General features: G+C 37.1%; 10 protein-coding genes and 2 long non-coding RNA genes across 13 annotated transcripts in view; 11 read left to right on the top strand and 1 right to left on the bottom strand.

Annotated features, from left to right (window-relative positions):
* Nucleotides 1–743, top strand: part of LOC146161440 (uncharacterized) — a 5,067-nt gene extending 4,324 nt beyond the window's left edge. The window contains exon 7 of the mRNA XM_083385730.1: nucleotides 181–743. Within this exon, the coding sequence (XP_083241856.1) occupies nucleotides 181–248 (68 nt within the window). The 3' untranslated portion in view covers nucleotides 249–743. The remainder of the gene's footprint in view (nucleotides 1–180) is intronic.
* Nucleotides 744–4,077: 3,334 nt separating this feature from the next.
* LOC146161441 (uncharacterized) lies at nucleotides 4,078–9,424 on the top strand. Of its 2 annotated transcripts, none has more exons than XM_083384566.1 (10): nucleotides 4,078–4,186; nucleotides 4,574–4,786; nucleotides 4,993–5,088; nucleotides 5,935–6,141; nucleotides 6,224–6,304; nucleotides 6,670–6,882; nucleotides 7,141–7,263; nucleotides 7,756–7,851; nucleotides 8,533–8,745; nucleotides 9,191–9,424. In XM_083384566.1, exons 1-10 carry the CDS (start codon nucleotides 4,126–4,128, stop codon nucleotides 9,259–9,261), a joined length of 1,374 nt encoding a protein of 457 aa, XP_083240692.1. In that variant the 5' UTR covers nucleotides 4,078–4,125; the 3' UTR covers nucleotides 9,262–9,424. The 2 variants fall into 2 exon arrangements, with proteins under 2 accessions (XP_083240692.1, XP_083240693.1); XM_083384567.1 differs by having other exon boundaries at nucleotides 4,996–5,088.
* Nucleotides 9,425–13,171: 3,747 nt separating this feature from the next.
* Nucleotides 13,172–22,574, top strand: LOC146161442 (uncharacterized). Its single transcript, XM_083385157.1, has 9 exons — nucleotides 13,172–13,318; nucleotides 13,778–13,927; nucleotides 15,383–15,535; nucleotides 16,145–16,303; nucleotides 16,584–16,754; nucleotides 20,038–20,187; nucleotides 21,389–21,541; nucleotides 21,957–22,115; nucleotides 22,396–22,574. Exons 4-9 carry the CDS (start codon nucleotides 16,171–16,173, stop codon nucleotides 22,572–22,574), a joined length of 945 nt encoding a protein of 314 aa, XP_083241283.1. The 5' UTR covers nucleotides 13,172–13,318; nucleotides 13,778–13,927; nucleotides 15,383–15,535; nucleotides 16,145–16,170.
* Nucleotides 17,043–17,746, top strand: LOC146161443 (uncharacterized). Its single transcript, XR_014494738.1, has 3 exons — nucleotides 17,043–17,197; nucleotides 17,270–17,373; nucleotides 17,490–17,746. It is a non-coding gene; the product is annotated as an uncharacterized LOC146161443 (long non-coding RNA).
* Nucleotides 22,575–23,293: 719 nt separating the features above from the next.
* LOC146161444 (uncharacterized) lies at nucleotides 23,294–28,069 on the top strand. The gene is made up of 5 exons (XM_083385759.1): nucleotides 23,294–23,461; nucleotides 24,104–24,277; nucleotides 24,827–24,977; nucleotides 26,402–26,559; nucleotides 27,242–28,069. Exons 1-5 carry the CDS (start codon nucleotides 23,380–23,382, stop codon nucleotides 27,850–27,852), a joined length of 1,176 nt encoding a protein of 391 aa, XP_083241885.1. The 5' UTR covers nucleotides 23,294–23,379; the 3' UTR covers nucleotides 27,853–28,069.
* A 31,345-nt stretch (nucleotides 28,070–59,414) lies between these two features.
* On the top strand, nucleotides 59,415–64,077 carry LOC146161445 (uncharacterized). Its single transcript, XM_083385158.1, has 6 exons — nucleotides 59,415–59,606; nucleotides 60,450–60,605; nucleotides 61,724–61,885; nucleotides 63,217–63,387; nucleotides 63,610–63,777; nucleotides 64,073–64,077. Exons 1-6 carry the CDS (start codon nucleotides 59,546–59,548, stop codon nucleotides 64,075–64,077), a joined length of 723 nt encoding a protein of 240 aa, XP_083241284.1. The 5' UTR covers nucleotides 59,415–59,545.
* A 3,401-nt stretch (nucleotides 64,078–67,478) lies between these two features.
* LOC146161446 (uncharacterized) lies at nucleotides 67,479–68,403 on the top strand. Its single transcript, XM_083385794.1, has 2 exons — nucleotides 67,479–67,626; nucleotides 67,798–68,403. Exons 1-2 carry the CDS (start codon nucleotides 67,512–67,514, stop codon nucleotides 68,139–68,141), a joined length of 459 nt encoding a protein of 152 aa, XP_083241920.1. The 5' UTR covers nucleotides 67,479–67,511; the 3' UTR covers nucleotides 68,142–68,403.
* A 9,638-nt stretch (nucleotides 68,404–78,041) lies between these two features.
* On the top strand, nucleotides 78,042–83,139 carry LOC146161447 (uncharacterized). The gene is made up of 5 exons (XM_083385667.1): nucleotides 78,042–78,154; nucleotides 78,377–78,466; nucleotides 80,711–80,927; nucleotides 81,227–81,396; nucleotides 81,944–83,139. The coding sequence occupies exons 2-5, from the start codon at nucleotides 78,394–78,396 to the stop codon at nucleotides 82,195–82,197; spliced, it is 714 nt and encodes a 237-aa protein (XP_083241793.1). The 5' UTR covers nucleotides 78,042–78,154; nucleotides 78,377–78,393; the 3' UTR covers nucleotides 82,198–83,139.
* Nucleotides 83,140–85,187: 2,048 nt separating this feature from the next.
* LOC146161448 (uncharacterized) lies at nucleotides 85,188–86,490 on the top strand. The gene is made up of 4 exons (XM_083385160.1): nucleotides 85,188–85,254; nucleotides 85,581–85,710; nucleotides 86,023–86,159; nucleotides 86,294–86,490. Exons 1-4 carry the CDS (start codon nucleotides 85,194–85,196, stop codon nucleotides 86,488–86,490), a joined length of 525 nt encoding a protein of 174 aa, XP_083241286.1. The 5' UTR covers nucleotides 85,188–85,193.
* Nucleotides 86,491–90,303: 3,813 nt separating this feature from the next.
* Nucleotides 90,304–92,715, top strand: LOC146161449 (uncharacterized). The gene is made up of 3 exons (XM_083385883.1): nucleotides 90,304–90,460; nucleotides 91,046–91,197; nucleotides 92,134–92,715. Exons 1-3 carry the CDS (start codon nucleotides 90,348–90,350, stop codon nucleotides 92,304–92,306), a joined length of 438 nt encoding a protein of 145 aa, XP_083242009.1. The 5' UTR covers nucleotides 90,304–90,347; the 3' UTR covers nucleotides 92,307–92,715.
* A 3,223-nt stretch (nucleotides 92,716–95,938) lies between these two features.
* LOC146161450 (uncharacterized) lies at nucleotides 95,939–98,560 on the top strand. The gene is made up of 4 exons (XM_083385161.1): nucleotides 95,939–95,999; nucleotides 96,706–96,856; nucleotides 97,427–97,581; nucleotides 98,296–98,560. The coding sequence occupies exons 1-4, from the start codon at nucleotides 95,939–95,941 to the stop codon at nucleotides 98,445–98,447; spliced, it is 519 nt and encodes a 172-aa protein (XP_083241287.1). The 3' UTR covers nucleotides 98,448–98,560.
* A 15,337-nt stretch (nucleotides 98,561–113,897) lies between these two features.
* On the bottom strand, nucleotides 113,898–115,879 carry LOC146161451 (uncharacterized). Its single transcript, XR_014494658.1, has 4 exons — nucleotides 115,663–115,879; nucleotides 115,329–115,391; nucleotides 114,660–114,770; nucleotides 113,898–114,443 (listed from the first exon to the last, which is right to left on the bottom strand). It is a non-coding gene; the product is annotated as an uncharacterized LOC146161451 (long non-coding RNA).
* Between the last annotated feature and the right edge of the window lie 8,727 nt (nucleotides 115,880–124,606).

Here is a 124,606-nt window from a genome sequence, read left to right on the forward strand (position 1 = left end):
ACAAAATTCGTATTTGATGTGCGTTTCGCCGATGACATGAAAAAACCTTGTAGATTTTGCCTTTCAAATTAACGTTCAAGCAATCATTTTTTTTAACATCACGCAATGTGACAAGAAAGACAACTTTACCTACACTTTTGTTGGGATCTATAACGGTAGAAAACCTTACTTGTTTTTCAGCTGGAATAACGTCGCACCATCAACAAGGTTCGCAATACGTACGATTGCATAACATTACATTAGAATAAAACCTTCAGGGCTTTGTCAAAAAAGATGGAATCAAGGATTTTCTGTCCGTAATCTGACATCACTGATATGCGCCAACAATTTTATCCTTGATAAACAGGATTGGCTTGACGGTTATACAACTCTATAAGCACTGAGTAAATGTTCTTGTTTTTAGAAAAACAAGTGTTTGTGTAAATGTTGTCCTTTATCTGCAAACTTCCACATCTGTTGCCTTTCTTCCTTTGATGCGATTCTTTATTCACTGCTTGTTTTTTCCACGTTTTCGTAAATGAAACGCGTTACGTTTTTCAATAATTCACTGTTTTTGTTTATTTGTATTTCAAGCACGCGTACGACCCTAGCTGACGTTTCGTTTATAATGACAATTAATCAGCGTCACTTATTTCTCAAGCTGAGTGATTTAAATCTCCATATAAAACGGATGGACCTAAATTGATTCGTATCACGAAAAAGTAGCGCACTGCTAAGCATCCTTGCATTACCCAAATCCGGTTCAAGCATACAAAAAATGTACTTTTTGCAATGTATTTAGACTGTGATAACATTTTTCGTGCCCTTTATGTAAGTGATACGGCGTTCGTTAAAACATGTGGCGCTTGTGGGGATTTAACCTGGTTGTATAGTATAGTATCTTTTCACTTGCCAGTTTTTGGGTGCAGATGTACAATAAGTCTTTTAGAGCCATCTCCAGGCCTCGAGATATATCAACTTTTCAAATAATAAATACAGTAGCTTACCACTACGAGCATTGTTCTCGCTTAAGCATATGCCTTTGAAATAATTGGTTATGACAAGCCTTCTCCTTACTAAATTCGTCTTGAAAGACAAGATTTTACAATGAGGAAATAGCATTATAAAGCCAATTTCGAAAGCAGTTATAGGCGTTTAGTGGTTTTATACACGCATTACGCAGCCTAAACCATGATTGTTCGAATTATAGGCTTCCTACAATTAGAAAGAAAAGTATTATTACAGGTGCCCAGGAGTAATTATGACGTTAATACACTTCAGATTTCCAAAGTTGGCGCCAATATACATCGTTGTAAATCACATTTCGTTAGCATTTGTCAGGAGTAAACCAGCACAAACAAATAGTCAGGAAACGAACGATTTTACTTAATCATAATTATTAGAGGTGTGTATCACATAACCTGCTCGGGAATAGATAAAACTTCGTAAATTATATCCGTTTACTATCTTATTTTTATATTACGTTAGTAGTTTAGTAGTTTTAGCGTATTAAAAGAATTCGACGAACAAAGTAAAAGCATATTTTCTGTTATTGCTTTATAATGTATGAACTATTTATTGATCATTATTTTTTTTAAACCATGTAAATGGGTCAGTTAATAATCGATTTTTTTTTACAATTTACAGTAATCTAAAAAATGAATCAAATTACCGATTCTTTGAATGCCTTAGTAAGTGTTTTGTTACATAGCAACATCAAATCGTATACTGAACATTCTTGTTAATATTATGTAAAACAAATAAGCTCTTTTCACTAGGGCCGATGGTTAAACATAGAAAAAATGCAGCTATAGAGAAGAACATATGTATGAAAAAAAAAAAATCAAGAGTCGTATTATCAAGAGGGCTTAAGAGTCGCACTACAGAAGTTGGGGTCAAGCTGTAGGTTTACATGCTCACTTTAATTTCGGATGCGCTGTGTAACTTTTACATCCCTTTTGAACTTTTACATCTCTTTTTTCCCTGTATTTCACAACAAGGATATGGCAATCAAGCGTTCGTTTCGAGTTCAACATTCTATATCGATAAAACCGAAGAAATCGATGGCAACCCATCAGAAAAACAGCGGTAAACCTGGCTCATCTATCCAAGTAGTGAAATCGATTGACTGATACTAGGCTTTATTAAATTAACAAGGTTTATTTCCTGATTACGTTTAGCTGCTCATTTCTGTTATCTTTAATAGCCTTTAATTTTAACAAATTGCTTTTTAGTTAATGTTATACGAATATTTGGTATAATGTTTACTTATAGTCAGGGATGTGACTAACTGAGGGGTCGGGAATATCAATCTGGCCACCAGATAAACATGGTAAGTCTTTTATACGTATTATTTACGTATGTTAACCCGGAGCCTTTGGTTCAATGCTACCAGAACTTGATAAATCCCCAAAATCGTCAAGATTGTACACATATTTCATCTGTGCGCAATGCGTCACGTCTCCCTCTAAATCTCAATTAAAGTTATTTTTTAAACAATAGCTGTATTTTTTCGCTCTATAATCGACTTCTGTTTCACATTTGCCTATAAACTCATAACGTAATAAGACGTTATTTTGCTTATTTGTCTTCTAGCGTCACAGTATGAAGTCATATTGCGTGTATATAAAATCCTATATTTGACCCGGCCCGCCACAACATTTTATGTTTCTCATGTAGACGCAGTTAAAAATAATTTCCCATCCCTGTCGTAGAGGTTAATCGCGTGTGGCTTGCCTATCCTTCGATGGTCGTGATGTGTATTTGTTGCGCGAAGTTTGCAACTCATGTCCGCTTCGTCACAATCACGAGACTCAGTTCCTATATCGGATTTGCCAAAGACCGAACAGCCTTTTAAATCGACCTTGGAATTTCTCCTTAAATGTCGCTGCAGTGTTATTTCGCGGGCGCGGGCGCTAGAACTGCGAAAACTACCGGATTTGATCGCGAGTATATTATTCGAGGACTTAGAATTCGTGTAAACGGTGGATGACTTTTGTGAAATAATATTGGAATAAACATCGTCACGGAATGATGTTGACCTTGCATGAAAACCACCATTGTTGTTACCACGCAATATAGTCGTTATCATAATTATACATATATGCCTATACTGTTTTTCGACATTAATACCAGGGGTACGTGCAACCCTTGGTGGTACGAAGCACCAAAGCAGGGGTTACGACATGCAATGTGAATTTATGCGTTATTTGCGCATATTTGTGAAATGGGCAATTTACAAAAAGCCATTAGAAAATTGATTGATTGTTCAACTTACAAGACTGTTTTTAATGCATGCATTCAACACGTAATTTTACGGCTAGTGTAGACAGGGTGTACGACGAAATTCCATGAATGCTCAAATGGTATACGAGCACTAAAAAGGTTAAGAAACACTGATTTAGGCCGTTTAGTAAAACTGGTATAGAGCGTCAAATTATTTTGGCCAAAAGTTTTGTGATGCGCAAATAATACAAAGTTTCGCCTAAAAATAATAAAAACTTTTTATGGCCAGGGTAAAAACAACAAAAACTCTCCATATTTGATTATTTTGACAAGCTAATAACAGATCGAAGTGAAAATGAACTTAATTTTTGTGGTCGGAAAAAAGCTTAATATCTGGTCGAAAAATATCAGAAAACAAAACTCGATTAAACAATGTACTTGCGTTTCCCAAAGTGACAAAGTGTTACTGCTTTGAGCGAATGCGATACACCTCATAGGCTTGTTGTCAGTGGGTTGGACTACGCACAATCACTCATAGATAAGTATTGAGATAAAACTTAAATTGTCGCGAACAAGCTTTAATGCCTTCGGGCCCGAAAAGAACGCCTAATTGCTGTCGCCGAGGGCCATTTTCCAGACAAAAATAAGGAATTCATATCGTAGTTTTTCAGCATACAACTGCTAATTTTACCAACAGCGTGCGCTTACTATAGCATAAAGTGATTCATGCACTGTATATATTGCGTGTGCTTTTTGTACTTGCACAGCATATAAGAAGTTCCAATGTGACAACAAGAGTTAGATTGTGATTTTACGTCGTAAAATTAAATGGTTCCACAATTGTACATCCAAGGAGTCAGTGGAATCTTTCTTATCGTGATTTTGCATTGACAGGATTAGGGCGGTAAATTTGTAAGAAAAATGATTGGAAAGACTTTGTTGGTTTTAGCACTTGTAAACTTCGCCGCGACTGGATGCTACGGTAGGCATACTATAGTTAAACTCAACCTTTACTCGATTAATTACGAATCACTAAAATCGTCCTATGTGTGCCGTAATTGTTTAACTTCAAATCGTCTAGGTCACAATATGCAAGTAAACCTCTAAGTTAAGTAATCTTTGCATACAGGCGGCTAAAGAAGTGTTTGGGTTGCAAAAGTTAGCTCGTAAGGCATTAAAATATCGAAGAGGTAAGCTGTTAACACAGTTTTAATGTATCGAATAAATCAACATATTGTTAACTTATTACATCCTAATCAACAAAGTTGTAAACAGTGAAATATTCCGACAATAAAGCGATAAGGAGATTACATTCTTGATTATAAAATAAAAAGTGCACAAATTCTCAAAATATTTTCTTTACGCTCAGGTGGAAACTGTGGCCTCCAGAATTGCGACGACAAACAGTTCTGCTGCAAGCGATTGCAGTCTTCAATCTCCCGCTGCTATTACGACAAACCGCCAATCTGGTATTCGTGTGAGTACGTTGAAGCCGTAAGCACAAGTCATGTTTCCTATGAAACAACATCTCAGGTATCTCCAACCATCACAACGAAAGAGATCACCACTGAATCACATATAGGTAACCCTATTTTTAAACTTTAACAATTCTATTAACGATGCTAATTGAAATCGAATGTTGGTGTAGCAAATGTTCTATGAATAATTGAAAAGTATCGGACACAGTTTTTAACGACCTTTTTAACTCATTATTCCATAGGTTCTATTTATTGTGAACGTGTAGTTTATTTTGTATATACCGTACATTCTAAATAAAATTGTATACAGAAGAAACCACAGTTCCGGTCGTTCCACGTGCACTGGAGATTTCCGTATCAACATCAACTAATGCGACTGTGGAAAATCTGACAACGTCAAATCAAAGTATGAAATTAAGCAAATAAGAATTATAGTTAATACAGCGGTTAAAATATAGCAGGCTTAGGATGTGTTTTACCTTGAAGTACGACAACTTCGCTTGGCTATGCGCATGTAAATCAAATTCTTAACGAGAGTTTTTGATAGTAGTAGACTTGTAAGAATCCAAAAGTCCGTTTGGACGTTAGTGAAAACTAGTTACAAATGTGTATATTTATGTAATGATAGAAAACTGGTTACAAAAGTGTATATATATGTAATGCGTACCGTGTAACGATGCATGGTCTTTCAGTTTATCATACTATGATGGAAACCTAATTAGGCGACCAAATGCTCTACGTTTCATGTAAAGTTATGAAAAAATAGTTCCTATAGTTGGGTGAATGTTCTTGTTCCTAACAATTTGTTGATCCCAAAACCGTTGCGGTAAACCAACAGAAAAAGCTGAAATAGTTTTTTTTCGATTTTATTACACAAAAAATTATTTTAAAGGAAAATCATAATTAAACTGGGTGCCTAATGCGCCCATACGTTATCCAATAAGATCCAAATCGATTCGTATATACTATTTGTAATTCTACAAAACATAGATAAATATCCTCGTACAATAATATTGGATTGGAACCGATACCCAATGCCAAGTGCCAGTTTCGGAACACGTTCGATACTAGTACGGTATCGCCTAACCGACACCAAATTAATAAAGGATTTTATAGGAACTATATACGTCCGTTGTTATCAGACCTCGAAACTTTTATTCCAAAATAACAGTAATTGGCAATGTAATAAAATGTCTGGTATCAGACATCCGTACTTGTGACTATAATATCGTCAAATTTTCTCTTTGTTTAGGCAATAACTGCGGCATCCAAAATTGCAGCATCAATGAATATTGCTGCCAGCGTTCACGATCTTCAATTTCCCGCTGTTATTACGACAGACCGCCAACTTGGTACTCGTGCAAATATATTAAGGCTTTGAGCGCAAGCTATGTTACCACTAAAACGACATCTACGATAACTCCAACACTTTCAACGGAAGAAACGACTACCGAATTAGGTATAACCAACAATACTGTTTTAACAACCATGTAAAAGCATTCCTAGTAGTGTAGATATTGAAGTCTTTTAATTGTGTTCAGACAAAACCACGGTTACCACAGTTCCAAGAGCGCTGGAGATTACTGAAGGAGAACTGTTGACGCCCATAAAGCCAAATCAGGGTATGAAATTGCCGAATGAGACGAAGGTTAATATCTAAAAACACAAATTTCCCCTGAAAATAGATGCGTTTTTAAAAAATGTCACTAAAGGAGGTTTCGTGAGCTACTGTTCGTTATAGGTTTTACAACTTAAAAAAAAACTACTAAATTGAGGTGTAATGTAAATTTGTTTTAATTGTTTTTATAGCACTCTAACGTTCGTTTGGTCAAGTAAGTTAACTTTTTACAATTGGGACACGAATTTTCTAAAAACTCTACATAAATTATCATGACTGATTTGTTTCTTCAAATGTTCAAATCCTAAAAGGGACAAATGTCAAAAATGCGTGTCCCACAACATATTATAACATTCTATTTATGCTCAGACAATAACTGCGGCGTCCAAAATTGCGGTAGCAATCAATTTTGCTGCCAGCGTTCCCGAGCTTCGATTTCCCGCTGCTATTACGACAGACCGCCTACTTGGTACTCGTGCAAATATATTAAAGCTACAATCTTGAGTTCCAAGGCCGCCAAGATGACCTCCACTGTACCCGCAACATTGACAACGAAAGAAACGACTACTGAATCAGATACTGGTAAGAACAACAGAACAATGTTTTTTTAACATTATTAAAAAGCTTCGGGATCGGCTCAGAGTTTATACACGTTCTTCTGGGCTTTCGTAATTTCTTTACCTAGCCCATACAGATGTAGGTATTATATTGGACGTTTCGAATAGCTCTTCATTCATTTCCAACATCATCTACTTCTGTATTATTATTCCTACAACGAATTCAACCAAACTATTATGCTCAAAGTTTATCTATATAGTTTATCATCTTAATTCCATACAGACGGGACTACAGCGACTGTGGGTCTAGGAGTGGCAGAGACATCAAGTTCTGATATGTCCAAAACAACTTCTGCGATCCCTCAAACACTGCCAAAGAGAGATAACACTACTGAATCGGTTACAGGTAAAATTAGCAATTAATTGATCTATTTTCAGGAGTTCGTTGTTTGCTAGGGATGCCCGATTCTCAGCATTTCAAACCGATACCAAAATCCGATATTTTAGACGCAAAGTATCGGGATCCGATGTCGTATGACTTCATTACTATATTAAACCAAGGAAAATAAACGAAATCAAAACGTTCCAACGCATTTTTTCAGGTTTATTAGGCCGAAATTTTCTTTAGCGCTGTGAAGTTCAGTTCCCTCCAGTTGCTTTCCTTGTCGACAAGATACGTTAGATCGAAAATCATGCCTGGAATTCCGATACTTATTTGGAATCGGATCGGCACCGATACCAATCTATATTAGTATAAAATTTATTTCTGTCGATTCAATATTATTGGACATTTCTATTGTTATCTATTCTGAAGTTTAGTTGAAGTTACTGTATAAATCACAAGGGCTTAACATTTCGTTTGGTAAAGCTAAATTATAGTTTTTTTCTTTTTATGCAGACTTGGCAACAAGTAGTGCGGGCATTAGAGTGCTCGAGATCCCCGAATCATCTACAACTGAAGCACATCTGGAAATTTCGACAACAGAAAAACCAAGTATGAAGCAGTCATTGTGTTCTCATGTCGTTCAATTACATAAAAACCGCTTATTGGATATTGGTCAAACACGCAATTTCACCACACTTACATTTTAACTTTTTCCATGTTTTGCTATTGGGACGGGACATCGATGCCTTTCTGATGTAACAATAAGCACTTGGATGTAAATTATTATAGATTCAATCAAAGAAAAGATTTCTATAAAATCAAATTAATTTAAGAATAAGATAGCTGTTGCGACATCAAAAATATTCAGCATCCAAATCCAACTTCGCAAAAAAAATTAAACCGAATCCAACCCCTGAGTCCAGCTTTGACTCTAAACCAGTATTTCGGCCATGCGTAACTAAAATAGGGTGGATATTTAGCAATCCATTAATCCATTAATGGGGATGTTGTAATTCATTCACCCGCAATAACGTATTCCGTTACATGCCCTTCCATCTTTACCAGTTACAGTTTGCGCCCGTCTCAGTTTCGCAATTTGCTACTGCACATGCACACGTCGGACTCGGAACTGTGTAGTTTTACGTAGTCGTACGTCGATTCCCGAGTCCCGAGTCCGACTCCTGTTAATGCAAACTAATTTGCATATAAAGACAATTCTTCAGCTCATATAACAAAACTCCCCAAAGCAACGTATGTACCCTAACACATCAAGCTTTTATCTGCATTCAGGTTACAACTGTGGCCGACGCAACTGCCCTGAAAACAGATTTTGCTGCAAGCGTTTCGGGGCTTCATGGTCGGTTTGCTACTACAACAGGCTGCCATTCATGTACAGGTGCAAGTACATATACGCCTCAAAAGACAAATACTATTTACCCGAAAAGACATCCACAGTCAAGCCTAAAACCACAACTACGCAAACGGCTACAACTAGACGCTCGGGTAAGTGAATTTGCTGAGTCACGCGATCAATACTTTTGTCACCTGCTTTTGTCTGTGAATAAATCACGTCGTTTTTCTTCGATTTTAAAACGACCAAACTAATCAAATGCTGCTTCATTTTGATTGTCTAAATTCCGCGAACACGTCAATTAAGGTACAAGAAAAAGCATGATGAAATACTAAATGCTTTCTACATGCTTAAGGACAAGAAATCTAAAGAATAAATATTTATAACGACAGAAAAGTCTAAAAAATTCTTGCAAATAAAAAAAGTATTATTATTTATAGAAAAAGGATATACGTCTAAGAACCGAGAGAAACACCCAATGGCATTTTCCTATTCTCAAAAGAGTTGATCGCTCCTAGTGTTAAACACCTAGTTAAACGACCCACTCATTAACTGCAAGGGTTCGATCTAATGATAATTTCGCTCTTGCTTTTATAGCTTACGCCTACCAAAACCGAGCATTTCCTTGGATCCCACCATATTTTCTCGCAAAATGGTGGAAATATTGACATCTACTGTATGCCTGGTCAAAGACAGTGACACAACACTTGCACAAAGGAGTCGAATTGTCCACCAACGTGTATAGAATTAGCATTTTTTTCGTTTTTGACAAGTTGCGTCTAAATTGAACGTACATGATTCGTATTGCAAATAAAAGTATTTAAAAAAACATTGCCCTTGTTTTCGCTCGATGATTTCTTTTTCAAGCAAATGCGTTTTGATCTACTTAATTGTTCTGAACTGTTGCACGAAAGAATTATCGAGTTTAAATTTAAGGAATTAAACTATAAGTAAGTCGTGAAGAACACAGTCCTCTTTGAATTTTAAATTACACCAAACCAAAGCACCAAAGCATTTTGTTTTGCAATTTCTACGTATTTCAAAGACCTCCATTAATTCGTTGGGATTGTTACCGTCCAAAATTAAACTTCTGTCAACCAAGGGTATAACTAAACGCAACATCATGAGTATGCATGTTTGATATCTTGTATGTTTTTCCGATACATATAAACGACAACTTAGATAAAAAGTACGGCAGATCCGATCCGAAACTACAAGAAAATTATTTTTTAGATAAAATTAAAAGATCAAACCTAACGTTTTCCGGGTTGTTAGGCAACAAAATATGCCTAGATAGATCTCAAACTAGGAATAATATGCATAAATCAATTTGGTATGGGATCGCAAAAAACGCTATATTATACGACAAATACCGACACTATCCCTTGGCATAAAGTTTAGGTTTCCGATCTGATCTTATTAGACATATATAGGCATCATAACCCTCTATAACGCAACGCTTTGAAACGAAAATAAACATCTGCCCGCATTGTGAGACCATCTTTTGCAGCTTTTTGGTTAGGTCAAAGCGTCTTGGAGTCCGCGACTGTATGCAAATTGGTAGCTGACGAAGCAAAATGATGTGTTTTTTTAACTTGGCGCCTCTCGAATGATTAAAAGCGACAAGCACAAAGGGGAGAAACACACTACAAAAATGTGTTATTGCTAATCTTGCCGCCCGGCATGCTTCCGCCTTTGCGTCAACATCACGAGCAGAAAAGGCATTCGCTAGTGACGCAATCGATCAGTTTGGCGGAAATACCCGTATCGCAAGGTCACGCGTTATGCAGATGCTGTGACTGTGCTGGTTAGGTTCCTTGTTGATAGTGGCCGACCATCCAACTTCATTGGAACGAGCCCAGAACATAACAAAATAAGGACAAAATAATTATTTAAATCGTCAAACGTGACAAAACAAAATATGACGTATAGCATGAAAAACATTTGTGCCAACGATTTGTCACACTTTGTATAAAGTAGACTGGCCTAACCATAAGCGAACAGTTTATATTCAAATGTAACGTCATTTAATTAAATAAACCATAACGTATTAAGGATGGAATAAATAGAGCAGATTTGTAGACGCAAAACAAATTTTACTTTAAAAGATCCAAAATTGAAATTTCATTAAAGATAACACTTGAAGGAAATAGCAATTCGGACCAACGTATGAAGTCGAAATGAAAAAAAATGTTAAGTATTCTACTTTAATGGCGCAAGAAATTAAATAACTATAGGTGATGTCACCTATACACAAGGTCACATGAGAAACTCACACGGCAAAGAAAACGTCGCTTTCTGGCATTAGGGCTTACGGATTACTGAAACACTGTTAAGCGATTTCTCATTAAATTTTAATAAAAAGGTCCCTGCAGGCGCGATTGTTGGTTAAGATACCTACGAAAACAACCGGAAATAACAACAAACCACAAAAACCGTCAGAAATTATTTTTTTTGAAGAACGCAAAAATTTAGTTGACGAAACATTTTGGGTCGAATTTCATTATTTGTTTTGTGTGATATTTGTCGGAACAAAATTTCACAGTTTTTATTTCCTTACCTGAACAATTTTAAGTTAGGGGCGTACTCGAACGAAAACATACTTGCTAATGTTTTACACATATTACATTTAGTTGTAGTGTCACGGTAATCAATAAACATGAGGAGTTAAACCCCGCATTCTTCTAAGCACAACTGCTCTGCGGATATTTCAGTTTCGAAGTGCGTTTTGTTATCGAGCTATTTCCGCACCCAAAAGGGCTGGAGTTTAATTATTCGAGCGCAAAATCTGAAGAATATTTTCTGTTAACATGTGCGCGTAAACACGTTAATAACAGGAACATGTTGGAAAATCGTTGCAGGCTAAACCTCGACTATTTCAACGGCACTATCATGCCTTCAAGCGTAAGAAAGCAGAATCGCGAGCACCCGAGGCAATCTTTTCTGGACAAAATAAGGAACTTGTTATTTAGGCCTGTGCATAAAATCGCTATTAGTTCCTGCGCGATGCGTATATAAATGCCCTCGTAATTTAGTGGTTGAGAAACAGAAGGAGGTGGTATAGGTTTTCGTTTATGTAGTTTGACATTATTTTAACTCTTTTATTGGGTTCAGGTGGTAGGTTGTTTGCAAATATGGTTTGGAAGATTTTACTGATTTCCCTAGTTCTTGCTTTCGCCTGGACAGGTTGCTGTGGTAAGTGGATAAAGTAAACTTGTCGTTTACATCAGTTTCGTTACACTTTTCGGATGCACGGCATTTTAGAGTATTCTTACTGAGCGAATATTGCGAGACCTTCGATTATTTTTAGTGCAGTGATACATACCTGGGTCGGATAAAGGATTTTTGTTTGTTTGTATGGGGGTGGCTGAGAAATATTTGAAAGATGACTTCAAACAGTTACGTCAAAATGTAACCTAACAAACCACATCTAAACGTGACTTCAGAAAGCAACCCTTAGATCACCACACAGTGCATTAATTTCGTGTGCTGTGTTACGTACAACACAAAAGCAGCACTAGAAAGATGTAACCGATTTACGCAAAGCGAAAAAACACCATTAATCGCATAAGTTGCTAAAACTAACAAAATTATTAAAAATTGTGCTTCACTAACTTTTTAGTGTCCGTCACTTCCCTATGCGCACTTTAGCAACTTATAAGAACAACATTCGGCGTGGAAAGTGTTTTTACTATTTTTAAAACAAAACACGGTGTAATTGTAAGGAAAATCCCCTTCCGGTTAATACTTTCCTGTCGAAAAAATAATGTAAATTCAGGCACCTTAACAGTTAAACTGCCTGTACTTTGTTGTCAATATTTAAAGCAATAGGCCTACTCTTTCATGCAGATGGAATTCGAATACAAATTCACGTGGAAATTGCGACCCCAGCAAATTCAGCATCTTCGACAAAGTCACCTGATGAAGTCAGTCAAGTGACAAGCACTACTGGTGCAAATCAAGCAGTTGTGACAAATCTATCCGACAAAGTCAATCTAGTGACTACCACTACTGGTGCAAATCAAGCAGTTGTGACCCAAGCCTACGACAAAGTCAACCCAGTAACAAGCACTACTGGTGCAAGTCAAGCAGTTGTGACCCAAGAATACGACAAAGTCAACCCTGTGACAAGCACTGCTGGTGCAAGTCAAGCAGTTGTGACCCAAGAATACGACAAAGTCAACCCTGTAACAAGCACTGCTGGTGCAAATCAAGCAGTTGTGACCCAAGAATACGACAAAGTCAACCCTGTAACAAGCACTGCTGGTGCAAATCAAGCAGTTGTGACCCAAGAATACGACAAAGTCAACCCAGTAACAAGCACTACTGGTGCAAGTCAAGCAGTTGTGACCCAAGAATACGACAAAGTCAACCCAGTAACAAGCACTACTGGTGCAAATCAAGCAGTTGTGACCCAAGAATACGACAAAGTCAACCCTGTGACAAGCACTGCTGGTGCAAATCAAGCAGTTGTGACCCAAGAATACGACAAAGTCAACCCTGTGACAAGCACTACTGGTGCAAATCAAGCAGTTGTGACCCAAGAATACGGCAAAGTCAACCCTGTGACAAGCACTACTGGTGCAAGTCAAGCAGTTGTGACCCAAGAATACGACAAAGTCAACCCTGTGACAAGCACTACTGGTGCAAATCGAGCAGTTGTGACAAATCCATCCGACAAAGTCAATCCAGTGACGACTGCAAGTAATACAACGACTACCCAAGGTATGAGATATTTATGATACAGAGAAAATAAGGTTTATCCTGAAAAAGAGAATATAAAATATCGTTGAATAACAACTCGGTATAAATAATAATTTTGGATCGAGGACGATAATCGATTCTAGGTAGTAGTCTATAGCGTTAGTACTGGTCCGGTACGAGGATGGTACTTTCGATACCAATTTAATTGTGTATTTTACTTATTGGTCGCGACTAAAGTAAGCTGTCACCACCTTGGAGCCTCACTGCAGACTAGCTGTTTTTCTACCTCGGCCTTGCTTGCACTACAATCCTAATTAGTCCAACTGAATTCGGTAAAAACCTATTCGGTAAAAACCGACTTGCTAATATAAGAATATTAATTTGTAAATGATAACGACAAATATACTTGGACAAGTTCGCCCAGTGCTTTCATGATCACAGACAAATTTTCAGGATCACAAACTGTTTTCTATTGGTCAGGTTACAATTGCGGGTCTTCAACCTGCACGGTCGGCCAATATTGCTGCCAACGCTACAGTTACACTACGCGATCATGTTACACATGGAAACCACCTAATTACTATCACAGTTGTCAACTTATTGACAATAATCCATCAACGTCAACTGCTGGTAAGCAACAAATGTAACGTTTTTAGTTTTATTTGCTAGTTTGTAAACTGCAAACTTAAACTGTGATCCCTGCTTGAGCAATTTTGTTACTGCTAAATTTTTAGATCAGTAAACAAGGCGAGTAAAATAAAGCAAGTAGCAACAGGTTTTCTCGGTTTATGACGAGACATGTTAAAGAAGCTCCTAAAAAAAGTACTCCAGAAAATAAGGTCTTAAGACGTCATAATGACGTCATCCATACTCCGCATGCCCATATAGAATTAAGATAAGAGTCATATGAAGAATATACTAAGGGTAAAAAAGTAACACCAAATCGATTAGTCCACGTTATGAAATTTGCAATTTAGTGTTGGCAATTACGTGTAGCAACATACGGTAACTTGATTATACGAGAAAGGACGTCATTGTGACGTCACGATTTATCATCAATCGCATAAGCTTAATATGCTATTATATTTTGACGTTAGAAAAAAGTCAACATTTTTTACAAAATTTACACGTTAGATCAAAATTATTTGAAATATTACTCAAACTACATTTACTAAAAAATGTATGTAAGTGTACAAAATAATTTTTTAATTTCAAAAACAATTAAATCGGATATTGAATCTTGCTTTTAGCAAGGCGGCTCACCTACTTCTTGCTGGAGAAATAGACTTCGTGGTCTAGCACGAAAGAAAACAGTCAAGCGAGGTGCCACCTTGCCGTGTGTCATTTTATTCCTGCCACATTTTTTTCGCGGTGAACCTACTAAAGCCTTCTGTTGCAATTAGTTTCAGTATTGGGCTTCGCAGACTCACTGAATCTGTCGATTAATGACGCAAGAAAAACAACTTTGTAGCCTGCAGTAAAGTTCGAGCTCACAACCTTCGGTCATACTGAGACCTTCGCTTTATACCAACTGAGCTACACAGGCTCAGAGAGGAGCGATTCGAGAAACAACCATACGCCAATGCTTGCTACATCCAATGCTTGCAACATTCTGCGATGGCTTTTCTTTCTACTATAACGATACAGAAACCGTAATCGTTGGTCTTAAAGCAGCTTCAAAGGGGCAAAATCACAGTTGTTTGAGTAAGGCTTTTAACTTAGATTTGAGTATTAGGCTTTTTAACTTAGATTTACTTGCGCATTTGTATTATACAGGGTATGCAATGCATGCTCAGAAAGGCGCGTCTCAATAAACGCTATCTGTTATCGACTGTTACCTTTTTTAAAATGAGTTGGTCATTAAGCAAGCAAATGTATAACTAAACAGGACGAAAGCATCAATCTACGATAAAGTTAAAACTTCTGGTAACATACCTTACGGATCAATCACTTTTTTGAGCGACAGATTTAGTTATAACAGACCCAACTTTACACAATAAATGAGGCCGCTTTAAAATACAACATAAAGACCAGAAGGAAACCAGTGTGTTACATAAGATCGTATTAAACATGTTTATATCTTAGTCGACAGAACCTGCGGCCAACACACATGCAGAAACAATCAATATTGCTGTAGGAAAAACACCTATTCAAACTATTACTGTTACTTTTACCGTCCGACCAACTCTTCTTGCAAATTCACTGCAATCCAGCCGCCGACTGCAACTGCGCTCTCAAGTATGTGGCAAACTGATAGTTGAGCGATGCAATAGCATGTCGGACAGAAATCATTCTATTATTATATTAATCTCTGCAGAGTACTATACAATGTCTACTTAAAACTGATAGTGCAAGGCATTTTTTGCAAAAGTTAGATTTATAATTACCAAAAGATTTTAATCAGTTGGATTTCCATTTGGGGTCCCTTCCCGTTTTTTTGTAATTTCTAATATAATTTTTTTTACCAGGGTTTAACTTACTAAACCAAGCGACAATGCGTTTTTATATCATTGGGTCAAGCGTCTTGAGTTAATACGAAAGTTAATGAATCCCAGAAATATTTTGTCTTTTTTTTGCACCAGGGTCAACGCTAGACGAAAGATATTTTATTTCTTGGTGCGCAGTTCGTTTTGTATGGCAGGTCGTCCGGAGCTAGATATTTCTAACATTATTTGGGTCATGGTGTGAGTTAGCGTATGAATTTAAGTGGGTCAAGTGTTAGTATTATACTTTTTCTCCCAAATTTAATTCTTTCTTGCATTTTTATTTTGACAACTCGTTGTGTTACTGTAAAAAGTGTAGGGTTCTAGACCTGCCCCAAACGATGTGTTTTATTTACGTGTTCAGGTTACGACTGTGGCAACTACAACTGCATGTTCACCCAATACTGCTGCAAAAGATACAGTTATTCCTCCTACAGATGTTACTATGTCAAGTCATATAACTTATACCACTGTAAACCCTCTCAACCTTCTACAACAACTGCGACAGCTGTCCAAATACCGGGTAGGTAAACAAGTATTGCATTCTTAAACTATTCCGTTAACTACCCATGTTCTGTTATTCCTAATAAAAGTTTAAAACATTGAAACTGTCTGAATAGTAAATATGCAGGATGCCCCACATTTATCGATACGCATGAAATAATTTGTTGGTAGAACTATAATTCCTTTTTCCTGTAGAATTATAATATTTTTTTAGAAAACGATCAATCACATTAGCTTAAATTTTGATAATACAGTTTTAAAACAACTTTTACAACAATTTATCTGTACAAATTGAACAGATTCCAACTGCGGCACCAGAAACTGCACAAGTGGTCAATACTGCTGTAAACGTTACAGCGATTCCAACCAGTACTGTTACTCCTACAAAATACATTACTACTACAATTGCAAATACATTTCAAAGCATAAGACGGCTTCAACAACAGCAGTAACAACAACACAAACCTCGGGTAGGCAAACAAGTGTTATATTCCTAAAAACTTTAGATATGCGGCTCTGTCACTTCTAAGGAAGTCAAAAATCGAAAAAAGGCCCAGCTTTCAGTTCGTTTTGCGAAAAACGTCGGATTCCAATCTTCTCACAGAACTATCAACACGCTAAAAATACCTTGTTGGTAAAATTATATATCTTTGTTTTTTATACACTTCGCGTTAATTTAAATTTTAGTCAAACATTATTGAAACAATCGTTTTGTAATAATTTATGTTTTCATATTTCACAGGTTTTAATTGCGAACTGAAGAACTGCGCCAGTGGTCAATACTGCTGTAATACTTTCAGCGATTCAAAGTCATACTGTTACACCTACGTACCCTATACCTACTACATTTGCAAATACATTTCACAGTATCAGGAAACGGCGCCAACCGCTGTTACAACAATACAAACCTCGGGTAGGTAAATAAACTAAGTATCTGCAGATTATATCAATAACTAAATTTGAACAAATATAAAAAAAATTACAGCTGTTCATCCTACAAATGTTATTATGTCAAGCGAAATAACTCCTACCTCTGTAAACCTTCATCTCAGCCGTATGCAAGAAAATCTACAGCTGACCAATTCCCAGGTAGGTAAACAAGAATTGTATTCTAAAACTATTCCGTCAAACCCAAGTTCTGTTATCTCTGTTATATCTTATTATACAAAATAAATTACCAATAAAATTGCAAATACATTTCACAGTATGAGACGACTTCAACAACAGCAGTTACAACAACACAAACCTCGGGTAGGTAAACAAGCATTGTAATCCTAAAAAAACTTTAGCTATACCCGGCTCTGTCACTTCTAAAGAAGTCGAAAATTGAAAAACAAACCCATTTCAATTTGTTTTGCGAAAAATGTAGGATGCCCTATACCTTCTCACAGAAACTCCAATCGGTACACAGAAAATACTTCGCTAAGAAAATCATGTATACTTTTTTCTCAATCAAATATCTATCGCTTTACTTTAAATTTTAGTAAAACATTTCATAAACAATATTTAAAAGTAAAACAACAACTACCAAAGGTACGAGATATTTAAGATGCAGAGAAAATAAGGTTTATCCTGAAAAAGAGAATATAAAATATCGTTGAATAACAACTCGGTATAAATGATTATTTTGGATCGAAGATGATAATCGATTCCAGGTAGTAGTCTATTGTGTTAATACTGGTCCGGTACGAGGGTGGTACTTTCGATACCAATTTAATTGTGCATTTTACTTATTGGTCGCGACTAAATTAAACTGTCACCACCTTGGAGCCTCACTGCAGACTAGCTATTTTTCTACCTCGGCCTTGCTTGCCCTACAATCCTAATTAGTCCAACTGAATTCGGTAAAAACCTATCCGAAGGTACCCGGTATACTGGTCAACATAGCTGTGTATTTGGCAGTTCAATATTCCCATTGATTGACTTGCTAATATATGATTATTAATTTGTAAATGGTAACGACAGTCCCGGACACTTCTTCGAGTATAACTAGCAATTACACATTACTTTATTCTAAACTTCGATAAACGCGCCTGTTTAAAATCCTTTTATTTTGCAAAAGGAGGACAACGTGTTGGGCTTTTCATCTCGTTTGTATACAGTTGGCTATTTTTTTATTTCTAATAGTGCGGTTCAACAGTTTTTTAATTTAGTTATAGTGATGTTTTGTGGTGTAAAACCTAGGCCAGGGATGGCTAACCTTTTTATCGCGCGGGTCACAAACACGACCATAATCCTTATAAAAGAGTCAAGTGGGTCAGATAATTAATTATTTTCTAATTTTATGCGAATCTTTGCTGCTGGGTCGTTTTAAGTGTTATTTCTGCGGCTTGGTAGTTTCAAGGTATTTAGACGATTTTCAAATTCGGACTGCGCCGAATATTAAAAAACTAAATAGTTAATAAATGCTGCAGCATTTTTTATGGGATTATATGAGTTTAAGCTTTTTATCGCGCGGGTCACAGGGTATTCACAATTTTTAATCTGCGAGCTCTTCGTTCCCGCCACCCTTTACGTTTCACTGCGATTAACAAAATGGTTTTGTTGTCTCTGTTAATCTACACGTATTTGTTGAAGTGCAGTTAATGTAGGCCTATAGCCTACTCGTCACACCTAAAACACTTTTGTACGACTTGAAGATTCAGTACCCTTTTAAAATAGTATAGTGCTATTTAACGGAGAATTGTGTTTTACTTTTATCATTTTCTGAAAATGATTGATAACATTTCGATAGTTTTAGAGCAGGGGTTCTTGAGCTTTTTTTACCGCGGACCCCTAAAATATTTTTTGGCCTTGCGTGGACCACGGTACGGAAAATAAAATATAAAAATGACGTCATAAATTGACGTCACAATACAAATAAACTTCATAAATCTGCTGATTTCGGTGCAAAAATGTGAAAGTGAAATGGAGTCTAAATACATTCAGTGCAAATCCGTTTTATTTTTAATTAAACTCTTTTCTTTAAAAAAATGGTAACTTCTTAAATACACTAATATTTGAATTAGGCTTTCATGACCCCAGTTTAAGAACCCCTGTTTTAGAGAGACAAGTGGGTCATTATAAATATGCGGTGGGTCACTTAGAGACCAGCGGGTAGTAGTTGGCCATCCCTGACCCAGGCTATGTTCTACAGTAGAAAAATTTAGTTTTGTCGAATTTAATCGCTTTTGTTACAAAAATAATTGGCAGCAAATTTCACATTTTACGTTGGGAAATAAAAAGCGCACATCAGGTTATCAATCAATTAAAAAACAAAGGACAACATTTTTATTACTTTTTTAAAGCTAAAACGCTATTGCACGGTTGTAAAAAAAACTATTTAAACAATAATGTAGCCCAGCACTCCACAGTTTTATTTTTAAAGAATTCGCAGGTTTGGAAAATCAGGAAAGAATTTTGTTTTTTTAGAAACAGCTTTTTGGTCAGAAAGATTTCATAAACTCAGTTTAAAGAATTAAAACTAATAAATATTTATTCTATTTACTAATAAATATTTATTTATTATTTTTATGAGGGGGGCAGGAATGTTTTTTAAAGGGAAACTTGTTAGATATGACGTCAAGTTACGTCAAAACGTGACGGCGTAGTGAGCTTAAAAGCGAAGTTCAGTTAATCCTACGAAGCACTAAAAAAACTTTTAACTGGAGATGTCTGATGGCGCGATCCAAAAATATACTTGGACAAGGTGGCCTAGTGCTTTCATGATCACAAACAACTTTTCATGATCACAAACAAATTTGTTTCGATCAGGTTACAATTGCGGGTCCTCAACCTGCACGGTCGGCCAATATTGCTGCCAACGCTACAGTTACACTACGCGATCATGTTACACATGGAAACCACCTAATTACTATCACAGTTGTCAACTTATTGACAATAATCCATCAACGTCAACTACTGGTAAGTAAAAAATGTAACGTTTTTAGTCTTATTTGCTAGTTTGTAAACTGCAAACTTAAACTGTGATCCCTGCTTGAGCAATTTTGTTACTGCTACATTTTTAGGTCAGTAAACAAGGCGAGTAATCTGTCGATTAATGACACAAGAAAAACAACTATGTAGCCTGCAGTAAGGTTCGAGCTTACAACCTCCGGTCATACTGAGACCTTCGCTCTACCAACTGAGCCACACAGGCTCAGAGAGGAGCGATTCGAGAAACAACCATACGCCAATGCTTGCTACATACAATGCTTGCAACAGCGATGACTTTTCGGTGTACTATAATGATAAGGAAGCAGTAATCATTGGTCAAAAAGCAGCTTCCGAGGGGCTAAATCACGGTTGTTATTAAACACACATGTGTGTGTGTGTCTTTCATTGAATGGTACGATACTGTAGATCCCCTTCAATGTGAAGTCGCCTGTGCTATAGAATGTAGCAAACATTGGCTTATGCTTGTTTTACGACACGCTCCTCTCTAAGCCTTTGTAGCTCAGTTGGTAGAGCGACAACCCCGGTATGACCGGAGGTCGTGAATTCGAACCTTACTGCAGACTGGTTGTTTTTTCTTTCTACTATAACGATACAGAAACCGTAATCGTTGGTCTTAAAGAAGCTTCCGAGGGGCAAATCACAGTTGTTTGAGCATTAGGCTTTTTAACTTAGATTTACTTGCCTATTTGTATTACATAGGGTATGCAATGCATGCTCAGAAAAGGCGCGTCTCAATAAACACTATCTGTTGTCGACTGATTTAACCCAAAATAAACATACTCATGTTGAATATTATAACTTGGACAGGTATCATTGTAATTCGCACTGAACTATAAGTGGTCAGACACACGTATTTAAACAGCCTTTATGGATGGGTAGAGGTGGTGTTACCTGTTTTTAAAATGAGTTGGTCATTAAGCAAGCAAATGTATAACTAAACAGAACGAAAGCATCAATATACGATAAAGTTAAAACTTCTGGTAACATACGTTACGGACCAATCACTTTTTTGAGCGACAGATTTAGTTATAACAAACCCAACTTTACACAATAAATGACGCCGCTTTTCACGTCAAAAATAAAAACTATAAAACATAAAATGCAACATAAGGACCAGGAGGAAACCAGTGTGTTACATAAGATCGTATTAAACATGTTTATATCTTAGTTGACAGAACCTGCGGCCAACACACATGCAGAAACAATCAATATTGCTGTAGGAAAAACAGCTATTCAAACTATTACTGTTACTTTTACCGTCCGACCAACTCTTCTTGCAAATTCACTGCAATCCAGCCGCCGACTGCAACTGCGCTCTCAAGTATGTGGCAAACTGATAGTTTAGCGATGCAATAGCATGTCGGACAGAAACCATTCTATTATTATATTAATCTCTGCAGAGTACTATACAATGTCTACTTAAAACTGATAGTGCAAGGCATTTTTTGCAAAAGTTAGATTTATAATTACCAAAAGATTTTAATCAGTTGGATTTCCATTTGGGGTCCCCCCTTTTTTTGTATGGCAGGTCGTCCGGGGCTAGATATTTCTAACATTATTTGGGTCATGGTGTGAGTTAGCGTATGAATTTAAGTGGGTCAAGTGTTAGTATTATACTTTTTCTCCCAAATTTAATTCTTTCTTGCATTTTTATTTTGACAACTCGTTGTGTTACTGTAAAAAATGTAGGGTTCTATAGACCTGCCCCAAACGATGTGTTTTATTTACGTGTTCAGGTTACGACTGTGGCAACTACAACTGCATGTTCACCCAATACTGCTGCAAAAGATACAGTTATTCCTCCTACAGATGTTACTATGTCAAGTCATATAACTTATACCACTGTAAACCCTCTCAACCTTCTACAACAACTGCGACAGCTGTCCAAATCCCGGGTAGGTAAACAAGTATTGCATTCTTAAACTATTCCGTTAACTACCCATGTTCTGTTATTCCTAATAAAAATTTAAAACATTGAAACTGTCTGAATAGTAAATATGCAGGATGCCCCACATTTATCGATACGCATGAAATAATTTGTTGGTAGAATTATAATTCCCTTCTTCCTGTAGAATTATAATTTTTTTTAGAAAACGATCAATCGCATTAGCTTAAATTTTGATAATACAGTTTTAAAACAACTTTTACAACAATTTATCTGTACAAATTGAACAGATTCCAACTGCGGCACCAGAAACTGCACAAGTGGTCAATACTGCTGTAAACGTTACAGCGATTCCAACCAGTACTGTTACTCCTACAAAATACATTACTACTACAATTGCAAATTAATTTCAAAGTATAAGACGGCTTCAACAACAGCAGTAACAACAACACAAACCTCGGGTAGGTAAACAAGTTTTATATTCCTAAAAACTTTAGATATGCGGCTCTGTCACTTCTAAGGAAGTCAAAAATCGAATTTGTTTTGCGAAAAATGTAGGATGCCCTATACCTTCTTACAGAAACTCCAATCGGTACACAGAAAATACTACGCTAAGAAAATCATGTATACCTTTTTCTAAATCAAATATCTTTCGCTTTACTTTAAATTTTAGTAAAACATTTCATAAACAATATTTAAAACAATGATATCGTAACTATTTATTTATGCACATTAAACAGGTTCCAATTGTGGTAGCAAAAACTGCGCAAGTGGTCAATACTGTTGTAAACGCTACAGCTATTCACAATCAAACTGTTACTACGACAAAATAAATTACTACTACAATTGCAAATACATTCAACAGTACGAGGAGACTTCTCCGTTCGCTGTTAAAACAACACGAACCTCAGGTAGAAAAAATGTTGTTGTTCTAATAATACTTTAGCTATCCGATTCTGTTACCTTTATAAAGTCAAAAATCGGGCAGACCCCTTCAATTTGTTTTGCGAAAAATGTAGGATACCCGCCCACTCACGGGAACTTCAATCGCTACTCAGAAAATATTCTGTTGACAAAATCATATCTCGTTTTTATTAACAAAAACAAATATAGCATTATTAAAAATCATATAGCATTATTAAAAATTTTTTGAAAGAATCTTGTATAATGTATACATTTGAACAGGTTTTAACTGCGACCTGAAAAACTGCGTCAGTGGTCAATACTGCTGTAAATACTACAGACATTCAGAATCAAACTGTTACTACAAAAATATGAAAAACTTCTACAATTGCAAATACATTTTACAGTATGAGACGACTTCGCCAATCGCTGTTACAACAACGCAAACCTCAGGTATGTTGAATTGTATTTCTATAAAACACTATGATTTTACGTACGATTTTAGAAAGATCTTTAAAGAAGTGATTATTAAACTTCTTCGAAATATCCTTATGTTTACCAAAAGTGTTAGACTTCATGAGAATTAAATTAGGTTATGTCATAAATATGTGTTTTGCTCTTTCAACCTACATTTTGCCTAGCCCTACTAGAGGGTACACATTCCACTTTTTGAGAACAACTGCTAAATACAACGCACAATCAGTATTTTACACGAGCGCACGGTCTAATCTTAATCAAAGTTAAATAATTTTAAAAGACAACGTCTATTTCAGGCACCTGCCATTTATCTTCTTATTTAAGAACATTTGTTTGTTGTAACAGAAGTAGAGTTTTCTCAATACAATTTATTGTTCTAAAAAAAACGTTAACTTACCAAAAACAATTTTGGCCTACATCAACGCTCTCATTCAGCATATTTCTTTTTTTTAACTACGCTGTATAATCGCAAAAAATTACAAAGTCAGCATGCTTAAAAAATATTCGCAGGTCATTAATATATTCCTTGATCCGTTAAGTTGTTTTACGATTTCTGGGTCAATTGCTTTTTCGATAAATGGCATTTTATTGTTTTATACGTCATTTATACTTTTATAGATTATAACTGTGGCAGATTTGGCAAATGCGTTGAAGGGCAATACTGCTGCCAAATGTTCAGCTTTTCTCAACCCACATGCCAATGGGCCAGACAAAGTTCGTATTACAGTTGCAAATATATTACCAAGCCCGAAAAACCTACATCCTTGCCATTTTTGGTGACGACTTCCTGGGGTAAGTGTTATATATGTTTGCTCTAGTAGACAAGCTATCGACACTAAAATGTTAAATTAAATCATACATAAAAAATGTGTGTGTTAGGAACTGGAATCATAGAATGCGTAGGCTTTATTTCCAATAATAACACCACCTCACTGGCAAAGGAAATGCATTTAAGCAAGGCATTGCCCTGTGGCAAAGAAACTAACGGCCTTAATAGATTCTGAGTTGTTGTCATTACAGTGAGCTACAGCCAAGCCAGTGTGGCGGTCGTTTGACTTTATTGTCTATATTTAGGTTCTCTAAACACTTAAAATTGCAAAAGTGTTAACCGAATACCGTCACCGAAAGAACCTGATCGCATTTTAGAAACGATGGCCAAAGGGGCGTTTAATCAGCTTCACTTTCATAATATTTTTTTCATAATATTGTTTTACTGGCCCGAGTTTGTTTTACCGATTTCATGTAAACTAAAAATTCTGGGTACTTAAGACGCGGCTTACTGATCTTTTTTACATTTATCGTTAGCAATTCGAGGTGAAATAATTTTCTTTTATCCATTAGACAGCAGCTGTATTTGTGGATCCCTGAGGAGGTACTGCTGCAAAATCTACAGCCATTCTAATCCAACCTGTTACATCAAGCGTCCTCATACTTACTACAAGTGTACAGACCGAAGCCCAAGCAGTACCTACGACCAGAATTCCCGATTAGAGTAAGTTGTTAGGGTGAAATAACGCATTGAATTTGATGATTTCTAATCTGGGGAATATTTTCTTTTTTCTAACATAATACTTCCAGTACAGTTTCTTGATAAGTGGTCGATGGAAGGTTGCAACTATATAGTGGGCGGGAGAAAAGAAAATTCAAACAGAGGCTATCATAAGTGATCGATATTATCGAATAGGAGTCTGACGCCGTGTATTTCTTATTTTATAATAAGAAGGTATAACAGAAGTGCCAATTGGGCACCATACTTCTGTAGACATTTTTCCGCCATTGTTTGTCATCTGGCGCTGTGGTCGGCAACCGCCGGTCCGCGGACCGCTGACGGTCCGCGAGGAGTTCGTTACGGGTCCGTAGCAGGGTTGCCAGACTAAAATTTTGATTTAAACCCAAACCGTCCGTAAAATGCGGAAAAACAGAAATAAGTCAAAAATAATTAAATGCAGTTTAATTATTCCGATTAGTATTAGGCACTCGTGAGGTTCAAAACAAACCAGTGTGCTGTGGACATATGAGTTGCATGGCAAAATCACATTATTTTGATGTTCAGGCAGGAAAGTTTTTGAAACAAACGTTTACATTTTAATTGGTTCATTAAAAAAAGTTTTAATACATTACCTTTACTGAACATAAGTTGTTTTTTAAGGCCGGTCCGCGGAAAAATTTTAGGTTCAAACCGGTCCGCAGGGCCAAAAAGTTGCCGACCCCTGATATAGCGCAGTGTTTCTAGTTTGGAATGCAAATTACCTCGAAAATTCCCTAAACCTATGTTCGTTTCACACAATTTTGATGGCAAGGTATCTCCCTTTCCCATTTTCACATAAAAAAACGACTTAAATTGGTGAAAGATAATTTGAAGAGACGACAACTCTCTATTTAGTTGGTCGGTTAGTTATTTTCCGCTGCAGGGCTAAACCTTCTTGATAGGCTGATGCTGGTACCATCTAAGATCTCTCCGACTCTATTTGTTAGATTGCATGCTAGCTTACACCCATAGATAAAAAAACTTTTTGTATTTACTTAATAACAACAGAACGGCAACCAATTACAGAAATAGCGTAAGGTCCAGGGTTCAGTACACTAAGGGTCGGCAAAACAACATCTGTCCGTTACATTGTGTTAGTTCGATGGGTTGTGTGTTTTTTGTGTGCATTGGCTTGTGTCAAGTATTTTAATACGCATAACGCTTGGACCTAGAGTGTTTTACCAGAGGCATGTTAACTGGCGGTAATAAAATCTCCGTGTTACTTTAGAGTGGTAATGTTCTGTTACTTTAGAGTGGTAATGTTTTCTTCGAGATGGATGTGTGTTGAAGCATACACACATATTGGTTATAAAACTTAGTTTAGAATTAAAACAAATAATATAATTCATACCCTACAACGACGTTCATTTGCTTTTTTGGCTGAACAGTTTCGGTCCGGTCATTGCCATTGCGGTCGGACTTACTATTCTGGTGATCAGATGCGTCATCGCCTGTGTGTGCTATCGTACCAAAAGAAAGGCGAAGACGAGAAGAGTTATCGACCAGGTCCAGCAACCAGCCCAAACCGCAACAGCAAGCCAACAAGGTAAAGTGAGAAAATTGACAACTACAAACTACAAAAAAAAATCGCCAATGAAAAGCAGAAACTGTTAAATTGTTCAGTATATTTGATTTGGATAAGGTTGGAGATTGTCCTCTGTTTTTGATTTAAAATATATATTTTTTTAACAAATATCATGGAAGATATAATAGCTTAGTATCTGTTTCCACAAACAAATCTTAGCCTACCTACCAACAGAACACATAATGCCGAATATGAAAGTTCTAAAACGTTATAATGCTGGATAAACACACCGCTTCGAACAAAAATTGGTCAGCAAGGTTTAAAGACTTTTAATATAAAAATGCATTTCACCATATAAATAAATGGCATCATCAGTTTATCTTTACAAAAAAATAGTAAAACTTACTAAAATATTAAAAATGTATGTGGAAGATATAAAAGTAACGCTAAACTAAAAGAAACTTTTTGATCTACCTAAGCAATATTTTTCGTAGGTGACCTACATCAGTAAGATGATATACATATAGTGTAGGGGTTATAGTCAAACTAAACCTTATCACTTGTTACTGAACATCGCAAAACATCAGTGCTAAATAAGACCAGGCATGCAGTTTATATAATTCCTTATGTAAATTATCTAAGCTATATTGGCGAAGGTCTTAGTAAAATTATGAACTGCCTTAATCAGTACCCCATATTTTAGGTGCGTCTGAAGCCGCCCCGAACAACGGAAATCAGCAGGTTTCTCAGCACCTGCCGTTGACTAACATCCCCAGCGCCCCTGATACCCATGCGCCGCAGCAAGATAGTGGTTTCACAAACCAAACTTACAGTCTTGACCCGCCTTTCTACTCTGAAGCAGTGCAATACGCGTCCACAATCAATCCGGAAGAAACGCCAGTTGCTAGTATCTCCATGGCACCTCCCTACCAACCAGACACTAGTTGCCTCCCAGAGCCATGCTCTTTCGAACAAACGGGTTTTCATCCTGAACCCAGTTGCCCCACAGAACCACTTCCTTTCGCAGAAACGGGTTTTCACCCTGAATCCAGTTGCCCCACAAAACCAGGTTCTTCAGCAGAAACGGGTTATCACCCTGAACCCATTTGCCCCACAGAACCACACCCTTTACCAGAAACGGGTTTTTATCCTGAAACCAGTTGCCCCACAGAACCAGGTTCTTCAGCAGAAACGGTTTTTCACCCTGAACCCAGTTGCCCCACAGAACCACGTCCTTTAGCAGAAACGGGTTTTCACCCTGAACCCAGTTGCCCCTCGTCACCGGAAGCATCTTATCTTAGTGTTAAGTTTTGATCCTTATTTTAGCAGCCAAAATTCTGTTGCGAATTCTGTGCAACTTAGTCGCTACTGCAGCATTTATCAGTGGTGCTTTTTTTAAAGAACTTTTGTTTTTGTTGCTGAGATTATGCGCAATTGCTATGTTTTTTGTGCTTTATTGTTGTTGTCTTTGGCTGCCTCAGGCTAATGCTGTGTCGCGCAGTTTGAAATTTCATGCGCGCAACTAAATAAAACTTGAATTCGATACCCGGCGGCTTCAAACAAGGATTAGGCCTGAATAAAATGAAACAGGTCAAAATTGCCCAAGCACAAAATATTTCGCCTTTCAAAATTGGTAAAATGATATTCGTCACACGTTTCCATATTGAAATTATGAATTCGCCGCCTCATGAACTCCATAATGCGCCTCGCGAGCTGAAAAATTAACTCACTCCTGGAATGTACTCGTGTGTATTCCACGGCTTGAGTTACTCGATCCGGACTCAGATCGACAGAGTAATAACTAGTATTTCCTAGTTTAGTGTTTCTTAACCTCTGGGTCGCTACTCAAATTTAAGTCGCCGTTTCATTGGCTTAACAAAGATCCGCGGTTATACTTAGTATTTGCGTCGCCGTGATAAAAGTTTGAGAAACACTGTGGTAATTCCACCCATCACATTGGGCATCCGCATAAGTACGTTTCGCTTCATTTGTCTGGGTCAGTTTCAATTCTTTTAACGAATAGACAGGCAGATTACAGATCAATATACGTAAATAAATCTATAATGATGTAAAAGGGTCCATCTTTAATGAATCAGAAAGCAGTGGCAGCAGGTTTCTGCTAGACGCTTACTGCACCGCCGCCGCGTATATTAACAAGTAAAGAACAGTTTAAAAACCCGTGTAAAATACAGGGTCAGATTTTTGTTAACAGAAACATATATTTTGCCAAAAATAGCATCACGCATTAGTACCTGTAATTTCATAAATGTGAGATGCTAAGAAATAAAATGAAAAAAAGAAGTGCCAACGCTTTTTCGGATTGTATAAACTGGACTAACTATATATAACTGAAGTTAATGAAGGTATATTTTAATATACAGTCTTTCTAATAACCTATAGCGCATTTTATTAAGGCAGGGTTTAATGATGAAATAAGTTGAGTAGATTTTCCAAGGAAAATAGACCTACGTCAGCAATTCCTCGGACGAAATTATTGAAGAAAACTTTTCGCGAATGACAATTGAAAACATCCACAATTTTTAGAAAAAGTTCATGAGGCCAAAACTTAAATAGCTAGTGGAGTTAACTAAAAGCTTTGACACGGTTATTAGGTTCCGGCTTCAGGGTTATTATTTTAGTTGTTAACGCTTGCCAGTCAAACAACCATCTTAAGCTTTGAGCGCTCGGCTTAACTTCTAGGCAACTAACTTCTAAAGCGATACGCTTTTTAGCTGTTTTATTGGGTTCAGACCATAGTTGGTTCGCAAATATGGTCCTTCTGATTTCCCTTATACTCGCAAGCACAGTGATAACCAAAGTGGGGTCCGCTCATTCGGAGTTAGCGAAGAACTTCTGGGGAAAGCGAAAGGATTTTTTTTAATAAAAAATGTAAAACCGAGGTATGGCAAAGATAAGTGTATCCGATTTAAGTTGTTCGCGTCCAGAAAATATGGAAATGTAATATACCAAGCGATCGAAACGTGACCACTGAGTTTTGGCAAGGCGTTTCCAAACTGCACAGATACGCCTATCCATATCTGAAAAGTTAACTTTAAATATACCGTCGTATAAATAAACCATATGGTATTGTTAAAGCACAGTCCATGAAATAAAGATGAATTAAATAGAGTAGATCTTCACATGCAAAATAGACTTTGGGTCGGAAATTATTTGTATGGAAATTCATGGAACATATAGGCCTATCACTTTATGAAAGTAGCAATTCAGAATAACGCCTAAAACGAAAAACTTTTATGACGCAAGTTAAGAAATGGTTGTTTCTTGTTTCACACTAACGTTGCATTTTTGTCTAACAGCTATAGGGTCAACCAAAGTAAAGAATTGTTATGCGCAAACCTCTACACACAACCGTTTCCTTCAAATCTGAACTGTACTTCTGTGAACAAATGCGCACATGATCACGATAATGACAGGAACGTGTCAGAAAAACGTTTTTGCAGGCTAAACCACAACTGTGTCGACTGCAGCTTAATGCTTTTAAGCGTAAGAACGCAAAATCACAAGCAAATGAGGCCGTCTTTCTTGGTCAAAATTAAAAACTTGTTCGTAAGACCCTTATTGTTAGCGTGTACTATATGTAGCCATAAGTGTTTAGGAAACAGAAGGCGGTTGTACGTTTTCGTTAATGTAGTCGAAAAAACGATTTAAGTTTTATAGATAAAGAGTCATTCTAAGGTTTCAACGCTCGGTTCGATTCGTTTTGAAGACTAACAAAAAACAAATAAAAGTATAGTGCTGTTTTTTACTCTTTAATTGGCTTTAGGCGATAGGTTATTCGCAAATATGGTTTTGAAGCTTCTACTGATATTTTTAGTTCTTGCTTTCGCCTGGACAGGATGCAGTGGTAAGTGAAGACAAAGGATTTTTCTTTAACTTATTTACGTTTCGGTCGGTAAACGCCCTTCAAATTTTATTTTGTTTGGGGGGGGGGGGGAACGATCTAATTTTATAATGTTATGTTTCTAGAATGTTAAAATTCTCATATGAAATTCCTAAATTCATGCTGTAGATATACCTTCTTCAATATGAGGTTGTGCTGACGAACAATATGCAGCAGCGAATTGTGCTTTCGTATGTTGTCTAATTGCTCCTCTATGAGCCTATCTAGCCCTTTTGGTAGAGCGACTGCCCCGGTATGGCAGAGGTCATAAGTTCGAACATTCACAGGCTATTTTATTTTTTTAGCTTTGCGTTGCTTGCACGAAAATCCTCAACAGGTCGCTTGATTTTGGTCAGCGCAATTTAGGGCTTCCGGTATAACCTGGAACATACTTTCTGAACTTTAAGAAAAAAATTGCGTAATCAGTGTTGGTAAGCCATTGAACTTTGGTAATACAAAAATTTGTTTGCATTTTAGGTCAAAAGAACGGTACTTTGTCGTTAGTGAACAACTGTGGTGTAGATAACTGCACACCGGGTCAATATTGCTGCAGAAACGAAAGCAATTTTATTTTATCATGCCATGATAGAAAGCCTGGTGTAACTTGTGTTCTTCTAAACGTTTTTTTGTAATTTCGATGTAACTCATCAACAGAAACAAGGCGGTTAATGACGATTTTCCATCTAGACAGAACTGATAATAAGGGCTGCGGAGTCGGAGTCGGACTTGGGACTCGACGGAGTCGGTTTGTTTGGCTGGAGTCGGTTTCGGGACTTGGGACTCGAGTAATACCACGTAAAACTACCCGAGTCCGGAGTCCGACATAAGCTTTCGAAGTTCCATATTTAAAACAAATATTGCCGCCAACTATATAAAAAAATAAGTGTAATAGCAAATGGTGGAATATTTTTCAACCATGTATTGTGAGTAAATGAATTATTATGACACCCATATCCTTAAGCGTGAATTGGTGAAATACATGCTGTAGAGTCAGAGCCTGATTCGTGTCTCGACGAAATCACACATTTAGCCGGAGTCGGACTCGGGACTTGGGGGCCGGACACGGGTTTATTTTGATGGCTGGAGTCGGACTAGAGAGTTGGGCTCGGGGTGTTTTTAACCGACTCGGCAGCCCTGCTGGTAACATTCGATTTAAGATATAATTTCACTTATTTTTCACGCAGCAATTGCAACTTTAGTAGATTCAACATCTTCGACAAAGTCACCAGATGAAGACAATCACGTGACAACCACTGATACAAGTCAAACGGCTCTGATGACACCAGACAAAGTCATTCCTGTGACAACTACAAGTGGTACATCGACAAGCCAAGGTACACAATAATCAATACACAGGCAAATTATAGGCTAATATTAAAAAGGGGGTCCTAAAACACCCTAAATTTATCCACAACTAAAAATATTACACCGTAAGTTTTCAACATGCTACTGGATCACTCGAAGGATATTCATGCAATCCAGGCTAGAAAAACAACTACCCGCCCGCTGTGCGGTTCGAACCCACGACCATCGGCCATCCCGGGTTAGCAATTCACTACAAAACAGCAATGTCCCACCAAAACCTTCCGAGGCCCTACTGGTGGGGCACACCAGACTTTGAGAACTGCTGCTTTAAATATATTTTGCAGGTTTAATTTCGGCAAAAACAATTGTTTACATGGGGAAAATTGCTGTAAATCGTATAGAAGCTTATTTTACTCATTTTGTGCACTTTTCAAATCAGCAACCATCTACGAATGTCGATACATTTCAAGTTTAAATCCAACCGAAGCATCGATTCTTACAACCTCAAAATGCACAAATGGTTGGTAATTTTTTCCTATAAGTTTCAGTAAAATATAACACAAATATGTCATATCACCAAGTTTAGTGGTTGATATAAAACAGATGCAATGAGACAGCAATACGCTATGTTCAAAATTACAAAAATACCATCGACAAATACGTTATAAATTGTAAAATATTGACTATTTTATCTTGATGAAATTAAAGAACACAGAGTGGATGAAAAATCAGAGGTTTGCAGATGTCTTCTGCAGCATTCCAACCATAAGATTGATTTTGTCAAATCTGAAGTGCTTTAGACATTTTAAAACAAAGTCAACTACAAGTCAAGTTAATTCATTTGTTCAAATTCCTTGAGTCAAGTCATGTCAGCTATAGTCCCTGTAGCATTTTTTATGCAATGTTACTCTGTTTTGCCTCACTTCTTGTTTTGAGCGACTTAGGCAGCCGTCGGCTCTCGTCTTAAGTGTCAGCGCCTTCTTACCCGTAATTACGCATCTACATTCGCTAAAGCCCCCGAGTAGGTGTGCTATATGTCAGTCTTTTGTCGCAAGTGCATAGTCCTGGTAATATCATTCAATGAAACATTCACACATATGTGTGTTAATAACTGAAATCTGGCCCTTCGAAGCTGCTTTTTGACCAACGACTACGGCTTACGTATAATTAGTACACCGAAAGCCATCGCAGACTCACCTAATCTGTTGATCTATGATGCAAGCAGAGCAGACAATATTTCAACCCTTATCCATTTAACAACTAGCCTGCAGTGAGGTTCGAACTCACGACCTCCGGTCAAGCCGGGACCGTCGCTCTACCAACTGAGATATGCAGGCTCAGAAGGGATCGAGTCGAGAAACAACCATGCGCCAATGCTTGCTCAACCTGTTAGTACAAGCAACCTCATAGAAGAGGATCCACAGTACCATATCATTCATTCAATGAAACATTCACACAAATGTGTGTTAATAACTGAGATCTAGCCCTTCGAAGCTGCTTTTTGACCAACGACTACGGCTTACGTATAATTTGTAGTAGTTGTTTTTCTAGTCTGCTCTGCTTGCATCATAGATCAACAGATTCGGTGAGTCTGCGATGGCTTTCGGTGTACTACCGACTGAGCTATACATATTATGCCAGCATACAGGCAGGTTGTGTGTTAAATTGAATTTATAACCTGACATGTCGAGATTTACCGTGCCCTTCTGAATTATTACCAGGGTTCATACCTAAAATACATTTTTCTATTTTTTTTAAAATACAGGTAAAACCAATCGGTTTCCCGAACCAAGCTTATTAAGCAAACGTCTACCTGCCACATTTAGCCTTTACTTTGCTAAAATTTTTGATATACACGATCATTTTACTAGGTTAAAGGATACAAGAAAATTATTTTTACCTCACACAAACACATCACTAGGGCAGAGATAACTTGGATATCAAGGATCAGTGGTATGGGGAAATATTGATATCCATTTAAATCATTATCATTTCACCAATTTAAAATTAAATAGAAAGCTACATGCTCCAAGTATTCTAACTTTCTATTTTACTACTCCAGTAATATTTGTTTTTCTTTGGCGTTATTATTTGATATAGTTTATTTTCTGCTATATATGTATTTGTTATTTCGACTGCTTCATTTATTGTTGTCGGGATAATCTTTTCAGAGTCTTACTAATAAATAATTCAAAAACTTATAATATTTTAAATAATTAGTATTAATACGTTTAAATAATTCTTGTGTTTGCTAATATATATTGTGAAAGAAGGCACCTTGACTGGTAAACCTGTTGGTTGTATCGCTGCCTCCTGCCATATTAAATAATCGTATTGCTTTTGTTGTTGTATCAAGGTTATGTTCCAAAATAATAAAAATTGAATTGAATTGAATTAAATTAATAACAGTACCGGAAAATTTTGACAAAAGACTACTTAACACAAGTTTTTGCATACATCATTACCGCAGTTTATCGCAATCGATTTGCGCGGTAAAAATAATTTACTCCTATTCGTTAGACGCCACTTGTAATTGTGGATCTAAGTGGGAATTCTGTCGCAAAACATACCGCTATTCTATGCCAATCTGCTACACCTACCGTCCTACGAGTTACTACAACTGCAAATACGTGGGTACAGGGCCAGGCGGCGATCTGGGGTAAGTTATAAAGGCGAAACAACGCAATATTTTTTTCAATTAGCAAAATAGGTAACATTTTCGTTTTATCCCCTCAAAGGAGTTAAATTTTATAATATTGGGTCACTGCAAGCTTGCGATATAGTTAGCGGGTAGATCAAACACAAATAGGATGGGTTAGGGGTGTTCGATATTATCGGGTCAAACAATACAGAAGTTCTTGTTCTCATTGTCATTTCTTCTCTTTTACTTCTCATTCTTCACTTTACTTAGGATGGTGTATAACAGTGCCAATTCGGTACCAAAGTGATGTAGTCATTTCTGCCATTGTTTGTCGTCTAAGGCAGTATTTCTAGCTTAAAATGTAAATACCAAGATAATTATCAAACATACCTTTCATCTTACTATCGATAAAGCATCAATTGCCTAATAACCTGAAGTTTATTAGTTATAATTAATCGACCATTAGTTTCGGCATTTGTAGACCGTACTTTTCAGTGTTGTAATGACTTAAGTCAATGACTTGACTTGACTTAAGTCATTTGGACAAAATGACTTGACTTAACTTAAGTCTTTCGGATAAATGACTTGACTTGACTTAAGTCTTTTGAACAAATGACTTGGGTTGAAATATATCAGTATTTTTTTTATAAAATTGAGCTATTTGTCCAAATATTTGCACAAAAAACGAATTGCTTGCTATATGTTCCGTTTTCTTTATTTTTCAGTTCAGTTATTGTTCATAGTCATACGAGTTTAAAAATTCTAGTAGTTTAACGTTTTATTTTAATGACAAGGACATGACTTGATGTTGACTTGCTCTAATTATGACTTGACTGGGACTTGACTTGCGCAACTGATGACTTGGACTGGGACTTGACTTGGTATTTATTAGAAAAGACTTGACTTTGACTTAAGTTATTTTACAAATAACTTGACTGGGACTTAAGTCTATTTAAAATGACTTGTTTACAACATTGGTACTTTTGTCACAAACAACAATTATCCCAATACGTAGTAATAACCACGATAGAATAAGATCTCAAATCGTCTGAATATAACTTGTCGGAATAAGTCCAAAATGTACAAAATAAGGACTAAAACTATAGGGAGAGGGGTTGGGACGATTGGGGGACATTTCATGGTTTAAACGGCGCCGGGCGACGCTGTTGTGGCACTGGATTGTTTGCCTCTTTTAGTAGTTCGGCGGTTCAATAGGTGGGATTAGAAAATGGATAAGGGTTGAAATTACTAAAAGAGTCAGTGGTTAACTTAGGTTTGGGGTTTGGGGTTAGTTAAAAGGTTGTAGCCTATATGCCTTATTTTGGCCATTTAGGTCTTATTCTGACGGGTTTAGGTCTCGTTTTGATTTATCGTTTTCGCAACTATTGGGAATTGTCCTAGTTTTAGTCTCATTCCGACCCTGTTTTTTCCGACGTTGATGTTGTTCTAATTTTGGTCTTACAGATGGAGTCCGTAATTACATTTGCCAAATCGGCATTCTGGAGGTTGATTAATTTTAACGTTAAGACAATTAAATATAGTACTACAACTTATTATTAAATACGTGATCGTGACAAGTTCCAATGTGAAGTATCAATTAGGCCTAGAAAAAAACGTTCATATATATTGATTCGCTTGGATTATTCTACGTCTTACATAATGGGATCATGGCATCGAAAATTAAAATTTTCTTATTTAAACTTAAGTATTTTTGCCACGCTAAATTAGGACATTGTTTCATCAGCACAACACGAAGATAGTTTTTACTTATTTAAATATCATGTAATCCATTGCCCACCTAAAGGAGTAATAAAAGCAGCAGAAAACGTGTTTTTTTTTCTGTTGTTGCCAATTTTTGTTGCTATATGAACGATGGCGCGGACACAAAAATGAATGCAATAAAATTTCTCGTTACAGTTTTGCAGAGTTTTACATGAATTTGCTGTTTAACGATGGGCTTCAGACAAATTTACGCTTAAAGCGAAACAGGGAGCAACCCAAATGTGGCAACAACGAGTATAATAATTTAATATTTCTCGAAAATGTTTAAACAAGATATATAACTATCTATTTAAAATCCAAACCAATATTTATTACAGCATAGTCCTAAACTTGTTAACGATAAGATAGATAGATAGATAGATGGGTAGATGGGTAGATGGGTAGATGGGTAGATGGGTAGATGGGTAGATGGGTAGATGGGTAGATGGGTAGATGGGTAGATGGGTAGATGGGTAGATGGGTAGATGGGTAGATGGGTAGATGGGTAGATGGGTAGATGGGTAGATGGGTAGATGGGTAGATGGGTAGATGGGTAGATGGGTAGATGGGTAGATGGGTAGATGGGTAGATGGGTAGATGGGTAGATGGGTAGATGGGTAGATGGGTAGATGGGTAGATGGGTAGATGGGTAGATGGGTAGATGGGTAGATGGGTAGATGGGTAGATGGGTAGATGGGTAGATGGGTAGATGGGTAGATGGGTAGATGGGTAGATGGGTAGATGGGTAGATGGGTAGATGGGTAGATGGGTAGATGGGTAGATGGGTAGATGGGTAGATGGGTAGATGGGTAGATGGGTAGATGGGTAGATGGGTAGATGGGTAGATGGGTAGATGGGTAGATGGGTAGATGGGTAGATGGGTAGATGGGTAGATGGGTAGATGGGTAGATGGGTAGATGGGTAGATGGGTAGATGGGTAGATGGGTAGATGGGTAGATGGGTAGATGGGTAGATGGGTAGATGGGTAGATGGGTAGATGGGTAGATGGGTAGATGGGTAGATGGGTAGATGGGTAGATGGGTAGATGGGTAGATGGGTAGATGGGTAGATGGGTAGATGGGTAGATGGGTAGATGGGTAGATGGGTAGATGGGTAGATGGGTAGATGGGTAGATGGGTAGATGGGTAGATGGGTAGATGGGTAGATGGGTAGATGGGTAGATGGGTAGATGGGTAGATGGGTAGATGGGTAGATGGGTAGATGGGTAGATGGGTAGATGGGTAGATGGGTAGATGGGTAGATGGGTAGATGGGTAGATGGGTAGATGGGTAGATGGGTAGATGGGTAGATGGGTAGATGGGTAGATGGGTAGATGGGTAGATGGGTAGATGGGTAGATGGGTAGATGGGTAGATGGGTAGATGGGTAGATGGGTAGATGGGTAGATGGGTAGATGGGTAGATGGGTAGATGGGTAGATGGGTAGATGGGTAGATGGGTAGATGGGTAGATGGGTAGATGGGTAGATGGGTAGATGGGTAGATGGGTAGATGGGTAGATGGGTAGATGGGTAGATGGGTAGATGGGTAGATGGGTAGATGGGTAGATGGGTAGATGGGTAGATGGGTAGATGGGTAGATGGGTAGATGGGTAGATGGGTAGATGGGTAGATGGGTAGATGGGTAGATGGGTAGATGGGTAGATGGGTAGAATGGATAGATGGATAGATGGATAGATGGATAGATAGATTTAAATTTATTTCGGAACAACGGTACCGGTACATGCATGCAAAATTTTAAATAATAAAGAAGCGTCCGTAGTTTCCATGGGGCGGCGAAAGACTGTTAAGTCATCTAGTCAGCTGCCCCCTGGCTGTGATTCAATTCAAGTTCATTATTTTTTCATATAAAAGAAAGCAATACGAATCAAGATAGGCTACATTACAAAAAGACTATTCGTAAATACAAAACCAAATACATTATATTAAACACAATTAGCGTTACATTTGAAAACTTATTAAACATTTTACTGGTACGCAGCGAGCCTACTGTGGAAGGATAGTTAAATAGATGTGAAACTGTTTCGGCACAACAGTATATAGGCCTATATGCAAAAACTAAAAAAACGTCCGTAGACCCCAGGGAACGGCTAAGCATATTTACAAGGAAAAAGAAAAGTAAACGAAACAAGATATATTACAAAAAGAACTGTTCGTAAGTACATGATTAACAGAAAATATAAAACAAAATCCATTATATTAGACACAATTAGAGTTACATTTGGAAACTTAATTAACAGTTTACTTCTAAGCCGGCGCCCCCATTGTAAATAAATGCTATGACTTATAATAATCATTGATGCAGAACTGATTGCACGCTGTATTTTTTGGTAGGCACTTTATGCCAGTAAATGGGAAAAAGGGCAAGATGACACATAGAATACTTATATTTTTAAGTATTCTATGTGTCACTCTGCCCTTTTTCGATCTTTTTTTAGATTTAAATAAAATCTATATTTAAATAAAATACTTACTGTATCTATTGGATCCAATAATTAACATACATAATAGTCACTCGGAATTGAAATGAGTCGGTCCGCCAACAATTTTCAATGCAGCAGACAACATTGCTTTGTTCAGGCCTACCTCTATCGAAAAAAAATATACCGTATTTTTTATCTAAAATTTCAACTCGTGTTTTTTTTCTTTTCTAAAATACTTCATTATTACCCCTGTTTCGCAGATTAGCCAATTTTACCTTTTTAATTGCCTAGGGTTTGTTTTGAATTGATTTTGTGTTTACGTTCCCTCGTGGTAAAAGTTCAACAATAGTTTAATTGCCTTAACAAATGACTTATATGGTAATAGTTTAATATTTATATCTAAATTCTCCCAATATTTTGGCCCTAAAAATCCTATGGTTTTTCTTCCTGAGTTGGTGGAGGCGCCGACTTGAAAATAGTTTTGTTTATCCCGCAGCCTTGTATTATGGGAATGTAAGATTTCTAGGGGGGCTATCAAATTTACCAAGAGCTAGCCAACCTACAAAATCTCGCCCTATCTCATCCTACAATTTCAAAGGCAAAATAAACATATTTATTCATCACCTAGAAAAAAAAAATTTTACAACCACACTAATACAGGTCTATATTTTAGGAATATCAAACAAAAAATTAAAAATTTAAAAAAATATTAATATTGAATATTAATATTCGCCGAATATTAAAATATAAAAATATTTGCCAACCGTTTAACCAACAAATTGGGGTAGACCTTGAACACACCTTTCCAAGGATACTACACATGATGCCACTGATATGGGGGATAAGGGTTTAAATCGACGATAACCGATATTTATATTCATAAATAACCATGCGATATAATCGCCATTTTTGCTCCCAGTAGCATCCCCTCAAAATGAAGTGAAATTTTCACTTGCCAACCGTTTAACCAACAAATTGGGGTAGACCTTGATCACACCTTTCCAACGATGCTACACACGATGCCACTGATATGGGGGATAAGGGTTTAAATCGACGATAACCGATATTTATTATCATAAATAACCATGCGATACAATCGCCATTTTTGCTCCCAGTAGCATTCCCTTAAAATGAAGTGAAATTTTCACTTGCCAACCGTTTAACCAACAAATTGGGGTAGACCTTGATCACACCTTTCCAACGACGCTACACATGATGCCACTGATATGGGGGATAAGGATTTTAATCGACGATAACCGATATTCGTATTTATAACAGATCGCGATAATCGTAAAACGCCTGTAGCTCACACAGTTCGCATTGGAACTGGGCGAAATTTCAGCACGGCGTTTAAGTCTAGCGTACCTGACCAATGAAAAAAGAAAATTCGAAAAATTTTAAAGTTTAGAAAATTTCATTTTTATAATTGAATATGAGCAATATCGCGATTTTTGCTCCCAGTAGCATCCCCTTAAAATGAAGTGAAATTTTCACTTGTCAACCGTTTAACCAACAAATTGGGGTAGACCTTGATCACACCTTTCCAACGATGCTACACACGATGCCACTGATATGGGGGATAAGGGTTTAAATCGACGATAACCGATATTTATATTCATAAATAACCATGCGATATAATCGCCATTTTTGCTCCCAGTAGCATTCCCTTAAAATGAAGTGAAATTTTCACTTGCCAACCGTTTAACCAACAAATTGGGGTAGACCTTGATCACACCTTTCCAACGACGCTACACACGATGCCACTGATATGGGGGATAAGGGTTTAAATCGACGATAACCGATATTCGTATTTATAACAGATCGCGATAATCGTAAAACTCCTGTAGCTCACACAGTTCGCATTGGAACTGGGCGAAATTTCAGCACGGCGTTTAAGTCTAGCGTACCTGACCAATGAAAAAAGAAAATTCGAAAAATTTTAAAGTTTAGAAAATTTCATTTTTATAATTGAATATGAGCAATATCGCGATTTTTGCTCCCAGTAGCATCCCCTTAAAATGAAGTGAAATTTTCACTTGCCAACCGTTTAACCAACAAATTGGGGTAGACCTTGATCACACCTTTCCAACGATGCTACACACGATGCCACTGATATGGGGGATAAGGGTTTAAATCGACGATAACCGATATTTATATTCATAAATAACCATGCGATATAATCGCCATTTTTGCTCCCAGTAGCATTCCCTTAAAATGAAGTGAAATTTTCACTTGCCAACCGTTTAACCAACAAATTGGGGTAGACCTTGATCACACCTTTCCAACGACGCTACACACGATGCCACTGATATGGGGGATAAGGGTTTAAATCGACGATAACCGATATTCGTATTTATAACAGATCGCGATAATCGTAAAACTCCTGTAGCTCACACAGTTCGCATTGGAACTGGGCGAAATTTCAGCACGGCGTTTAAGTCTAGCGTACCTGACCAATGAAAAAAGAAAATTCGAAAAATTTTAAAGTTTAAAAAATTTCATTTTTATAATTGAATATGAGCAATATCGCGATTTTTGCTCCCAGTAGCATCCCCTTAAAATGAAGTGAAATTTTCACTTGCCAACCGTTTAACCAACAAATTGGGGTAGACCTTGATCACACCTTTCCAACGATGCTACACACGATGCCACTGATATGGGGGATAAGGGTTTAAATCGACGATAACCGATATTTATTATCATAAATAACCATGCGATACAATCGCCATTTTTGCTCCCAGTAGCATTCCCTTAAAATGAAGTGAAATTTTCACTTGCCAACCGTTTAACCAACAAATTGGGGTAGACCTTGATCACACCTTTCCAACGACGCTACACATGATGCCACTGATATGGGGGATAAGGATTTTAATCGACGATAACCGATATTCGTATTTATAACAGATCGCGATAATCGTAAAACGCCTGTAGCTCACACAGTTCGCATTGGAACTGGGCGAAATTTCAGCACGGCGTTTAAGTCTAGCGTACCTGACCAATGAAAAAAGAAAATTCGAAAAATTTTAAAGTTTAGAAAATTTCATTTTTATAATTGAATATGAGCAATATCGCGATTTTTGCTCCCAGTAGCATCCCCTTAAAATGAAGTGAAATTTTCACTTGTCAACCGTTTAACCAACAAATTGGGGTAGACCTTGATCACACCTTTCCAACGATGCTACACACGATGCCACTGATATGGGGGATAAGGGTTTAAATCGACGATAACCGATATTTATATTCATAAATAACCATGCGATATAATCGCCATTTTTGCTCCCAGTAGCATTCCCTTAAAATGAAGTGAAATTTTCACTTGCCAACCGTTTAACCAACAAATTGGGGTAGACCTTGATCACACCTTTCCAACGACGCTACACACGATGCCACTGATATGGGGGATAAGGGTTTAAATCGACGATAACCGATATTCGTATTTATAACAGATCGCGATAATCGTAAAACTCCTGTAGCTCACACAGTTCGCATTGGAACTGGGCGAAATTTCAGCACGGCGTTTAAGTCTAGCGTACCTGACCAATGAAAAAAGAAAATTCGAAAAATTTTAAAGTTTAGAAAATTTCATTTTTATAATTGAATATGAGCAATATCGCGATTTTTGCTCCCAGTAGCATCCCCTTAAAATGAAGTGAAATTTTCACTTGCCAACCGTTTAACCAACAAATTGGGGTAGACCTTGATCACACCTTTCCAACGATGCTACACACGATGCCACTGATATGGGGGATAAGGGTTTAAATCGACGATAACCGATATTTATATTCATAAATAACCATGCGATATAATCGCCATTTTTGCTCCCAGTAGCATTCCCTTAAAATGAAGTGAAATTTTCACTTGCCAACCGTTTAACCAACAAATTGGGGTAGACCTTGATCACACCTTTCCAACGACGCTACACACGATGCCACTGATATGGGGGATAAGGGTTTAAATCGACGATAACCGATATTCGTATTTATAACAGATCGCGATAATCGTAAAACTCCTGTAGCTCACACAGTTCGCATTGGAACTGGGCGAAATTTCAGCACGGCGTTTAAGTCTAGCGTACCTGACCAATGAAAAAAGAAAATTCGAAAAATTTTAAAGTTTAAAAAATTTCATTTTTATAATTGAATATGAGCAATATCGCGATTTTTGCTCCCAGTAGCATCCCCTTAAAATGAAGTGAAATTTTCACTTGCCAACCGTTTAACCAACAAATTGGGGTAGACCTTGATCACACCTTTCCAACGATGCTACACACGATGCCACTGATATGGGGGATAAGGGTTTAAATCGACGATAACCGATATTCGTATTCATAACCGATCGCGATAATCGTAAAACTCCTGTAGCTCTCACAGTTCGCATTGGAACTGGGCGAAATTTCAGCACGGCGTTTAAGTCTAGCGTACCTGACCAATGAAAAAAGAAAATTCGAAAAATTTTAAAGTTTAGAAAATTTCATTTTTATAATTGAATATGAGCAATATCGCGATTTTTGCTCCCAGTAGCATCCCCTTAAAATGAAGTGAAATTTTCACTTGCCAACCGTTTAACCAACAAATTGGGGTAGACCTTGATCACACCTTTCCAACGATGCTACACACGATGCCACTGATATGGGGGATAAGGGTTTTAATCGACGATAACCGATATTCGTATTCATAACCGATCGCGATAATCGTAAAACGCCTGTAGCTCACACAGTTCTAAATGACTTCTCACATATAGAATCAAAGAAAAAATGGCTTTGTTCTAACCACATTCTCACATTCATTGTCTTTCTTTAAGCATTTAGAAGTCTCTGTGCCAGACTATTGTTTTCGTGCCATAGTATTTGTTATCTTTTCGCACCATCTGCTCGTGCCGAACGTGTAAAGCGAAAAACATTCCTATCTTTTAGCAACACCTTTTCGATCCAAAGGCGCTGCGAAGAAGGTTCTTAAGGACGATGCTATCATAAAACTCATTTTTTCTGTTCATGCATTTCAGTAGGGAGACTATAAAGAAAATTTATTTTATAAAACAAGATCGCAGTTGGCAGGAATCCTATTTGAATAAGAGTGTTTTTATAATTTGTTTAAGGCTTATAGTTTGTTACACTCAGGAAGAATCTAGTTTCACTACGAGCATTCAAGAATTGCTTTAACACCATCAGCTCGTGCCGAACGTGTAAAGCGAAAAAAGTACGTAGAATGTCATTATTTAAAAAAAAAGTGCTGCCCTAGTTGACTCCCCAGGGACCCATGGTGCAGCAGTTGAACAGCGCGATGAGGATCAGGGTCGAGGAAGAAGGGGCGGAGTTTCTCGGCCTGGACGTCCCCTTCGCAAATGGGAAGTGGTCCGACAGCCTCCATATTTCCCTGAGTGCTGTCCGTGTTTATTTTTTGCAGATTGAAGAGAGAGTCACCAGGTGCTTGGCGGAGGAGGAGAAGAGAGCTGTCCCGAACCCCCTGATGCGAACCCTCCGCAACTTCCCGGCTCTTCCCACAACAGAGGTTCCGATTCCCCTGATGCGAACCCTCAGCAACTTCCCGGCTCTTCCCACAACGGAAGTGAGCATATGTGCATGTATATGTGGTGTTTAATTTAATGTCATTTTGAACGCTAAAAACTAATTTATGAAAAACATGAGTAGGCTACATTATAAACTTACACATCCCTTTTTCAGGTGTGTCACAAAGCGACCAAGGAGGTTCGTGTCGTGCACACCAAACAAGATGGTGCTTTGTCTGTGGTAAGTGAAGTACATATTTTTACCTAAGTGAAGTACATATTTTTACCTAAGTGAAGTACATATTTTTTACCTTTTTTATGTTCTCAGATCTTTCCCAAGGCACTAAGAGGAAGCACCCCCTTTTCGTCGATGCTCGAATTTGGTTTTCACGCAAATGAGGTAGGACTGCAGATAACAAATTAATTCAGCAGATAACAAAATTATTTCAACTATGCTAATTGAAACATATGTTTCTTAAAGACGAACGGAGAGTGGAAAACCATGGCAGCAAGGAAGCCAGCGGCGTCGACCACCGGGGCTACAAAAGACCTCCAGCCTGCAGTAAGTGGTTTTGTAAAATCTTTAGCATTTGCCAAAACAGTTAAGTTGGACCTTTAAACGTACTTACAGACGACCGTTGGAGCACAGGTGTCCGCGCCATCGACCAGCAGTGTTACGAAGGAGGACCCCAAGCCTGCGGAAAGTCATGTTGCAAAGGTTTTTTTAATACTTGTTGAGAGTTTGGACTTCTAAACGGAACTTACTTGCAGAGGAAGGAAGATGAGTGGACCATTGTTAGATCACGAAAGTCCACTTCTTCAACCAGCGGCCTAAAAAAGGAGACTCCTGCGCCTGCGGTAAGTGCTGCGCTTCAACTTTATATTGTCTTTTTAATACTTTTAATCTTAATCTAACTCGAAGCTATATTTTCTTCTAGAGGACCGTTGGAGCACGGACATCCACCCCTTCAACCAGCGGCCTCAAAATGGAGACTCCTGCGCCTGAGGTAAGTGCTGCGCTTCAAGTTTATATTGTCTTGTTAATACTTTTAATCTTAATCTAACTCGAAGCTATATTTTCTTCTAGAGGACCGTTGGAGCACATTGGTCAGGTACGTTTTTCATTGGTCAGGTACGCTAGACTTAAACGCCGTGCTGAAATTTCGCCCAGTTCCAATGCGAACTGTGTGAGCTACAGGCGTTTTACGATTATCGCGATCGGTTATGAATACGAATATCGGTTATCGTCGATTTAAACCCTTATCCCCCATATCAGTGGCATCATGTGTAGCATCGTTGGAAAGGTGTGATCAAGGTCTACCCCAATTTGTTGGTTAAACGGTTGGCAAGTGAAAATTTCACTTCATTTTAAGGGAATGCTACTGGGAGCAAAAATGGCGATTATATCGCATGGTTATTTATGAATATAAATATCGGTTATCGTCGATTTAAACCCTTATCCCCCATATCAGTGGCATCGTGTGTAGCATCGTTGGAAAGGTGTGATCAAGGTCTACCCCAATTTGTTGGTTAAACGGTTGGCAAGTGAAAATTTCACTTCATTTTAAGGGGATGCTACTGGGAGCAAAAATCGCGATATTGCTCATATTCAATTATAAAAATGAAATTTTCTAAACTTCAAAATTTTTCGAATTTTCTTTTTTCTTTGGTCAGGTACGCTAGACTTAAACGCCGTGCTGAAATTTCGCCCAGTTCCAATGCGAACTGTGTGAGCTACAGGCGTTTTACGATTATCGCGATCGGTTATGAATACGAATATCGGTTATCGTCGATTTAAACCCTTATCCCCCATATCAGTGGCATCGTGTGTAGCATCGTTGGAAAGGTGTGATCAAGGTCTACCCCAATTTGTTGGTTAAACGGTTGGCAAGTGAAAATTTCTCTTCATTTTGAGGGGATGCTACTGGGAGCAAAAATGGCGATTATATCGCATGGTTATTTATGAATATATATATCGGTTATCGTCGATTTAAACCCTTATCCCCCATATCAGTGGCATCGTGTGTAGCATCGATGGAAAGGTGTGATCAAGGTCTACCCCAATTTGTTGGTTAAACGGTTGGCAAGTGAAAATTTCACTTCATTTTAAGGGGATGCTACTGGGAGCAAAAATCGCGATATTGCTCATATTCAATTATAAAAATGAAATTTTCTAAACTTTCAAATTTTTCGAATTTTCTTTTTTCATTGGTCAGGTACGCTAGACTTAAACGCCGTGCTAAAATTTCGCCCAGTTCCAATGCGAACTGTGTGAGCTACAGGCGTTTTACGATTATCGCGATCGGTTATGAATACGAATATCGGTTATCGTCGATTTAAACCCTTATCCCCCATATCAGTGGCATCGTGTGTAGCATCGATGGAAAGGTGTGATCAAGGTCTACTCCAGTTTGTTGGTTAAACGGTTGGCAAGTGAAAATTTCACTTCATTTTAAGGGGATGCTACTGGGAGCAAAAATCGCGATATTGCTCATATTCAATTATAAAAATGAAATTTTCTAAACTTTCAAATTTTTCGAATTTTCTTTTTTCATTGGTCAGGTACGCTAGACTTAAACGCCATGCTGAAATTTCGCCCAGTTCCAATGCGAACTGTGTGAGCTACAGGCGTTTTACGATTATCGCGATCTGTTATAAATACGAATATCGGTTATCGTCGATTTAAACCCTTATCCCCCATATCAGTGGCATCGTGTGTAGCGTCGTTGGAAAGGTGTGATCAAGGTCTACCCCAATTTGTTGGTTAAACGGTTGGCAAGTGAAAATTTCACTTCATTTTAAGGGAATGCTACTGGGAGCAAAAATGGCGATTATATCGCATGGTTATTTATGAATATAAATATCGGTTATCGTCGATTTAAACCCTTATCCCCCATATCAGTGGCATCGTGTGTAGCATCGTTGGAAAGGTGTGATCAAGGTCTACCCCAATTTGTTGGTTAAACGGTTGGCAAGTGAAAATTTCTCTTCATTTTGAGGGGATGCTACTGGGAGCAAAAATGGCGATTATATCGCATGGTTATTTATGAATATAAATATCGGTTATCGTCGATTTAAACCCTTATCCCCCATATCAGTGGCATCATGTGTAGTATCGTTGGAAAGGTGTGTTCAAGGTCTACCCCAATTTGTTGGTTAAACGGTTGGCAAATGTTTTTATATTTTAATATTCGGCGAATATTAATATTCAACATTAATATTTTTTTAAATTTTAAATTTTTTTTTTGATATTCCTAAAATATAGACCTGTATTAGTGTGGTTGTAAAATATTTTTTTTCTAGGTGATGAATAAATACGTTTATTTTGCCTTTGAAATTGTAGGATGAGATAGGGCGAGATTTTGTAGGTTGGCTAGCTCTTGGTGAGATTTTGTAGGTTGGCTAGCTCTTGGTATCAAATTTGCCAATGTTTCTGGTATTTTGTTGTTTTTAAAGTTATCAGTTATTTGCAATATTTCCAATTTGGTTAGGTCGTGCAATTTTAAAATTGAATGGTTATGGTATAATGGAAGTAATCTTGTTTTAGGAGAGGTGCCGCTTAAAATTTGGATTGCCCTATTCTGTAGTACTTCAAGATGTTTTAATTTAGTTGGATAAACTCTACCCCAGGTTACAACACAATATCGAAGATGAGTATTCATTAAGCTATAATATAAAAGGCGAAGTGTATGAGTGTCTAAATAGTATTTCATTTTTGATAAGAGTCCAATTCCCCTAGAAATCTTTTGTTCAATCATTTTAATATGAGGTATCCATGACAATTTATCATCTATGATGAGGCCTAAATATTTCACTGAATTTACCTGTTTCAGTTTATTATCCCTTATTTTAATACTGAATTGATTTTCTATTTCCAAATTTGAATTGGTTACCAAGTAATGTGTTTTAGAATGATTAATTGATAATTTATTAGCCCGAAACCAGTGGTCAATTTTTTCTATATCTATTTGAATTATTTTTTGAAGCTGTTTTATGTCTTTGTTAGAAGAGTAAATGACAGTATCATCTGCATATAAACTACAATTTATATTTGAGTTTATTGGTAAGTCATTAATGTAAATTTGAAATAGGAGAGGTGCTAATATACAACCTTGTGGGACACCGCATACAGGCATCGACGGATTAGAAAGAGTTTTTCCTACTTTTGTACTATGCTTCTTTTGCCTTAAAAAAATTTCTATTAGTTTCAAGGGTGGGCCTCTGATACCATAATGATTTAGTTTTTTAAGTAATATTTGGTTGTCTATGGTATCAAAGGCCTTGGCTAAATCAAGAAAAACTATGCAACTATATCTGTGGTTTTCTTGGTTATTTAATAGGTTTTCATATAATTCTGTTGTGGCAAGTGAGGTTGAGTGATATTTCCTAAATCCGTGTTGATGTTTACTAATAGTTTTATGTTTTACAAAAAATTTTAGAAGTTGATGGTGCATTACTTTTTCAAATATTTTTCCAAAAATAGATGTGACCGCTATTGGCCTATAGTCATTAGGTGTTATTGGTCTACTTAATTTTGGTATGGGTGTTATATGTGCCTTTTTGAGACATTCTGGAAATTCTGAATTCGCTATGCATGAGTTGTAAATTTGTGTTAAGATTGGCAACAAAACTTGTGATGCCATTTGTATGTATTTTATTGGAATATTGTGTGGGCCACTAGATTGCCTTATACGTAAACTTTTGATGTATTTTTTAATTTCAAATTCTGTGGCTGGTGAAAAAAAGAATGATTCTGTTGTTGAGTTTATTTTACCAATGTATTCATGATATTTGTGATTTGTGGTTTGGATTTGATTAGCCATTGTAGTTCCTATGTTTATGAAATGTCTGTTTAACGTTTCAGCTATTTCATTTTGGCATGTTAATTCCCTATTGTCAATTGTTAATTTTTCTATAACGTGTTTTGGTTGGATGTTATTTTGTATTAATTTTATTATTTTCCATGTGTCACAAGAGCTTCTGCTGTTTTTTAGCTGGTTTTGGAAGTACATCTGTTTGGTTTTTTTTTACCCTTGTAACTAGATTGTTGTATTTTTTGAAAGCTAGAATTTTTGTTGCATCATTTGTTTTATAGCAATTTCGAAACTTCCTATTTTTTACTTTAATTGATTTTAAAATTGCTTTGGATATCCAGGGTTTTGTTGCTAATTTCCTTTCCTTTCTAGTCATTGAGCGCAAAGGCGCATGTTTATTTAATATCGCTGTAAAAATGTTAATCAGCTTTTCAAATTGTTTATTGTTTGTAGCTTCCATGTTATCTCTAGTATAAAGATTGTTTTCTAAATCAGCTAAAAATTGCTCTTTGTTAAATTTCGATGTATCGCGTATATGGTATGAGATTTTCCTTTTGTCAACAAATTCAGTTGTATAAACTAACAGAAATACTGGTAAGTGATCAGACATGTTGTAATCTATTATCCCAGGGGTTATATGATTTAGTATAGATAGAATTAGAATAAAAATGGTCAAGTAGTGAGTTTTTGCTATGTGGTTCAAAGTGTGTTGCCTTCTTTTTTCGTTTTGAAGCGTTTCTAAATTAATAACAAATTTTTCCTCAAACTCATGGAATTTATCTCCAGGATGCCTGTATGCGACTCCCACAACAGTTTTCATTGATTCCTTATTGGTTAGTTCAAACCACAAGTTTTCACAGTGGCTTTCTTTGTTTATTGTAATTTGTAGGTCTGGCCTTGTTGTTACTTGGTAACCTGAATCAATGTAAGCAGCTACCCCTCCCGATTTAGTTGGGGAATCCACATGTATAAAGTTATATCCGTTTATGTAATTGTCAAAAGAAATGCTTTCTTGTGTAATTTTGGTTTCTGACACTAATATTATGTTGGGTTTTTTATGTAGCAAATTTAACATCTCCTCCAGGCGATGTTTATTCTTTGCAAGGCTTTGAATATTAATATGTATTATTAAAAAAGTATCCTTTTTATTTTGCTTTTTCAAAAGACTATTTAGTGATTTGTCATTATAATATGTACATTTATCAATATTTTCATAAAATATGTTTTTTGTATTAGTTTCTTGTGTATATTTGTTGGTAGTCATCATCAATATTTAAACAATAAATAACTATTTACAATATTTACAAACAATATATACATTACACTGTTTCTTCGTACATTTTGGCAATCTCAATCCAATTGAGTTTGTAATAAGTCCTCTGGGGAATCAATCCTGAACCATTTTTTGCCAACTTTAGCCATTATTGCTCCATTCGAAGAACATGTTGCTTCTATATCAGGTAAGCTTTTTAAGTAGTACATCAATTTGTGCCGGGTGTAGGACAAGTCTTCGTTAATGTAGATTTTTTTTATGCCAGTGCCCTTCTTTTTTGCATGAACTGTTGTCGCTTTTTGTATGATACAAATCTTGCTATTATTGGGCGATGTTTGTTTAGCTTCTTTTTGCCAATTCTATGTGCTCTTTGTATGTCCTGTTCAATAAGTGCAATATTTAAGTATTTTGCTGCCTTAAAAAGTTCCTTCTCCCCATCATCGTCCTGTCCGTCAGCCTCTGAACACCAAAGATTCGAATGTTTTCCCGTCTTCCATATTGTTCTAATTTGTCCATTTTGTATTTTGTTGTGTGTATTTTCATCTTTAGTTTTTTATTTTCGTCCTTTAATATTTGGATTTCTTCCCTTGATGCTTGCAGTTCATTTTTTATTAGAATTACCTCGTTTTTTGTTTCCAATGTTTCTTCTTTGATTTCTGTTATTGTTTCTTTAATACACTGAAATGATTCCATTGAAGTTTTCATTTCTTTCAGGTCATGTTGTATAGATTTTAAAATAGTCTCATATGAGGGCATTTTTAGGATAAATTTAATCAAGTCCCATGACCTTAATTGGAATGAATTCGAATGAATCGATAAGAAAAAAGTTCTGGGAAAAATGCGTGATCAACCTAAATAGTTCATAAAGCACCGCTATACGGTGATAGATTAAGTAGAAATAACCAGAAGCTACACAGCACAAAAGCCATCACAAAGAAATACAAAGGCCAAAATAAACATATTTACGACGAAAATTAAAAAAAAAAAATTATACCACAATATTAAGAATTGTCTATACATTATAAATTTAATAAAAAATTAAAAAAAATATTAATATTCATAATTAATATTTGCAATAAAATAAGGAAAAAAAGCTTGATCCATTATTTTACCAAACAAATTCGGGTTGCGCAAGAAAATACCTTTCCAGTGATATAAAACTTGCTATAAGTTTAATGGGGGAAAGTATTTAATAGCGCCGATAACCGATATTAATATTCATAACCGATCGCGGCCATCTTGATACTGCTCCAGACTGCTCGATTCTAATCTTTATCGCGGCGATTTTTAAACGGCTCCAGTCTAGTCAATTCGACTCGAATCGAACAAGATTTTTACACGCTGCTTCTGTCTACTCTATCTTCTTAAGGAAAGGAATTTTGAAGAAAAAATTAAAGTTTAAAAAATTCATATTTACAACTACACAGACGAAATATCGTGATTTTTCATCCTGGTAACATCCGGCCAAAACGATTCGATATTGCCAACTGCCCCAATAATGACCTATATTAAGAGGAGGACAGTGGTCACACCTTTCTAATGATACCCCATTTGTTATAATTTTGGCTTGGATAAGTGGTTCAGTCGGCGATAGACGATAATCGATATTAATATTCATAACCGATCGCGGCAAATTTTCAAATGGCTCTAGATTGCTCAATTCAATTTGAATTTGAACGAGATTTTCACACGCTACTTTTGTCTACTCTATCTTCTTAAGGAAAGAAATTTTGAAGAAAAAAATTAAAGTTTAAAAAATTCATATTTACAACTACACAGACGAAATATCGTGATTTTTCATCCTGGTAACATCCGGCCAAAACGATTCGATATTGCCAACTGCCCCAATAATGACCTATATTAAGAGGAGGACAGTGGTCACACCTTTCTAATGATACCCCATTTGTTATAATTTTGGCTTGGATAAGTGGTTCAGTCGGCGATAGACGATAATCGATATTAATATTCATAACCGATCGCGGCAAATTTTCAAATGGCTCTAGATTGCTCAATTCAATTTGAATTTGAACGAGATTTTCACACGCTACTTTTGTCTACTCTATCTTCTTAAGGAAAGAAATTTTGAAGAAAAAAATTAAAGTTTAAAAAATTCATATTTACAACTACACAGACGAAATATCGTGATTTTTCATCCTGGTAACATCCGGCCAAAACGATTCGAACTGCTGTTAGGTGATTTGGGTCGTCACGGAAAGGACGAGTCCTACAAACGCGCGTCAGAATTTTTCGATAAAGCATCTAAAAGTGAGGAGCAAAATTTATCTAAAGACAACAGGACGCAAGGCGTTATGGAGAAAAGTCAGCAGGAGTTAAAGCGAACGCGGTGCTTCGGAAAGCGGTTTTGTAACGTTGCTGAGTTTGCAAAAGTGTACAATGATCACAGCGTTGCTTTAGTTCGTGAATTTAGAGATAACATTCGGTTGGCGCAAAAATCCAGGCGTAAGAGGGCAGTCGTCCAGCCACAGGAGGAGGAAAGCTGGGCAAAGAAACCCAGAATCGCAGGGCCAGATAGGACGGTTGGAAAATATCTTCAAGCTCCTTCAAAGGACTTGAGAAGCTCTAGTCCTAAAAGGCGCGGAAAGGCGCCGGAAAATACTAAACAACCTACAGACCACCAATGTAATTCACACTTACCTGTTAGTTGCTGGGGACGCCGTTGCTGTGGTGTAAAATATCAACCCAGTTTCAACATGGATCAAAATGACCATATGGAGTTATTGTCAAAAGACACTTGGCTAAGCGACAGGCATATTGATTCACTAATGCACATTATGGCCAAACAATATCCCGAAATTGGAGGGTTACAAAGCATTCATGCTTATGAGACCCCGTTTAATTTTCCTTCGGTACATTCTCCAGGTGGAAAGTTTGTTCAAATTTTAAATGTACATTCTAATCATTGGGTAACGGCGTCTAATATTTTTTCAACCAAGTGTAATTCTGTACAAATATATGACAGTTGTTATAGCGTATATAGTTCAGACGATTTATTTAAATTGTCAAAACTTGTTTACTTTAAAAATGATAAAAACATCGAATTCGAATTTCCCAAAGTATGCCAACAGAAGGGAAGCTCCAATTGTGGTCCTTTTGCAGTAACATTCGCAGTTGCACTACTATCCGACATCAAACCGGAACAGGTAATATTTAAAGAGGTAGCACTCCGCAGTGAGATTCAGAAAATGGTTTTTAATCGCACTGTTGCCCCTTTTTTTACGCGTAGGAATAGATCAGGTTTACAAAGAAAGCCTTTAGCTATACAGACTAACATTTACTGTAATTGTAGATTAGCCGATAACAGAGCGCTTTTCTTAATAGAATGCAGCAGTTGTAAGGAATGGTTCCACAGGGAATGTGTTCAAACACATGTTCCTCAAGGAGCAATTGATAACAACGACGAACCCTGGTTTTGCAAACAATGTTAAAAAAACAACAAACGATGAACAAATATTTGGTAAGATTCTTCTTTATAAATTGTTTTAAAAAAATTGCCTAAAAATATTAACAATTTTTCATTTGGCTTCACAAAAAATAACAATAACCCAAATTTAAAAGTATGTTTGCTTATTTCTGTTAATATTTGGAAATAAGTGTAATATATCTTTTATATTTGTGGGAACTATCTTCAAAAATATAGACAGCAATCTAGAGCCATTTGAAAATTTGCCGCGATCGGTTATGAATATTAATATCGATTATCGTCTATCGCCGACTGAACCACTTATCCAAGCCAAAATTATAACAAATGGGGTATCATTAGAAAGGTGTGACCACTGTCCTCCTCTTAATATAGGTCATTATTGGGGCAGTTGGCAATATCGAATCGTTTTGGCCGGATGTTACCAGGATGAAAAATCACGATATTTCGTCTGTGTAGTTGTAAATATGAATTTTTTAAACTTTAATTTTTTTCTTCAAAATTTCTTTCCTTAAGAAGATAGAGTAGACAAAAGTAGCGTGTGAAAATCTCGTTCAAATTCAAATTGAATTGAGCAATCTAGAGCCATTTGAAAATTTGCCGCGATCGGTTATGAATATTAATATCGATTATCGTCTATCGCCGACTGAACCACTTATCCAAGCCAAAATTATAACAAATGGGGTATCATTAGAAAGGTGTGACCACTGTCCTCCTCTTAATATATATGTCATTATTGGGGCAGTTGGCAATATGGAATCGTTTTGGCCGGATGTTACCAGGATGAAAAATCACGATATTTCGTCTGTGTAGTTGTAAATATGAATTTTTTAAATTTTAATTTTTTTCTTCCAAATTTCTTTCTCTAAGAAGATAGAGTAGACAAAAGCAGCGTGTAAAAATCTTGTTCGATTCCGAGTCGAATTGACTAGACTGGAGCCGCTTAAAAATCGCCGCGATAAGGATTAGAATCGAGCAGTCTGGAGCAGTATCAAGATGGCCGCGATCGGTTATGAATATTAATATCGGTTATCGGCGCTATTAAATACTTTCCCCCATTAAACTTATAGCAAGTTTTATATCACTGGAAAGGTATTTTCTTGCGCAACCCGAATTTGTTTGGTAAAATAATGGATCAAGCTTTTTTTCCTTATTTTATTGCAAATATTTATTATGAATATTAATATTTTTTTTATTTTTTATTAAATTTATAATGTATAGGCAATTCTTAGTATTGTGGTATAATTTTTTTTTTTAAATTTTCGTCGTAAATATGTTTATTTTGGCCTTTGTATTTCTTTGTGCTGACTTTTGTGCTGTGTAGCTTCTGGTGTAAATTTGCCTTTTTTGTTGTACAGTCTCGATGCGATCATTGCCTTAGTGGTCTTAGGACTTATTTTTTTGGTGTTCATATCCTTCGCCTGCGTGTGCTATCGTACCTTCGGAAAAGCGAACGCGAGAGTTATCGGTCAGGTCCAGCAATCAGCCCAAACCACAGCAGCAAGCCAACAAGGTAAAGTGAGAAAATTGACAACAACAAAACGATAAAAAATAGGTCATAAGTAGTACAAACTAATAATTCATTAAACTTTTTTTTTTGCTAAAATATTTACCTAAAAACTGGTACAAATTTCTTCGAATCAAAAAAGTGTTGGTAATCTTATGAAAGCAAAAAATCGACCATCTGATTTACCTCTGTTAATCTGTGGTCGTTCATGGCCTACCGTATAACAACATGATATTTATAGGGTTTTGGTTACTGTTACGTCAAATACTTGGTACTGAACATCAGCGTTGTGTTGACTTAGACAATGACTTGAATTAAGTGCACTTAAGTTACTGTTTTTAAATGACTTGTCTTAAGTATTTTGAACAAATGACTTGGGTTGAAGTAAAGCATTTCTTCAAGTATTTTTTTTATAAAATTGAGCTATTTGTTCAAATTTTTGCACAAAAAACAAATTGCTTTCTTTATGTTCCGTTTTTGTTAGTTTTAAGCTCAGTTATTGCTCATAATCGTACTAGTTTAAAAATTCTAATAGTTTAACATTCTATTTTTATGAAAGGACATGACTTGAAGTTAACTTGCTCTAATTATGACTTGACTTGCGCAACTGATGACTTGGACTGGAACTTGACTTGCTATTTATTTGAAAAGACTTGACTTGGACTTAAGTTATTTTACAAATAACGGATCAACGTTTTTCGTTTGGTCGAGGCATGAAATTGTTAAAGATAACGTCACAAAGTAATATCGAAAGACAGATACGCTTCAGAAACTTGCTTCTGTCGTCGAACTTGTGCGAAAATAAAATCGAATGTTATGAGACTGGGAAAACTGGTGTGCGCGAAGCGCGAAAAATTTGTGTATTTGACAAATATTTTAATTAGAAGACTGCATTTTATAAGCGTAGAATGTTCGCGGCATTTTATAAGCGGAGAATGTTCAAAGACGTTATCATTTCGCGCAAAAAGGTTTAATTAATCAGATCAATTTGGCTGAAATTGCAACAGGTTTGGACCACCTTGTCAGTGGTCGGCAAACTGTGGGCCGCACAGCCATTTTTAGTGGGCCGCAAGCTACTTTTGAATAGTTTAGTTTTATGTATTTGCGGGCTGCGTGAATGCTGTACATATATTATTGTATTTTAAAAGCTGGTAAGAAATTTTATGTTGTCTCAGCGTGTGGCCCGCGTGCTAAATGTGGCCCTGTGAGTGCCTATCAAAGCCAACTTTAACTGTGTAAAGTTAACGCACATTTTTTTCGCGCTACGCGCGTATACTTGGTTTTGTAGTATGTTTTACATTTGAAATAGTGGTGTGTTTCGGCATCGAGGCGCCGTTTGATATTTCACCATTTCTTCGTGTCCACAGCCTAACCAGTGACGTGGTGTGAGGTTCCTAAATGGTGAGGCACAAATTTTTTCGAGTTACATTTTTCTTTAACAACCACAAAAACGGTATCGTAATAATAAAAAAATAAATAAACTCAAAACCTATTCAGAGATCGAAAACAAAACGACTAAAAAGTAGTAAAAATATACATTGATATAGCAAACGTATTAATGACTATAGTGCATGGCATGCCTGTGATCGACTGTTGTGGTAGGTTACTGCTCATAAAAGCTACAAAACAAATTATTATTAAGAGTACAATATTTATAAATTTTGGGTTGGCCATGGCCCCCTGGCTACGCCTATGACAGCTACACATATACTCCTTTTTAAACAATCTCTTTGAAAGTTGCGTGTTATTTTTTTGTCCAGTCGTCTGATGCAAAAGTTTAAAATTTGCAACAGGTCTGCCTTTATTTATTACTTCAACTTTAGAGCTTTACACTACAAGAAGTCAATGTACACGCACTATGGCATTCAAGCTGGACGAAAAAAGGTTTCATAGCTGGAACGTCACAATTGAGGCATGCCTCAAATCATAGCTAAATTGTTCATCATGTTTTCCGAGAGAATTAGCAAAAGAAAAAACGCATAATGCAGTGTATAGCACTTCCGTGATCTGAAGAGAGGCACGGCTTGGCGCTGCCTCACTTTGCGTATTTCAATGATTTTGACCGCGTGAACGCTTGATATGAATAACACAACAGAAATAGAAGAAAAAATAAAGCACGCTTTAGGTATAGAAACGTAAAATTTGCGGTAGAGATATAACTGATATAACTTTTGCTTTGCCTTCACATTTGCGCACGAGTAACTAAGAATAATTGTTTTATGGCGTACCTTTGTGACGCCAATCTAATGCCTCAATCACAAAACAAATATCCTGGATCCGGCCTTTTAACAAATATCCTGGATCCGGCCTTTTAACAAATATCCTGGATCCGGCTTTTTTTTCGTAGTGATTTTACGTATTGGGCCTCCGAAAGCTCTTAAAAGAGTTATTTGGGCCGCGACAAAAAAGTTTGCCGACCAATGTTCTAACTAATGCAAACGATTCGCTGAAAGCAGATAGTACAGCATAATAGATGCTTTATGATGTCACAATAGACATCATAAAACACGTTATGATCGAATAATAAAGCATAACTAAATACAATAAAGATGACAGATAATGTTTAAAACAAAGACTAATGTTAAAAAACTGAAAAGACTAATTCTCCCTGCGGACCCTCTGAAACTGCTGTACGGACCCCATTTGGTCCGCGGACCCCAGTTTGGGAACCGCTGGTATAGACAAAAGTGTATAAGTGAAGTAAACAGTTATATTAAATATACCGTCTTTGAAATAACCCAGAGCGCATTATTAAAACGGGGTTTGATGACAAAATAAGTAGAATAGATTTCCACAAGCAAAATAGACCTACGCCTGATATTTCATGAATCAAATTTATTGAAGATAACTCTTTTCACTAATGGCAATTCGAAATAAAGTCGAAACGAAAAGTCAATCTTACTCAGCTTTTGGATGAGGTCAAATGATTTTTTAATACACGGCTGTGGATGGTCGACGAAGCAAAATATCGTGTTTGTAAAATTGGCGCCTTTCGAGAGGTTTAAATTAACAAGCACTAAGGGAGGTGAAATACTGCCCAAAAAGTTGAATTGTTGCGGTTAGACTTGTCTCAGTCTTGCGTCAGCATCACAGGCAGAAAAGGCATTCTTTGGTGACGTAATTCACCAGCTTGGCGGAAGTTCTCGAATCGCGAGGGTATACGAGTTTGTAACTGTTGTGAATGTGGTTAAGAGCTTAACTGAAAGTGACCGGTTATTCGACTTAGTTTGATACCTCACTATAACTAAAACGAATAGTTATTTAAAAATATACCGTCCTTCAAATAAATCATATCGTATCATTTAAGCAGGGTTACATATAAATAGAGGGCAATGCACACTACAACGCTTGAAGTCGAAACGAAAAACGTTGATGACGTCAGAACTTAAATAGCTATAGGCGATGTCATTTACAAGGTCACATGAGCGGGTCACGTGCCGTTTTCTAGCACGAGTAAGCGGCATAGTTGAGCAAAAGCCTTGGCCTGGGAAGTTGGTTCCTTCTTGATTACAGAAACGCTTTCGAGTTATTTTATCAATTAGCTTTGGGAATCCGGCGCGCGTTATTATTACTCAAGATACTCGCTAAAACTGTAATAAGAACAATTCCCGAAAATGAATTAACAAACCCAAAATCAAAAACAAATTCGTTCAGTCAGGGGACGCAGAATTGAAACTGATAAGGAAATTCGATCGAATTTGATGCTTTTTCTGTCTTGGGTAATATTTTTCGCTCAACCTACAAGTTTTCACTTTTTATTCAATATATATATAGTACCCCGCAATCATCTATACAAAACTGTTCTGCGAATATTCTAGTCACGACGAGAACCAGTTAAAAGCGTATCTTATCATCTTTCGGCAAACATAGATCAATTTTTGTTCTTCCAGCGCAAAATTTAAATTGTACTTTCTGTGAACATGTACGCCCGGGATCACGGTAAAAAATGGGAACATGTTGAAAAACGTTATTGCAGGCTAAACCTCGACTGTTTCGACTTTAGTTCAACACCTTCAAGCGTAAGAACGCAGCATCGCAAACACCCGAGGCAATCTTTTCTGGACAAAATAAGGAACTCGTTATTTAGGCCTTCGTATAAAATCATTGTTAGTTCGTGTGCGATGCGTATATGTAAAATATAGCTAGATTATGAAGTGGTTAAGAAACAGAGTCCGGTGAAACGTTTTCGTTCTTTGTTGACAACGGCTATTCATTTTGTAGTCAAAGAGTCGTTCTATAAGCTTATGATGCGTACAGACGGTTAAAACAACACCTGAAAGCAAAGTTTTTACAACGGCTATTCATTTTGTAGTCAAAGAGTCGTTCTATAAGCTTATGATGCGTACAGACGGTTAAAACAACACCTGAAAGCAAAGTTTTTACCTGTTTAATTGGGTTCAGGCTATAGGTTGTTTGCAAATATGGTTCGGAAGATTCTACGGATTTCTCTAGTTCTTGCTTTCGCCTGGACAGGATGCTGTGGTAAGTGGAGAAAGTGAATTTGTCTTAACTTCGATTACCCTTTGATCAGGGTGTGCCTTTTACACTTTTTTTTCACTTTTTTAAATGCGCGGTGTTTTAAATCCTTCTTACTTAGCCTTCCTTTTTTAGACATGCTTATAGTACAGTGGTTTCCAGGGCGGGTTGCCACTCACACTCTTCGAGGTTTGTGAAGTAACTTGCGTTTAACGCTTCAAAGTCTCGCCAATGTTACAAATTTAACGAACACGGCAAAAACTATTGTTTTGAATTTAACGAACCAAAATTTGTGAGACGGATATTCCTTTATAAGCTCGTTACTTACCAATGTAAAATGCTGTAACCTAAAAAACAATACAGGTTGTTAATAGTGTATTTTTATTAGTTTAAAATCTGTAACGGTGTATATTTATGAGGTTACCAAAACACTTGTTCAGTCTGAAGGGCGTTCCGATATCGTTAATGAGTCCGACTTCTGAAGGGCAAATAAACTTCATAACTGTCGAAATGTAATGAGTCAATTTAAGCTTAATCCAGAGGTTCCCAACGAGGGTTTACGGGGCTCAAAACTATTTTGTGGTTCGCGAGTTAACTGGGGCCTGTGACAAAAATAGGTTTGGAGCCACTGCCTTGATTCTTTTCAATCGAGAGACTTGCCTGTGTAACATCAGCTAAGATCTAAAGAGCTATCAACGTTTCTTATGCTTCTGATGAACAAATGTACAACCCGTGTTTGTATATTTTTTTGTATATGACGTAATTCATCAACAACAACAAAACTTTTAATGCCGATTTTCCATCTGGACGGAAATTGCAATTCTTGATTTAAAATAAAATTTCACGCAGCAATTGCAAGTCCAGCAAACTCACCATTCTCGACCACGTCGCCCGATGAAGTAAATCATGTGACAATCACTACTGATGCAAGTCAAACGGTTTTAACAGAGTCATCAAACAAGGTCATCCATGTGACAACTACAAGTGATACATCAACAATCCAAGGTACAAAATATTCACGATACCGACAAAATATAGGCTCATGTCGAAACGGGGATCACAAAAGATAATGGGATTGTTTCGGTACATGTCCCAAAACTAATTTAATTGTTCATTTTATCCACGGTTTGCGATTGACGTCATTTTCAACCTTAAACTTATTTTTTTTATAAAATCACATAGTAAAAAAATAACAAGGGAAATAACATTTTCCCTGTTTAATTTTATTTTCTTTTTACAATAGTAAGGACGTCGCTTGGTGTAGGTTCGGATGGTTGTACTTTCAGTGTCAAAAATGAATATAGTAACGGACATTCATATTTACATAATAAGTATCGGCCATTCATATTTACATCCAGAAATCTGAATAATAATTCTTATAACATGGAAACCAGCTACTTTAGTATTACAGTTGTCAACTTATTGACAATTTTCCAACAACGTCAGCTACAATTTCGACAAAAAAGTCGTTCTGCCACGTTTTGTCCCAAATGAATGTGACAAAGCGTTGGCCCCAATAAACGCTATCTGTAGCTGATTTGATTTAACCCGAAAGATATACACCCACGTTGTGTAATATAACTTGCAACTTTTTAATTCGCATTAATTTAAAAAAAAACACGTATTAAAAAAGCCGAATGTTTTAGCGCTTCTGCGACATGTTGCCGAGCTTTCTGTACAGCTGTGGGATGACTCTCATAACACCCTATTAACACAGTTCATATTGATGAAAGTCAATATACCGAGTATTGTGCTTGAGCTTTAGGCGTCACATTCCCTGAATTAAACCTTTTATTAAATTAAACAAACAGCGCAATGTTTTTCGTTCGTTGTTCGATTGTATTGCCGTTTAATATATTAGGATCCAGTTTCAATTAGTTCGACCGGCAAATGACAGTTTCTTAAGGTTACTTGTAACATGATTTCACGTTATGACGAAAGTTTGTTACGTCATTTCAAAAATGTTCATTCCCTACAATAAATATTATAGATCCGTACTGCTCACCTATATATTCCGAAAACTTATCGAATATCTACTTAAAATATATATAACCAAATATGGTATAAAACATTAAAACTTATATCATCACACATGTTCTGTAAAGATAATTCTTTTTAAACAGATTACAACCACTGTGGCTTTTACACCTGTACTGCCGGTCAATATTGCTGCAAGCGCTTCCGTTTTTCCAGCGGTTCTTGTAGAAATTACCAAAATTACAACGATTATACATGCATCTACATCCCTCATTCAAAACTTGGTGTTTCAACAACGACAAGCTCGGGTACGTATAAACCAGGTCATGTCATATTGTGAGCGATATTTTCGATGTTAGAATACACATCAAAGTTGCTGGAAACAAGTATTTGTCTTGGTCAGAATGCTTGTTTTTTCAATTAGGACCACATACAAATACAAACATTTCCTACTATTGCCTTTTTAGCAAATCTTGTAATAAAATCAATGAAAAATGTGAAGAGGGACAATGAAAATGTTCAGAGATGACGACACAAATTTATCAATAACGTGACGTCATAAAAGGCAATTTTAAGAAACTAACCGTTCTCGACCGAACTTTGGCGGGCTGTGAAGAATTAAAGTTCAAAAAACAAATTTAGAAAAAAAATATTTTTGTTGGCCAGAATGTCAGCGTGTCATTCCAGCGACGTATAAATACAAAGATTTGCAAGTATTACTTCTTAACAGAAACTTATATGTTATGAACTTTAGCATAAATTTAACAGCTTGCTTTTCAGCTATTGAGAATGTGCGCTTAACAATTTTAGGGTTAAAAATGAAATGCGGACTTTCCACGTGCAGTAACGGACAATACTGCTGCCGAACATTCAGCTATCCAAGCCCTGTTTGTTACTCTAGCCGGCCGGCAATCTACTATTCTTGCAACTCTAAATCTCAATTGGAAACAACCCAGGCATCTCTTACAACTACAAAAAGCTCCATTATGTAACCGTTGTAAAACTATTGGACTGTTGTCAGCTTAATTTAGCAATGGTACAAAGCAAAATACTTTCTACAATGCAAGTTGAGATATCCTTAGATTACGTTTTGTTTGCTTAAGTCTTAAGTAAAGTGCATACACGTTGGCTTCTGAGAAATGCATGACAAGAAGTGGCGGTTGGTGGAACATAATTATCTATCATTTTTATTATTACCTTGTTGATTTCATAATATCAGTTTAACGAAGTAAAAATCAATTGATGGAAAGCAGCAAAGCAAACAATTCAGATTTATTTATTTAAAAACAAAGATGGACGGACAGTTAAAATTAGATCCGGACAAACTTTTTGTGTGTTAAAATTGACGAGGTAAAAGCTATATTTCTGGTAAAACACTAAAAATGTTCTTATCAAAGAATAAACTATAAAACTCCAAATTTAACTCCGATTTAAACACAGGATCAGGCTAGGAATATATTTCGCCTACACTGACATCGCCAGTTCCTTAAGTAAATTAAAAAACATATACATAGCAAAGTAATCTTAAGATTAATATAAAAATCAAATACATATGAGAGCAGTACAGATTTTGTTTTAATTTTGGTATTTTTTTTTTTGAAACAACAGTTACAACAACTTATTCCTAAACATTCAACAGATTTGAATTGCGGCAACACGAAGTGCACAAGTTTTCAATACTGCTGTAAACGCTACATTAACTCTGACTCGTACTGTTACTCCAACAAACCAAATTACTACTACAGTTGCAAATACATTCCACAGTATGAGACGAGTTCAACAACCGCAGTAACAACAACACAAACCTCGGGTAGGTAAACAAGTATTGTATTCCTAAAAACACTTTATCTGCCCGGATCTGTCACCATTAATTTAGTGAAAAAAACGAATAAACACGTTTCAGTTTGTTTTGAGAGAACATGGGATCTTTATATCCTGCTCATGCAAACTGTAATCGGTGCGCAGAAGATAGAAATATTACGGGCGCACATCTGACATTGAGAACCACTGCGTTAAAAAGATCTTTTTGCAGGTTATAACTGCGGCAACAACATTTGTTATACTGGGGAATATTGCTGCAAAAGTTACACCTATTTGAACTGGTTTTGTTCATCTTCAATATCGTATGGCGTCTACAGTTGTCGTTACATTTCTAGTTCAAAGCCTACCGAATCGGCGATACTTACAACTACAACCAATGGTAAAACTTTTCTTACGAATCTTTGCAAAAAATAACACTGTAATACAAAATCAAAGTTCAATACGTTTTACGAAACATATGCCACCAGTTAGTAATACGATACGTCTAGAATTAAAAATACAACACGGGAATACGAAATAAAGTATATCAATTTATTTTTTCTCAACAAATTCTATTCCATTCCTAGGGGTGCGAAGATTTATTTGCGCATTTACTGGGTAAATAATATTCCCGCATTTAACATGAAGTGATAAAAGTGTGACAATTTAACAAAGAACTAAACGTAATGTTACAGAATGATAAATAATGCGTAATATTGTTTTGAATTGCATATAAATTTTCCCTTGCATTAAACGTTTCACTATGTTGTGTTAGGCCTACATGTGATGTGCACAGGGCTGCGGAGTCGGACTCGGACTCGGGACTCGACGGAGTCGGTTTGTTTTGCCGGAGTCGGACTCGGGACTCGGGAAAGACCACGTAAAACTACCCGAGTCCCGAGTCCGAGGTGCGCATGCGCAGTATCAAATTTTAAAACTGTTAAGGCTGCAAAATGTAAGTTGTAAAAGTGTAATAGCAAATGGTGAAATATTTTTAAACCATGTAATGCGTGTGGATCAATTATGACATCAATATTAGTGGATTGCAAAAAAATCCACCTTAATTTAGTTGCGTAAATGGGTAAAATACAGGCTGTAGAGTAGGGCTACCATATTTTCAGCACCTTAAAAGAGGACAGTTTCTTGCCTGCAAGTAAAACGAAAGTAGAATTGTTACGTTTGAGAAAAAAACGTGCCATATCTAAGTATTGCATTCAGCTTCGAAATTAACACGTCCTTTTCTGAAACACGGATACTTCTGGCGTAGCTCATCAGTAAACAGAGTTTTCCTTTTTAGCATTATAATGTATAGCTTATATTTTGCTTTTTATTTTATTTTTTATTTTTTTCAGCCGTGTTCCCCTTAGTAATTTTCCCATGCCTTGCGTCCCCCCTCTCTACGAAAAGCACTTCGGCATTTTTAATTAAATATCACTGAGACAACTAAAAATGGTAAAGTTTGTCGTCGGTCGCGAAAACGCGAAAAAAAATTGGGTTTAATTGGCGCTAAACTGTAAATTCAGAAGGATTTTAGCATTGGACACATAATAAATTGCTCGTGCACGAGTTGATTTTGACAAACGTGTTCACTCCAGAGTTGTAAGGCTGCGATGTCAGCGCAAATGAAAAAGTAAGCGCAAAAATTACACTTTGTGTTATCGTGTTTCAAAAGATGTGATAACACACAACAACAGCAGCAATATTGCAAAAACATTATCGATTCGCGTGAAAAAGTTTGAGTGTCCTGTTGCTAGCCTGTTATCCAATTAAATAAAACATGGATAAAAAAAGTTCGACATTTGGCCGGAGTTGGACTCGGGACTTGGGAGTCGGACTCGGGTTTATTTTTTTGGCCGGAGTCGGACACGGGAGTCGGACTCGGGTTTATTTTAACCGACTCCGCAGCCCTGGATGTGCATTTTACTTTTCGCGATGATCTGAAAACATGTTACCTAAATTGCAAATAAAAAAGGCACAGCTGTTAATTTATTTTAGTGTTTCTATGTCAATCGCATTATCGATGAAATGCCAAGGCCTACAATAGTTTTATGCTTCTTTTTTACTTAGATTACAACTGTGGCCCCTTCGGCAAATGCGTTGAAGGGCAATACTGCTGCCAAAAGTATATCTTTTCTCAAGCTAAATGCCAATGGACCTATAGTAGTTCATATTACAGTTGCAAACGTATGACCGAGCTCGAAATAACCACTTCTTGGGGTAAGTGCTACATGTAAGCCTTCGTTTAAAATCGTATATTCATGTTGCTATCAGCAAAATAATCTAGCAAAGCCAGCATCAGGTCAGACACATTAACCAGATCTTAAAAGATATATATAAATTTCGCCAACTAAGGAATGAATCGATTCGAATTAAGATATACAAACGATGCCTTTTGGCGAAATTTATACATACCTTTTAAGATCTGGTTAATGTGTCTGACCTGAATTGCTAGTTTTGCTAGATTATTTTGCTGTTACTGATCAGGAATTAAGGTCGACATTTATCTTGCAAGGGTCAAGGTGATTTCTATTATTCACATATTCAGTGCAACATTCATGTTGCTATATATTGTTCTTCATAATTATTTTGCATCAAAACTGATATGTTTAATTAAAACATACATAAATATAGGTGTGTTAGGAACTACAATTATTTTATCAAACCGTACATAGGCCTAATTTTTAACAGTAACGCCAACTTTGCTGACAAAGTATTGGAAAACATGCACAAGCTAAAAATGTTACAAATAAATTGCTGGGTAGACAGGACAGGACTTAACAGTTTTTTACGTGCTTTTACATGCAATAATATTGCTGTTTATCGCAGACGATTGACGCGGTACAAATAATATTCTCTTATCCATTAGACAGCAACTGTAATTGTGGATCCAGGTGGGATTACTGCTGCAAAACATATAGATATTCTATGCCAACCTGTCACTCCTATCTTCCTTATACTTACTATGACTGTATATATCTTCCCCAAAGTGAGACCCCCGGCCAGAATTCCCATTTGAGGTAGGTGCATGATAAGGGCGAATCACTCACATTCTTTTAATTAGAAATCCAGGTAATTTATGGTTTCCTTAATATGTCTTCATGGTGGAGTGCCATTTTATTGATAAGCGAGTCACTGCAAGCTTGTAATGTAGCAAGTGGGGTAAGCTAAAACATAAATAGGGGGCTATGAAAATGGCTCTTTTTAAGGTGTGTCGTATATTATATAAAATCGAGTCGAGCAATGTAGTAGTTTTTGTGGGTCCTCAATCTACAATTAGTACGATATTAAACATGTTCCGATTCGTTTTTTTGTATCGATTTCTGTAAATGTCTGTCATCTATTTCTATAGCTTGAAATAAAAATTACTAGGAAAATTACCTTACAATCAAACATATCTTTAATCGTACTAACGACAAAGCAACATTTGCCTAAAGACCTGCAATTTATTAGTAGGCTAATAAGTAGGGCGATTAATTTTTGACCTAAAAATTAAGAAATTTTAACCTGAAAAATTAAAATTTTGACCTAAAATTAATTTATTTTGACAAAATTTTGACCTGTTAGAAATACATTGATTTAAATAACCTAGGCGTCGTTAATCACGCATTTTGTATACCGTATATTGCTCTAATGAAGATATAATACGGTTAAAAAGACTATGACCATAACTCAAAACTAAATTTTTTTGAAAAAATTGAAGGATAAATTTCAGAACAACTAAACGACGAATTTTCAAATGCTGACTATAGCTTTTCATAATCTTGCAAACGATTTATGTGCATTTTTATTCGATTTTGACTAAACAATTTTTGACAAATTTTGACCAAAAGTGTAAATTTTGAAAAATTTTGACTTTTTTTGACAAGCCAAAAAATAATCGCCCTACTTATAAGCGTGTGAGCAGTATATAAACTTACGTCATTTGACGACCCTACTGTTCTCACAAGGAATGATTATATCCTTATCTTAATTAGATCAAAACGAAATTAATTTAAACCTAACACCGGTATCATACGACTACCAACAAACATTGATTTTATGAGGCGTACTAGCTTTCCATTTATTCGGTCTGTCAGTTATTATTTTTTGCTGTACAGCGTCGGTGCGATCATTGCCTTTTCGGTTGTAGTACCTATGTTCCTATGCATCATCAGCTGCATGTGCTATTGTGCCAAAAAAAAGTCGAAGCCGGGAAGTGTTATCAGCCAGACCCAGCAACAAGCCCAAACCACAGCGGCAAGACAACAAGGTAAAGTGAGAAAATTAACAACAACAAAACACTAATAAAAATGACACACAAGTTTATTCAGCTATCTTACCGGGCAGTTTCTACGCATTCGTTAGTTTACAATTCGCTAACCAACATGTTAAATTCCAACTTGTTTTCTATAATACTCTCTATTTTATTTATTGCCTGCAGCCGCTCCGAGGAACAGTAACCAGCAGAGTTCTCAGCACATCCAGTTGAGCAACATTCACATTCCCAGCGCAGGAGACGCTTATGCGCTGCAACAATTTGGAGGCTTCAAAAACCCAACTTACAGTCTCGACCCGCCTCCCTACTCTGAAGCAGTGCAATACGCGGCCACAATCAATCCGGCAGAAACGCCAGTTGCCAGTATGGCACCTCCCTACCAACCAGACTCCATGGCACCTCCCTACCAACCACACACTAGTTGCCTCCCAGAACCAAGTTCTTTACCAGAAACAGGTTTTCACTCTGAACCCAGCTGCCCCCCTGCACCGGAAGCAACTGTTCTGTAGTTTCGAGTTTTGGTTTATTTTGAGAAGACTAAATCTTTGAGCGAATTTGGTGACATCTTTTAATTTCCACCGCAAATTTTTACCCGTGATGCTCTTATTTATAGACCTGTTTTTGTCGCTGCAACTATACGCAATTGCTATTATTTTTTCGTTGTGCTTCTTTGCTTTTTCTTTTACTTTGCTTGCAATCTAACGCTTTCTGGTGCAAGGTGGCATTTTAACGCGCCACGAAATAAAACTTGCCGTCGTCTAACGTGGACTTAAAACCACACACAAGGACTAGGCCGAATAAATTTGAAAAGCAGCATTAAAACATCCTTTTTTTTAATGTTAGACGATTTAATCTCTGAAGAATAGAGAAGGTCAAGAGCTGAATACTGACGGTAAGTTTAATAAGATGTACATTATTATATGTTTGATGATACCAAAAGCTTTACAGATTTGCTTGACTGTTTACGAGACCTATAGATTAAAAAGTGTGCGGCCATCGCGTTAAGTAGGCTGTAATGACAGGTCAAATATAACTGAAATGTTTTATCCAAATGTACCGCCCCTCAAATAAACCATAGCGTTTTCATAAAGCACGGTTTAAGATGTAGATGCAAAATAAAACAATACGTCGAAAATCCGATTAATGTCATTTCATTAGGCATATCCCTTTACGAAAATGGAATTCTTACTAACATATTAGGTCAAAACGACAAAATATACAACCTTTAAAACGGAACCAAACGCGTTCAGCACCTTTTTTTTTCGTCATTCGAATTAACATTGACAATAGAGAATTGGTTTGAAAGGGTGCTTGTGTCTTGCATGAATTTTGTCGCTTAACCTACACATTTTCACGCTTGTTATATAACAAAGATATATTCGGAACGTTTCAAAATACTTCTTACTTATGTATGGGCTTTCTACAATTTCAAGTTAGTCGCTGTTTATTCAACGAAAATATATTTGCTTGTACATTTAGTTGACAGCTGGGGTAAGTCAAAGACGCCCCAGTTCGGGTGGCTTAGGGCAGTGTTTCATAATCAGGTGAATAGAAATTTTTGCAGGGGTGAACCAACCCAAAGGGGTGAATAAGGGTGAACCGTCAGAAATGGATGATATAGCTTGCGAAACAACCTAAGTTATTTTGTGCTGTTATATATAGACGAGATAGTTTTATCGTATCATGAGAAGGGTGAATGAAATCTGGAGATAGATGCTAGGGGTGAACAAAACTAAAAAATTTTAAGAAGCACTGGCTTAGGGTACTCCAAACACCCCTAGCAGAAACTTGGGTGACCCGAAACCTCGAATTATTATAAATCTACCTAAAAAGTATACTGTATATTTTTGTTGATGCGAATGATTTGTAGCAGTATTTCCGCATAAATTTTAACAGAACAAGATAACCATGTTTTAATCAATATTTCGCATGACTCATACAGGAAGCACATGCCTACATTTTCTACTTTTCGTCACTTTTATTTTATTTCGCCTAAATATCTTGCAGTGCGGTTTTTGTATAATATGGTTCTTATAAACATGTCTCATGCAACGTACTGATCTGACATTTTGACTTAGTGACCTCAACATCTAACCATTGCTGTGACAACCAAGTAGCTCTAAGAAAATCACTTTGCATTTCTTTTCTAGCATGTATAGCCCATAAAAACGTTACATCACGACTTATCAGGTTTTGTTACAACTTTACCTTATCAATTTACCATCCCTGTGAAAACAAAAATTCGGCGTCTTAAAAGTTAGCATAACTGTTTGGAGTGCGAGCTAATTATTATTATCGAGCTAGGTTTCTGCAATTGTAGATCAATTTTTATTCTAGCGCAAAATATGAAGTGGATTTTATGTGAAGCTGCGCGCGTGATCAATTTACCAACAGGGACATGTCAAAAAAGGTGACGCGTTGCGCCGCGCTTACACCGTTACCGTTGAGGGCTATACATAGCTAAAGGCTATGTCGAGGCGATCCCTGAAGAAGAACACGATGAAGACGTAGTGTGGTACTTACCGCATCACCCTGTTACAAATCCATACAAGCCTAGTAAAGTACGTGTGGTATTTGACTGTGCCGCCAAGTATCGTGGACAGTCGCTGAACGAAGCTCTACTCCAAGGACTTGACCTAACTAACTCGTTAGTCGGCGTTCTTTCAAGATTTCGGATGGAACGGGTCGCCCTCGTGGCGGACGTTGAGGCTATGTTCCATCAGATACGCGTAAAACCTACAGATTGCGACGCACTTCCTTTCGAAGTTGTGGAAAACAGTAAAGAATAATTTCTATGTCGACGACTGTCTAAAGTCCGGAAGCGGAGAACTATTCTGCACTGAGGCGGAGACTATTCTGCGGGTCAAAAGCATCCGCACACTTCTCGAGAAGAAGGGTTTTCGATTGACAACAGCAAGTCCTCGCGTCTGTCAATGAAAGTGAACAAGCGAAATCCGCAAACGAGCTGAACCTGGATGGTTCGTGCGAAAGAGTCCTCGAAGTACGTTGGAACGTTATCTCCGACGAGTTCCGTTTCAATGTCGATGTAAAGCAACCGAAGGCGTTCACTAGAAGAGCAATCCTGTCAGTGGTAGGTTTGTTATATGACCCTCTTGGCTTTGCAGCTCCTGTGCTTGTGGTGGCGAAGATCATGCAGATGGATCTATGCAGGAAATAGCTTGGATGGGACGACGCGCTTTCCGAAAAAGAATTTGTCGCCGTTGCCATTCCAGTTTTTAAATGAAAAGAAGGAGGATCAAACGGTTTGTTTGATTGCCCATGAGTCTTCCACTGATCGTCTAAACGCCAAATACTCATCCTGGAATCGCCTGAAAATGGCTGCTGGCTGGTTACTTCCATGCAACATCATGATGAAGTCGAACATGCTTGGATGGGGCACACGTGGTCGTCACTCAGGCAACGCAACTGGATCATTAAAGGTGGTGTAGCGGTTTGACGTGTTCTGGGCAAGTGCGTCTCTTGCCGACGACGAAACGGTTCCTTGGGAAAGCAGATGATGGCGGACCTCCCTGCTGCAAGGCTACAGGCCAAAGGGCCACCGTTCTCAGCGGTTGGTGTCGACTACTTCGGACCCTTTCTTGTGAAACAAGGGCGCAGCGAGGTAAAGGTGTATCTTTACTTGTTTTTCCACCAGGGCCGTTCACATCGAGATATCACATTCCTCATCGACGGACTCGTTCATTGGAGCGCTACGATGTTTCATCGGTTGTCGCGGACGTTCGGACGAAATCTTCAGTGACAACGGCACCAACTTCGTTGGTGGTAAACGCATCCTGCGCGAAGAGCTAAAGAAGTCGCTGAACTCTCGTCCCTTGGTCCCTGTAACGTTCGATCCCAGGGACGAAGGGCCTAACACCCAATTACCTACTGCTGCAACGTGCAGCGCCGAACATGCCACCCGGGCTGTTTACGGATAAGGACTGTTACCATCGCAACCGCTGGCGGCAGGTGCAATACCTAGCTGACCAGTTTTGGAGGCTATGGTCTCGGGAGTACCCGCCGACGCTCATGGCCAGATCTAAGTGGACGAAAGGACATACTAACTTCAAAGCCGGCGACGTCGTGCTGGTGGCAGATGACAACCAGCCTAGGAGCAAATGGCTTCTGGGTCGTGTGATCGATGAACTACCTGATCGCAAGGGATTCGTTCGTCAAGTGACCGTCAAGACTCATGCTGGTGAATTGAAACGCCCAATCGCGAAATTGTGCTTGCTATTTCGTGATGACACGAAGCGTGATTAATCGTGAATATGTTGAATTCGCAATTACTGTCCGATGTTTGTGTTTGTTGTGAATGTACTCCGTAGCTTCGTACATTGTTGGGGGGTATGTTACATAGTATTTGCCAGTAATTACTGATTTCTATGAGACATTAGTGCTGTAACCGTTGTGAACTAACCTTCTGATACCTGCGGTCTTTCCTTTTTGCCTGACTGTCGTTTATTTAGGCGTTTGAAATGTTATGTAACTGACGCTGATTGCTCCACTCTCTCCCTGTTCCCCAAATAGTTGGTAAGCGTAATATTTAAAATCGTACCACGAGGTAATTGTTTTTGCCAGATCGTCTTTTGTGTAGAAACCATCTCCTTACTGTACTGTGCAAGCTTCTGTGCGTCCTTTCAACAACAAGCTTCAAATTCAAACTGTGTGTGATTGTTTAGAGGCTGAAATAGAAGACGCGTTTCGCTAAAGGAATTTAGCCCTATATAACGTTCTGCGCTTAAACCGGGGCGCATTAAACGAACGTTATATACATATACCCCATATTTGAAACAAGTTTATACTTCCAATTAGTCGAAATACCCTATGACGTCATTACTATTATCAAACACCGAAATTCACCAACTGAAACCTGCAAACATAATGTTTTACATGTTTATTTAGGCAAAAAAAATCTGGGAAATGTAAACATCTTAATTGTTAACATGTAATTTTCTAAAAATAATTATCTTTAAAGTGCAAAGATCGCAAACCACGAATAAAATGATTAATTTAACGGTTGGGAACCAATATCACTAAAGGACAAATGCCAATGCTATACCACTTGGCATCAAGATTCGTATTCTGTCCGTCCTTATTAGATTCGGTCCTTCCTTATCTTTTTCAGCTTTTAAGTGAGATCAAATGGTCTTGGAGTAGAAGTAGACGAATGTATGCAAAATAATTAATTATTATTGACAAAGCAAAAGGATGTGTTTGTTTAAAATTATTAAGCACAAAAGGGAAGAAAGATTGAATCGAAAAAAATGAAATTGTTAATGCTCCTACCGACTTGTCTCAGTCGTTAACATCACAGACAGAAGGAAATTCGGTGGTGACGTAATTGACCAGCTTAGCGGAAATACCCGAATCGCGAGGGCACGAGTTTTGCATCTGCTTTTGAATGTCCTTAAGCCTAACTAAAAGAGGCCGGGTAATCCACTTTATTTGATCGCGTCCAGAAAATAAGGAAATGTAAGCTATCGAAACGCGACCAAACGTAACATAAATAATGAAGAAGTTGTGCCAAGGCTTTTTCAAACTGAACAGAAACGCCTATCCATATCAGAACAGTGTACTTCTGTGAACAAATGTACACTGTACTTCTGTGAACAAATGCGCACATGATCACGATAATGACAGAAACGCGCCAGAAAAAAGTTATTTCAGGCTAAACCTCGTCTTTTTCGACTTCAGCTTAATGCCGTCAAGCGTAAGAATGCAAAATCGCAACCACCCGAGGCAATCTTACTTGGACAAAATAAGGAACTTGTTATTTGGGCCTGCGTTGAAAATGATTATCAGTCGTGTGCAACGCGAATTTATATGGCTGAGTTAGAAGAGCGCTGGTAAATTCCCCTTATTGTAGTTATAGATAGCGTCTGACAATCTTTGAGATTAAGATCCATCCCAAGCTATGAGCGTTCGGCTTAACTTGTTTACGACCAACAAAGAACAGCAAAAAGCGAGGCATTTTACGTATTATGGGTTCAGCCCAAAGAAGAAGTTCTCAACCACGGGGGAAGTTTCTGTTAAATATTTTATTAGGACAAGCGCCATCCTTAGCGTTGTTAAGCATATGTCATTTTACTTACCCCATGCCTTGTATAAGACTATGCGTTCCTGATAGGGTTGGATCAATGGGGAAGATCAAATGGGGACGAGACCTTGCTGAGTTTGTTTTGGCCCGTAACTGGTAAAATGCTGCCCACCCCTATTCTCCCTAAAGCTTTACAGCTGCAGTTTCAATGGCCCTGATAACATTTTTAATCAAAATCATCTTGATTTGAAGGAATGTATCGCGAACAGAGAAATACCGCTATTTTTTGTGCGCGCACAATGCGTCATTTTCTTAAACCATAGTTTAGCCAATTTAAGCAAAAAGGACGCAAAAATTGGTACGCTTCGCGCGATTAAGAATCTGCCCAGAGAGTTGTTGTCTCATGATACGTAATCGAAAAATACCGAATTGACTTTGATATAGCACTACCTACATGAAAATTTAAAAAGGCCGCAATAGAAAAAAGGGTAAGACCAATTGACTCATACTGTTACTCTTACAAGATAAACTACCAATACTATTACAAATATATACATTTCTGTCTGAGAAGACCTGTACCTTGCTAACGAATAAGTTGCTAAGGTACGAAACACGGCTCCCGTATTATTACCGTTGATTAGCAAAAATTCCCTTATACATTATAGATAGCACCTGTAAATGTGGATCTGGACAGAGGTACTGCTGCAAAATTGACAGCTTCTCTGTGCCAACCTGTCGCTATGCGCGTCCTTCTACTTACTATGACTGTAAATCTATTTACTCAAGCAGTAGGCCTACCGACGGGCATACTTCCCAACTGAGGTAAGTTGTGAGTGCAAAATCTTGCCTGATTTTTTAATCAGCAATATATAGTATTTTCGTTTTGTTCCCATATGCCCTCTCGGTGTGGTTTAATTTTTCGATAGGGGTTACTGCAAGCTTGCAACATAGTAGACGAGGAAAGGCAAAGTACAGAATGATGCGTTTAGGGGTGAACGATATTATCGGATCGGGTTCGATACCTGAGCGAAGCAGTAGTTTTTGTCGGAACTCATTCTATACTCGGATCGTGTAAAATAAGTGCTATTTATGTATCAAATTGATGTGGCCATTTCCAGTGCCAGCTGAAAACACATTTCGTCATTTCATTTTGTTACTTTAAAATATTTCTGTTTTGACTTTTTCTTAAATGGAACATTTTTTCGGCACCACACGGAAATAATTTTTGGTTGTTTACGTGCAATGTAACCTAGATCCACCTAACAGAGTAAGAGGCAAAAAACGTTGCTTTTTTTGTATTATCTTATGAGTTTATTGAAAGGATAGCGCGGACAAGAAACTGCGACTAAATAAACTTTCTAACCAAAATTTTGCAGCGTAAAACACGTAAATTGGCTATATAAGGATACTGCCTCTGTTACAGATGAACAGTTTGTTTAAGGCGTAAAGCGAAACGGAAAGTAACACAAACGTAGCATCAACTTGCAATTTATATTTATAGGCATGTCTTGACAATGTTGAAATAAGAAACAATAATTAATTTCAGATAACAATACCAATATTTATTGCCAAATAATTTCTAAGTTATTTGGTATCGACAAAAAAGTGTTAGGCGATAAAATCGGGACACCAGCCTAGAAAACTTAGAACTTACTGTTATGCGGTTATAGATTCGAGTCCGATATAAAACTGTAAATACAAATTGTCGAAAAATTTTTATGACGTTGAAGATAAATAAAAGCTTACAACCAAACAAAAAATTTGAATTGGACAAATGCATGGCACCAGTATAAAATTCAGTAGTTTAAAGTTTAACCATTTGCTAAATGACGATTACGCCCCTTTCGTGGTGTAACTGTAATGTATAATAAAAAGCGGTTACTATAATTAGGTGGTAACTTCTCGTCCTCTTTCTAAATTGACAGAAAATACGTTATGGAATTACTTATAATTTAGGAGACGATGTGTTTCCATTTAGTGGTCTGTTATTTTTTTTGGCCACCATGACGGCTCTGTAAATTTGCATTTTTTGCTATATAGTCACGAAGCGATCATTGCAATTGCGGTTGTCGTGCCTACTGTGTTTGTGATCATATGCGTCATCGTCTGCGTGTGCTATTGCACCAAACGAAAGTCGAATGCGGGAAGAGTTATCGGTCAGGTCCAGCAACCAGCACGAACCACAGTACCAATTCAACAAGGTAAGTGAGAAATTAGGGTGGGAAGGGGACAAGTGTCGATCCCCCACCGAAAAAATGAATTTTTGTCTATTTCAACTACGTAAAATTAAACGTTTTACCTGTAGGTAACGGCAACCAGCAAGTTGTTCAACACGTCCAGTTGAGCAACGTTCCCAGCGCAGGAGTCGCAAATGCGCCGCAGCAAATCGGAGGATTCACAAACCAAGCGTACAATCGTACAAATCCCACCCAACGGTCCGTTTTTAGTGCAGTGCGATACGCGTCTAGAGCAAATCCGGATATATCAGTAGCTAATTTTTCCCCGACCCTTGACTGTCAACCAGAAATAAATTTCCTTCCAGAACCCGATTTGTTGCCGGGAATGGGCTTTGAAACTGAAGCCATCGGGTACGTATCTGCAGAAGAAGGTTGCGCGCAGTCTTGAATTCCGGCTCCATTTTAACAGCTCAAAGAAATCTGCGATTCCATTCGGCCGCAGCTTTCGGTTGTACAGCAGCTTTTACTAAGTGATGTTCTACTTCCCCAGCTGTCCCCCGAAAACGGTTTTTCACCCTGAATCAAGTTCCCGCCCTGGCCCTAAAATGTCTTCCCTATAGGCTTGAGTTATGGTTCATATTTAAACATTGTGATGCATAACTCGTTTATTTGCAGGTCAATGCGTCTCTGGAATATTATCCCGGGGGGAATGACGGGCTGTACCATCCGTTTCAATATTTGTCAAAAAATATTAAGCGTCATTTTTGTTTCTATAAATCGAAATTACGTACCATCCATATACGCAAATAACCCTAAAGTAATCGCTGTTCTTTTTATGTTGACATTAGGTCCACTAAACAAAGCTAATACATTGTTTCTAACTTGTTTGGGCGGAGCTTCTGAAATTCCAATACATTTATTTTTAGACTGTCCACCTTTAATCACCGAAAGATACGTTTTGATTCGTGCAAACTGTTTGTCCAAAAATTCTGTATTGTCACCATTTGGGTTGTTTTCTTTTTCTCCTGCTACTCATTGAATTATATTTTTTTCAGAAATCCCGTTTCAAATTTCTCGGAATCCTTACGTTTTTTTAACGTTGTGCATTACTTTTTTGTTAGCTTTTTCGTTTTTATGTCAATTCTCCCCGGTGTACACTATTGAGCTATTACGGATTGTTCCTGGAAACCATTTGTTAACTTGCTGTATATGGTGTAACGGCAAAAGGTTTTCTTCAGTAGCAAGACTGTCACCTGGTTGTCGGTAAATAAACCAAAAAAAACAAACACGAAATCTTTGTGTGAATTCAGTGATAGCTTTTTTTCAGCAATGCTCCTTTTTATAGAATTGTGTGTTTTGTCGTTTAGTCGCTCTTGCTGACGTTTTTATCTTGTGCTTCCTTGCTGTTTTCTTTGCCTGTCTGCATTCTGCAGATGTGTGCTGCAGGGTGATATTTTATACGCGATGATAAAATATTGCCATCGACAAACAGGAATTTTTATAGCAAATAAAGATTTTGCCAAAACAAAATAAAAAGGGCTCAAAATTGCCCAAGTACGACATTTAAATATTGCGGTTCGAACAAAAGCATAACCCACCATGACAACATTTTGTTAATCTTAGACGACCTAATCCCTTAATAATGGATAAGACCATGGGTTGAATAGTAATGGTAAAATAAATACAGAGGTAGTACATTATTTTTTTGCCGCTGTCGAGAGCATTAGACTTAGTGCTTTGCTTAACGTTTTACTGGACTCAATACAAGGCTTTGCTTAGGATAAGGGGTTCTTAAATTTTTTTACCACGGATCCCTAATTTTTTTTTTATGCTTCACATTGACCACGGTAGGCCAGAAATTTTAAATAAATGACGTCATAAAATGATGTCGCCATCAAATAGTCTTCAGAAATATGCTGATTTTTTAATCCTTACTATAGTACCGCAAAACATAAGTTAAATCAGCACAAACTGTTCAAATTCGTATTGGTGCAGCCAAACACATTTTTACTTTTAATATAAATGTCTGCATAACTTTTCGTATACGGCTACATTCGGGTGCAGGTTGGCCGCTAATTTAAAGCCTTCAAGCGTGACAAAGCAACAAATACCACCTCGGGCCATCAAGGCCAATGACGGAATGTTGTGAGAATCTGATGTCAGAGATTAGCAGTTTAAACCTATTCGACCAATTTCTAGACAATTGCGTAAGTGTTGTGAAGGTTAAAATGCTTGAACTTCGGGGTTGCTAAGTTTATTACGTAAACGTTAGCTAACAGTGAGCTGCTTTAACGGCTGTACTCAGGTATGTGGCTGAGAATGTTATAAGGCGTATCAGTTTCTTTAAATGTTGAGGGCCCTTTATAATACGTATTTTATTCATTTTTATTGAAATCACCTGTTTAAAAAAGATCAAGATATGTTTTATGCGCCGCGTGAGGACTAGATTAATAACATCGCTGAATTAACATTTAAAAGGTTTGATGCTAGAAAAGCCTAAAAAACGTTTGTTTGTTTTTATTAACAGGTAAGGGTAATTACATTATGGATCAATCGTTTCAGCCGATTTCAGTTTTTCTCGGCTTTGCCGTCCTTTACTTTGGAGAATGTCGTGCTGGTAAGTGGTGACTGCATTATATTTAAATCTATAGTTCAATTGCAAGCAATACATTTTATTAAAGAAACATCCGCTCTGAGCAAACTATTGTTACGATTCAGAAAATGTATTTGGTCTAGATCAGTGCTCTTCACCCTTTTTTGGTTTGGCGAACCCTTAAAGTTGGTCGTGCACCCTGTCTACCTTAAAAGGCAAACTAAGTTAAAAAGCGATATGAAAAATCATTTTCCATACCCATATCATCATGTCATTTAAACCGAGCGGAGCTGCCGTAGTTTTACACACTGTCAGTTAGAGTTCGATTATGGCTGAAGGCTGCTTGCGAGTACTATTGCATGTCATAAAACAGCATTCAGACAAACTTACATATTTTTTCTAATAACCTGAATGTCAAATATTGATGGTTCAATAAAAGTTTGTGATGCACCCTTGTATACCTTCTCGTACTAGTGCACGCTTGCGTATTTCAGTACACCCTAGGGTGGACCGTTCAAACCGTTTGAAGAGCACTGGTCTAGATCAGTGGTTCTTAACTGGGAGGAGCGCCCTTCCAAGGGGCGCCAAACAATTTTCAGGGGGGGGGGAGCGCAATCTCTACTACAATATTTAACTTTTTATAATGATTATATTGGCTACATGTTGCGTTTGTTGTAAATATTGCTTTCAAGCTGGCCTATGGTTTAGATCAGGGTTTCCCAAACTGTGGTGCGCGGACCATTGGTGGTTCGCGACGACTGCACAGGTGGTCCGTGACGATATGACAAGAAATTAAAAAGTCACACATATACATTGTACTGTACGTACCCTTTCAAAGAAAATTTCCGCAGTTATTCACAACTCAATGATTTCGGAAGCTTTTGCTATCCACATCGCAAATCTTACTTGTGATGCCTTCGTTGTAGTAAAAAAGTTGTGTACGAAAAATTCCCATATTCCTCGTCTATGACTTAACAATATATTCTTATCTCCATTCGGAATTGGCTGTTTTGTTGAGATCATTCCAACTATTTGCCTACGCAAAAGTCAGTGAAACAAGCAGAAAGAAGCAATCGCATCCGTCCCATTGATGTTGTCAGTTTTGTACATAAATGAAATTCGGTTTTATTTATTTTTTTGCTTGCGGTCCGCGAAAAACAAATTCATAAATTGTAGTCCGTGATCCAAAAAAGTTTTGGAAACCCTGTTTAAATTATAATACACATGTGTAGATATGATTAACAAAAGAAAAACGATTCATAATTTTGCGGTTTGCGAACTTTTGGGCTACTAATATTGTTTTACTTTTCCAGAAAATATTTGCTATACTCATTACGGCCTTTATTGGCTGTGTTTAGTCAGAACAGTATGAAATGGTTAATGGAGAAAAGTTGTGCAAAGGGGTTAGGACAATTTGCGCGAATTTGTAATGTTATTTGCAGTAGGGCCTATATAGCCGCCTCGGGCGACAATTTGACGTAGTTTCTGTGTAGCCTTACAACTGTGGATTCAATACCTTCACAACATGTTTGTTAAAATCAGCTCGATGAAAACCTACATATGGAGCACGAGCATTTTTTGTGTGTCTTCCAGATTAAAGCCAATTCAAACCAAATAAACCATTTTTTTCCATTTTTTTGTGTTGTCGCACTGATATTTTTTTTTCCAACAAGACACTTATGAGATATCGGAGGGTGGCACAAGACAATTGCCAAAGGGGCGCGATAGAAAAAAAAGGTTAAGAAGCACTGGTCTAGATTGAGACGCGAGTCCACTAAAATCAGTAAATCGCTAACCAACGCTTATAATCACTGTACCTTTCTTTACTTATCTAACTGCTTAGCGAATATTAGGAAAGTAGAATAAAAGATAAACTTTAATTGATTTCCAAACGCCACTAAAATGTTTCAACGGCATTTATGGGTGTCATTGTTGTGTAGTGTGTGGGCCGCTAAGCCCAGGGTGCTTTTATCACTTTTAGCTACAAATCGGCAAAAATTACTTTCATTTCCACTATAGCATCCTATTAAAATTAACCTGTAGTTTAATAATTAATACAACCAGCATATTAAGAGTATATCTAACATCCTCAAGTTGTCAAGCACCTTAAGTGTAATACTATACAACAGCATTAACCTGTATAGTTGGGCGGCGAACCGCACCCTATTGGGCTTGCTTGCGACCAGTAACCTGTATCCTTGTTCATAACGATACAACCGACAAAATTAACGCAAAATCATTGCAGCTTATATCTTTTTTAAAATAAAGGTTACAACTGCGGCGATCACGACTGCGGTTGGGGCGAATACTGCTGCAAATTAAACAGGTTTTCCCGCTCGTATTGTTTCATCTCCTATCAAACCTTTCATTACAACTGTAACTACACCGATTTTCCAAGTACAAAAACCAGTACAAGCACGTATAGTCATTCAAGCATCGGTCAACCGTCAAGTAACTTCTTTACAAACAGCTACCACGCGCTTAGGTGAGTTTATAAATGTATAAAACAGGCGGTGTTGCAGTTTGGCAACAAGTGAAAAGGCTGTTTTTTCTCGTTGAGGACCGGCGTATTTAAAACTAAAAAGAAACGTGTACTCCTATACTTCTAATTCCAAGAATAGATATTTTTGCAAATTGAGTATAGCTTAAAGTTTATCATTAAACGTATTTCAAGTTATGTTGACAGAAATAATAAATTTTGGCCGGAAAAAGCTTAAAACACTATACTTTTGCGGAAAGTTGATTTAAACTCATTATATTTATGCAACAAGATATGTATTCTAGTGTTCGTGCAGTCATCGGCATTGTAGCTGGCGGTGTTGGATTCCTAACCCTTCTCGGGTGTGTCGTAATAGGCGTTTGCTGCTGGAACCGAATCCGATCAAGCCAGGATAGAACGAATGGCCTCAATCGACAGCAAATCACTACCACCACTACCACAACCATTCAACGGCGTAAGTCTAACCATAAACTAGATCGACCAATATTTGTTAAAGTAAATGGTTTAAAATAAGGGGCAAAAGTCTAAACATTTGGGCCTATTGCCATAAAAGTACGCAACTTCTAACAAGGCCTTCTTCTAAAACAGGAAGGCCTTGGACTATTCAGCCAACCAATTTTGTTTAACTTTATGATGCAGAGAATCAAATAATGCCGTAAGTTATGGCGTGATTGTAGCACAAAGCACATATTTGCGTAAGTCTTATATTTCGTTTGCTTAAGTCATTTTGAGATAGGTAATACGGGCACAACTCTAACTTTAACTCTAACCCTAACTCTATTTTTTTTTAATGACAGCCATTTTAAAAATGTGCGCACTTTCTACAAAAATTTTGCATATTTTTTTTGGCAATTTTGCGGTCACATTTTTGCACACATTGTGCAAAACGAACGCCACGTCCCTGTTGATTCGGACGACCAAATCGCAAATCAAATCATTACGCAATTGCCGCATGACGAAACTTTTTGAGCGACCGCCGACATTCATGATTTTTCTTTCAGCTGCAACGCTGTCGGCCTTCAGTAACGAAAAAGCACACAAGACGAGCAATGCTGAACCCCCTTCGCCACCCTACAGTCCACAGTACATTCCCATGGCGGTGAACGCTTCTCACTCGCAACAAACTGCAAGCTACGAGAACGAAAGTTTTTGCAAGGAATCGCTAAAGGCCTTCCACCAAACGAAGCCAGATGATCTGTTTAGAACAGGGGTCGGCAACCTACGGCCCTCGGGCCGGATCCGGCCCACCGATTAAATTCATCCGGCCCGCCGCCTCTTTGACAAACTGGGCACGATTCCATTTCAAATACTTTTTAACTATTTTAACTACGTAAGTGCGAAAAATTTTCGCGCTTCGCGCGAATCATCCTTCTCCATTAGATTTGTTTACGTTTTGACGCTGTTTTTTGAAATATAGACCAGCGCTTCTTTACCGTTGTGCCGTGGAAGGCTGCCAAGTGCGTCGCGGACAAATGGAAAACGTATTCACAAATATTGGACATACATTTTTTAGCATTTTTTTTATTTTTTATTTTCGGCAATGTAGGCTAATGAAAACTTGCAAGGAATGACGTTATACCAAAATAAAATCGCGCTCGCTTCGCTCGCCAGGTGTGCCCTGGCTTTAAAAGGTTCACCACCACTTAACTAAATTAACTTATAATGTTATTCCTCAAAGTAGCTTATTCCACTGTTCATTAGTAGTATGGCTGACGATGTGTGGACTCGGATTTTAAACCAAACAAACGCATTTTATTCGCGCTTTGCGCCAATACTTTATTACTGCCTCCTTAAATGTAATTAAACACGTTTTTAGGCGAAAAAAAGATCCGAGGTCTGCCTGATTCACGGTAGTTTCAACATTTTAATAACATAATTCTTAGTTAACATTTTGTGCGGCCCGCAGAAACCTTTCTGAGGTTGGTTTTGGCCCGCGACTACAAAAAGGTTGCCGACCCCTGGTTTAAAATATTGTTACAGACGGTTTTGTTAAATCAGTCTCCGTAGTACGTTTCACCCAAAAAATTAGAAAATATCGCAGTTATACTTCTTTGCTTGTTTTTCATTATTTTGTCCAGGGGGGGATTCGGGAAGTGGGAATGGACCAATGATCCCCCTATAGAAACGTATTTTTGCCTGTTCTAACTATACTTTTACGCCGACGTTTTTCAGGCTAGCCGCGGGGACGTAAAACAACAAATTCTAAATTAATCGATTACCACATTTTTTGCGCTTCGCGAGAATCTAGCTTAATATAAATGTTGTATTGAAATTAATCTTACCGCTGATGGGAAAAATGGCTCCTAACTTGCTAATTAGTTCGTCAAGTATCCTATGAAAAAAAGTTCGACCGTTTAAATCTATAATCGCATTAATTTTCCTGTGCCCGGACGCCTTGCCTATACCGTACTTAAAAGTATTCAGACACGATTTTATTTGCATATCTGTGCACGAGTCTTACTGAGAACAGCACTTTTCTCAAAGTAGCTGTTTTACAACGTAAATTTTGTGACATCATCTCTAAAAAATATTATGGATCCGCGCCTGCTCATGCCGTGTTTTTATTTGTATATTAATGTCACAGCGTGTGACATCAGGTATCTACGCAAAAACACATTACAAAAACCTCATGCCAAAGTCAAACTTTACAGTAAACCTCAATTTTTTAAGTTTAACCAACAAAAATGTCATTCTAAAACGCCAATAAATAAAACTCAAAATAACGCAAAGCTGTGAGTTGTTAAAGAAATACAGACATTCATAAAAAAGTGAATCCTGCAAAGGCACGACCAATGATTGAGTTTGTAAAACTGTTTTATTTACTTTGTTGTGCTTACGCTTCAGATAAACACCACTCATGTTTTTGCCAAAGTTCGCATTTTATATGTCTTCCTTTCTATTATATTTTGGCTTTGTTTCATTTCTCACAGGTAAAACCTGCAATTTTATTACGGTATTTTTTTTGCGTTAAACCTATAGAGGGTTAACAAAATATAAACTTTTTAAATGTTCAACGGCTCTATTTTTTATTAGGGAAATTTAACCTAAGAAAAACAACCATGAAAAAAATGCTTAAAAAGAAGGACTCCGCCTAATACCCTATTTGCAAAATATTTGTTGGTTTGCAACTGAAATGGTAACATACTCTGTCTCTTTATACGTACATTTACGTACAACATGCCAGACGAGTTCAACAAACCGGTCAAACACGCATCCTGTGCGTAATATTGAAGTTGCACTTGCCTTTTATAATTAGATATGGAGCTTGTTATTGCATGATCCGTGTTAAAAACATTTAAAATAAAAGTGTACTGACAGGTGCAACAGTTATGGGCAAGGTTAAATGTTTTTCACAGTTGGTTTAGTTACTTTGTTTAAACTGTTTATTCGTACAGTTATTAGGCATTCTCGTTATGCTTTATTATAGGTAAGTGTATAGACAAAAGTGATTATCGAAGTATTTTGTTGATTTTTTATACTCGGAATTCGAGTAAGACAACCAAAGGCTACCTGATTCCCATGTCATACCAAATTTTAAAATGAGCTTTTTTTGTTTCATTCCAAAATTTCATGAGTTTTATGTTAAGAAGAGATCAAACTATCACAAAAAGAGAAAAATTGCCCAAAAAAATGTACAAAAAGAGATAAAATACCAATAAAATTTAACCAAAAGCGACAAAAAATTGCCACAAAAAGAGAAATTCAATGTACAAGCATGATCATTTATTGTATTTTTATTAATTTAAGAAAAAACATAGGCTTGTTAGAGTTTGTAGTAGATTTGGCTTTGTTTTAGGTGAGTTTGGCTTTTTTTATTTTTTCCATCTGGCAACCCTGGGTGAAGTAGTGCACACATGTATCCTACGGCAGCTATCACACTGCGGGCGAGAAATTGAAAATTGTTTTACTTTGAGCAATTTTATTATCATTTATTATATTATTGCTTCAGGCTTCCGCGGGCCGCACAAAAAATTGTCACGGGCCGCATGCGGCCCGCGGGCCGTAGTTTACCCACCTCTGCTGTAGAGTCAGAGACGGACTCGTCAAAATCGCACATTTGGTCGGAGCCAAACTCAGGTCATTTTTCACCGACTTGTCTGTTTTGTACATTTAAAATTGTCGTTAGTATGTGATCTTGTTTATTTAGAAAGACATTAAATTTAAACCCACATTCTTCCCCAATGCGTCTTGTTTGTTGATGGTTTATACATTTAGGTACGTTACCAGTTTACTATAAACCTAACAACCATTATGAAACGAATGACCTCTTCAATGTTTGCTATCCTGGCATTTACGGTCATGGAATGTAATGGTAAGAATATTTTTTTGCTTAAGTATAACGTATTTCGAAATAGAGGGCGTATTATTACGACACCCACCTGTTGGTTGACTTAAAAATAGAAATATGACTACTTTTTCATGTTTATTACGAACCGGTCGCGATAGACAGGCTTCACGATTTAGGCCGTAGCCTATAGACCTTATACTTGCCACCGTCATAAACTCAAAAAAAATAGAAATAGGGCACAAAAATAATGCGTGAATAGTGCTTTTCGAAAAAACCCTTCTACAAACCACCAAAGCATCGTAACAAAAACATCTAAAAAACGAGACAAAGTTTACCTGACATATGTTAAGGTGCAAACTGTGGCAACGAGACTTGCTCCGTCGGACGTTACTGCTGCCAACTTGCCAACGGTCCGAAATGTTTCTCCAAAAGAGCATATTATTCCTGCAAAATCATCACGCCGAGATTTTCTGGTCTTGGGTAAGCAACAATTCCAATTCATACTTAAGCTCACTAAGTTTTGTTTTTGTTTTCAACATGAATCAAAGGACAAAGAGTTGTAAGAAGCCCCATGTTATGCCCACATAAACTATTTTAAAATAAAATATGCACACATTTCCGCTTGCACAGTTTTGCACTGGCCTTTTTTTGGTATCCGTCAGGCAAAGCATCGAAAAAAGAGGCTATCATAAATGCGTTCGGTCCTGTAATGTAAATACGAGTAAAGCAACAACCAGTTTTCTGAACCAAAAATTAGCGTAAAATTCTAAACAAAACGAGTAATTCAAACAGCATTGGAGAGTTCGTTCTCATTTCGATTGGAGGTTTGACAGCGCTGATCGCGCTTGTGGTCGGGTTGGCGTGCTGTTGTTCCAAGGTTTTGCCGAACCCGCGCTATTCAGACTGGCTTGAAGAAAGCGTCGAACAACGTGAGTATAAGTGAAAGTAAATGTCACGTGGTTGTATATTTTTTAAGAATTTACTTAACATAACATGACAAAACTCAAGCAATACCGAATTGTTCAGTTTACAAGGCCGGTTGTGTTATTCGATGATTTTACAGCTGCCAATGACGGCCAGCAAGAAGTGCCCAGTCAGAACGACGGCATCGGCCAGTACGACATGCCGATGACGGCCGTGCTCGCTCCGTCGCAAAGTTACCAGGACTTGCAGCAACACGAAACGTCCTTTGCCGTACTTCCAGCGGAAAATAACATTCAAACCGGCGATTTCGCGCTAGGCCACTCACCGCTACAGTGAAGCGACCAAGTTCGTGCTTTTAACGGGCACGACGGGGAAGTTAGAGGTGTTATTTCACACTTTCTTAATGTGGCGTAATTTTGTTTAATATTTTTTCCGTTGTGAGACGACCAAGACAACGCTTGAAATTTAATTGCAAACTATAACGCGTACTTCGTTTGCGGTCGAACACTTATCGCTTTTTATCTTTATATTTGTATTGTTTTCCTTGTTTGTTCTGTTTGTTTGATTGGTCGTAATAATAAAATAACTTGTTTTGTTGCAACTTTTTTTTTACCAGCATTGCGTTTATCAATGGTTCAATTGTAATTTGTTAGTCCTTTGTTTTTAGCCACTTTTCACCATGCATTACGCGATGTCGAAATAACCAAGTCAGCATATGCAACAGCTTTTAGAAGAGTCCCTCAAAAGGGATTGACGATCAAGATTTAACACAATGTCGTGAACTAGATATCGGTAGGTATAACTTGTATGGGAAGGAGGCTACAAGCTTATTACTGATAAGTTGCACCTATAAAAAATGCCAGACACTAGGAATAAGAGTTCCTATCGATACACGACTTGGTCTGATAATAGCCAAAACCTGACAGTAAAGATTAAGTAAACGGTTAACTATGTGACACTTCAATGAGGAAAATTTGTAATGAATTGCACTGTTTTTACTCATAGCAATATGTTTTGCATTTCTTAAACGATTTTGCAACACAACACTTCGATCTTTTGTCTTCCACACCAAAGTATCCTATAATCGCAACACTATAACTATAAAAGTATACGACTTTTGGAACACTTTATGTTAAAACATTTATTGTCGTTGTTTAAAATAGGGTTAATTGTGTTATGGTAGGACCTCTCCTTTCTTTTCACGCACATAGGGCATATACGCGGTGTTTCCGGGGTCATAAGTTAGAAATTGCACTTTTTAGCTTGCTCCTAATCTTTATAATAGGCAGACTGTATCGTATCATCGGGCTTTAAAGGGTTTAGCAATGGGGTATACCGGTATTTCTCTTGAAGTGCTTGCAATTTTTTATAGTCTTGCAGTTGCATTATCTTTAAAGTATTGTGGACTCAATGGGCTTAGCCGAAATGAGGGAAAAATAAATAAAAAAGTGTACGACATGTATTTTTGTGTTGGCCTGCGGCGCACCTGGCAACTTTCAATGGCCAACCTTTGGGAAAACGCTTGTCTTAAAGATCATTCCTTTTTTGAGGAGAAAGCAAAAGCAAATTATGTTTTACTCTTTCCTCCGCCAAAGTCGCCATATTTGCTTGCAAAGCAAATTGCTTGCAAGCGTTGAAGTGATAAACACCCCAATGCCTTTTTCACTTTAGTGCGCTGCCTATACAGGCTTTCGCACAACCGCAGGAATCCCAACGGCGGTATGAATAGAGAAACGTTTTACGAGAAAAACGGCGAACGTTGATTACAATGGCGCAAACAGGTGCAACCGCGATTGGCGGATTTGCAGTCGACCGTTTTGCTTGCAAACCAAACAGAGCAATACCCACTTCCGACATAACTTTCAAAGGCCAGATCTGTGTTTAACTATACGCGGCTGCAGTACGTCGTTTCTACGCAACTCGGATTACACGATGGCGAAAATAGCTGGCACTTAATAATATTCAAAAGCACTAAATACCTTGTCATCTATTATGGACTGCAGGTAGACAACGTAAATGTGCAGCATGGACCAAATGACCTTGTCGCAAGCTTGTCCGCCCGTCTATATTTATCAGTCAATAAAAAGTAAAGCTGCACTCACATGTCCCTTAAAACGTTTCAAACATGATAAAAGGCCTGCCGATTTCAGGGCCCACATCGTTTTATTGGTCAGCCAACACGGGTTTTAGAAATAGCAACGATTAATTTTAAATCGCGTTCATTTTATTGTATACCATGTTGTAGCGAGCGGCGATAACGGTGATTGTACCAATGGTTAATAAACCATAACTCTGTCGGTTGCACTAGGATTCGACAGTCTGCAAATGAGCGAAAACGGCAAAGTTTAAGGACAAATTAAACGCTTCAGAATAGTGTCCAAAAGTAAGTCAGTCATGGTTCATTTAAATTTCATTTAAAAATTACAGTTTCCGTTTCATTAAGTAGTACACGGAGAAAAAGTTTGGCCTTTTACCTAAATTTAGTGTCTAATTTATAAAAAAAATAGTAGGCCTATATGCGATACATAGTTAAACTACCATTCAAGCCCTGCGTTGATATCCGCTAATACATATATTTTTTTTAATAAACTCTGAAGAAGAAAAGGCAGCACGTTCTGTTAATTAAGAGATAGACAAACAGAGTTAATACTTCACAACAGTGTTTCTTAAACATTTTCAGCTTATGGCACAAAAAAACTAAACAAAGCACAGTTAAAAAAAATATCTGCATTTAAACATCGAAAAGATAAGGAACTGTATTTGCATACTGAACTATGGACCAATTTGTTTTGTCAATCGTCGTGTTGGCGGCTTTTGCTGCGGATGGATGTTCTGGTAGGTGTTTTTGAAGTTGTATTTCTATACTGTGAGTTGGACGTTGTTAATTCAACTATTCACGAAAAGTTGACAAATCTGAACGAACGCTTAAAAAATCGAAACGAAACGCATTTAGGTTTTGCAAAAGAGTCAAAAGTCCTAAATACTAAGTGTGGAGTTGTGTGGGTAATGAAATTAAATCTATTGTTGGTCGACAATAGAAGAAACACTATACCTAATAATTCTGGTTAACTTAACAGTTTCGAAACGAAATTATTAATACAAACTCTATGACCACTTTCAGAAATTATATCAATGATCGCATTGCTGCATTAGAATCACGTAACACACATCGGAGCAATGAGAATAAGTGTTAACGACTTAGAGCAGGGATTCCCAACCTTTTTACGATCTTGTACCACTTGGACGATCTGAACTGCCACGCGTACCACTCATTGTAGTACAACTAATTTAATCGAATGATGTTTATGTATTTTTAGCTTACAACTAACATTATTGAACGCTATTTGCTGTAAAACGGTAGATAGTACCAATCAAGAGCAATCATTTGACATAATCAACACCCAGCGTTGTACGCTTACAAAGCAACTGTGCTCCTTGCCGATAAACGACATATCCCGTATTTTAAAAATCGCATTGTTCCGAAACAACAGGAATAGTTACGTAACTATAAGAATGGGCTTCGAGGGAGTTTTTTTTTTTTTAAGTAAACAAAATCACATAAACAAAGTCGTGAATTCAGGGTTTTGTAAAAAAAGCGTAAGCTGCTCACGTACCACCTGAAAAACCTTCGCGTACCACTAGTGGTACGCGTACCACAGGTTGGGAACCCCTGACTTAGAGCCTTGGGCCTTACTAAAATGTTTTTTTAGAAAGCCAGAATGTTTAACGTCAGTAACTTACTAACAAAAAGTTTAAAAAAATCCCAACAGACTCTTGTCTGACAAAATGAAATCGTATACACATAACAATGGGTAACACTAATTTACGGAATGATGAATGGTCGGAATGGTCGGAACGCTCAAAGTATTATTATTAAATATAATAACACTTGACCCACCTTCACCCAAACGCTAACCCCCGCCCTAACTCAAATATTGTGCGTTGGTTTAATAATTGTTTTAACGGGGTACCGGTAACACTTAAATTAGTAAGCGTTCCGACCATTCCGACCATTCATCATTCAGTAAATTAGTATTAGCCCATAACAATGCATGCCCGAGATAAAACGTAAAATTTCCAAAAACGAGCCGCAGTGTGTAGCCTATACGCTTAAATGGAAAATGCTTTTTGTGCTTGAAGGGAAGAACTGTGGATCGGAGGACTGCGCGTTCGCTGACTATTGCTGTTCGAGTATGCTCGGTACCAAAAAATGCTACTACCTGAAGCCTACCTATCAAGACTGCACGCTTATTACAAATTGGTCTGATGATGACGTGAAAGTCGCCTCTGACGCCGTTACGACCGGGTGAGTTCTCGTCATAGGAAAGTATATTGTCATTCAAAGCTGCATGCTGTGAAAACCACAACAACCATAGCTAACTGTAGTTTGAGAAAGTTTGGTTGGACCCTAAACTAGGTCAGTAGTTTCCAACCTTGTGTAGTCCGGGACACCGTTTAAAAAATAATTAGGCTTACGGACCACATATTTTTAAGACTGACCCTAACATACAATTTTGCAAAATCTATCATTTATGCTAAAAATTATACCTAGCCTACAGTGCAGTATTCTATTTGAAATAAATGAAAATATGCTTTAAGATTAAATGTTAGATTTAAAAATTGGTTGCCTTACATCTTACAAACTTTTATCCCTTGTTTGGCGTGCTTGACGAATCTATTAGCTTTGAGTAGCCTAATTCTCCGAATAAATAGTGTCAATAAAACAATAACAAAGTTTCACAGTATGGCAATTGTTATTGGAAAAAATCCAGGCATTGTTTTGTAACCTAAACGTCGCCAACACAAAACTCTTACGTTGTTGAAAAGTGCCACATCGTTCGTATGTTAATACGTATCGCACCCGACAATATAACTTTTTGACTTACTGTAGAATTGGAATGATAGTGGGCATTACGTTGGGATGCATTGCCCTGGTGATCTGCGGAATAGTGGCGTGCGTGTGCTGCTGTACAAGAGCCAACCAGGGGAACGTGGTCGGCGTAAACCAGCAACCGGTCGTCACCACCACAACCGTCCAGCAGCGTAAGTAAAATCCCACAGCAATCTGAACGTTGGCCTGCGCTAATGGGATAGTTCCGTTTACGAGTGTTTGCTGTGTATAATATAATATTTCTATTCCAAAAAAAAATTATTTTATAAAGTCGAATAGAAAATTTAAACCAGCCAAAGTGTTGCCGAGATCCAAGGAAAAGTAATTCATCCCAATTCTAAGTGGCCAAATGCAACGTTAAAGGGTTGGAAAAGAGCTTAAAAGTCTAGCAGACACTTTGTGTATTTTTTCCAATCAAAAAGTTTAATGACCAAGGACAGAGGTTTACTGAAAGTGTGATATAACCAAGAAAACTAAAAGCCGTTGTTTTTCACCCTATTCCGGTCACTGTTCACCTGTAGTGGCTGTTAGCTGTCGCTGCCTACCATCTGAAATCAAAAACAATGTTTTGCCCGTCTAAAATATTGAAAATGATTAAACAAAAAAAAAACTCTCTTCCTATGTGATAGCTGCTTTTTTTAGGTTTACAAACAGAAGTGTTGTAACGACTCAAGTCACTGTTTTCAAATGACTGACTTGACACCAGTCATTGAGACAAAAAAATAACTTGGGGTTTATTGCTTTAATTGAATCGTTCGTAGTAAATTTAATCGTTTAAGCCAATTATTATAAATAATAAATGTTAACTTGCTATTTGTTTCGGCTTTTGTGTTTGCTTTGTGTAACATTAGTCAAAATGAAACATTTTAACCAGTTTTGTAAGTTTAATATTACTTTTTGTGTTAACGCCGGGACAAAGCAGCAGAAAGCTGACAAAAGTACCCTTGAAATTCCCACTGGGTACATAGCGACGGTAATTGATGGATGAATTAAAAACCCCAATCACTGGAGCTATATTATAAAAAAAATCCTTAAACAGGGCCACTTTGTGATTTTTTACCTTTTTGCTGTCTGATTCGTATTTGCAGCTGGCGCCATGTACGCCTACAACCAGCCGGGATACGCCCAGCAGCAGAACATCCCGATGACTGCAATGAACCCCGCTCCATTCCCGAATGGTAACCCATGCTTTAGTCCAGTTCCTCCGGCTTATTCCGAAAATATGAAGTCTCCGTCTTACCCCAATGAGGCACCGGCTTAGCGAGTAAATTATACTTAGTAGCCGTGTAGAATTACATTATCTATTGTTATTTCGTTAGTATAGTATTAAAAACAAGTCCAATAGGCAATCTTAACAAAGCTCAGTCTCTTTTTTTTTATTAGCAATTGTATAAATATTTGTATAGAAGTCTTATTTTTATTTGTTTATTTGCTATAAGCTATATTGATGTTGTCAACTTGTTCTATACGCACATATAATGTTTTTGCCTTTTTTTCCCATTGGAATTCTTTCGCCGCGCATACAACATTTTCGATGCCAAAATATCGATGCACACTCAGCTGTTAAAAGTATTTAGATATCACCGTTTGTTCCGGCAGTTTTTCAGTTCATTGTTTCACTTATAAACAGCACGTTTCTTATGATGCAAACTCATGGGCATATAAGCGGTGTTCCGTGGTCATAAGTTAGAAATTAAACTTTTTAGCTTGCTCTTAATCTTTATAATAGGCAGACTGTATTGTATCATCGGGCTTTAAAGGGTCTAGCAATGGGGTATACCGGTATTTCTCTTGAAGTGCTTGCAATTTTTTTATAGGTCTTTCAATTGCATTATCTTTAAAGCATTGTGGACTCAATGAGCTCAGCCGAAATGGAGTGAAAAAGATATAAAAAGTTTACGTCATGTATTTTTTGTGTTGGCCTGCGGTGTACCTGGCAACTTTCAATGGCGCCTCTTTGGGAAAACGCTTGTCTTAAGATCATTCCTTTTAGGGGGAGATAGCAAATTATGTTTTAGTCTTTCCTCCGCCAAAGTCGCCATATTTGCTTGCAAAGCACAATTGCTTGCAAGCGTTGAAGTGATAAACACCCCAATGCCTTTTTCACTTTAGTGCGCTGCCTATACAGGCGTTCGCACAACCGCAGTAATCCCAACGGCGGTATGAATAGAGAAACGTCTTAAGAGAAAACAGCGAACGTTGATTACAATGGCACACAGGTGCAGCCGCGATTGGCGGATTTGCAGTCGACCGTTTTGCTTGCAAACCAAACAGAGCAATACCTACTTCCGACATAACTTTTAAAGGCCAGGCCTGTGTTTAACTACGCGGCTGCAGTACGTCGTTTCTACGCAACTCGAATTACACGGTGACGTAAATAGCTGACACTCCAATAATATTTAAAAGCACTAGATACCTTGTCATCTATTATGGACTGCAAGTAGACAATGTAAATGTGCAGCATGGACCAAATGACCTTGTCGCAAGTTTGTCCGCTCGTCTATATTTGTAAGTCAATAAAAAGTAAAGCTACACTCACATGTCCCTTAATTTCAGGGCCCACATCGTTTTATTGGTCAGTCAACAAGGGTTTTACAATCAGCAACAAATAATTTTAAATCGCATCCATTTCATTGTATACGATGTTGTAGCGAGATGCGATAATTGTGATTGTACCAATGGTTAATAAACCATAACTTTGTCGGTTGCTCTAGGATTCGACAGTCTGCAAATGAGCGAAAACGGCAAAGTTTAGCGACAAATAAAACGCTTCAGAATAGTATCCAAAAGTAAGTTAGTCGAGGTTCACTTAAATTATATTTAAAAATTACAGTTTCCGTTTCATTAAGTAGTACACGGAGAAAAACTTTGGCCTTTTACTTAAATTTAGTGTATAAGTCATAAAAAAAATAGTAGGCCTATATGCGATACATAGTTAAACTACCATTCAAGCCTGCGTTGATATCCGCTAATACATATTTTTTTTAATGAACTCTGAAGAAGAAAAGGCAGCACGTTCTGTTAAGACAGTGGTTGTCAAACTTTTTTGAGCGCGACCCAAATCGGAGTTGTCTGAACATCTCACGACCCAACCCTCAAACATCAAAAAATATATTTTTTTGACATGAATGAAATAGAAAAAGACAGAGAAAACCAGATGCAGTAGTCTATACACAGTTCTATGAAACACTGATTTATTATTGCTTTATATGACCTAGTTGAAAGGAACAATTCTATGCAACTTATAATGACCTAGTCTGCAACTTATAATGACCTAGTTGAAAGGAACAAACCTATAGCTCGCATCGAAAGAAACGAACTTATAGCTCGGATTGAAAGAAACGAACCTAAAGCTCGCATCAAAATAAACGAAGCCTATAGCTCGCATCGAAAGAAACGAACTTATAGCTCGGATTGAAAGAAACGAACATATAGCTCGGATTAAAAGAAACGAACCTAAAGCTCGCATCAAAATAAACGAAACCTATAGTTCGCATCAAAAGAAACGAAACTATAGCTCACATCGAAAGAAACAAACATATAGCTCGGATTGAAAGTAACGAACCTATAGTTCGCATCAAAAGAAACGGAACTATAGCTCGCATCGAAAAAAACGAACCTATAGCTCGCATCAAAAGAAACGAAACTATAGCTCGCATCAAAAGAAACGAAACTATAGCTCGCATCAGAAGAAACGAAACTATAGCTCGCATCGAAAGACACGAACATATAGCTCGGATTGAAAGAAACGAACCTATAGTTCGCATCGAAAAAAACGAAACTATAGCTCGCATCAAATAAAAACAAACCTATAGCTCGCATCGAAAGAAACGAAACTATAGCTCGCATCAAAAGAAACGGAACTATAGCTCGCATCGAAAAAAACGAACCTATAGCTCGCATCAAAAGAAACGAAACTATAGCTCGCATCAAAAGAAACGAAACTATAGCTCGCATCAGAAGAAACGAAACTATAGCTCGCATCGAAAGACACGAACATATAGCTCGGATTGAAAGAAACGAACCTATAGTTCGCATCGAAAAAAACGAAACTATAGCTCGCATCAAATAAAAACAAACCTATAGCTCGCATCGAAAGAAACGATCCTATAGCTCGCATTAAAATAAATGAACCTATAGCTCGCATTGAAAGAAACAAACCTATAGCTCGCATTGAAAGAAACGAACCTATAGCTCGAACTGAAACGGATGAGTTCAGGACCTCAAGTTGCAAATAAATATTACATAATTTTCTCAATTCTAATCCAAAGTTTATCAGTGACTAAGACAGGACTATATGGGTTGGGGTGCGGGTTAGCATTTGGGTTAATAAATATAATAATGCTTAACTCACCGACACCCAAACGCTAACCCTCAACCTAACTAAAACATTGTGCGGCAACTTAGTAATTGTTTGAACGCTGTGGTAGGATTCTAGACCAGTGCCGAATAATCTTCTGAAAAAAGTTATAAAGTAACTGTGCGGCTACCGCTTACACCAGTCTTAGCCGCTACTGTAGCTGGCTGCCATCAAAACGTTCGGAAAACCATTTATGATGCAAGAATCCAGGTTGCCACATAAAATGCTTATGATGCAATATTTCAGTCATGATTGAATTGAAAATACTTGAAAAATTAGACGAAAAAAGTTAGTTTGCGCAGGATTGAATCACCTTAAACGACCCATTTTTTGACCCTTCGCGACCCAAGGGTCGCGACCCATACTTTGAGAACCATACCTCTGTGTTAAGAGATGGACAAACAGAGTTAATACTTCACAACAGTGGTTCTTAAACTTCAGCTTATGGCACAAAAAAACTAAAGAAAACACAGTTAAAAAATATCTGGATTAAAACATCAAAAAGATAAGGAACTGTATTTGCATACAGAACTATGGACCAAATTATTTTGTCAATCGTCGTGTTGGCGGCTTTTGCTGCGGATGAATGTTCTGGTAGGTGTTTTTGAAGTTTTATTTCTATACTGTGAACTGGACGGTGTTTATTCAACTATGCATGACGAGTTGACAACTCTGAACGAACGCTTAAAAAATCGAAACGAAACGCATTTAGGTTTTGCAAAAGAGTCAAAAGTCTTAAACAATTTTTTCTAAAGTTTTGGAGTATTTTGTTTTGTTGCTATCCATACTAAGTGTGGAGTTGTGAGGGTAATAAAATTAAATCTATTGTTAGTCGACAGTAGAAAAAGCACAGTTAATTCTGGTTAACTTAACAGTTTCGAAACGAAATTATTAATACAAACTTTATGACCACTGTCTAAAAAGATATTAATAATCGCATTGCTGCATTAGAATCACGTAACACACCAAATTATAGTATGGCCAAACATTTTTGGCCCTGGAAGTTCCAAATATCTAAGTATCACTTTGGGCAACTTAGCAATGAGAAAAAGTGTTAACCACTTAGGGACTTAAAAGTGTTAACCACTTAGGGCCAAATGTTTTTTTAGAAAGCCAGAATGTTTAACGTCATTAACTTATTAACAAAAAGTTAAAAATAACCCCAACAGACTCTTGTCTGATAAAATAAAATGGTATATACATAGCAATGCATGTCCGAGATTAAACGTAAAATTTCCAAAAAACGAGCCGCAGTGTGTAGCCTATACGCTTAAATGGAAAATGCTTTTTGTGCTTAAAGGGAAGAACTGTGGATCGGAGGACTGCGCGTTCGCTGACTATTGCTGTTCGAGCATGCTCGGTACCGGTACAAAATGCTACTACTTAGAGCCTACCTATCAAGACTGCACGCTTATTACAAATTGGTCTGATGATGACACCGTTACGATGGGGTGAGTCCTCGGAATCGAAGTATATTTATCGTTCCCGAGCTGTATTACATGAAAACCATATCAAGCATAGCTAAATACAGTTTGAGAAACTTTAGTCCAGTAGCAACCTTATGTAGTCTAGGACCCCATTTAAAAAATATTAGGTTTACGAATCACACATTTTCAAGACTGACCCTAACATACAATTTTGCAAAATCTATCATTTATGCTATAAATTATACCTAGCCTACAGTGCAGTATTCTATTTGAAATAAATGAAAATATGCTTTAAGATTAAATGTTAGATTTAAAAATTGGTTGCCTTACATCTTACAAACTTTTATCCCTTGTTTGGCGTGCTTGACGAATCTATTAGCTTTGAGTAGCCTAATTCTCTGAATAAATAGTGTCAATAAAACAATAACAAAGTTTCACAGTATGGCAATTGTTATTGAAAAAATCCAGGCATTGTTTCGTAACCTAAACGTCGCCAACACGAAACTCTTATATACGGTGTTAAAAAGTGCCCCATCGTTCGTATGTTAATACCTATCGCACCCGACAAAAAATAACTTTTTTGACTTATTGTAGAATTGGAATGATAGTGGGCATAACGCTCGGATGCATTGTCCTGGTGATCTGCGGAATAGTAGCGTGCGTGTGCTTCTGGACAACAGTAGTCAACCAGGGGAACGTGGTCGGCGTAAACCAGCAGCCGGTCGTCACCACCACAACCATCCAGCAGCGTAAGTAAAACCCCACAGAGACCTAAACGTGGGCCTGGCAAGTCTGCGCTAATAGGATAGTTGTGTTTTGGAGTGTTTGCTCTTAATAATATAATATTTCCTTTCTAAAAAACGTGAGACCAGTCGAAAAGAAAATTTAAACCAGCCAAAGTGCTGCCGAGAGCTCTAAGGATTAAAAAGTGATCCATTCAAATTCAAAGTGACCAAATTCAACATTAAAGGGTTATAAAAACATGAAAGTCGAACACTCTAACAGACGCTTTGTGCTTTTTCTAATCAAAAAGGTTAATGACCTAGGACAGAGGTATACTGAAAGTATTGTATATGCAAGAAAACTGTTTCCATCCTATTCAGGTCACCGACCACCTGCATAGTGGCTTTTTTTGTCAATGCCTACCATCTGATATCAAAAACAATATTTTGCCCGTATAAGGCCAAAAGATTAATAAAAAAACATATCTTCCTGCGTGATAGCTGCATTTTTTAGGTTTAAACTGTTTTCGCAAAAAAGCCACTTTTCAAGGTTTAGCTTATAGTTACACGTAGCTATAAACGGTATTATATCGCTGGCATAAAGGACTATTCGCCGACAGGGCTGGATAGTATGTTGATCGATGTTTCAAAAGCTATACATGACGTACCTTTCGCCACTTTTGCATTTCAACAAAGTCCTAACGATATTTTACCTTTTAGCTGTTTGTTTCGTCTTTGCAGCTGGCGCTATGTACGCTTACAACCAGCAGGGATACGCCCAGCAGCAAGACATCCCGATGACTGCAATGAACCCCGCTCCATTCCCGAATGGCAACCCATGCGTTAGTTCAGTTCCTCCGGCTTACCCGGAAAATATGAAGTCTCCATCTTAGCCCAACGAGGCACCGGCCTAGCGAGTAAATTATCTTTTGGTAGTCTTTTTTTTAATTATCTTTGGTAGTTTGGTAACTACATGATCTATTGTTCTTTCGTTAGTAGTGTAATAAGTAGGGCGATTATTTTTTGACTTGTCAAAAGAAGGCAAAATTTTGTCGAAATTTACACTTAGGTCAAAATTTGTCAAAAAATTTTCAAGTCAAAATCGAATAAAAATGCACATAAACCGTTTACAAAATTAAAAACAAACTATAGTCAGCTTTTTTAAATTCGTTGTTCAATGTTTTGAAATTTATCGTTTAATTTTATCCAAAAAAAAATAGTTTTGATTTATGTTCAAAGTCATTTTAGCCGTATTATATTTTTATTAGAGCAAAATACGGTATAAAAATCGCGTGATTAACGACGCCTAGGTTATTTAAATCAATGTATTTCTAACAGGTCAAAATTTTGTCAAAATAAATTATTTTTAGGTCAAAATTTGTCAAAATTTTAATCTTTTAGGTCAAAAAATAATCGCCCTAGTAATAAGTAAGTCCAATGAACAATCTACAAAAAGCGCAGTCTCTTTATTTTTTTTAGCACTTGTATAAATATTTGTATAGCAATTCCATTTCTTGTTGTTTATTTGCTATAAGCTATATTGATGTTGTCGGGTAACACTAATTTACGGAATGATGAATGGTCGGAACGCTCACAGTATTATTATTAAATATAATAACACTTGACCCACCTTCACCCAAACGCTAACCCCCACCCTAACTCAAATATTGTGCGTTGGTTTAATAATTTTTTAACGGGGTAACACTCAACTTAGTGAGCGTTCCGACCATTCATCATTCCGTGAATTAGTATTACCCGTGTTGTCAACTTGTTCTATATGCACATATAATGTTTTTGCCTTTATCCCCCCATGGAATTTTTTCGCCGCGCATACAACATTTTTGATGCCAAAATATCGATAAACACTCGGCTGTTAAAAATATTTAGATATCACCGTTTGTTCCGGCAGTTTTTCTGTTTATTGACTTATAAAATTTCACTTATAAAAAATCACGTTTCTCATGATGCAAACTCATTATCAATAAAATAATAAGTGTGTAGTTTTACTGAATGCGCATATTTTTAATAATTTTATCTTCAAATCAGCTTTTTGTAGTGGACTATGCCTTATTTTGTTGATTGCTGATAATTTTAAATTCTGCACTAAAATAGCATAGGCCACAGACTTAAAGCCAGTTTTTGCGTAAATCGCTAACGATACACGTTTACATAACTACAGAATTAAACAAGCTAAACCTTCGTGGAAGGAGTGGGCAACGTGCGGCCCGCCGGCCGCATGCGGCCCTTTTCCAAGTTTTGTGCGGCCCTTCACTTTCTTCCAGCTAATTTTCCCTAAATAAGGCTATGAGTGTGCACCATGTTGGGACTTTTGCTCTATCAGTTTCATGTTTGAAGTGCGATGTAATCCATAAGCTAGCTAAACCGTTACACTAATACAGATGAACTCGAACGGGAAGCATCTATTATAAAACAATCTTGATTCATAGTTTTACTTGCGTCATGTTGTTATGATAAAGAATTGTTTTGCAACAATTACACTTGTCTAGTACGGTCAAGGTGCAGCAGACTTTTGCCAGGCATATTGACTGAGATGTTATGTTTAACAGCTGGTTTTGAATAATGGCTGTTAATTAAATTGTACTGAGCCGATCCGTACGAGAAAGGCGTCATTTGAATGAAAAGTTATTTCCGAATCCACAAGTGGAAAGCACTGACAAAACTGCGGTAGTTGTAGTCTAGAAACTCATTAGTTTTTCTAGTAAAAGCTGAAAATATGAATTAGTATATGTTTAATGTGCGGCCCTCCTGTAAGCATTACATTTCCTTTCTCGCCCTTGTGTTCAAAAGGTTGCCCACCCATGTATATGGGCTGTGAAAAATATTTCGACGTAAAGCACGAGACAGCATAAAAACAAAGCGAACACCAAGCGTAGCATGGATCCGCTAAAATCAATATACAAAAACTATCGTAGCAGCCTAAAGCTCGCGCTCCCCTAAAAATGGATTGGCGCAACCCGGTTAAAAAACACTGTAAAAACCATAGAAGCGAGAGGAATTCAAATACATTTTAATTGCGTTTATGAAAATACAAGAGTTGCCTTGTTACTCGTTTTACTCGAGCGCTCAAGAAAACATATCCCACATATCTCATATTTCAGCATAATTCGATTTGAAATCAAATGCGGACAATACGGCACGTCAATTAAAACTCCCAAAGTGAAAACGCGGGTGTTATTTAAAAAAACAATTGTGAAATCTCACATTGTTCATGTGATTTGCCGGCCTCAAAGGCGGGTAAATCTTCTCGCCTTTCATAAACAGCAACACAATACCACCCTCCACACAATGTCATTCAAAATCTGGCACGTTCAAAATAAATGGAAATTGTATTACCGATCTCGATCGAAGGTGTAAGCTCAGCTATTCAGTGTTGCAAGTAAAACAGCTTAGTTACGCACATTTTCCTGCTTTAGTATATTTGTTTGTTAAACGATTGTAGAAAAGCAACACGATATGGATCAGACAATTATGTTGGATTCCAGATAGTGGGTAATTGATTTTTGCATCCTCAGATGTATTGAAGGATGCTCAAGGTCATCCTGGTTAAACATAACCAACAAGTGAATGCAGTTTTAATAACCATAACTATACGCATGATTTCAGATCAAACACACGTCAAAATTTCAAATTATACGAATAAAAAATAGGTCTGTCAACCTGGGGTCGTTTATATAAATTTAACGTTTATTACCCTTTAAATGTAATAATAAGTACAGGTCGTTTATTATATTTGTTAATAGTTTTCCCTGATTTTGTGATCTGCCAGTTATCGCATTACACGTTTTCTTTTTAAAAACCATGGGTTGTTTTTTTACCAATATGTACTCCAGGGGAAAATGCACATAATGTGAATATATAAGTTTGCGCAGACCGGGAAATAGACGAGAAAATTTAGTTAAACCCAAATTGGGCGAGAACAAAAAAATATGAAGGGAGGGTAAGTTCTTGGATATCAACCTTTAAATGAAAATCGTCTAGACTCTAGACCAGGGGTCGGCAACCTACGGCCCACGGGCCGGATCCGGTCCGCCGATGAAATTCATCCGGCCCGCCGCCTCTTTGACAAACTAGGCACGATTCCATTTCAAATACTTTTTAACTATTTTAACCACGTAAGTGCGAAAAATTTTTGCGCTTCGCGCGAATGATCGATTTCCATTCGGTTTGTTTACGTTTTGACGCTGTCTTTTGAAATATAGATCAGCGCTTCTTTGCCGTTGTGCCGTGGAAGGCTGCCAAGTGCGCCGCGGATAAACGGAAAACGTATTCACAAATATTGGACATATATTTTTTTATTAGTTTTTATTGTCGGCAATGTAGGCTAATGCAAACTTGCAAGAAATGGCGTTATGCCAAAATAAAATCGCGCTCGATTCGCTCGCCAGGTGTGCCCGAACTTTAAAAGGTTGACAAACACTCAACTAGATTAACTAATTTTATTGCGTTTCCTCAAAGTAGTTTTATTACACTTTTCATTAGTAGTATGGATGACGATGTGTGGACTCGGATTTTAAACCAAACAAACGCATTTTATTCGCGCTTTGCGCCAATACTTTATTACTGCCCCTTAAATGTAATTAAACACGTTTTAGGCGCAAAAAAGATCCGAGGTCCGCCACGGTAGTTTTAACATTTTAACAACATAATTCTTAGTTAACATTTTGTGCGGCCCGCAGAGACCTTTCTGAGGTTGGTTTTGGCCCGCAACTACAAAAAGGTTGCCGACCCCTCCTCTAGACAAACTTTATACGCATAAGGTGTCAGGGAAAAAGAAAGTCTATCAAAACTACTTTGCGTTTGCATCTGTAATATAACTAAGACATAATACGGAGAGAGCACGTATTTTATGTTTTTGCAAGTGCTTAAAACAAATAGACATATTTTTACTGCAAGTTTTATAAGGGGAGGGAGATGGATTGTGCGAAAAGCATTGCAACAGTACGCATTATCCAGGTGAGTTTATAACGAAACCAGATGATTACAGTTCAAATATTCTACCATATTTCAGTAGATTTTGTTTTCGATTGTGAAGTATCACAAAAAAATATTGCCAGATTATAAACAACCAAAAAATTAAATAACTTCTATAATGAAAGGCGTCTATTGTAACTTGAGAAAAGCTTAAGTTTGCGAATCGTATAAGTCTAGAATGCCATTAAAAGGCTAAGTTACGGTTTTGTAACTTCTTTCCACCAGGAGCACAAAGAAACTCAAACCACCCCTGGCGAACACCGAAAGTTAAATCACGAAACGACAAGTTTGACATTGATAGCCACCGTGCAACGTGGGGGAGTTAATAATGGGAACGATTTTGTTTGTACCATAAGCTCCATTTCTAATGATGAAGAAGCGTTGAACGCTGATACAAAAGAAGATGATACCAACGATTTTTCCGGACCGAGAGGTTGTGTTCATCCACATTTTTTATAATTAATAGTTCTCAGCTTATAAAAATGATTTTAAATAAAATAATGCTTAATTGGTACCTTTGCCATAAACGCTTGAAAGACACTTACACTTTTTGGCTTTTTTTCATAAAATACATAGGCTGAGCTAATCGAAAACAAGGTCGAGTTTCTACTTGTTTGATTTTATCGTAATCAATCTTTCCAGGGACGGACCCGTCAAACTCTATTTTAGCCTGTTTGAAATACTAAAATGGTAATTACTTTCACACTTCGCGCGAATCTCTTTTGTCTTTCTCGCAATTTTAACGAGATTTTTTGGCATCGTTACACAGACAGCTTCCTCTGCACTATACCCTTATCCCCAACGAAAATTTAAAAACTTAGTCTAATATATATTCTTTTTGCGCTTTGGTCGAATATATAAAACACGAACGAAATACTGGCCGTTTTCTAAACTCTGAAACATACCGATTCACGTTTTGTCGACCTAATTTATTTATTGCCATGTTGTGTGTTTCACACGATTTATACCGTCTTTGGAATATGACCATTGTATATCACAAGTAACACATCGGTAACTTAAAGCCTCAATAGCAAAAAACACATTGTATGTTGTTTTTTGCGAAATATTGAAGTATTTTAACATTTTTTCAACGCATCTTTTTTTCAACGCATCCCACAACTTAATTAACGCCAATATATCAAGCAATGAAGGCCTACATTTTTTATCTGCGCTCCATGCTTAACGCCCCCTCTATGTCTAAATTAAAGTTTACATTTTAAAACAAGCAGCCCATAGTAGCATTTTTCTATTTTTTTTTAAATTCACTTAAATTGCTCATTTGAGCAAAACTCCTGACGTAATAACAATTTGATTAGCTTATTTGTTATATAGCGGAGTATGACGTTATAGTTTGTGTGTTTAACATCCTACTTTTGACCCATTACATTTTAAGTTTCTCATGCGACCGCGGTTTCAAAAAATTAGCAACCCCTGATCTAGGACAATCTTTCCCTACTCAATTATAAAGGCTAGTTTGATAGCGGTATTGTTTAAAAAAATATGACGTTCGAAAATTTTAGACACACTGCAACGAGAAGAAGTTAATAAGGGGAACGATTTTGTTCCTACAAAGAGCGATGCCTCCATTTCTGATGATGTGGAAGCGTTAAGCGATTATACGAAAGTAGATGATGCCAACAACTCTTCTGGACCGAAAGGTTGGTAGGGTAGGGTTGCCTGTGGTGGGATTTTTGTTTGAAATGAATCGTGTTCTCCATTATAATTATAATATCATGCCTACTTGATACCTCTGCCATAAACGCTTGAAAAACGCTTCATACTTTTCCTCTAGATTTTTAACTTTTTTATTAAATCACCTAGAAACAATTATTGTGTCCCGTCTTTAGAAACCAGAGTTACAAATGATAGAGCAGTGTGATTCGCAAGATGGTACAGCAAGAATCCGTTACTTTAAATTGAACAATTTACACCACAAAGATAAAAAACAATTTTAACTTCACCTGCTATACACTTACATAAGTTTAAAACTAAACTGTTTAAAACAATTTCACAGAAGTGTACAACGTATTTGCTAAAAAAGCCTTAAACACACTGAATTTTTTCATTGAATAATCCTTTGTTTTTTTACTAAAGTTCGGGTTATTTATTTTTTACAGTGGTAGCCCAGCAGAAGATAAAGCACCAGGAAATAACCGAATCCGACATACAGAAACAAATTGAAAATCATCGCTGGAGAGAAAAATTGTAGGCTACAATTGTAAAAACGCGATGAAACGGTTTTAAAATAGAAACTTATTTTTATGCAATAGATACTTTTTTTCATTTAATTAAAGTAAACGGAATTACGTACGTTTGTACATTTCAATGAAATTTAAATTTTTGTTAAAACAAAGTGATGACATGTTTTACAATTTCTATAATTCGTACGCCTAATTATATCCGATAACACTTACTAAGTTATTGATGCACTTTTGTGGAAGGAATGCTGAAACACTTGAAAAGCAACGCAACTTGACCAGGATCCGCTTGCAAGAAACACTTGAAGAACGAAGGAAGCTAAAACAAACAAAAGTCGGTGATAAAATGCAAACGACAACTAAAGAAGTACTGTACAGGTAACCCTACAACTATTGACAAAGTCGCAATAAAGGACCTGTCAATTTTTACCCTTACAATTGTGTTTCAGTGGTAACAGCACGGACCTATTCTCGGAACTGGAAGATTACGCAATACGACTTAAGCCGTCTAACGTTAGCTTTTCTGAACTAATGGAAAATCTGTTCATCAGAGATTTGTCTGACCTTGAAAAAGTAAGTTTACTATTATAGAGTATGATTTTAGTGCATGGCAGTACGTTTAATACATATACCAACATAAAAAGAAATATAGACGCAAAGAAATGTCTCTAAAAAGGTCAAGTTATTTTTCTTACTAGGTTCGCATTCTTTTTCACTGGATTTCATCTCAAGATTTAAATTCCATCAGTTTTCCAAACGATTTAAATCCAGACTCGCCACTTGGGTATCTACAACAAATTAAAACAGAAAAGAAAAGCTATCCTTCGTTGTTTGTACGGCTGTGCAGGTATAATGGTGTAAATATTTAATATAAAGGCTGGGTATTTCTGATATATTGTATAAAGTTGTGAATAGTTAGTTTTCCAGTGATTCGTAACCTATTCCTGTGCACAGTATATTTATAATGCAGTATAATTTATAAATAGCCTTCGGCAGGGGTCGGAAACTTATGGCTCGCGAGCTATATATGGCTCTTTTTTAGATGAAAGAATCCTACTTGCAGATCATTCTAAGCTGTCATTTCACAGCATGATCGGAATATAATGGCCTACAGCTTTTAAAAAATTCATTTAGTTTGTACGTCCACGTTAAAAATTAATTATCAATATAGACAAGCCTGTGCTACCCTGCGGAAACTGTCGAATGTCAAATGGACACCAATATCAAGTCAATTACTAACACCCAAATCATATAAAGGAAATAATTGGAGTCTGGACGTTTAATTTTTGTTACTGTCGTTTTTGGCCATTAGTTATTTATTATCCAGCTAGAACTTTTCTTATGCTTTTAGTGCTGCAGGTCTCTTTGCAAAAGAAATTAAAGGATATGTCAAGGGTCATGGATATTACCCAGACCACAAATTTTCTTCGACGTCAGATCAAAGAGGAACCTGGAACGCCGTACTTCTGGACAAACAATGGCGTTTGATTGACACACATTGGGGAGCCCGGTCGATAATTGGTTAGTCTCGAGTTATCTGCATTTACCCACTGTAACGTACATAATTTTGATTTTTAAACTGTGACCCGCGGTTGGCCAGTGTGCCTATAGAGAGAATATTATAGAGTAATGCAAAAAACTTCCTGGGCTACCAGTATATATATATATATATATGTTAAGAGAATGCAGTAGGCCTACATCAGTTACAAAATTAAATTATTAAACCTTACATCCAGAGTTGCATTAAAATGTTGTGCAGAGGGCGGTATAGAAATCATTTTATGTACCTATTTCGGTGCCAAAAATCAGGCGAAGAAGAAGATGAGGATACAGCTAAATCAAAAAATCTGGTCTATGAGTAAGAAGAGTATTACTTTCTGACTGATCCAGAACATCTGATTACTACACACTTTCCGGATGACACTGCATGGCAGTTGCTGCCTGATCGAATTACCCTTGCTCAATTCGAGGTAGGATAAGGTGTTGTTAAGGGAAAGAGGACAACTAAAAGCATTTAATTTAATTTTGAGTAAATTTTACCGTTACTTAAGTTCGAGGTGAAACAAATAAAATAATTAATTTGGTTTGATTTGTCAGAAAACTGGAATTTATTTGTTTTAAATTAAAAACCTCACTGAGACCTAATATTTTTTTAATATATAGAATTTGAAAGGTAGCGCACCATACGTTAAAAAATGTTATAAGTTTGTTTTTACTTCTAACAATAATAATTAGTCCCATAAACAAGATTAGACAATTGAGCATACAAAACATTCGCCATATTTTAAAGGATAACGTCAAACAATGGCCGCTCTTCAGCAAATTGAAGTTGTCGCTAATATCTCACAAAAGTGGCGTCATCCATGCCGACCAACACGGACACGTGCAAATAAAGCTGGGAGTTCCCCCTTTCGCTCGCGGTGACGCCGATTTCTCCACCGAATTGGAGCTCAGGCATAAACGAAGTGAGAAGTTCCCAAGATACGTGATGCATTATGCAAATTACAGCGAAGAGGTAACACCACTTGTATGAAATGTTAGTTTTTTTCTGAAGAACCAGGTAGTCGAACCGAACCCGAACCGTTACTTTATTAGCCGATTTTAGGCCAATTTTCCCCGCATCGTAACCGAACCTGAACAGTTTTTTGTAAATTTTTAACGAGTCGACCAGGTAGGCTATACTCAACCGAATATTTTGAAAAAACCTGAACCTTCCCCGAGCTAAAAACCTAACATAAAAGTGGTTCACTCCACCATGACGTGACCGCATTTTACAGAGTCAAGCAATGTTTTAAATTTTATAAAAGAATATGAATATTCAATACATAAAACGAGCCTTTTTTATATATGTTAATAATAATCGGCTTGTTTTCAGTATGCCTACGTCATCAAACTTAGATTACTCTATACATCTATTTGCCACAATTTAAAGTTTACCGCAACTCATATTGTATCCCATCCGAACTTTAAAAAACGATTTTGAAAATAAATTTATCGAACCGGAATTTTTTTATTGCTCCGAACTGATCCGGAACTGAACCAGATTTCGAAAAACATCTTTGAACCTGAACCGAATAACCAGAAGCGGAAAAGTCGGTTCGACTCCAAGTCCCTATAACGCATATCTCTTCCATAAACTACGAAAACCTTATTAATAATAAAAAATGCTTCGATATACTACAAAACGTAATTTTACTTTGTTTTATGAGAAGAATCAAGGACACATAAAGCTTAATTAACTAACTGGTGTTTTGTTTTAGGTATTTGATGTATTCTTGCCACACCCGGGTAAATATCTCTTTTACGTCTTCGCAAAATCAACAAAATTTAAGTATCGCGATGAGGAGTGTTACAATTGGATATGCCTTTATCAAATCGAATGCTCTAAAGTAACAGCCAAACCATCTGGACTTCTTGTCCCGCCCTTCTTTGAGAATGCGTTGTGCTATGGTCCTTATAAGGATATGTCTGATGTTGGAGTTCATGCTATTAGTCATCCTGGCCCAACAGTGGAGTGTGATGGCAACGGAGAGGCACTACTGAAGTTTTCGTTTGCCAAATCGAGAATGCCAATTTCTTTTATTGCTAACATGAAAGACGTAAATTCGGCGAAAGTGGATAATTCTGTTTTGCGGTCGGTGGAGCGTCTCGTAACCAATGATATGGCACTTTTTGTGTTTGTGCGTGTTCCTGCAAATGGCAAATACTGTCTTACTTTGTTTTACCGCGACGGCGAAGGGTCATCAGACACCCATTCCGCCTTTGTTAAATACCTTATTGTATCGCAGAAACAGTCTTCAAAGTCTCATATTTTGTTTCCTGAGATACAGTCACTTGGACCGAGGCAGCCAAATTTTGACGACTTGAGTTTGGCCATTTCTACTGATTGTGGCAGTTCCCTGTCGCAGCATTGGCTTGCTTTTAAACAGAGCGGAGAATGCACTGTGTTTATTGAACACGCAGAGTCAATCACGCTTCTCGCCGAATTGAAATCTACTAATGAGGAATACGATAAGTACGTTTTAGTAGCAACAGATAGAAACAGTTCGGTAATATCTTTACGTGCTCCACCAACTATTACAGACCCCAGGTCCATACTTGCTTTACACATTTTTGCAGCGCCAAGGGATACATCTGATCAAGTACCTCGTGTATATTCGGCTATAGTTTCAGGTATAACAGAATATAACCAAAGCACACAGGCCTTTATTCCTCCCCCTTCTAACAGATGGGGATTTGTTACTAGCAAAGAAATCCAACTAAATGAGCTATCTGTGAAATTCATCAATTCGGATCCAGCGGTTCAACAAAAGAAGCTACAAGCAGATACGTTCCCGTACAGAAGATATGGAGGTAGAGATGATTTTAAGATAGAATTGCAAACAAACGAACCAATGCACTTTCTCCTAAAATTTTTAATATGTAATGCAAACGAAAGTACGGAAAAAGAAGAGTTTATTATGATTAGCAAAAGTTCTCATAACAAAACTACAATTCAGGCAAGGTTCCCGGAAGCAGGAATGTACAGGCTGTCAATTTTTGCCAAATCACTAAAAGATACTGGAAATTCATACTCACCTCGCCACCATACTTTAATAGAAGCCCTGGTCCCCAGTAAATGTGAAACTCCCTTTCCAAAGTCATACGCTTTGTGGAACGCCAGCTGCTGTGAGCTGTTCACTCCCTTAGAAGGAAAGATCAAGCGAAACATTCCGGCCAAATTTCGATTAAAGCTTGCGAAATACAGCGCGACCAAGATTATGCCTTACGGAAAAGTTCTGCTTTTTCTCAGTGGCGGCCAGACCCAAGAGCCAACCAAGTCAGGTCCAGACTTCGTGTACGAGTGGGATTACATTTCCGGGCCATCGGATTCTAACGTGAGTGTAGTTATCAAGGAAAAGCCGGACGACACCACAGTGAAATTCGTTCTACAGTTTGAGGTCATTTAACTGATTTTCGAAAGACAGCTCTTGTGTTCCTGTTTTTTCACTTGCTGGTTTTTGACACTGTCGCTTTGCTATTACAAAGAGTCTGTAAATATTTTTAATGCTAATTAGTATACAACTGGTTTATTTTTTAAATACTGGTATGTTTAAAAAAAGTGTTTGTTTTTTTGGTTTTATTCTATTTTTGCATTCAATTTTAGCTATTCTATATAGTTCGTTTTCTGAACGCTTCTTCCGTAATGCTTGAAATTGTGATTTTTTCGTAGTTCTTTGGTCGTGTGTTGTGAATTAAAAGCTAAAAAAGTATCTTCAGTGAAAAACAGACAAAAATAGTAAATGTTTTTAAAATAAAAGCCATTATTTTAATTCAAAACATTACTGTAAACAAAAGTGAATGAAAGGTGTTAGTTGCATGGAGTATGGAGTTCTACCATAATTATGTTGTTCGCAACTATATTCAGTGACGAAAATATAGGTGGGGAAACTATGTACGACTCAAATGTGCCTGGGCCTGCGATATTAGACAAATACATTAGGTTACAATAATCTGTCGGGTTAACGTTTGTGCATTTCCTGCGCAAAAAAAACGGGCGACTTTAAACTAAATGTAAAGCTGACTTTGTAAAAAAAAACTAAACGATTAAAGTACAATAATGGCCCAATATAAAATTTTAACCTGATTAAGTGGCCGTAAGCAATAATGCGTATAAAATGGAGGCCGAAATCACTTTTTTTGTATTATTCAGATATTTCGCTATTTCTCTTGAAAGCCGCCGGAAAAGTAAACCTAATTCTTAGATTATAGGGAGTTTATTAAACTTTTCCTGGTTTACTTGGGTTATTGGATTTAAGCAATAGGATGTAAAGTAGCCTTCATGCGAAAATCGGGGCTTACCGTGTCCACAACCACGGGATTTTTATGTTTTAAATCGTCATTACCTATTAAAATATAGTTTCTACCTACTATACATTCTACAAGTACAAATATTAAAGAACAACGAAGGATGCTTAAACAAGCAAAAGTCACGGATACTGTTTCGGGGGAGGTAAATATAACCATGAACCACTAACAAAAGCCAGTAAAATCATCAATGTAAATGTTATTTTAAGAGCAACACCAAGACTGTAAGGGATACAGCTACGTCTAGCGATGCCGTAAATGTACAAACTGTAACCCATCAGGAGGTTCGACTGAAACAAAGTAGCCTCCAAGTACAAACGACAAATAAGGAAGTGCTGTACAGGTAACCTTTTAATTGTTTTTATAACCGCAATCACACCCAGCCATGTATAACCTTAAAATTGTGTCACAGTGGTAACAGCACGGACCTATTCTCGGAACTGGAAGATTACGCAATACGACTTGAGTCGTCCAACGTTAGCTTTTCTGAGCTAATGGAAAATCTGTTTATCAAAGAATTGTCTGACCTTGAAAAAGTAGGTAAAACTTACAAGGCAACCTAGTAAGGGTGCACAAAACAACCTAGTAAGGGTGCTCGATGATTTTGGGGAGTACAGAATACCATGGTACACACGGCATCTTGGGCTGGGACGTAGCCCCCGAAAATACTGTATTATTTTGCCTATTTTATCTGAATAAATGTAAAAAAGCTTCAAAAAAAGCGAGAAACCTCATTATGTTGGTAAAATGTCTTAGCCTATTTAATTAAAAATGTTTTATGTCAAAGGCGTCGTATACGACCTATCGCAAGTTCATCGAAAATAAAAGTTTCGGCAACTTAATTATAAATGCGTTTTACGCTTTGCGCGAATCGATTACATGGTGATTGCTTTGTATTGAAACACCTGTCCAATCGAAAACTTTAACCAAATAAACGAACTGTGTAGTGTTTTTTTAACGTAACCTTGTGACGTTACGGTGTGACGTAACTATGCGACGTCACTTTGTGGCGTCATCTTTGAACAATTGTCATGGTCCCCCAAATCAAATTTCTGGATCCGCACCTGAAACACGTATGGCTAATGTGCTAATTGCCGTAAAATTACTTAAAAAAGCGGGAACAGCAAACTGTATTTTTAACGGCACAGAAACTTTCCTTACAAGGTACGCATCATATTCCACTGGATTTCATCTCAAGATTTAAACGCGATAAGCTTTCCAACAGACTTAGATCAAGATTCGCCACTGGGATACCTACAACAAATTAAGAGAGAAACAAAAACCTACCCTTCGTTGTTTGTACGTCTGTGCAGGTAAAAAATGTGTAAATATTTAAAAGTGTGAGTTATGTTTTATACATGTCAACATAAAGTTATGCCGAACAATTTTTCGGGGTTTAATATGTGGCCTGCGTGTATTTAGCACTATATAGAGGGCACCTATTGAAAGAGAAATTAATAAGTAAATATTTAATCATTACCAGCCTTCAAGATTACGATTTTATCGCACATGAACAGTTTGTTACATTGTTCAAGTTTATTGGTTAGTAATTATCTCCCCTTTTCTGTTTATAGCGTTCTAAAACGTCCGAGCGTCTATATAATGATTCGCTTTTATCTCAACCTAATTTGACCGCACTGTAGATGGTATAAGCATTTGCCGAAACGAATGCAAATAAAAGAATGAATCTTTTATCATTCATTTGGGCCACTCTTTTCATACTGAAGATAATTATCCCGTTTAAACATATTTCACATTTTGTGCGATTTAGTGCTGCAGGTCTCTTTGCGAAGGAAATTCAAGGCTATGTAAAAGGAAGTGGATATTACCCAGATAATAAGTTTTCTTCGAAATCCGAACTGAGGGGATCCTGGAATGCCGTACTGCTCGATAAACAATGGCGTTTGATTGATACACACTGGGGAGCCCGGTCGATAATTGGTTAGTACAGGGTTCACATATACTTTGTAGTTAATTCAGATTTCCGTCTACCTCGGACCTGAGCGTCAGGGTTGTAGTAATAATTCTGTGTTGTTGTACAGTCGCGGGATCGTATACCTGGCAGCTATAGAGGATTCTCACAAGAAAAGCGTTTCCGTTTATTCTTGTGTAAAATGTTTTACGTTTTTTTCAGAGGAGGACGAGGATATAGCTAAATCTGAAAACTAGTCTATGAGTACGAAGAGCATTACTTTCTCACTGATCCAGAGTATTTGATTACTACACACTTTCCGGATGACACTGCGTGGCAATTGCTTCCTGATCCGATTACCCTTGATCAATTCAAGGTGAGAGCGTATGTTGTTTGAAAAAGAGAGAAGACAAAAACTATTTAATTTAATCTGGAAATTAAATTTAATTTTGGGTTTGTATATATAAACCTTAAGTTGTGACCAAACTTTTTCCATTGAAATATGTTCAAGTATTGAAAGGTTTTGAAGTTATGAACCGTTTCCTGTAACTATTATTTCTGTTGTTAAGGATAACGTCCAGCAATGGCCGCTCTTTAGCAAATTGAAGTTGTCGCTAATATCTCACAAAAGTGGCGTCATCCATGCCGACCAACACGGACACGTGCAAATAAAGCTGGGAGTTCCCCCTTTCGCTCGCGGTGACGCCGATTTTTACGGCGAATTAAAGCTCAGAATTAAACGAAGTGAGAAATTCCCAAGATACGTGATGCACTATGCAAACAACGACAAAGAGGTGAGACTTTATAGCGCAAATCTATCTTTTTTTAACCAATTTTTAGCAACTAATTTACAAAGTTACGGGAACGGATCGAGGAGGGGGCTGAACTTTGTTTTCAGATATGACATCACAATTTCCGTAATAAGTCATGTCATAAATCAATTAAACTAAAGAAGCCTATTGTATTTTAAAAAGCCGGTGTACCATACAACTGAAGTCGAGTTAAGCGCGTAAAGTGCGAATAAGGTTTTGATTTGGTTTTAGTTAGCAAAACTTTTACCTTACACTGTTAGCAAAATTGGGTATTCAATACCCAAAATCATTGGGTACTTTTTTGTCAAACAGGGTACGCTCGTGGGGATTCCCAATAAATATTTTTGGGTAATTAATACCCAAAATACCTTGGGTACCACTGATATCTACCTAATCTAAATTATTGGGTATCACATTATTTTACCTAAATTACATGGGTAACATAAGCCTGTACCTAATTTAATTTCCTGGGTACGCTCGTGGGGATTCCCAATAAATATTTTTGGGTATCGCATTGTTCCACCCAAATGGTATTCTTAGGTAATATTAGGTTGTACCCACTTCACTTTTCTGGGTACGCTCGTGGGGATTCCCAATAAATACTTTTTAGTATTGCTTTGTTTCACCCAAATGCTATATTGGGTAATTTTAGTTCGTGCCATACATAATATTCAAGGTACATTTGTCGAGAAATTCAACATTGTTGGGTAGAAAAAGAATTCACCCAAATAATTTTGCGTTCACCACAATTTCTAAGAAGCAAATAAGAAAGTGTATTAGAAAGAACACTGTTGTAACAAATGGAACTTGACAAATAAAAATACAAAAGAAAAAACAACATAAGGAAAAATACTTTAAAATTACAATGAAAATAGCATTATTTTGCAAACAATAATTATAATCAACGTATCACTAACATTTAAGAACGTTTCACCAAAAAGACTATAAAAAATGAAGGGCTAAACGTACATGTGGGGACATCAGTCATATTAAACACACAATGGGATATACAGAAGTGGGGTTAGATTTTTACAACAGTAGTTTTTTTCTGCACTGACAAACACTGCTATAAATGGTTATTTGGGAGTCCTGGACAGCCCTCGTAACATGATATGTGGTTGTCTTTTTCTACAAAAACAAAATATGTCCTTCACTTAATGCAAACTAAGTTTTGTGATCCTTCTCAAAAGCCATTAGACAAATATATTCTACTAATCTAAACATATATGAATTATAAAATAAGTAATGTTAACAGTATCAATTTTAGGCAACATTAGTCTTTATTGTTTGGAGTTATTTTATTGTATATTATCACTTAACAGGAGCTATAAACATATTTCTTACCAGGAGAATAGTTCTTTGTTTTTCAATGGCGTTTGGTTAATTTCCTTCACCTGACCAGATACGGTCCGTTGTTAAGCATAGTGGACACTGCTGATAATAATCCTTGCTTGTCTGTAAAAAACACATGAAGTTAAAAAGAAATTATAGTGCAGTAGTCTGTATGTGCCTATACTTTAAAATAATATCACTTACTTCATGCATATTTGTGTTTTTATACTTAAAATTAGGAATGTCTAATACAAAAAATTTAGGCAAAATGTACCGGGATCTGATCCAATACCAAATTACGTCATTACTATATTAAAATGAGCAAAACAAATTTATAAGTGCATTTACAGGAAAGACTCTTTAGTGATTTTTAATGTAAAATTTTCTAAGAAATTTAACTTCAAATTAGAAAACACTACAGTGGATCGAAAAACATGGCAAAGTGCATAAATTAATATGATGAGAAGTACCGATACTAATGGAATTTGGTTTATCAGTAACCTATAGTTCCAATAAGTGCAATAGTTAATGTTACAAAACTATTTAGGTAAACAAAATTGCCTCATGTAAAGAATTTTACTATATAAAGCACACTTGTACAAATAAAGGTAATATCTAAAAACAACATTGACAATTATTACCATATAAAATAGCAAAATATTGCAAATATTAATTTTGTACCTCTAATGGCTTTTTGTAACTCTTATCCACTGAGACAACTTCATTTTTTGCAGTTTGGGATTGCTGAAAGATGAAAATAAAAACTAAAATAAATAATTTAACAAAGGAGAAATTGTCTTTTTATTTGTATAAGGGTGGGTCAAATAGTATTATATTAATTATTTATTAACAATGCTTAACCTACAAGTTTTTGGTGTGAACTTGACTGGGTCCAACAATAAGATCACCAAAAAAGGTAAAGTAGTAAATATCAGTGGGGTATATTTTCTTGTTTCTTTTTCAACAAAAGTGTTGACATATAAATTAAATAAAAAACAGTAGTGTTTTAACTTACCATAAATGGGTTGACCTAGACACATATCCACCTTCCTTTTCTTTTTTATCCTAATCTTTTTAAAGTTGAGAACACGATAACTGCAACTGGCTGATGTTTATCACACTTTTCACATACACATAACTTATGTGGTTCGCAAACTAGCTTTTAGACGCGCGCTTGGCGAGACAAAGGCGTTTTTAGACGCGCGCTTGGCGAAAGAATGCCTCTCGCTTAACGGAGTGTGACGTCTCGCGCCGCCTTTCAAAATTTAAAATCGACGCACCAATTTGCCGTTATTTAAATATTTGTACGCCTACACCTAATAAGCGTTATAACAAACTGGAGTATTTATTGTATGTTAGGCTCTAAGCTGCTGAACTAACTCATAACGGTATGCCTAATAGATTAATAAGTGAAATAGGACGTTATGGTCCGCCGATTTTTCATCTTAAAACAGTCGCATTAATCACTGTCATAACTAGTTATATTTCTAACATAACCACTATCGAACAAGTTTTGTGTTGATCATTACGATGAACAATAAAATGTATGATCCATTAATTTGTTTTTTATACCCGGTGCTAAACTTTACCCAAGTTTGTTTTGGGTTAAATCTATGAATACCCAAAGTTCCCAAACCCAATTATGTGAACATTCCTTACCCAACATTCTACCGATATTATTTGGGTACATGTTGACTATACCCAATTTATTTATTTTGGGTACAAATCTCGGCTCTGAATTTGGGTATAAAATCCTACTACCCAATAATATATTCTTCTTTAATTGGGTAGCATGTTTTTTTACCCAAGAAAAAATCAAAATTATATTGAGTAATTCTACTTGGGTTGTTTTTTAGGGTACCCAAATTATTTTGCCGTTTTTCGGGGAAAACTCATGCACTACCCAAACTGAATGAAGTAACCATTATTTTTTTCCTCGCCCTTGATGTATAGTATCCCCATTTGGTTCATTTGAGGAATTTGTTTGTCCAAAATTTAGGTTAGAATCCTTGAAACAGTCTGCTTGTGTGTATTTAATTTTTAGGAAGTCATAAGTACCCAATTTGTTAATTAGGTATTTGTTAACTTTACCCAATTCACCGATTTTTGTGTATTTAAGTTGACTTGATTTTGCAAATAAACCAAACTGTATTATACGTTTTAAAATTTGCTTTGAAGTCTTGTTTTATGCTAAGCTGAAACCACTGTTTTTAGGAAGTTAAGAGTACCCAATTTGTTAATTAGGTATTTGTTAACCTTACCCAATTCACCGATTTTGGGTACATGCGTTTTGGGTATAAAAGCTCATACCTAATTCTTTTAGGGTGTTATGATTACCCAATTCGAGAAATTGGAATTGGGTACTTGTGATTAATACCCAATTTTCCTGTTTTGGGTAGAAACGTTCCATGAATAATTGGGTATGAAATCTTACTACCCAAAAAAACATTTTCTTCCAATTGGGTAGCATGTTTTTTACCCAACAAAAAAGGGAAATTTCTTATGAAAAACACGCTACCCAATTCTACTTGGGTAGGTTTTAAGGGTACCCATATTTCGGCCCTGTTTCGGGGTAAACTGTTGCACTACCCAAAACTTTTTCAATGAAGTACCCAATATTTTTAACAGTGTAGGAGACTTGACTCATTAGGAACAAAAATATTAGCACTATTAAATCTACTGCACAATGGCCACGCGGAAATCACATAAAACGTTACCACTAATTGAAAAAATCATATATTACTTTTAACTAAAGTTGAACAGGTGTTTTTCACGATAGAATGGATTTACGCCAAAAAATTGTTTCGTAGTGAGTCAGAGTCAAGACAGCGCTAGACTATATGGACAAAAAATGTAAAAATATGACACAGCGCCTTTTTTGACAGAAACTTTTTTTTTCAATGAGAAAAATTACTAAAAAAATTGCCTATAAGAAGTAAAAACTAACAAATATTATTCTTTGGTGATTGATAGCCTCGTACCCCCATTTGGATGTCCCTGGTTTTTTACTAGAAACATTATGAATAACTATAATGCTTAACGAAAACATAAGACCTTATTATCTACAATCGGTCTAACAGCATTTTGTTATATACAGGTATTTGATGTGTTCTTGCCACACCCGGGTAAATATTTGTTTTACATCTACGGCAAATCCACAAAGTTTATGTATCAAGGAGATAAATACAAGTGGATATGCTGTTATCAGATCGAATGTTCGAACATAACATCGCAACTTTCTGGATTTCTTGCCCCGACCTTTTTTCAAAATGCCTTGTGCTATGGTCCATCTAAAAAAATGTCTGATGCTCGAGTTCATGCTATTAGTCATCCTGGCCCTACAGTGGAGTGTGATTGCAACGGTGAGGCAACACTGAAGTTTTCGTTTGCCAAATGGAGAATGCCAATTTATTTTCTACACGACATGGAGGATGTAAATTCGGAGAAAGTTGCGAATTCTGTTGTTAGGTCGGTCGAGCTTTTTAAAACCAATGATATGGCCCTTCTTGTGTTTGTGCGCGTTCCTGCAAATGGCAACTACTGTCTTACTTTGTTTTATTGCGACGGAGAAGGATCATCCGATACCCATTCCGACTTTGTTCAATATCTTATTATATCGCAGAAACAGTCTTTTAAACTTTTTCAGCTTATGGCACAAAAAAACTAAAGAAAACACAGTTAAAAAATATCTGCATTAAAACATATTTTTTTGCATACAGAACTATATGGACCAATTTATTTTGTCAATCGTCGTGTTGGCGGCTTTTGCTGCGGATGGATGTTCTGGTAGGTGTTTTTGAAGCTTTATTTCTACACTGTGAGTTGGACCTTGTTTATTCAACTATTCACGAAAAGTTGACAAATCTGAACGATCGCTTAAAAAATCGAAACGAAACGCATTTAGGTTTTGCAAAAGAGTCAAAAGTCTTAAATACTAAGTGTGGAGTTGTGTGGGTAATGAAATTAAATCTATTGTTGGTCGACAATAAAAGAAACACTATACCTAATAATTCTGGTTAACTTAACAGTTTCGAAACGAAATTATTAATACAAACTTTATGACCACTGTCAGAAAATATATTAATAATCGCATTGCTGCATTAGAATCACGTAACACACATCTGAGCAATGAGAATAAGTGTTAACGACTTAGAGCAGGGATTCCCAACCTTTTTACGATCTTGTACCACTTGGACGATCTGAACTGCCACGCGTACCACTCCTTGCAGTATAACTAATTTAATCGAATGATATGTTTATGCATTTTTAGCTTACAACTAGCATTATTCAACGCTATTTGCTGTAAAACGGTAGATAGTACCAATCAAGAGCAATCATTTGACATAATCAACACCCAACGTTGTACGCTTACAAAGCAACTGTGCTCCTTGCCGACATATCCTGTATTTTAAAAATCGCATTGTTCCGAAACAACAGGAATAGTTACGTAACTATAAGAATGGGCTTCGAGGGAGTTTTTTTTTTAAGTAAACAAAATCACATAAACAAAGTCGTGAATTCAGGGTTTTGTGAAAAAAGCGAAAGCTGCTCACGTACCACCTGAAAAACCTTCGCGTACCACTAGTGGTACGCGTACCACAGGTTGGGAACCCCTGACTTAGAGCCTTAGGCCTTACTAAAATGTTTTTTTAGAAAGCCAGAATGTTTAACGTCATTAACTTACTAACAAAAAGTTTAAAAAAATCCCAACAAACTCTTGTCTGACAAAATGAAATCGTATACACATAACAATGGGTAACACTAATTTACGGAATGATGAATGGTCGAAATGGTCGGAACGCTCAAAGTATTATTATTAAATATAATAACACTTGACCCACCTTCACACAAACGCTAACCCCCACCCTAACTCAAATATTGTGCGTTGGTTTAATAATTGTTTTAACGGGGTACCGGTAACACTTAAATTAGTAAGCGTTCCGACCATTCCGACCATTCATCATTCCGTAAATTAGTATGAGCCCATAACAATGCATGTCCGAGATAAAACGTAAAATTTCCAATAACGAGCCGCAGTGTGTAGCCTATACGCTTAAATAGAAAATGCTTTTTGTGCTTAAAGGGAAGAACTGTGGATCGGAGGACTGCGCGTTCGCTGACTATTGCTGTTCGAGTATGCTCGGTACCAAAAAATGCTACTACCTGAAGCCTACCTATCAAGACTGCACGCTTATTACAAATTGGTCTGATGATGACGTGAAAGTCGCCTCTGACGCCGTTACGACCGGGTGAGTTCTCGTCATAGGAAAGTATATTGTCATTCAAAGCTGCATGCTGTAAAAACCACAACAACCATAGCTAACTGTAGTTTGAGAAAGTTTGGTTGCACCCTAAACTATTCAGTAGTTTCCAACCTTGTGCAGTCCGGGACACCGTTTAAAAAATAATTAGGTTTACGGACCACATATTTTTAAGACTGACCCTAACATACAATTTTTCACAATCTATCATTTATGCTATAAATTATACCTAGCCTACAGTGCAGTATTCTATTTAAAATAAATGAAAATATGCTTTAAGATTGAATGTTAGATTTAGAAATTGGTTGCCTTACATCTTACAAACTTTTATCCCTTGTTTGGCGTGCTTGACGAATCTATTAGCTTTAAGTAGCCTAATTCTCTGAATAAATAGTGTCAATAAAACAATAACAAAGTTTCACAGTATGGCAATTGTTATTGAAAAAAAAACCAGGCATTGTATTGTAACCTAAACGTCGCCAACACAAAACTCTTACGTTGTTAAAAAGTGCCACATCGTTCGTATGTTAATACGTATCGCACCCGACAATATAGCTTTTTGACTTACTGTAGAATTGGAATGATAGTGGGCATAACGTTGGGATGCATTGCCCTGGTGATCTGCGGAATAGTGGCGTGCGTGTGCTGCTGTACAAGAGTAGCCAACCAGGGGAACGTGGTCGGCGTAAACCAGCAGCCGGTCGTCACCACCACAACCGTCCAGCAGCGTAAGTAAAACCCCACAGCAATCTGAACGTTGGCCTGCGCTAATGGGATAGTTCTTTTTTGGAGTGTTTGCTGTGTATAAGATAATATTTCCTTTCCAAAAAAAATGATTTTATCAAGTCGAATAGAAAATTTAAACCAGCCAAAGTGTTGCCGAGATCCAAGGAAAAGTAATTCATTCCAATTATAAGTGGCCAAATGCTATGTTAAAGGGTTGGAAAAGAGCTTAAAAGTCTAACAGACACTTTGTGTATTTTTTCCAATCAAAAAGTCTAATGACCAAGGACAGAGGTTTACTGAAAGTGTGCTACAACCAAGAAAACTAAAAGCCGTTGTATTTCACCCTATTCCGGTCACTGATCACCTGTAGTGGCTTTTAGCTGTCGCTGCCTACCATCTGATATCAAAAACAATGTTTTGCCCGTCTAAAATATTGAAAATGATTAAACAAAAAAAAACTCTCTTCCTATGTGATAGCTGCTTTTTTTAGGTTTACAAACAGAAGTGTTGTAACGACTCAAGTCACTGTTTTCAAATGACTGACTTCACACCAGTCATTGAGACAAAAAATAACTTGGGGTTTATTGCTTTAATTGAATCGTTCGTAGTAAATTTAATCGTTTAAGCCAATTATTATAAATAATAAATGTTAACTTGCTATTTGTTTCGGCTTTTGTGTTTGCTTTGTGTAACATTAGTCAAAATGAAACATTTTAACCAGTTTTGTAAGTTTAATATTACTTTTTGCGTTAACGCCGCGACAAAGCAGCAGAAAGCTGACAAAAGTACCCTTGAAATTCCCACTGGGTACATAGCGACGGTAATTGATGGATGAATTAAAAACCCCAATCACTGGAGCTATATTATAAAAAAAATCCTTAAACAGGGCCACTTTGTGATTTTTTACCTTTTTGCTGTCTGATTCGTATTTGCAGCTGGCGCTATGTACGCCTACAACCAGCAGGGATACGCCCAGCAGCAGAACATCCCGATGACTGCAATGAACCCCTCTCCATTCCCGAATGGCAACCCATGCGTTAGTTCAGTTCCTCCGGCTTATTCCGAAAATATGAAGTCTCCGTCTTACCCCAATGAGGCACCGGCCTAGCGAGTAAATTATACTGAGTAGCCGTGTAGAATTACTTTATCTATTGTTATTTCGTTAGTATAGTATTAAAAACAAGTCCAATAGGCAATCTACACAAAGCTCAGTCTCTTTGTTTTTATTAGCAATTGTATAAATATTTGTATAGAAGTCTTATTTTTATTTGTTTATTTGCTATAAGCTATATTGATGTTGTCAACTTGTTCTATACGCACATATAATGTTTTTGCCTTTTTTTCCCATTGGAATTCTTTCGCCGCGCATACAACATTTTCGATGCCAAAATATCGATAAACACTCAGCTGTTAAAAATATTTAGATATCACCGTTTGTTCCGGCAGTTTTTCTGTTTATTGTTTCACTTATAAAAATCACGTTTCTTATGATGCAAACTCATTATCAATTAATATTTTAATAAAATAATAAGTGTGTAGTTTTACTGAATGCGCATATTTTAATAATTTTATCTTCAAATCAGCTTTTTGTAGTGGACTATGCCTTATTTTGTTGATTGCTGGTAATTTTAAATTCTGCACTAAAATAGCATAGGCCACAGACTTAAAGCCAGTTTTTGCGTAAATCGCTAACGATACACGTTTACATAACTACAGAATTAAACAAGCTAAACCTTCGTGGAAGGGGTGGGCAACGTGCGGCCCGCCGGCCGCATGCGGCCTTTTTCCAAATTTTGTGCGGCCCTTCACTTTCTTCCAGCTAATTTTCCCTAAATAAGGCTATGAGTGTGCATCATGTTGGGACTTTTGCTCTATCAGTTTCCTGTTTGAAGTGCGATGTAATCCATAAGCTAGCTAAACCGTTACACTAATACAGATGAACTCGAATGGGAAGCATCTATTATAAAACAATCTTGATTCATAGTTTTGCGTCATGTTGTTACGATAAAGAATTGTTTTGCAACAATTACACTTGTCTAGTACGGTCAACGTGTAACAGACCTTTGCCAGGCATATTGACTGAGATGTTATGTTGAACAGCTGGTTTTGAATAATGGCCATTAGTTAAATTGTACTGAGCCGATCCGTACGAGAAAGGCGTCATTTGAATTGTAGGAAAAGTTATTTCCGAATCCACAAGTAGAAAGCACTGACAAAACTGCGGTAGTTGCAGCATAGTAGCTCATTAGTTTTTCTAGTAAAAGCTGAACATATGAATTAGTATATGTTTAATGGGCGGCCCTCCTGTAAGCATTACATTTCCTTACTGGCCCTTGTGTTGAAAAGATTGCCCACCCATGCTTTATGGGCTGTGAAAAATATTTCGACGTAAAGCACGAGACAGCATAAAAACAAAGCGAACACCAAGCGTAGCATGGATCCGCTAAAATCAATATACAAAAACTATCGTAGCAGCCTAAAGCTCGCGCTCCCCTAAAAATGGATTGGCGCAACCCGGTTAAAAAACACTGTTAAAACCATAGAAGCGAGAGGAATTCAAATACATTTTAATTGCGTTTATGAAAATACAAGAGTCACCTTGTTACTCGTTTTACTCGAGCGCTCAAGAAAACATATCCCACATATCTCATATTTCAGCATAATTCGATTTCAAATCAAATGCGGACAATACGGCACGTCAATTAAAACTCCCGAAGTGAAAACGCGGGTGTTATTTAAAAAAACAATTGTGAAATCTCACATTGTTCATGTGATTTGCCGGCCTCAAAGGCGGGTAAATCTTCTCGCCTTTCATAAACAGCAACACAATACCACCCTCCACACAATGTCATTCAAACTCTGGCACGTTCAAAATAAATGGAAATTGTATTACCGATCTCGATCGAAGGTGTAAGCTCAGCTATTCAGTGTTGCAAGTAAAAACAGCTTAGTTACGCACATTTTCCTGCTTTAGTATATTTGTTTGTTAAACGATTGTAGAAAAGCAACACGATATGGATCAGACAATTATGTTGGATTCCAGATAGTGGGTAATTGATTTTTGCATCCTCAGATGTATTGAAGGATGCTCAAGGTCATCCTGGTTAAACATCACCAACAAGTGAATGCAGTTTTAATAACCATAACTATACGCATGATTTCAGATCAAACACACGTCAAAATTTCAAATTATACGAATAAAAAATAGGTCTGTCAACCTGGGGTCGTTTATATAAATTTAACGTTTATTACCCTTTAAATGTAATAATAAGTACAGGTCGTTTATTATATTTGTTAATAGTTTTCCCTGATTTTGTGATCTGCCAGTTATCGCATTACACGTTTTCTTTTTAAAAACCATGGGTTGTTTTTTTACCAATATGTACTCCAGGGGAAAATGCACATAATGTGAATATATAAGTTTGCGCAGACCGGGAAATAGACGAGAAAATTTAGTTAAACTCAAATTGGGCGAGAACAAAAAAATATGAAGGGAGGGTAAGTTCTTGGATATCAACCTTTAAATGAAAATCGTCTAGACTCTAGACCAGGGGTCGGCAACCTACGGCCCACGGGCCGGATCCGGTCCGCCGATGAAATTCATCCGGCCCGCCGCCTCTTTGACAAACTAGGCACGATTCCATTTCAAATACTTTTTAACTATTTTAACCACGTAAGTGCGAAAAATTTTCGCGCTTCGCGCGAATGATCGATTTCCATTCGGTTTGTTTACGTTTTGACGCTGTCTTTTGAAATATAGATCAGCGCTTCTTTGCCGTTGTGCCGTGGAAGGCTGCCAAGTGCGCCGCGGATAAACGGAAAACGTATTCACAAATATTGGACATATATTTTTTTATTAGTTTTTATTGTCGGCAATGTAGGCTAATGCAAACTTGCAAGAAATGGCGTTATGCCAAAATAAAATCGCGCTCGCTTCGCTCGCCAGGTGTGCCCGAACTTTAAAAGGTTGAC

Source organism: Ascidiella aspersa, chromosome 3 (genome assembly GCF_963924565.1).
Source record: "Ascidiella aspersa chromosome 3, kaAscAspe10.2, whole genome shotgun sequence".
NCBI lineage: Eukaryota > Metazoa > Chordata > Ascidiacea > Phlebobranchia > Ascidiidae > Ascidiella > Ascidiella aspersa.

Bases quoted from the DNA above. Each gene is read 5' to 3' on its own strand.
- LOC146161446 (XM_083385794.1), top strand. From the start codon at position 67,512: ATGTTCCTATGCATCATCAGCTGCATGTGCTATTGTGCCAAAAAAAAG. The intron at 67,627-67,797 runs GTAAAGTGAGAA...TATTGCCTGCAG, and splicing joins CACAGCGGCAAGACAACAAG to CCGCTCCGAGGAACAGTAAC.
- LOC146161445 (XM_083385158.1), top strand. From the start codon at position 59,546: ATGGTTCGGAAGATTCTACGGATTTCTCTAGTTCTTGCTTTCGCCTGG. The intron at 59,607-60,449 runs GTAAGTGGAGAA...AATTTCACGCAG, and splicing joins CGCCTGGACAGGATGCTGTG to CAATTGCAAGTCCAGCAAAC. The intron at 60,606-61,723 runs GTACAAAATATT...CTTTTTAAACAG, and splicing joins TGATACATCAACAATCCAAG to ATTACAACCACTGTGGCTTT.
- LOC146161450 (XM_083385161.1), top strand. From the start codon at position 95,939: ATGGACCAAATTATTTTGTCAATCGTCGTGTTGGCGGCTTTTGCTGCG. The intron at 96,000-96,705 runs GTAGGTGTTTTT...TTGTGCTTAAAG, and splicing joins TGCTGCGGATGAATGTTCTG to GGAAGAACTGTGGATCGGAG. The intron at 97,582-98,295 runs GTAAGTAAAACC...TCGTCTTTGCAG, and splicing joins CACCACAACCATCCAGCAGC to CTGGCGCTATGTACGCTTAC.
- LOC146161447 (XM_083385667.1), top strand. From the start codon at position 78,394: ATGGATCAATCGTTTCAGCCGATTTCAGTTTTTCTCGGCTTTGCCGTC. The intron at 78,467-80,710 runs GTAAGTGGTGAC...TTTAAAATAAAG, and splicing joins CTTTGGAGAATGTCGTGCTG to GTTACAACTGCGGCGATCAC. The intron at 80,928-81,226 runs GTGAGTTTATAA...TATGTATTCTAG, and splicing joins AACAGCTACCACGCGCTTAG to TGTTCGTGCAGTCATCGGCA.
- LOC146161448 (XM_083385160.1), top strand. From the start codon at position 85,194: ATGAAACGAATGACCTCTTCAATGTTTGCTATCCTGGCATTTACGGTC. The intron at 85,255-85,580 runs GTAAGAATATTT...ACATATGTTAAG, and splicing joins TACGGTCATGGAATGTAATG to GTGCAAACTGTGGCAACGAG. The intron at 86,160-86,293 runs GTGAGTATAAGT...ATGATTTTACAG, and splicing joins TGAAGAAAGCGTCGAACAAC to CTGCCAATGACGGCCAGCAA.
- LOC146161444 (XM_083385759.1), top strand. From the start codon at position 23,380: ATGAAAAACTTCTACAATTGCAAATACATTTTACAGTATGAGACGACT. The intron at 24,978-26,401 runs GTAAGTTGTTAG...TTGGCTGAACAG, and splicing joins GACCAGAATTCCCGATTAGA to TTTCGGTCCGGTCATTGCCA. The intron at 26,560-27,241 runs GTAAAGTGAGAA...CCCATATTTTAG, and splicing joins CGCAACAGCAAGCCAACAAG to GTGCGTCTGAAGCCGCCCCG.
- LOC146161441 (XM_083384566.1), top strand. From the start codon at position 4,126: ATGATTGGAAAGACTTTGTTGGTTTTAGCACTTGTAAACTTCGCCGCG. The intron at 6,883-7,140 runs GTAAGAACAACA...AATTCCATACAG, and splicing joins GACTACTGAATCAGATACTG to ACGGGACTACAGCGACTGTG. The intron at 7,852-8,532 runs GTATGAAGCAGT...ATCTGCATTCAG, and splicing joins TTCGACAACAGAAAAACCAA to GTTACAACTGTGGCCGACGC.
- LOC146161449 (XM_083385883.1), top strand. From the start codon at position 90,348: ATGCTCGGTACCAAAAAATGCTACTACCTGAAGCCTACCTATCAAGAC. The intron at 90,461-91,045 runs GTGAGTTCTCGT...GACTTACTGTAG, and splicing joins TCTGACGCCGTTACGACCGG to AATTGGAATGATAGTGGGCA. The intron at 91,198-92,133 runs GTAAGTAAAATC...TCGTATTTGCAG, and splicing joins CACCACAACCGTCCAGCAGC to CTGGCGCCATGTACGCCTAC.
- LOC146161442 (XM_083385157.1), top strand. From the start codon at position 16,171: ATGTTCACCCAATACTGCTGCAAAAGATACAGTTATTCCTCCTACAGA. The intron at 16,755-20,037 runs GTAGGCAAACAA...TGTTTCGATCAG, and splicing joins AACAACAACACAAACCTCGG to GTTACAATTGCGGGTCCTCA. The intron at 20,188-21,388 runs GTAAGTAAAAAA...TTTATATCTTAG, and splicing joins TCCATCAACGTCAACTACTG to TTGACAGAACCTGCGGCCAA.